At 41.5% G+C, this 105821-nt stretch overlaps 4 protein-coding genes across 4 annotated transcripts; 3 read left to right on the top strand and 1 right to left on the bottom strand.

Moving 5' to 3' along the window:
• Window positions 1-36540: 36540 nt before the first annotated feature.
• On the top strand, window positions 36541-41489 carry LOC120048014 (chloride intracellular channel protein 2-like). Its single transcript, XM_038993681.1, has 6 exons — window positions 36541-36838; window positions 37970-38079; window positions 38631-38756; window positions 38843-38946; window positions 39214-39395; window positions 39901-41489. The coding sequence occupies exons 1-6, from the start codon at window positions 36785-36787 to the stop codon at window positions 40060-40062; spliced, it is 738 nt and encodes a 245-aa protein (XP_038849609.1). The 5' UTR covers window positions 36541-36784; the 3' UTR covers window positions 40063-41489.
• A 10364-nt stretch (window positions 41490-51853) lies between these two features.
• Window positions 51854-53916, top strand: LOC120047407 (C1GALT1-specific chaperone 1-like). Its single transcript, XM_038992926.1, has 2 exons — window positions 51854-51985; window positions 52399-53916. The coding sequence occupies exon 2, from the start codon at window positions 52417-52419 to the stop codon at window positions 53374-53376; it is 960 nt and encodes a 319-aa protein (XP_038848854.1). The 5' UTR covers window positions 51854-51985; window positions 52399-52416; the 3' UTR covers window positions 53377-53916.
• Window positions 53917-58084: 4168 nt separating this feature from the next.
• Window positions 58085-67105, bottom strand: LOC120048013 (malignant T-cell-amplified sequence 1-A). The gene is made up of 6 exons (XM_038993680.1): window positions 66908-67105; window positions 66553-66705; window positions 65518-65615; window positions 65291-65424; window positions 64717-64784; window positions 58085-58318 (listed from the first exon to the last, which is right to left on the bottom strand). The coding sequence occupies exons 1-6, from the start codon at window positions 66916-66918 to the stop codon at window positions 58237-58239; spliced, it is 546 nt and encodes a 181-aa protein (XP_038849608.1). The 5' UTR covers window positions 66919-67105; the 3' UTR covers window positions 58085-58236.
• Window positions 67106-68059: 954 nt separating this feature from the next.
• LOC120048012 (cullin-4B-like) lies at window positions 68060-100892 on the top strand. Its single transcript, XM_038993679.1, has 22 exons — window positions 68060-68717; window positions 69336-69451; window positions 70142-70245; window positions 70538-70607; window positions 70699-70772; window positions 70889-71051; window positions 76090-76179; window positions 76663-76745; window positions 76960-77027; window positions 77252-77370; window positions 77519-77711; window positions 77937-78041; window positions 78219-78329; window positions 83606-83691; window positions 83914-84012; window positions 84220-84333; window positions 84414-84519; window positions 84723-84895; window positions 88159-88311; window positions 89935-91826; window positions 94985-95058; window positions 100876-100892. Exons 1-20 carry the CDS (start codon window positions 68234-68236, stop codon window positions 90028-90030), a joined length of 2607 nt encoding a protein of 868 aa, XP_038849607.1. The 5' UTR covers window positions 68060-68233; the 3' UTR covers window positions 90031-91826; window positions 94985-95058; window positions 100876-100892.
• The last annotated feature ends 4929 nt before the right edge of the window (window positions 100893-105821 follow it).

The raw sequence follows: 105821 nt of genomic DNA, 5'->3' as shown, positions 1-105821 counted from the left end.
GAGTCTTTTCCATCATACCGTCCAACGCATTGTATGCAGCCGAAAATACAATCATATCCCCGTGGACCGGTTTGTACCAAAAACATTCTCCATTCAGGCTGCAAATGCATCGATTTCCTCCATAACTAGATTTAATGGCAAGAAGGGGGAAAATATGCGTACTTTCTTTATGAAACACCATTTTAAATGTTGCATATTGCATCCAGGTGGTGGAAAATTGAGTTTCAGGAAGAACGTATTCATATTTTCAGACATTAAATCTAGTTAAGGAGGAAATCGACGCTTTTACAGCCCGCATGGAGAATGTTTTAGGTTGAATCGGTCCACGGGGATACGAGTGTTTGCCAGCTGCATTCAATGCGTTTGGACGGTAAAATGAAAGCATTAATACCAGCTCAATATAGCCATCTGCCGGCCTTTGGGCTATATGTGCGTGTGTGGGTACGATGAAAGGTATAGAATATAATTGGTTTCAAATTGATCATACCATAAGGAATGAGTCCATAAGAACCCTTTAGCTCCTGTTCACTTTATTAGGCTAATACAGTACCTAATTAGGGACTAGGTTGACAAAGCTCTCTGATCCATTTATAAAAAAATCTGTCTTCTAATCTCTTACCTGGACTAACATTATCAATAATGTGTTTGAGACACAGTTGAACCTATGCGGCAGGAATCCTAGCGGTTAGAGTGTTGGGCCAGTTATCAAAAGGTTGCTAATTTGAATCCCAGAGCCGACAAGGTGAAAAAATCTGTTGATGTGCCCTTGAGCAAGGCACTGAATGCTAATTGCTTCAGGGTCGCTGGCCGTGACCCCATTATCCAAGGGTGTTACAGGGGGAGTTGGGATATGCAAAAAAACACATTTCTAATTGTGAAATAGGACAAATACACTGCTCAAAAAAATAAAGGGAACACTTAAACACAATGTAACTCCAAGTCAATCACACTTCTGTGAAATCAAACTGTCCACTTAGGAAGCAACACTGATTGACAATAAATTTCACATGCTGTTGTGCAAATGGAATAGACAAAAGGTGGAAATTATAGGCAATTAGCAAGACACCCCCAATAAAGGAGTGATTCTGCAGGTGGTGACCACAGACCACTTCTCAGTTCCTATGCTTCCTGGCTGATGTTTTGGTCACTTTTGAATGCTGGCGGTGCTTTCACTCTAGTGGTAGCATGAGACGGAGTCTACAACCCACACAGGTGGCTCAGGTAGTGCAGCTCATCCAGGATGGCACATCAATGCGAGCTGTGGCAAGAAGGTTTGCTGTGTCTGTCAGCGTAGTGTCCAGAGCATGGAGGCGCTACCAGGAGACAGGCCAGTACATCAGGAGATGTGGAGGAGGCCATAGGAGGGCAACAACCCAGAAGCAGGACCGCTACCTCCGCCTTTGTGCAAGGGGGAGCACTGCCAGAGCCCTACAAAATGACCTCCAGCAGGCCACAAATGTGCATGTGTCTGCTCAAACGGTCAGAAACAGACTCCATGAGGGTGGTATGAGGGCCCGACGTCCACAGGTGGGGGTTGTGCTTACAGCCCAACACCGTGCAGGACGTTTGGCATTTGCCAGAGAACACCAAGGTTGGCAAATTCGCCACTGGCGCCCTGTGCTCTTCACAGATGAAAGCAGGTTCACACTGAGCACATGAGCACATGTGACAGACGTGACAGAGTCTGGAGACGCCGTGGAGAACGTTCTGCTGCCTGCAACATCCTCCAGCATGACCGGTTTGGCGGTGGGTCAGTCATGGTGTGGGGTGGCATTTCTTTGTGGAGCCGCACAGCCCTCCATGTGCTCGCCAGAGGTAGCCTGACTGCCATTAGGTACCGAGATGAGATCCTCAGAGCCCTTGTGAGACCATATGCTGACACATGCACATTTGTGGCCTGCTGGAGGTCATTTTGCAGGGCTCTGGCAGTGCTCCCCCTTGCACAAAGGCGGAGGTAGCGGTCCTGCTGCTGGGTTGTTGCCCTCCTACGGCCTCCTCCACGTCTCCTGATGTACTGGCCTGTCTCCTGGTAGCGCCTCCATGCTCTGGACACTACGCTGACAGACACAGCAAACCTTCTTGCCACAGCTCGCATTGATGTGCCATCCTGGATGAGCTGCACTACCTGAGCCACCTGTGTGGGTTGTAGACTCCGTCTCATGCTACCACTAGAGTGAAAGCACCGCCAGCATTCAAAAGTGACCAAAACATCAGCCAGGAAGCATAGGAACTGAGAAGTGGTCTGTGGTCACCACCTGCAGAATCACTCCTTTATTGGGGGTGTCTTGCTAATTGCCTATAATTTCCACCTTTTGTCTATTCCATTTGCACAACAGCATGTGAAATTTATTGTCAATCAGTGTTGCTTCCTAAGTGGACAGTTTGATTTCACAGAAGTGTAATTGACTTGGAGTTACATTGTGTTGTTTAAGTGTTCCCTTTATTTTTTTGAGCAGTGTATAAGCACCCACCAAATTATTATTAAATGCTTGATGGACAGTTTAGTGTAGGCTACATTAAGATCAAATCAAATGTATTTATAAAGCCCTTTTTACGTTAGCAGTTGTCACAAAGTGGTTATACAGAATCCCATCCTAAAACCCCAAACAACAAGCAATGCAGATGTAGAAGCACAGTGGTTAGGAAAAACTCCTTAGAAAGGCAGAAACCTAGGAAGACACCTAGAGAGGAACCAGGCTCTGAGGGGTGGCCAGTCCTCTTCTGGCTGTGCCGGGTGGAGATAGAACATGGCCATTAAGGCCAGATTGTTCTTCAAAACATTCATAGATTACCAGCAGGGTCATTTAAAGTTCGAGACAGCAGACGTGGTAGAGGGAGAGAGAGTCCTCTTTACAGTTGAAGTAATTTAATAGTCAAAATCAAACAAACATTTGATTTGACTCAGTGCAACTGAAATTGTTCTGTAATTTCCCAAAACTACAAAGCAATAAGTTGAAAGAACTCACCAACTAAAACCATGATGTCATGTTATTGTGTGTATGGTTCACTCCACTCATCTCAATATAATGAGGTTAGGTCACCATATCATATACTACCAGGGTTGGGTAGGTTACTTTCTGAATGTTATCTGTTACAGTTACTAGTTACCTATCAAATTGTAATCAATAACGTAACTTTTGGATTCCACAAACTCAGTAATGTAATGTGATTACTTTCAGTTACTTTTGAATTACTTTCCCCTTCAGAAGCATTAGAAGAAGACAAAAATTATTCATCAACAAACTTAAACGTGCTCCTTTTTTCCATGCTGAATTGAATGTCATTGAGAAAACAGAAAGGTTTCATCATGAAAAAATAAATATCGGAAAAATCCTTTCTGAATTTAAAAGTAATCCTCTAGTTTTTCAAAAGTATCTGTAATCTGATTACAATATTGTCACTGGTAATGTAACTGATTCGTTTTTTGTAAACAGATTATATGTAACTGATTACATGTAATCAGTTACTCCCCAACCCTGTATACTACGTATATTAAGGAAAGGTAGATCACATGAAATGACAAGAAAATAATTGGTACTAAATGTTCATTTTCAGTCCATGATTAATGTGTTGTTGCTGTCTATTCCCACCAGCTTCCCCGTGGATTCTCAGGTATTGCAGGCCTTTTAGAATATAATACCATACAATAAATCCCTGTAGATATTCAGACACTGCAGGCCTTTATCTCCCAGCTCTGTCACCAAGTCCTTGACGTCCCTCACCACGGTGGAGCGCAGGCCGAACAGACAGAGCAGGAAGACTAGACCGGGGCAGATCCCTGAGACAAAGTAGAGGAACACTCTCTCTGGAAGACCTGTGGATGGAGGGATGATACTAGTCTTGGGTGAAACTAGCATGATATTGTTCAATGAGGAATAAATAGAAGAACTAGCATGATATTGTTCAATGAGGAATAAATAGAACTATCATGATATTGTTCAATGAGGAATAAATAGAAGAACTATCATGATATTGTTCAATGAGGAATAGATAGAAGAACTAGAAGGATATTGTTCAATGAGAAATAGATAGAAGTAGTAACATGATATTATTCCATGAGGAATAAATGGAAGAACTATCAGGATATTGTTCAATGAGGAATACATAGAAGACAAAGCATATGTTGACAGCTATACAATCAAGAGAGTTACATTTGGTTAGCCTGGTCCCAGATCTGTTTATGCTGTCTTTCCATCTCCTACAGCTATACAGCACAAACAGATCTGGGACCAGGCTAACGATTGGTGCCTGCTGATCATTAAAGTAAAACAAGGCATACTATATACAGTACAAAAAGCCCTGCTTATGAGAAACCAGCCTACATGCACACAGCAAAAAATAGACATACCCAGTAAAGATTTCAAGAGAGTTGGTATGAAACGTTTTGAGGCCTGATGATGCTGGGGCAGGTGTACCAGTAACAAAACACTGATACACTGATAGACAAGGACAGTCACACACATTTAAAATACAATGATATACAAACAATACAACTAAAATAATACAATTAAAAAATAATGTGTTTTTGTCTTAAAGTGTGTGTGTTTGTGTTTTAAAGTGTGTATGTGTTTGTGTGTTAAAGTGTGTGTGTTTGTGTGTTAAAGTGTGTCTGTGTGTCCCCTCACAGTCCCAGCTGTTCCATGATATGTTGTTGAATCTTTTTTTAAAGGTAATTTTGCTGTTTGCTTGAGTAATTGGAAATGGGAGTGGTGGCAACACGTCATTCAGGGCAGGTGGTGCTGAGCCCCACCTGTTTTTGAGCCCCACCTGTTTTTTGGGGGTTGTTGCCGGTTTTGCATGTTATTTTGGCATTAATATGTGTCAGATATCAGTTTGCAAACAATGTAAAAAAAAATATATATTAAAAATAGCCTCTTATCCGCTAGTCGTCCCCTTATGCCATAGTTTGTACATCTCAATTGTCAGTAAAAAACACATTTGTTTAAGCAAGTCACCATTTCAGCTTTGTTTTTTTTAAAGGCAGTAAACGAGGCTGAATGAACTGTTTCGCTGCCAGACGAAGCTCCGCTGATAGCCAGGTGTAGCAGTGGTAAGGATTCACTCCATGGTGCTCAAAAGAAAGCTTTGCTTTTGGGACAGCTTTATGTAGGCCCTATCAGTTTGTGGGCATCGTTTGTCACCATTATAGTGCAATTAATGTATTGTTTAGTGTTGTGGTGTTGTGGTGGCATATTTCTGCTTTACCAAATGAGGAGAGTTACAAACTACACACCAGTCAGAGTTATACTTAAACTACATCTTTTTTAATAAGAGCTTTGCAATAGCATTTGACTTTCAACAATTCACTATTTCTAATGAACCTTTGAGAAGTGACTACAGAAAAGTACAAAGATATTTTATAGCCAAGATACACCCCTCTCAACTTACACTGACGAACCACAGATCTTAGGAACAGTTCATAAAGGTTAAGATTTGTATGAAATATATCTATAAAAACATAGCAGACAGTTACTGCTGTGTCAACAGTTTCCATTGTAAAGACCAGTGTCTGGCCCCCTTACTCCAAAAAGGAACCGTCTCTTCCTGGTACGACATAGAACAGAACCATTAGCTTATGTTCTCTGGAATGCTCTTTAGGTTTTATCACCCAAAGACATCGTAAATCTCCTCTGTCAGTGCTATCTCATAGAGGCCCATCCTCAGTGGAAACACACACACAATACTCTATTCTGTCTAATAAAACAACCATTACAATGCAATACAAGCATTATAACATAATCTTGCAATTTTCCACGACAGTGTAAACTACTTAAATAAAAATATTTTAAAGTACTACTTAAGTAGTTTTTTGGGGTATCTGTACTTTACTATTTCTATTTTTGACAACTTTTACATTTACTTCACTACATTCCTGAAGAAAATACTGTACTTTTTGCTCCATACATTTTCCCTGACACCCAAAAGTACTTGTTAAATGTTTTATGCTTCGCAGCAGAGGAAACTGGTTCAATTCACGCACTTATCAACAGAACATCCCTAGTCATCCCTACTGTCTCTGATCTGGCGGACTCATTAAACACACATGCTTCATTTGTAAATTATGTCTAAGTGTCGGAGTGTTCCCCTGGCTATCCGTAACTGTAAAAAACAAGACAATGGTGCGGTCTGGTTTGCTAAATATAAGAAATTTGAAATCATTTATACTTTTACTTTTGATAATTAAGTACATTTTAGCGATAAAATTTACTTTGATACTAAAGTATACTTAAAACCAAATACTTTTAGATTTTAACTTAAGTAGTATTTTACTGGGTGTCTTTCACTTTTTCTATTGAGGTATCTTTACTTTTACTCAAGTATGACAATTGGGTACTTTTTCCACCGCTGGTGTTGTGTTATGTAGTGGCTTTGCTGGCATGCATCCAATATTTGCCCCACCAAGATTTACATGCTGAAATTGCCACTGTAAGGCAGTTCTATGCAATCATGGCTCTGTATACTGTGCTTTGCCGTGAATTCGTTTTGGACTTGAGAACTGTGAAGAGACTCCTGGTGGCATGTCTTGTGGGGTATGTATTGGTGTCTGAGAGGATTGTTATTTGATTATGCAGACAATCTGGAATTTTCATTACAGTACTACTTCTCATAAAAACTAGGAGAAGCAATTAATCTCTGGTCAACCCTCAACCCAGAAAGACTGGCATGCATGTTGTTGATGTTAGTTCTGTATGTGCAATTAAGGGCAAAGCGTACTGCTCCGTTTTAAGCCAACTGCAGCTTTGCTAGCATATTACCGGACAGTAATCAAGATGGGATGATACCAGAGACTGAATATCTAGATCTTTGTGTTAAAACGCAGATCATCTTTTTATAACAGCCATACCCCTCCCCATCTTCACAACTTTGTCAATATGACTTGACCATGATAATTGACCATCCAGTGTTGTACCTAGTAATTTAGCTTCCTCAGCTTGCTCAATGGTTACACCCTTTATATGCAACATTATCAATAACATCAAAGGCTGCACTGAAATCTAACAATACAGCTCCAACTATCCTCTTTTAATCCATATCTTTTAACCAATCATCAGTCATCTGAGTCAGTGCAGTACAAGTTGAGTGCCTTTCTCTATATGCATGCTGAAAGTCAGTAATTAACTTGTTCTCTGAAAAATAGCATTGTATTTGGTCAAACACAATTCCCGTCATCAGTTTACTAAGAGCAGGCAGCAAACTGATTGGGGGGCTGTTAAGGCCAACAAAGGGTGCTTTACAGTTTCACAATTGTTAACACACGTTTGCTGAAACTACATCTCAGGTACTCAAAACAGTTGGCCAATTTCCCCAAACCCCACAGACAACTTGCAAAATGAAAAACAACAATCAAAACCATGTACTCCCTGCTCAAAATAAAACATACATCAAATTAATCTAACTTTGTGATAACGAAGATCACACTAATGGGACATTCAAAACACTACTATCAGAACCTATTTCAGTGTAAAGACTAAGACTTTGTTGTTATACTGTATGTTGTTTGTGTGTACTCAAACAAGAAAGTAACACAATTACAAAAATGTACGTTTTATATTTCAACATTTATCAATACATGTCAAACAGCATGCTGTAAGCACACATACAGTAAAAATGCAAACATACAGCAAATATATTTTGCATGTGCAAAGGAATAAAAATAGGCCTATTTGTACTACTGTATGTTAGATCAATTGTACAGAATAGATAAAGAAACTGTCAAAATACAGTAAAATCATAAGTCGGGAAACAAATACTCCATTGCAAAAACAAAATCAGTCATATCTGTTGTTTTGGCCCAGCAACAGATTTTCATCAACATCACAGGCGATATTCTCCTTGGCCAGACAGCGGGGGAAATATCTTCTGACATGATGCATCCACCCCTGAAAGGACCAGAATGTCACCACAGGCCTCCCCATTGCCTGGAGAACGGCCATACGTTCATGGGGTGTGCGATCATACACCTTCCACCCCCATGCGGAAAACAGTCAATGGGAATGAGAAATGGTGAATATGGTGTGAGATAGAGAATTGTAAACCTGGGATGGTCATGGAAGCAGTAGCGAAACTCACGTTGTCCAAAATTAGAACATACATTTGCTGCTCAGGATCGCCTGGCCCTCTCTGCACTGGCTGAAAAAGATTGTCATGTAAAGTGTTCAGGAAATTAAGGAGATGGGCAGTGTGTATGGTCCAAGGGTGGCATGGCAGTGGAGGACCCCATTGTGGCTCATAGCTGCGCATATGGTGACTTTTCCCCCGCGCTGGCCAGATACCAGTCACGAGCATCGTCTTGAAAATGACCGGACCAAGGTGCAGCGTGGTGAGTACCCCCCCCCCCCCCCCCAAAGGTGCGGACTCCGGCCGCAAACCTGACACTATAGGGGAGGGTCCGGGCTGGGCATCTATCTTGGTGGCGGCTCCGGTGCGGGGACCCTCGTCGCAGACCCCGGACTGGGGACCCTCTTTGTAGGCCCGGACTGGGGACCCTCGCTGGAGGCTCCGGACTGGGGACCGTCGCTGGAGGCTCCGGACTGTAGACCGTCATTGGAGGTTCCGGACTGTAGACCGTCATTAGAGGTTCCGGAGTGTGGCCCGTCGTTGGAGGTTCCGGACTGTGGCCCGTCGTTGGAGGTTCCGGACTGTGGCCCGTCGTTGGAGGTTCCGGACTGTGGCCCGCCGTTGGAGGTTCCGGACTGTGAAACGTCGCCGGAAGCTCTGGACTGGACTGGGAACTGTCGCCGGAAGCTCTGGACTGGACTGGGAACTGTCGCCGGAAGCTCTGGACTGGACTGGGAACTGTCGCCGGAAGCTCTGGACTGGACTGGGAACTGTCGCCGGAAGCTCTGGACTGGACTGGGAACTGTCGCCGGAAGCTCTGGACTGGACTGGGAACTGTCGCCGGAAGCTCTGGACTGGACTGGGAACTGTCGCCGGAAGCTCTGGACTGGGAACTGTCGCCGGAAGCTCTGGACTGGGAACTGTCGCCGGAAGCTCTGGACTGGGAACTGTCGCCGGAAGCTCTGGACTGGGAACTGTCGCCGGAAGCTCTGGACTGGGAACTGTCGCCGGAAGCTTTGGACTGGGAACTGTCGCCGGAAGCTCTGGACTGGGAACTGTCGCTGCAGGCCCCGGACTGGCCGGTGGAGCAGGCCAAGGACTCACCAGGCTGGGGAGACCTACTGGAGGCCTGGTTCTTGGAGCAGGCCCAGGACTCACCAGGCTGGGGAGACATACTGGAGGCCTGGTCCGTGAAGCAAGCACAGGTCAAACCGGGCTGTGGGGGAGCACTGGAGATATGGTGCTTAAAGCTGGCACCACTCGTCCTGGCTGAATGCCCACTTTGGCCCGGCACGTGCGGAGCGCAGGCACAGGACGCACTGGGCTGTGACGGCGCACCGGAGACACAGTGCGCAGAGCCGGCGCAGGATACCCTGGGCCGAAGAGGCGCACCGGAGACCAGGAGCGCTGTGCTGGCACAATCCATCCTGACTGGATGCCCCCTCTAGCACGACACATGCGGAGAGCTGGCTCAGAGTGCACCGGGCTGTGAACGCGCACTGGAGAAACGGTGCGCTTCACCGCATAACACGGTGCCTGACCAGTACCACGCTCCCTACCGTGAGCACGGGGAGTTAGCTCCGCCAACCTACCCGTGTGCCTCCCCCCCAAAAAATGTGGGAGTGGCTTCCAGGTCTTCCTTGCCAGCCGTGACCCTGTGTAACGCTGGTCCCCTTTTCTCTCTGCTTCCGCCTTCCTCGCTGCCTCTGCCTGCTTCCACGGCAGGCTCTCGTGTCCTGACATCACCTCCTCACAGGTCCATGATGTCCTCCACTCTGTCTGCCCCTCCTGGCCACGCTGCTTGGTCCGATTGTGGTGGGATGTTCTGTCACGAGCGTCGTCTTGAAAATGACCGGACCAAGGTGCAGCGTGGTGAGCGTACATTTTTCTTTATTTTTTAAATGTCGCCAACAAAACAATAAACAACAAAAACGAACATGAAGCTCCGTAAGGCTATACATGCATTAAACGAAGACAACATCCCACAACTAAGGTGGCAAAACAGGCTGCCTAAGTATGATTCCCAATCAGAGACAACGATAGACAGCTGCCTCTGATTGGGAACCACACTCGGCCAAAAACAAAGAAATATAGAACATAGAATGCCCACCCAAATCACACCCTGACCTAACAAAATCGAGAAATTAAAAGGCTCTCTGCGGTCAGGGCGTGACAACACCTCAATGATGGCGCGTTGACCAATGATGCTAAATTAAATCCAACCTCACTTATGAATATGAGTTCCTGGGGGTCAGGACTTGCATCCAACTCCATGATTCTCTGAAATGACAGTAAATACTGTAATTGCTGTATAGTAAAGTTCACTGGCAACATCAATGAGTCTCTAATGTTTCAGGAGTGTAATACCACTACATTGCTTACTTGCACATATTCGTACAGTTTATCCTTCATTCTTTGGGAATTCCTTTCAAATGGGATTTGCTTAATCCGAAGATGGTGTTTCTTAAGGATGCAAGCTATTGTTGATAAGCTCACTCTGATGTTTTCAGTGTTTTCTATAATCTGGTGTTGGATTTCCGCAGTGTTATGGCATTATTTTCAACTACCATTTGCACAATGGCAGCCTCCTGTTCGTCTGTAAATATACATTTCTACCACCACGTGATGGTCGTCTTTCAGTTCTACAAAAACAAAATAGCATACAATACAGTAAACACTACAGTAATACAGTATACAAAATAAACAAAGTAGTATATCTCCCAATTTCATACATACAGTAATACATGATACATTGACTTTGTTTCCCCTTACAGTATGTATTGGAATCTACAGTCTTTACTGAGCTTGATGTTGTACTACTGTCAGGTAGTAAAAGTAGTAGAGAGGTCCAATGTCTGTGTTACGGATACAGGTATTCTGTGTGTATCCTGTGTGTATTTCTTTGCTCTCCTTCTCCCCTACTCACAGGTGACAATCATCATTCCCCAATCAGTCATCAATTAGTCGCTAATCAGAAGACACCTGCTCCTTTTCCCTTACCCAATCACAGTCCCTTTCCCTTGGTTTAAAAACCCTGTCAGTTGTGTTCTCTACAGCGCAAGCTCTCTGTAAATGCCATATGTTTGTAGAGCGCTTGTGTGGTTTAGGATACATGTCACTTTGTCCCCACATGTGAGTATTGTTTTTGGTTATGGCGTTTGAGTGCTTGTTTGATGGTGGGAAAAGGGGGTAACCAGACAGGTCGCCCATGGGCATACACTACCCGTAGGTCAACTTTGTTAAATACACTAGTTAGAACTGGGCGGACCACCCACTGTATTTTTGGTTAGCTGGCTGTTGGTGAAGTAGGCTAGTCTAACTTAGGGGTGTTTTGTGGATACTAATTATTTCTTTCCTTGGGTCCAGCTCAGCCCCTTTTCCTGCTCCCCATTACTGTGTGTTTGTAAATAAACCCTGAGTGTTTGATGGTAGATATTAGTTGTTGTGGTTATTTTGTTCTCACTCTTACTTTGTCACTACTATAATTTGCATGAGTTATGTTACGGGTCCCATGACCCTCCCCCCCCTAGATTGTCAGGCCAAAGGGATTCGTAACAGTCTGCAGTACATACCAATTCTCATTCTGGAACGTCCGGATGATGGACGCTACGGTGAAGCGGCTCAGATTGGGCTGCACTCTTTGCCCAGCCTCTTGCATGGTCAAACCATGGTTGACAACATGGTCCACCATAGTCACCCAAATTTCATCAGATTACTCTCCTTGTTCATTGTCCACCTCCACCTCTCTCTGCCAAGTTTGCTTCCATTGTTCTCCAAACACAGGAGTACTCCCCGGTGGCCTTTTTATCCATACCAGAGGTCTGATTGCAAAGTGAACATTTAAGCAATTAGTGTTTGCACATGTGAAGAGAGAAAGTGATCAATTGGTATTTGAGCTTAGCTTGTTGAACAGTGTTGCTTTTCATTTACACACAATATATTTTAGTTAAGGTTATGCCAAAGGTAGCGAGTTGTGTGTTGTGTTTGTTATAGAATTGCAATCTGAGTGTAAAGCAAAACATGTGCCAGTAGTACTGCAGACCTGGTGTCTGGTTCTACTAAATGAGTTACAGGTTTGTGTCAGTGTGCCTCATGGGCCAGTTTTAGTGTGTAAACATTTGGGGAAAACTGTAATAATAATACTAATTTATTCAACTTATATAGTGCTATTCATTACATTAAAAAGTTGATCAACAGTCAAGAGACTGAAGATTGAGAAAGTTCACAAGTTGAGAGGTCAGCGGAGGGAGGAGGTGGTCAAGGGGAGCAGCAGGCAGCACATTGTCATCACGGTGTCTCGCCATCCACGCCGTCTGTGGTTTCATAGTAGGACTCAGTCAGAGGAGGTTAGAGTTCCATACTAGCTATCTAGCTACTCTTTACTACTATCAAAAAGCAGCACCAACATGGATGATGATACGGCATCATCTTTACTATTTTTAGGCAGTGGAATTACTTTAGCTTCCTTCCACGCCTGTGGACACACACTCCTTTAGGCTTTGGTTAAAGATATAGCAAATAGGGATGGCATTCTCAATAGTTTCCCATCAAGGTTGTCTGTACCTGGTGGCTTATCATTATTGATGGATAACAATAGTTTTTCCACCTCTACCACACTAACTTGACCAAATTCAAAACAGCAATCTTTCTCCTTAATTATTAGATATTTTATACAAAAATATGATGGTTCACTATTCAATGTTGTCATTTCTCTTAGTGTTTCCACTTTACTAGTGAAATAGTCATTGATTGCCAATATCAAAAGGTTTTGTTATAAATGACCCATCAACTTCAATGAACGATGGAGATGAATTGGGTTTTCTGCCTATGATATCATTTAAGGTATTCCAAGTATTTTTCCATTGTGCTATATGTAATTTGGTTTGGTAATATAGTTTCTTCTTTTTGTAAAGTTTAGTAACAATCTCAATTTACAGTATGTCAACCAATCAGCTGAGTAGCCTGACTTGTTTGCCACCTCTTTTGCATAATTTCATTGAACCATAGACTTGAATAATCATCAACCCAGAGGGCTCTAATAGTTCTCACAGTTCATTTCTTAACAGGTGCATGCTTGTCAACAATTGGCATGAATCCTTTTACACACACATTTGTGGCCTGCTGGAGGTCATTTTGCAGGGCTCTGGCAGTGTTCCTCCTTGCACAAAGGCGGAGGTAGCGGTCCTGCTGCTGGGTTGTTGCCCTCCTACGGCCTCCTCCACGTCTCCTGATGTACTGGCCTGTCTCCTGGTAGCGCCTCCATGCTCTGGACACTACGCTGACAGACACAGCAAACCTTCTTGCCACAGCTCGCATTGATGTGCCATCCTGGATGAGCTGCACTACCTGAGCCACTTGTGTGGGTTGTAGACTCCGTCTCATGCTACCACTAGAGTGAAAGCACCGCCAGCATTCAAAAGTGACCAAAACATCAGCCAGGAAGCATAGGAACTGAGAAGTGGTCTGTGGTCACCACCTGCAGAACCACTCCTTTATTGGGGGTGTCTTGCTAATTGCCTATAATTTCCACCTTTTGTCTATTCCATTTGTACAACAGCATGTGAAATTTATTGTCAATCAGTGTTGCTTCCTAAGTGGACAGTGTGATTGACTTGGAGTTACATTGTGTTGTTTAAGTGTTCCCTTTATTTTTTTGAGCAGTGTACATCTCTGGTAACATCACACACTAACAAGCATTGCACACATATTATCCAAATACTGACTGTTAGCACTTGGTTGCCTATAGCAGCACCCCAAAAGACCTCCGGTCACTTACTACATGTGAAGGACACTCTTAGGTGCTTCCTGGTGCCAGGGAAACATGGGTCCCCAAAGCTCTGAGTGTCCCCCTGAACTGAGCAGTTGGCTCGGCCATGACACCTGCATGACACCGTCTTCAGGGCAGATGGTGACAGACACTCTGAAGGATAGATATACAGTATACTCTGATCAGACGTGGGTCAAATGTCAAATACGTTCAAATGCTTGAGCTGTGCATGATTTAGTCAGATACAAAAGAGCCAATGGTGTAGTCCCACAAGCAGTGATGTAGAGTACTGAAGTAAATAGTTTTTTGGGGGTATCTGTACTTTTACTTTTACTTCACAATAATGGCCATTTTCCCTGACATCCAAAAGTACTCGTTACATTTTTTAGGAAAATGGTCCAATTCACAAATGTAAATCAAGAGAACATCCCTGGTCATCCTCTGCCTCTGATCTGGCAGACTCATGAAACACAAATGCTTTGTTTGTAAGTTATTTCTAAGTGTTTGAGTGTGACCCTGGTTATCCGTAAAAAAAAAAAAATTTTAAAGGATTTATACTTTTACTGTTGATACTTAAGTATACTTTTGAAATTGCATTTACTTTTGATACTTAAGTATATTTAAAACCAAATACTTTTAGACTTTTACTCAAGTAGTATTTTACTGAGTGACTTTCACTTTTACTTGACTCATTTTTTTATCAAGGTACCTTTACTCAAGTATGACAGTTGGGTACTCTTTCCACCACTGACCAAAAGTACAAACTCCAAGCTTAATCAAGCAAAAATATATGAGATAGGTATTTGACCCTGATTTGACTCTGATATACAGTAGGCTATAAAGGTTGAAAACATGCATAGGTTGAGGGTATATCCATATACTTCATGCCTACTTGTGTGTTAGCCATGTGTAGTAAGTGACAGTATTAACACACTAACACACTATTGATATGCACATTATTTTCATCCTAGTATTTGACCACTAGATGACACTTTAGTTCCCTTTATCAGACCAATGACTGTCTGGTTTCAGACTCATGTCAGGCTGTGGTGCAGATTCCTGAGGACAGTTGAGACTCCCATGCAGCAGGTGGCCAAACGTAGCCGAATTGATAGCCAGGACAGTGTCGTTCTTACACACCAGCTTCAGTGTCTTGCTTTCACACACCAACTTAGTACGGTGGTGCTATGAAAGATTAAAACAGCAGTATCATCACTGACAAAGTGACTGTATAATATATTTCAATAGAATTTGATAATATTGTATTTTATTCAGTTAAATAGAAACAGACAAATGTCATTCTAAGTCCGATGATACATTTCCTGATATAGCTGATGTGTCCAGGAATACTTTCTTAGATATTTTGTCTCCTAAATTCACAACCACAGTTTATGACCGTTTATATTACCCTGTGGACTAGTCTCACCGAGGCTTGTAGGGCACAATGAGGTACTTGCTGGTGAGGTTCCCGACCAAACACTGGACTGATGACAGGTATATGACAAGAACGCTGGTCCTGACACTCTGACACCAGAGTGGAGGGACAAGGCAGGGACAAGATAACATAACATTCAAGTCATTACGTCTCAGGAGTAACCTTGCCTGAGACCTAAGGACTTTCATTAGCTCCCAGAGCAGACTAACACAGTCTTGAGGCATACCAGAGACCCAAGTTCAAACCCACAACTTATTAAATCACTGTTGGAGTTATTCTTGACAGTATGTGATTAATATTATTTAGGTGAAGAGCAACATTTTCATAGACTTGTCAACTTTTGGAGCCAACTGCTGATAACTGCTTCTGTTTTGCTTTCATTAATAGAGGACAACTCTGAGTGGTACATGTACGGTACTGTACTTTACCTGGATAGAGGACAACTCTGAGTGGTACAGTATTGTACTTTACCTGGATAGAGGACAACTCTGAGTGGTACATTACTGTACATTACCTTACCTGGATAGAAAAAGAGGAAGTGCATTCAGTGTTGTCCTTTGTTATGTTTGTGTTTGCGGGGGGACACAAGTTCTTGCTTGGGACACAGCGTCTGTAGAATGCTGACAGGACGGATACAGAGGACCTGGAGGGACACTTGATAGACAGGGTGTCCCTATCACAGACATGAGCAGTGTGGTTTCTCCGGACTGAAAATGAACAGATGGTTTGCATAGAGAAGAGACTTAGACCTCACGCATCAACCTGGTGTCCTGCTGTTGATCAAAATGTCCTATCACCACCTCTAAAGAAATTTTGCATCAATTTCACAGAAAAATTGTTCTAACAAATAGGCCCTATAAAGCGTGGATGGGGATTATTATGCAGAAATACTGTACTGTAATTTATTCTACATTTAACAGGCAGGCAATCTCAGCCAAATGCCAACAGTACAATATGACGCTGGTCAAACACCATGTCAAATGTAATCTCCCAGGAGTGGTTTTAATCATCTTTTTATTACTTGACAAGCTGTTCAGAGTTTATGAAACATATGTCAGAAATAAAGGATGACGTCACAGCCAAGAAGCTGTATAGGGCTTGATACACTTGAACCCAGACTAAATAGAGTTAGTAGAAAATAATTTGCCATACAAATCGAAGAACCGACCTAACACAGAATGAGTTTTCTGTTCCTAAGTCATCATCTTTTAACAATGAAATTACATGACCTCTCCTAAACCCTCTTGGCTGGTTTTCCAGAAACAGATTAAGCCTATCCTGGACTAAAAAGCACTTTAAATTGAGAATCTCCTTTTAATTGAACATGCTTCTTAACCATAGCTTAATCTGCAAGAGCAAACAAACAGTTTGACACATTACACAATGTGTGTCCTGTGTCATTGTCCTCATGGTCACCCAGCCATGGTTACAAGAGGGTTATGTCCCAAACACTGGGAGTATCTCTCCTGAGCAGTGTTGTAGTATGCTACATAGACCTAGAAAAACACATAGGAGAACAGAGTTCATAATAGAGTTGGATCCATAGAAATAGAATCCCCTAGAAAGGACAAAACGTTGACTTAAATGGGTATTATTCGTTCTAGTCATTCTTATTCTATGGTTCGATCTGCCCTCATCCCATTGTCACGATATCCTGGGCCATAGAAATAGAATGACTAGACGGAATATAATTTCTAGTCATTCTATTTCTTCTTCCTGACCCCTCTATGACTCTTCATGGCTGGATCTGTTTTGTGTTCCCCAGTGGCAGGCAGCTCCACAGAGCCCCAGTAGGGCAGTACCAGGCTCTCCCTCACAATAAGCTATTCTTAGGGCAGCTCATAGCTCACACCCGTACACAGATGTTGATCCCTGTAAGGATCAAATATAATGTAGCGGTAGAGTGACAACGGCAAGCCCCAGACAGAGGCAACACTGGTCAGTGGCGGTCCCCCCTCGTGTGGACTGGCTGTCTATCTTGTCCAAACAAATCATCATATAACATCTGTTTGTTGTCATGATGATGTGTCTTTCATTCGTCGATAAAGATGTAACCAGGACAACACAAATAAATCACTGCTATTATCTCAAATGGATGTCAATGTCATTCTTATTTAACAACAAAAAATTACTATTACTATCATTCTAGATTCCCTTTGACATGTGTGTTGAAACAGATCGTCGTGATGGCCATTCTCAGTGATATGTGTGTTGAAACAGATCATCGTGATGGCCATTCTCAGTGATATGTGTGTTGAAACAGATCGTCGTGATGGCCATTCTCAGTGATATGTGTGTTGAAACAGATCGTCGTGATGGCCATTCTCAGTGATATGTGTGTTGAAACAGATCGTCGTGATGGCCATTCTCAGTGATATGTGTGCTGAAACAGATCGTCGTGATGGCCATTCTCAGTGGTATGTGTGTTGAAACAGATCGTCGTGATATGTGTGTTGAAACAGATCGTCGTGATGGCCATTCTCAGTGATATGTGTGTTGAAACAGATCGTCGTGATGGCCATTCTCAGTGATATGTGTGTTGAAACAGATCGTCGTGATGGCCATTCTCAGTGATATGTGTGCTGAAACAGATCGTCGTGATGGCCATTCTCAGTGATATGTGTGTTGAAACAGATCGTCGTGATGGCCATTCTCAGTGATATGTGTGCTGAAACAGATCGTCGTGATGGCCATTCTCAGTGATATGTGTGCTAAAACAGATCGTCGTGATGGCCATTCTCAGTGATATGTGTGCTGAAACAGATCGTCGTGATTGCCATTCTCAGGGATATGTGTGCTGAAACAAATCATCGTGATGGCCATTCTCAGCGATATGTGGAGAATTTAACAAGAATTGTAATATTTTTTGAATTCTAATGACTATTCTAATTTATTTATGTTGTTTTTATTTAACCTTTATTTAACCAGGAAGGGCTCATTGAGATTTGAATTCTCTTTTTCAGGAGTGTCCTGGCCTAAATACATTTTTGTCAATTAGGAGGACAGGGTGCTCTAACCCTGACTCTTGTCTAACAGCTATTTTTTGGCCAGGGATGTCCAGGAAATAAATCAAGGAATGCTGCGTCAGGTTGCGTCCCAAATGGCACCCGATTCCCTATAAAGTGCATCACTTTGGCTAAAGCCCTATTGGCCCTAGTCAAAAGTAAAGCATTACATTGCGAACAGGGTGCCATTTGGGATGCGGCCAGTGTCTTGTGGACGCTTCCTCTCTACAGAGCATGTAGTGCTGAGGGAGCCATACCAGCGCCCCCCCCCCCCCCCCCCCCCACCCTCACACTCTTTCTCTACAACAGCAATAACAAAGGTCAAGAACACTGCACTCACCGGAGCAATGTGGAGCGGACCATGCTCTGTGTGTGTTCAGAGCCAGGATAAGGAAGAGGGACAGAGACCAGCAGGACCTCCAGAAGCTCCATGGGCTGGTCATGGTGCCCATCCTACATTACAGACCACCAGGGGGGTTAACCACTATGAGATGCTGCTTGGCTGTTACTGACCGTGTGTGAGTGGTTAGGACGTTTACTGACCATGAGCGAGTGGTTAGGATGTTGTGGTGATGATACGTTGTCTTAACCCTGTTCACCGTCAAAAATAACATCTGACAGCTTCTGTGTGTGTTCAGATTCAGTGTGTTTAATAGTCACATCTACAGGATTGATTCAGACTGTTTAATAGTCACATCTACAGGATTGATTCAGACTGTTTAATAGTCACATCTACAGGGATGATTCAGACTGTTTAATAGTCACATCTACAGGGTTGATTCAGACTGTTTAATAGTCACATCTACAGGGTTGATTCAGACTGTTTAATAGTCACATCTACAGGATTGATTCAGCGTGTTTAATAGTCACATCTACAGGGATGATTCAGACTGTTTAATAGTCACATCTACAGGGTTGATTCAGACTGTTTAATAGTCACATCTACAGGGTTGATTCAGACTGTTTAATAGTCACATCTACAGGGTTGATTCAGACTGTTTAATAGTCACATCTACAGGGTTGATTCAGACTGTTTAATAGTCACATCTACAGGATTGCAGGTGTGATTGCAGGATACAATGAAAATCTTAGGCTCCTAGCTCCAACATGCAGGACTAAGTGACCATTGGGGGGTATAAAAAACGTATAATATACATATTAACAACTACAACAGTGATTCATGTTGTTGGGGTGGGGGGGGAGCAGCAGGTAAGGTATGTTATTGTTGAGGGGGAGTGTCCATAGGGGGTGCAGTAGGTGAGTTATGTTGGGGGGTGTGGTGGGGATGTCCATAGGGGGAGCAGCAGGTAAGGTACGTTATCGTTGAGGGGGAGTGTCCATAGGGGGTGCAGTAGGTGAGTTATGTTGGGGGGTGTGGTGGGGATGTCCATAGGGGGAGCAGCAGGTTAGGTAAGTGATCGATGAGGGGGGGTGTCCATAGGTGTGTGTTCGCGCGTGCGTTTTATACGACTGTTTGTGTGTGTGTGTGTGCATGCTTGTGTGTGTTTGTGTGTGTGCATGAATTTTTGTCCATGCTCTCCTTTGTGTGTTTACCACCTACCATCCAAGGTGTTAGAACCATACTGTTTATAAGAACCCCCCACAGAGACAAAGTTATCGAGGTGAAGATAATTGAACTCAAGACACAGATATTGGGTTCACAGGAATACCTTGTTTGTTTAGTGTGAACGTGTCTTGACCCTGTGTGGGTAGTGACCGAATCAAGACCCCTAGCAGAGGGGGGGACCCCCCACTGGTCAACATGGAGGGTCTTGTTCAAAGAGATAAAGAGGTTAACTACATCCCAAATGGCACCCTAATCCCTTCATAGTGCACTACTTTTAATGGGTCCTGGTCAAAAGTAGTGCATTATATAGGTAATAGGGTGCTATTTGGAATGAACACAAAGCGGTCGTTTTTATTTCCAGCTGCTGTGTGTTCACAGTTTTTCCCAATTGTTAATCCCAATTGTTAACACGTTTGCTGAAACTACATCTCAGGTACTCAAAACTCTAAGCACAAAACACAAAACAGTTAGCCAATTTCCCCAACTCCAAAGACATCTTGTAAAAAGAAACACAGCAATCAAAATCATGTTCTCCTTGCTCTAAACGTAACTCTGCGTACAAATGAGACACACATACACACGTCAAATGAATCTAACTTAGTGGCAACCGAGATCACACTAATGAGACATATTCAAAACACTACTATCAGAACCTATTTCAGTGTAAAGACTAAGATTTTGTTGTAATACTGTATATTGTTTGTCTGTACTCAAACAAGAAAGGAACACAAATGCAATAAATGTGGTTTTATATTTCAACATTTATCAATACATGTCAAACAGCATACTGTAAGCACACATACAGTAAAAATGCAAACATACAGTAAATATATTTTGCATATGCTACTGTATTTGTAGTACTGTACTTTATGTTAGATCAATTTTACGGAATGGGGTTTCTTAAGGAATCGGGCTATGGTTGATAAGATCACTGATGTTATGGAAGATTGCAGTGTTTTCAATAATCTGTTGTTGGATTTCACAATGGCAGCCTCCTGTTCATCTGTAAATAGACGTGTTCTACCACCACGTGATGGTCGTCTTTCAGTTCTACAAAAACAAAATAGCATACAGTACAATAAACACTACAGTAATACAGTACACAAGGTAAACATGTTACAAAATAGTATAGCTCCCAATTTCATACATGAAACATTGACTTTGATTCCCCTTACAGTATGTAGTGGAATCTACAGTCTTTACTGTGCTTTGTTCTCCAAACACCGGAGTACTCCCCGGTGGACTTTTTATCCATACCAAACGTCTGATTGCAAAGTGAACATTTAAGCAATTAGTGTTTGCACATGTGAAGAGAGAAAGTGATCAATTGGTATTTGAGCTTAGCTTGTTGAACAGTGTTGCTTTTCATTTACACACAATATATTTTAGTTAAGGTTATGCCAAAGGTAGCGAGTTGTGTGTTGTGTTTGTTATAGAATTGCAATCTGAGTGTAAAGCAAAACATGTGCCAGTAGTACTGCAGACCTGGTGTCTGGTTCTACTAAATGAGTTACAGGTTTGTGTCAGTGTGCCTCATGGGCCAGTTTTAGTGTGTAAACATTTGGGGAAAACTGTAATAATAATACTAATTTATTCAACTTATATAGTGCTATTCATTACATTAAAAAGTTGATCAACAGTCAAGAGACTGAAGATTGAGAAAGTTCACAAGTTGAGAGGTCAGCGGAGGGAGGAGGTGGTCAAGGGGAGCAGCAGGCAGCACATTGTCATCACGGTGTCTCGCCATCCACGCCGTCTGTGGTTTCATAGTAGGACTCAGTCAGAGGAGGTTAGAGTTCCATACTAGCTATCTAGCTACTCTTTACTACTATCAAAAAGCAGCACCAACATGGATGATGATACGGCATCATCTTTACTATTTTTAGGCAGTGGAATTACTTTAGCTTCCTTCCACGCCTGTGGACACACACTCCTTTAGGCTTTGGTTAAAGATATAGCAAATAGGGATGGCATTCTCAATAGTTTCCCATCAAGGTTGTCTGTACCTGGTGGCTTATCATTATTGATGGATAACAATAGTTTTTCCACCTCTACCACACTAACTTGACCAAATTCAAAACAGCAATCTTTCTCCTTAATTATTAGATATTTTATACAAAAATATGATGGTTCACTATTCAATGTTGTCATTTCTCTTAGTGTTTCCACTTTACTAGTGAAATAGTCATTGATTGCCAATATCAAAAGGTTTTGTTATAAATGACCCATCAACTTCAATGAACGATGGAGATGAATTGGGTTTTCTGCCTATGATATCATTTAAGGTATTCCAAGTATTTTTCCATTGTGCTATATGTAATTTGGTTTGGTAATATAGTTTCTTCTTTTTGTAAAGTTTAGTAACAATCTCAATTTACAGTATGTCAACCAATCAGCTGAGTAGCCTGACTTGTTTGCCACCTCTTTTGCATAATTTCATTGAACCATAGACTTGAATAATCATCAACCCAGAGGGCTCTAATAGTTCTCACAGTTCATTTCTTAACAGGTGCATGCTTGTCAACAATTGGCATGAATCCTTTTACACACACATTTGTGGCCTGCTGGAGGTCATTTTGCAGGGCTCTGGCAGTGTTCCTCCTTGCACAAAGGCGGAGGTAGCGGTCCTGCTGCTGGGTTGTTGCCCTCCTACGGCCTCCTCCACGTCTCCTGATGTACTGGCCTGTCTCCTGGTAGCGCCTCCATGCTCTGGACACTACGCTGACAGACACAGCAAACCTTCTTGCCACAGCTCGCATTGATGTGCCATCCTGGATGAGCTGCACTACCTGAGCCACTTGTGTGGGTTGTAGACTCCGTCTCATGCTACCACTAGAGTGAAAGCACCGCCAGCATTCAAAAGTGACCAAAACATCAGCCAGGAAGCATAGGAACTGAGAAGTGGTCTGTGGTCACCACCTGCAGAACCACTCCTTTATTGGGGGTGTCTTGCTAATTGCCTATAATTTCCACCTTTTGTCTATTCCATTTGTACAACAGCATGTGAAATTTATTGTCAATCAGTGTTGCTTCCTAAGTGGACAGTGTGATTGACTTGGAGTTACATTGTGTTGTTTAAGTGTTCCCTTTATTTTTTTGAGCAGTGTACATCTCTGGTAACATCACACACTAACAAGCATTGCACACATATTATCCAAATACTGACTGTTAGCACTTGGTTGCCTATAGCAGCACCCCAAAAGACCTCCGGTCACTTACTACATGTGAAGGACACTCTTAGGTGCTTCCTGGTGCCAGGGAAACATGGGTCCCCAAAGCTCTGAGTGTCCCCCTGAACTGAGCAGTTGGCTCGGCCATGACACCTGCATGACACCGTCTTCAGGGCAGATGGTGACAGACACTCTGAAGGATAGATATACAGTATACTCTGATCAGACGTGGGTCAAATGTCAAATACGTTCAAATGCTTGAGCTGTGCATGATTTAGTCAGATACAAAAGAGCCAATGGTGTAGTCCCACAAGCAGTGATGTAGAGTACTGAAGTAAATAGTTTTTTGGGGGTATCTGTACTTTTACTTTTACTTCACAATAATGGCCATTTTCCCTGACATCCAAAAGTACTCGTTACATTTTTTAGGAAAATGGTCCAATTCACAAATGTAAATCAAGAGAACATCCCTGGTCATCCTCTGCCTCTGATCTGGCAGACTCATGAAACACAAATGCTTTGTTTGTAAGTTATTTCTAAGTGTTTGAGTGTGACCCTGGTTATCCGTAAAAAAAAAAATTTTTTAAAGGATTTATACTTTTACTGTTGATACTTAAGTATACTTTTGAAATTGCATTTACTTTTGATACTTAAGTATATTTAAAACCAAATACTTTTAGACTTTTACTCAAGTAGTATTTTACTGAGTGACTTTCACTTTTACTTGACTCATTTTTTTATCAAGGTACCTTTACTCAAGTATGACAGTTGGGTACTCTTTCCACCACTGACCAAAAGTACAAACTTCAAGCTTAATCAAGCAAAAATATATGAGATAGGTATTTGACCCTGATTTGACTCTGATATACAGTAGGCTATAAAGGTTGAAAACATGCATAGGTTGAGGGTATATCCATATACTTCATGCCTACTTGTGTGTTAGCCATGTGTAGTAAGTGACAGTATTAACACACTAACACACTATTGATATGCACATTATTTTCATCCTAGTATTTGACCACTAGATGACACTTTAGTTCCCTTTATCAGACCAATGACTGTCTGGTTTCAGACTCATGTCAGGCTGTGGTGCAGATTCCTGAGGACAGTTGAGACTCCCATGCAGCAGGTGGCCAAACGTAGCCGAATTGATAGCCAGGACAGTGTCGTTCTTACACACCAGCTTCAGTGTCTTGCTTTCACACACCAACTTAGTACGGTGGTGCTATGAAAGATTAAAACAGCAGTATCATCACTGACAAAGTGACTGTATAATATATTTCAATAGAATTTGATAATATTGTATTTTATTCAGTTAAATAGAAACAGACAAATGTCATTCTAAGTCCGATGATACATTTCCTGATATAGCTGATGTGTCCAGGAATACTTTCTTAGATATTTTGTCTCCTAAATTCACAACCACAGTTTATGACCGTTTATATTACCCTGTGGACTAGTCTCACCGAGGCTTGTAGGGCACAATGAGGTACTTGCTGGTGAGGTTCCCGACCAAACACTGGACTGATGACAGGTATATGACAAGAACGCTGGTCCTGACACTCTGACACCAGAGTGGAGGGACAAGGCAGGGACAAGATAACATAACATTCAAGTCATTACGTCTCAGGAGTAACCTTGCCTGAGACCTAAGGACTTTCATTAGCTCCCAGAGCAGACTAACACAGTCTTGAGGCATACCAGAGACCCAAGTTCAAACCCACAACTTATTAAATCACTGTTGGAGTTATTCTTGACAGTATGTGATTAATATTATTTAGGTGAAGAGCAACATTTTCATAGACTTGTCAACTTTTGGAGCCAACTGCTGATAACTGCTTCTGTTTTGCTTTCATTAATAGAGGACAACTCTGAGTGGTACATGTACGGTACTGTACTTTACCTGGATAGAGGACAACTCTGAGTGGTACAGTATTGTACTTTACCTGGATAGAGGACAACTCTGAGTGGTACATTACTGTACATTACCTTACCTGGATAGAAAAAGAGGAAGTGCATTCAGTGTTGTCCTTTGTTATGTTTGTGTTTGCGGGGGGACACAAGTTCTTGCTTGGGACACAGCGTCTGTAGAATGCTGACAGGACGGATACAGAGGACCTGGAGGGACACTTGATAGACAGGGTGTCCCTATCACAGACATGAGCAGTGTGGTTTCTCCGGACTGAAAATGAACAGATGGTTTGCATAGAGAAGAGACTTAGACCTCACGCATCAACCTGGTGTCCTGCTGTTGATCAAAATGTCCTATCACCACCTCTAAAGAAATTTTGCATCAATTTCACAGAAAAATTGTTCTAACAAATAGGCCCTATAAAGCGTGGATGGGGATTATTATGCAGAAATACTGTACTGTAATTTATTCTACATTTAACAGGCAGGCAATCTCAGCCAAATGCCAACAGTACAATATGACGCTGGTCAAACACCATGTCAAATGTAATCTCCCAGGAGTGGTTTTAATCATCTTTTTATTACTTGACAAGCTGTTCAGAGTTTATGAAACATATGTCAGAAATAAAGGATGACGTCACAGCCAAGAAGCTGTATAGGGCTTGATACACTTGAACCCAGACTAAATAGAGTTAGTAGAAAATAATTTGCCATACAAATCGAAGAACCGACCTAACACAGAATGAGTTTTCTGTTCCTAAGTCATCATCTTTTAACAATGAAATTACATGACCTCTCCTAAACCCTCTTGGCTGGTTTTCCAGAAACAGATTAAGCCTATCCTGGACTAAAAAGCACTTTAAATTGAGAATCTCCTTTTAATTGAACATGCTTCTTAACCATAGCTTAATCTGCAAGAGCAAACAAACAGTTTGACACATTACACAATGTGTGTCCTGTGTCATTGTCCTCATGGTCACCCAGCCATGGTTACAAGAGGGTTATGTCCCAAACACTGGGAGTATCTCTCCTGAGCAGTGTTGTAGTATGCTACATAGACCTAGAAAAACACATAGGAGAACAGAGTTCATAATAGAGTTGGATCCATAGAAATAGAATCCCCTAGAAAGGACAAAACGTTGACTTAAATGGGTATTATTCGTTCTAGTCATTCTTATTCTATGGTTCGATCTGCCCTCATCCCATTGTCACGATATCCTGGGCCATAGAAATAGAATGACTAGACGGAATATAATTTCTAGTCATTCTATTTCTTCTTCCTGACCCCTCTATGACTCTTCATGGCTGGATCTGTTTTGTGTTCCCCAGTGGCAGGCAGCTCCACAGAGCCCCAGTAGGGCAGTACCAGGCTCTCCCTCACAATAAGCTATTCTTAGGGCAGCTCATAGCTCACACCCGTACACAGATGTTGATCCCTGTAAGGATCAAATATAATGTAGCGGTAGAGTGACAACGGCAAGCCCCAGACAGAGGCAACACTGGTCAGTGGCGGTCCCCCCTCGTGTGGACTGGCTGTCTATCTTGTCCAAACAAATCATCATATAACATCTGTTTGTTGTCATGATGATGTGTCTTTCATTCGTCGATAAAGATGTAACCAGGACAACACAAATAAATCACTGCTATTATCTCAAATGGATGTCAATGTCATTCTTATTTAACAACAAAAAATTACTATTACTATCATTCTAGATTCCCTTTGACATGTGTGTTGAAACAGATCGTCGTGATGGCCATTCTCAGTGATATGTGTGTTGAAACAGATCATCGTGATGGCCATTCTCAGTGATATGTGTGTTGAAACAGATCGTCGTGATGGCCATTCTCAGTGATATGTGTGTTGAAACAGATCGTCGTGATGGCCATTCTCAGTGATATGTGTGTTGAAACAGATCGTCGTGATGGCCATTCTCAGTGATATGTGTGCTGAAACAGATCGTCGTGATGGCCATTCTCAGTGGTATGTGTGTTGAAACAGATCGTCGTGATATGTGTGTTGAAACAGATCGTCGTGATGGCCATTCTCAGTGATATGTGTGTTGAAACAGATCGTCGTGATGGCCATTCTCAGTGATATGTGTGTTGAAACAGATCGTCGTGATGGCCATTCTCAGTGATATGTGTGCTGAAACAGATCGTCGTGATGGCCATTCTCAGTGATATGTGTGTTGAAACAGATCGTCGTGATGGCCATTCTCAGTGATATGTGTGCTGAAACAGATCGTCGTGATGGCCATTCTCAGTGATATGTGTGCTAAAACAGATCGTCGTGATGGCCATTCTCAGTGATATGTGTGCTGAAACAGATCGTCGTGATTGCCATTCTCAGGGATATGTGTGCTGAAACAAATCATCGTGATGGCCATTCTCAGCGATATGTGGAGAATTTAACAAGAATTGTAATATTTTTTGAATTCTAATGACTATTCTAATTTATTTATGTTGTTTTTATTTAACCTTTATTTAACCAGGAAGGGCTCATTGAGATTTGAATTCTCTTTTTCAGGAGTGTCCTGGCCTAAATACATTTTTGTCAATTAGGAGGACAGGGTGCTCTAACCCTGACTCTTGTCTAACAGCTATTTTTTGGCCAGGGATGTCCAGGAAATAAATCAAGGAATGCTGCGTCAGGTTGCGTCCCAAATGGCACCCGATTCCCTATAAAGTGCATCACTTTGGCTAAAGCCCTATTGGCCCTAGTCAAAAGTAAAGCATTACATTGCGAACAGGGTGCCATTTGGGATGCGGCCAGTGTCTTGTGGACGCTTCCTCTCTACAGAGCATGTAGTGCTGAGGGAGCCATACCAGCGCCCCCCCCCCCCCCCCCCCCACCCTCACACTCTTTCTCTACAACAGCAATAACAAAGGTCAAGAACACTGCACTCACCGGAGCAATGTGGAGCGGACCATGCTCTGTGTGTGTTCAGAGCCAGGATAAGGAAGAGGGACAGAGACCAGCAGGACCTCCAGAAGCTCCATGGGCTGGTCATGGTGCCCATCCTACATTACAGACCACCAGGGGGGTTAACCACTATGAGATGCTGCTTGGCTGTTACTGACCGTGTGTGAGTGGTTAGGACGTTTACTGACCATGAGCGAGTGGTTAGGATGTTGTGGTGATGATACGTTGTCTTAACCCTGTTCACCGTCAAAAATAACATCTGACAGCTTCTGTGTGTGTTCAGATTCAGTGTGTTTAATAGTCACATCTACAGGATTGATTCAGACTGTTTAATAGTCACATCTACAGGATTGATTCAGACTGTTTAATAGTCACATCTACAGGGATGATTCAGACTGTTTAATAGTCACATCTACAGGGTTGATTCAGACTGTTTAATAGTCACATCTACAGGGTTGATTCAGACTGTTTAATAGTCACATCTACAGGATTGATTCAGCGTGTTTAATAGTCACATCTACAGGGATGATTCAGACTGTTTAATAGTCACATCTACAGGGTTGATTCAGACTGTTTAATAGTCACATCTACAGGGTTGATTCAGACTGTTTAATAGTCACATCTACAGGGTTGATTCAGACTGTTTAATAGTCACATCTACAGGGTTGATTCAGACTGTTTAATAGTCACATCTACAGGATTGCAGGTGTGATTGCAGGATACAATGAAAATCTTAGGCTCCTAGCTCCAACATGCAGGACTAAGTGACCATTGGGGGGTATAAAAAACGTATAATATACATATTAACAACTACAACAGTGATTCATGTTGTTGGGGTGGGGGGGGAGCAGCAGGTAAGGTATGTTATTGTTGAGGGGGAGTGTCCATAGGGGGTGCAGTAGGTGAGTTATGTTGGGGGGTGTGGTGGGGATGTCCATAGGGGGAGCAGCAGGTAAGGTACGTTATCGTTGAGGGGGAGTGTCCATAGGGGGTGCAGTAGGTGAGTTATGTTGGGGGGTGTGGTGGGGATGTCCATAGGGGGAGCAGCAGGTTAGGTAAGTGATCGATGAGGGGGGGGTGTCCATAGGTGTGTGTTCGTGCGTGCGTTTTATACGACTGTTTGTGTGTGTGTGTGTGCATGCTTGTGTGTGTTTGTGTGTGTGCATGAATTTTTGTCCATGCTCTCCTTTGTGTGTTTACCACCTACCATCCAAGGTGTTAGAACCATACTGTTTATAAGAACCCCCCACAGAGACAAAGTTATCGAGGTGAAGATAATTGAACTCAAGACACAGATATTGGGTTCACAGGAATACCTTGTTTGTTTAGTGTGAACGTGTCTTGACCCTGTGTGGGTAGTGACCGAATCAAGACCCCTAGCAGAGGGGGGGACCCCCCACTGGTCAACATGGAGGGTCTTGTTCAAAGAGATAAAGAGGTTAACTACATCCCAAATGGCACCCTAATCCCTTCATAGTGCACTACTTTTAATGGGTCCTGGTCAAAAGTAGTGCATTATATAGGTAATAGGGTGCTATTTGGAATGAACACAAAGCGGTCGTTTTTATTTCCAGCTGCTGTGTGTTCACAGTTTTTCCCAATTGTTAATCCCAATTGTTAACACGTTTGCTGAAACTACATCTCAGGTACTCAAAACTCTAAGCACAAAACACAAAACAGTTAGCCAATTTCCCCAACTCCAAAGACATCTTGTAAAAAGAAACACAGCAATCAAAATCATGTTCTCCTTGCTCTAAACGTAACTCTGCGTACAAATGAGACACACATACACACGTCAAATGAATCTAACTTAGTGGCAACCGAGATCACACTAATGAGACATATTCAAAACACTACTATCAGAACCTATTTCAGTGTAAAGACTAAGATTTTGTTGTAATACTGTATATTGTTTGTCTGTACTCAAACAAGAAAGGAACACAAATGCAATAAATGTGGTTTTATATTTCAACATTTATCAATACATGTCAAACAGCATACTGTAAGCACACATACAGTAAAAATGCAAACATACAGTAAATATATTTTGCATATGCTACTGTATTTGTAGTACTGTACTTTATGTTAGATCAATTTTACGGAATGGGGTTTCTTAAGGAATCGGGCTATGGTTGATAAGATCACTGATGTTATGGAAGATTGCAGTGTTTTCAATAATCTGTTGTTGGATTTCACAATGGCAGCCTCCTGTTCATCTGTAAATAGACGTGTTCTACCACCACGTGATGGTCGTCTTTCAGTTCTACAAAAACAAAATAGCATACAGTACAATAAACACTACAGTAATACAGTACACAAGGTAAACATGTTACAAAATAGTATAGCTCCCAATTTCATACATGAAACATTGACTTTGATTCCCCTTACAGTATGTAGTGGAATCTACAGTCTTTACTGTGCTTTGTTCTCCAAACACCGGAGTACTCCCCGGTGGACTTTTTATCCATACCAAACGTCTGATTGCAAAGTGAACATTTAAGCAATTAGTGTTTGCACATGTGAAGAGAGAAAGTGATCAATTGGTATTTGAGCTTAGCTTGTTGAACAGTGTTGCTTTTCATTTGCACACATGAGATTTGAGTTTGTGTTGTGTTTTGCCAAGTGTTTGTTATAGAATTGCAATCTGAGAGTAAGGCAAAACGTGCCAGTAGTACTGCAGATTTGGTGTCTGGTTCTGCTAAATGAGTTACAGGTTTGTGTCAGTGTGCCTCATGGGCCAGTTTTAGTGTGTAAACATTTGGGGAAAACTGTAATAGAGATATGACTCATCTATCTTCCTGAGATAGGCCTTTCCTTTTCCTTTGCTCTGAGGAAAGGGAAGAGGGAGGTCAATGGCAAGTAACACATTTCCAGCTAGCTCTGCATTTTCAGTAACACTTCAGATCTCACAGGTCATTCTCACAATGTTTTTGTTAATACTGATTTCATTGCTCCATATGTTTGTGACTTACCTGCTGTTTCCCCTTTTCTTTTGCTGGTGAAATAAAAAGATGAACTCGGAAAAGTACATTACCTGAAGAAAAGTTGCGTGTCAGCTGTCTAAAAGTAAAAAGGGATGAAAGTAAATAATAAGTAATATATTGAATAACAGTTGTGTTCCTGCAAAACTCATTAATAAATATTGTCTTTTAGTAGACAGGTCTATTCAAAGCGACTTAAATGCATACCTGTATGTTCAATAGATGTGACCCGCATGGTAACCAAACCTACCCTGTTTCAACTGAGCTATCAGCACCACTCAGCGCAGTTGTCATAGCAACCAAACATTGATAAATATAACTAGGAAACTCAGTATGTAGGTTTACCATTTCACCAAGTGGAGTGAGGAATGGCACAGTGTTATCAGTGAGAGTTGACTGTCTTGGATAAGAGCAGATAGCTAGTTGTTTATGGTGTAGGTCATCACATTTCTGAATGGCACTCAAGTGTTTAATTATCAACCCTCCCAAACACAAACTCCCTCCATGTCTCTAGAGGTCAAACAAGACCAAGAGGAGTCACACTCTTGGACATTCCTACTGTAATGGACTGATCCAGTAATTCAAATGGAATTCATAAGGGCTTGGGTAGATACACATCACTGCTGATCCTATTGAGAAACCCTACTCATCCCACATTTCCACCCTTTCCCTTACCACTTTATGATTGAGTTCTTTTAACATGACAAGTGATCCTGCATACATACCACTGAAATCCAGAACACCTCCCAAGGAGTGTCAATTCGATGATTAAGTCCTCTAGGGAACTCCCACTATGTCTACTACACACTTAGAAAAAAAGATGCTATCTAGAACCTAAAAGGGTTCTTCGGAAACCCTTTTTTCTTTGATTGTATTGTGGAGCTGGGTAGACTGTAGAATACCGGACATCACTACTTAATGGGAGTACTGGGAGGGGTGAGAAGAGCGTGTGTAAGAGATGAGGGCCGTGATAACCAACTCCAACTACTTCAAACGTGAAAATGTGGGTAATTTCTGATTGAGACGTTGATGAGATTTCAATCTTTATTCACCCATTTAAAAAGACAGTCAAAAGTCAGTTGACATCCCAATGTGATATCACTATGCTTTCCACCATCCAAAAGAACACCCAAATTCCAATGGAAAAACCATGTAAGATTTTTGGTTTAGTTGTCACCTACTGTAAATGTATTATCACAACACTTTCAACCATTTAAAAGCACAACAAAGTTCAAATGGGAATACAATGTCAGATATTTTGTATTTATACAACAAGTTAATGTGTTATTACTGTGCTGAATCTAATAACACAACCAAATGACCTGGATTGCATTTGATATTACATTAACAGTACATTGCGCGATTGATCATTGCTGTTCAAGAGTCTGCACAGATATTTATATTGTGAAGATCCCCACAGACCTGCGACCTTTACATGCCATCTTGAACATACACGCTTTCTATGATTACATAAGAAAGCATTTCTAGTTACATTAACCTCAAAATGTGGTCATGGATGAGTTACTCATTTTCAGGTTGAATAAAGACTGTTACATTAGTTTGTAAGATAGTCTTAACTTTAGGCTATTTACTGTATTAAAAAAAGTCATATTGAATTGTGTTAGGTTTACAACACAAGCAAATATTATTCATTTAAAGTAGATCTACTGCTTGGATAGATCCATCTGAGCCACTAGCTTAATCCTATGCATGAATGTTTATTTTTGGTTTAGTTGGAGATCCTTTGTTACTTTGTCGACAAGTTAATAGGCTATTTACTGTATTGCAAAAGTGATGTTGAATTGTGTTTGGTTGTCAACGCAACCAAATATCAACGTTGGAAGGAGATGTATATTTTGTGCCACTGACTTAGTCTGACTTTAATTTCAGTTTGTCTACAAATTAATAATTGATATGTTTGATTCACGTCTCCATCTCAACCAAAAATCGAAGTAAAAAAATAGGACTAAATCAAATCAAACTTTAAATGCACTTTAAAGAAACGATGAATGAGAACGTTACAGAGGCATAAATATCATACCCTTCAAAAGGCTAACCTCCCCTGTTATTGTAATGGCGAGAGGTTAGAACGTCTTGTGGGGTATGCTATTTGTGCGTCTGTAACTTTCTCACTCATAAATATTCACAATTCATTCCAATGCATCCAACAAATTTGTAGATTGTATGCTATGAATATGGGACCAAATACTTTGGACTATGTTAATAGCAGCCTGGTGTCATAGACTAGATGTAACATAGTAAATATAAACTCGGGACACTCAAATTAAATCAAATCAAAACCAATTTTATTGGTCACATACACATGGTTAGCAGTTCCTACATTGCAGTAATATCTCACAAGTAATCTTACAACTCCCCAACAACTACCTAATACACACAAATCTAAAGGGATGGAATAAGAATATGTAGATATAAATATATGGATGAGCGATGGCCGAGCAGCATAGGCAAGGTGCAACAGATGGTATAAGGTACACTACCGTTCAAAAGTTTGGGGTCACTTCAAAATGTCCTTGTTTTTGAAAGAAAAGGACGTTTTTTGTCCATTAAAATAACATCAAATTGATCAGAAATACAGTGTAGACATTGTTAATGTTGTAAATGACTATTGTAGCTGGAAACGGCAGATTTTTCATGGAATATCTACATAGGCGTACAGGGGCCCATTATCAGCAACCATCACTCCTGTGTTCCAATTGCACATTGTGTTAGCTAATCCAAGTTTATCATTTTGAAAGGCTAATTGATCAATAGAAAACCCTTTTGCAATTATGTTAGCACAGCTGGAAACTGTTGTTCTGATTAAAGAAGCAATAAAACTGGCCTTCTTTAGACTAGTTGAGTATCTGGAGAATCAGCATTTGTGGGTTCAATTACAGGCTCAAAATGGCCAGAAACAAAGACCTTTCTTCTGAAACTCGTCAGTCTATTCTTGTTCAGAGAAATGAAGGCTATTCCATGCGAGAAATTGCCAAGAAACTGAAGCTCGCCTTCCGGGTGGCGCAGTGATCTAAGGCACTGCATCGCAGTGCTAGCTGTGCCACCAGAGATTCTGGGTTCGAGCCCAGGCTCTGTCGCAGCCAGCCGCGACTGGGAGGTCCATGGGGCGACGCACAATTGGCTCAGCGTCGTCCGGGTTAGGGAGGGTTTGCCCGGCAGGGATATCCTTGTCTCGTCGCGCACTAGCGACTCCAGTGGCGGGCCGAGCGCAGTGCACGCTGACCAGGTCACCAGGTGTACGGTGTTTCCTCGGACACATTGGTGCGGCTGGCTTCCGGATTGGATGTGCGTTGTGTCAAGAAGCAGTGCGGCAAGGTTGGGTTGTGTTTCGGAGGACGCATGGCTCCCGACCTTCGCCTCTCCCGAGTCCGTATGTAAGTTGCAGCGATGAGACAAGACTGTAACTACTACCAATTGGATACCATGAAAAAGGGGGTAAAAAAAAACATTCTCGTACAAGGCTGTGTACTACTCCTGTCACAGAACAGAGCAAACTGGCTCTAACCAGAATAGAAAGAGGAGTGTGAGGCCCCGGTGTACAACTGAGCAAGAGGACAAGTACATTAGAGTGTTTAGTTTGAGAAACAGACGCCTCACAAGTCCTCAACTGGCAGCTTCATTAAGTAGTACCCGCAAAACACCAGTCTCAACGTCAACAGTGAAGAGGCTGCTTCGGGATGCTGGCCTTCTAGGCAGAGTTGCAAAGAAAAAGCCATATCTCAGACTGACCAATAAAAATAAAAGATTAAGATGGGCAAAAGAACACAGACACTGGACAGAGGAACTGCCTAGAAGGTAGCATCCCGGAGTCTCCTCTTCACTGTTGATGTTGAACTGTTTCTCAGTCTCTCGGTTCAAGCTTTGATGCACCTGTACTGAATTCACCTCTACAATATAATGTCGATATAAAGTCTGCAGTTTTAATGCTTTATTTGTTATAAACTTGTATGGGCCATTTTAAAGTATTTTCAATTGACTCGAAATGGCTGTCATTTCGTCATTATGATTGACTGTCACGCTCGTCGTCCTCCTCATCTGAGGAGGAGAAGTTTGAAGGATCGGAGGACCAATATGCAGCGTGGTAAGTGTTCCTCTTGATATTTATTAACACAGAGAACACTTAACGAAACTATACAAAAATAACAAACAACTAACGTGAAGCTAATGAATAATAGTGCTGACACAAAAACACTACACAGACAATCACCCACAACCCACAATGACAAAACAGGCTACCTAAATATGGTTCCCAATCAGAGACAATGACTAACACCTGCCTCTGATTGAGAACCATATCAGGCCAAACACAGAAACAGACAAACTAGACATACAACATAGAATGCCCACTCAGATCACACCCTGACCAAACAAAACATATAAACATACAAAGCAAACTATGGTCAGGGCGTGACACTGACAATCAGACATAAAGAAGTTTGTACATGTTTATGATAACTGCATTATAATGGATGATCGTTGATAAAGTGCTGACTGGCTCATTCAAATGTACCTATGTCCTCACAGATAATCACTAGATCATTGCTTTATTCGATGGGCTAAGGCACAGGTGTCAAACTCATTCCACGGGGGGCCGAGTGTCTGCGGGTTTTCGCTCCTCCCTTGTACTTGATTGATGAATTAACATCACTAATTAGTTAGGAACTCCCCACACCTGGTTGTCTAGGGCTTTATTGAAAGGAAAAACCAAAAACCTGCAGACACTCGGCCCTCCGTGGAATGAGTTTGACACCCCTGGGCTAAGGACTCGACCAAATCATCTTCCTTAGATCATAAGCTTGTGGCTATTTACGGATTTTTGTTAAACCCTTTCCGTTTCCTTACAGTTCCTGCCACTCATCTGCTCCATGCCCTCACCCAGGGGATGTAGGCTGGGGGTTCTCCCATCATGACCCTGACCTGTGACTCACCAAGCACCAACATTTCCCACAAACACCCATGTGGTTTCACTAAAATCATGCTGGCCAGTATCTACTGCCTGGCCAGGTATCATGCATTCCTGACATATTCTAAATGTAATTGAATAAACGCTTTATCCCACATTTTTCCAGGGAGGGAATACAGCTGTGTTGATGTTGGTAGATGTTAGTTTTATATTTAGGCAACTAACCGTGTAAAGGTTATGGGACATTTTGGGCAAATTTTTTTTTTTTTTCAGAAATCCTATCCCTAACACAGCATAAAAAATATGTCATGTTAATTTGTGTCTCATGCGTCTCGTCACAAAATATCCTCCTCAGAAAATCTATGTGAAAACAAAGAATCTAGTGAGAGTTAACTCATGAGCACAACACGTTGTCTTTGTTGACATACAGTACCAGTTATCAAAACATTTCCAAATAAGGTGTTACTGGTTCCCAGTGTATTCCAACACAGTACATGCTTTGTATAGGGAGAGACAAAAACTTCAAAGTGTACACTGTTATTAGTGTGACAGATCATGAAAACACTGTATTCAATATGGTGCTACGGTTGGCATTATAGGGGGATATGATGGTTTTATGTCACATGGTGAAACTATATTTCTACATTGTTTGATTAACCATTATTAACTGACAAGTACTAGGACCTATTTTAGGCTCTCCTCATAGAGAGAGCTTGGCACTGTGTTTATATGAGAGAGGACCACGCCCATCCTCAGGGCCCTCCCCCTCCTCCTACGTTTAAAGTGTGTTCAGAGTGATAGCCTCAAGGAGCCCACAAACAAAACGTCCCAGCTACAAGGGTCTTACACTGCCTCCTAAGATCCATATATAAACCAGCACACTAGAGCACGGAGATATATAGAAGACTCAAGGGAAGAGTGACGTTTTACTTCCGTGGACTTGGAGTCTTCAGAGTTAACAGGTTTGTTTTGCTGAGACCTGAGGACACTTGTTGGAGAAGCATTTCTGAACTTTGCACAACACAGAACAGCTTTTGAAAAGAATGGCTCAGCGACAGAACTCCGACCAAGACCCGACTATTGAACTCTTCATAAAGGTCAGTATTGTGTTCGTCCTTTAGTTTAGAATAAGAAAATAATAATTTGTATTAATTCTAACATACAGTCTATGAATTTAATTTCAACAATATGTGAAAAGATGTAAATGGTGTGATGATTGTAATACAGAAAAACATACCGCAAAATTGTTTCATGTGAAAGCTAATGAAATGTACAAGATGTAATGTAAAGCTTCAGCCACTTCAGCCATAGCCTCTATTTCACAGAATGGCTCAACGCTTGTAGTGTTGTGTTCGGGATGGGTAAACACAAAGATTTCATGTTCACTTAACAGCACTCTGAGAGGGTTGTGTGTGTGTGTGTGTGTGTGTGGGTCAGTGAGAGTGAGGGTGGCCTTTATCACTGTGTAATGACACCAGACACTGGAGGCCACCTTATCACCACATGCCCTGGAGGAGCAGGCAGCACACTAGGAACGCCTGGCCCGCCGCTGAGGCAGGCACACACACACACACTGACACACACACATCCTCTAACACACATATGCACATTCTCAAAACTTAAATAAGACTGCAAATAAGTAGATATGGACTGTATCTACGTACAGTACATAATGGTACATATTTGAAACACACACACACACACACACACAGACACACACACTACCCTATCAGACTCTGTGCAATAGGTGGGCACTGAGGAGAGCCCATGTCAATTTCTGTAAGCTTCATCTCCAACTCAATGCCTGCTTTTCCTCTCAAGTAGCAGTTCCTAAAATAACCCAGCCAGTCCCAACACTACAAGTGTGTGTATTTGTGTCTTTGGTCATGAGATTAATATGAATTGCATGATAAGGCAGGAGATCAGGACTTACTGTAATGGATAACATGGACAATGTCAACATCAACCATTGGAATTTGAATAGGGCTCCCTATCTTATGTGTGACCATGAGTCTTCTGTGTTTGAGGAGTTATCGTATATTACTGTCTGTGAAATAAACTACCACTAAACTAGTCTCGTCCCAGATGTGTTAATATTGTTTTGCCAACTACTATGGTCATTGTTTGGTGTGACAATGACCCTAGGAGTTGGCAAGACAGCACAAACAGATTTGGCAACAGGCTATAACTAAACCTAAACTCAAAAAATAATGCTGCTTGTCTTTCAGGCTGGACACGATGGAGAGAACATGGGCAACTGCCCCTTCTGCCAGAGGCTCTTCATGGTCCTGTGGCTAAAAGGAGTCAAGTTCACCGTGACAACCGTCGACATGAGAAAGTAAGCCCCCGCCTCCCTGGCCTCCCGCCCTTCCAATTCCTGTTCATCTGTTTAAAGGTCCCCTCACACAGGGCTCTATAAAGAGTTCAGCAAGAACAAGGATGTTTTTCAGAAACCAAACTGTTTAATGGGGTGTGATACAGAGAGGTGATAGAGGGCGGGGCTTGAAAGGCTAAAACATTTGCAGAAAGGAGAAAGAGCTCTGTGTAGAATTGAACAAACACCTTTTCTTAATCTATCCCCTTTCTTGTGTGAATTTCTCAGGCCCATTACCAGTGAGCAAATAGGATCAGGAAACGTTGAAAGGATGCTGATAATTGAGTGATTGAGTAGCCACTCCCATGCCAGTGTGTTTTACTTACTGAATCATAGATTGCTAGAATCATGGCTTGATAACCTTTGTGTTCGTTGTGACTGTGTCAATGAATGATTAAGCATGGTATCTATTGATATAAAGCTGGAATGATCCCATATATGACCATGTCTACTCCCTTTCTTTTTTCCTGCCCTTTGCCCACCTCTCCACCCAACCCTGCCCTGGTACACTCTAGAAAACCAGCAGAGCTGAAGGATTTGGCACCTGGGACCAACCCTCCGTTCCTCCTGTACAACGGCACCCTCAAGACGGACTTTATCAAGATCGAGGAGTTTCTGGAACAGACATTGGCCCCTCCCAGGTAAAGTATTATTATATTAAAGAAAAAGTGAATGGCACTAACCTTCTTCAAACAAACTCATACTCCTCTCGTCCCACTCCATTCAGGTATCCACACCTTAGCCCACTCAGCAAAGAGTCCTTTGACGTGGGCGCTGACATTTTCGCCAAGTTTTCAGCTTTCATCAAGAACAGCCCAGCCAACAGTACTTGTAAGTAAAGTTTCAGTCAGTCCACATTCATGTTTTAGATTAGACCATGTCTTATGAGGCAATGGAAAATATGACAATTAAATATACTAATGGAATTCCAACAATGCCCATGATTCAGTTATTAAAGCACACTGGCAATGGCGTATGCCTTAATGAAATGCTGGTTTGATGTGAATTTTAGGGCCATAAGGAATTTTATCCATAAGGAATATCTCCAAAGCTCCAGACCTGTCTGACATACATGCCTGTGTCTCTCGAAATTCATAGTCCATGAGAAGGCGCTGCTGCGGGAGTTCAAGCGTCTGGATCTCTACCTGACCTCCCCCGTCCCTGAAGAGATTAACCAAAACTCCAGAGAAAACATCCTTGTCTCCAAGAGGAAGTTCCTGGATGGCAACCATCTCACCCTGGCAGACTGCAACCTGCTGCCCAAGCTGCATGTCATCAAGGTGAGACAAATAGGCATATGACATAAACGGTTTGAAATATTAATTTGATTATTTTCTGGTATTAGGCATGTCTTATGACTATAGTACACAACATATGCAATGACAGGGCCCATCCTTACTTTCTAATCCTTACTTTCTAATAATTTTGGGGTGGCAGGTAGCCTAGTGGTTAGAGCGTTGGGCCAGTAACTGAAAGGTTGCTAGATCGAATCTCCGAGCTGACAGTGTAAAAATCTGAACAAGGTAGTTAACTCACTGTTCCCTGGTAGGCAGTCATTGTAAATAAGAATTTGTTCTTAACTGATTTGCTTAGTTAAATAAAGTTTCAATTTAAATAAACTTTTAAAAATCCTAGGAGAAGTATAACTCCATTTTGAACCATTGGGAACATTCTCCGCACATATTCTCCATTACTTTAATAGTGTAATATGACTATTATTGTTTATAGTGTCTCACAATTCAACTGTTTTGGTTTGGTTTTATTTGGTTTGGTTTTATTTGATAGATTGCTGCCAAGAAGTACTGTGACTTTGACATCCCGGTCCAGTTCACTGGTGTATGGAGGTACCTGAACAATGCCTACGAGAGGGAGGAGTTCAGTCAGACCTGCCCTGCCAACATTGAGATCGAGAAGGCTTACCTGGACGTAGCCAATAAGAGGCTGTAAACCTATAACCAATCTTTAGCCAACAATTACACAACCATTACACAACTATTACACAACATTTCCTCTTTTACTGTTACCATGGAAATGGTAACCCATTCACAAAACATGAAGGAATTTTGGGAGGGGCCAGCAATCATTATTGAAATATCTCATGTCAACTGTTTAAAAATCAACATTTATAAATTCCTGCATGAGGATGCAGATAGGCATTCTAGAAATCAAAGTTCACAAAGAGACCCCTCCTGCTTAATGTGCATTATGTTAATTTAGCACTATAGGGCATGCACAAGATGAACGACAATGCCATATGTTTTACAGAGTGTGTAATAGTAGGCTGCTACAGTAACTAAGGTCTATGTATGAAGACAAGTACAGACTATTTATTTCATGTAATTACACTGGCAAATTTCATTATATGCCACACTAAATAGGCCAAGTGTACAATTTGACTGTTTATCTAATTTAGTGAGTTTCTTTGTCCATAGTGTAAATATATATTTCTTACATGTTGTTTATGACCTGTACACCCATACTATAAGAATATATGAGTGTATTCTAATTATGTTTATGTGTGATTGAAACTAGTGATACAAAACCTATTGTTGATGGTTACCATTACCACTCAGAATATTAAGCTCTCACCAACAAGACTACAGTCAATTAGCATGTAAATAAGTGTGTGTGTGTGTGTGTGTATGTGTGTGTGTGTGTGTGTGTGTGTTTGCTGATCATTTCAAAGCATCCCATATACAGTATATGCAGTCAGTGATTTATGTGGTATGATTACACAAACTGTGTATTTACTGTGCATTTCTAAATTAGTCAACTGAAATATAGTTGACGTCTAATTTTAGTGTTTAATGTTGTTGACTTCATTCTGCTTCCAAGCATTAGTTCGAGGCATGTACGTTGTGTATTTGTATAGAAATTGATATGCAATCTTACACAGTGTTGGTCTCTCAAAAACAAAGTTGTTCCGTTCAATCCACACGATATATTTCATTTCATTGTCAGCCAGTCTCAACGCAAGGCCCTTTTCAACCAGATTTAAAAATATAAATAATTTAGTCTAGGGTTATAAGTATAAACATTGTGTTGGGGATGTACGTTTAATATGTAATAAGGGACACAGCTTGGGGCGAGGGTGGCAAGATAAGGTGTTATTGTCCAGGCATCGTCGAAACGTCTCTTATCCTCCTTCACCGCACAGCTTCTAGTTTGTCACACAGTATTTCCAGAAGCATGCTATCCAGGGAAGAAAGCGACAAAGATAGACACATGTCAAGATTCTGTGCATCAATTCTGCCTTCATGAGTCCTATCATGTTACATCATCTACTGTTTGTATCCTGCCAGGCTATACCCACCGGGCACAGACGTTATTTCAACGTCTATTCCACGTTAGTTCAATAAACAACATTGCTTCAACCAGTGTGTGCCCAATGGGTAGTTACTCCATCTCACCTTCGACGAGACAGTCCTTAGTTAAACATCCTTACCAAACACTTTATTGCATTGTAAATATGCCAGCATATATATGGTATTTTCTTAAGTTGTTGACGTGATACTGTGCTTTCAATTGTCCTCAGCAAACACCTGCTCTTACTATGAGCATAAGGAACACATAAGGAAAGGTGTTGCGACAGAGTTGGTCCAGGATAACGTTGTTTTTACTCACCTCTCTTGTTAGTTTTCGACAAGGTCTGCTCAGATCGAAGGAAGCCCTGAGAGCGAAGCTTGTCGGCTGCAGCGAGCTTCAACACCACCACCTTCAGATCATCAACCTAAAAAAACAGACAGAATATATTTTATTACACATTGATCCATTTAGAATCTAATAGAATAGAACAGGTTCACCAGAGGGTTCTTTTGTATCACACAGTCAATAGAAATGTCTAGCACACTTACCATGTTGACAAATTTATCCTGCTGCACAGAATCTTTAGCTCCTGAAGGACAATTGAGAAAATAAACCCAGTAAAGATAGACCTCATCACGTTATATGGGTGACTAGCTGCTTAGAATAAAACCAACTGTCCTTTTGACTAACTCCTCTGCATATGACAAAGAGTCATGGGATTTCAGAACATTCACATGTTCTCCTCACCTGCTTTATTCCATGTATCCCTGACTCCATCGAGCTGCAGCAGAAGAGGGTAGAGATTCTTCACCTCTCTTTGGTCAGTCAGTTCAGTGTTCTCTCCATCCTCCACCTCTGCAACCAACTGCTGGATCAACACTGCTCAGAACAAACAGCTCTCAATAATCAAACAGTATTATCTCAGTACTGAGATTCACACCATTGCTGAAAGTTCCAGTAAACCCAATGTCATGTAACTCAAAACTGGTGTTAAAAATCCAGGCTCCGACTGAAGTTAACTGTCAAAATAGCTATTGCCTTCAATGTTCTCAGAGGAAAATCTATCCCCATTTGTCATCTATGGTAGACCCACAGTATCAGACAAAAGTTTGGACACATATTCATTCAAGGGTTTTTCTTTATTTTTACTATTTTCTACGTTGTAGAATAATAGTGAAGACATCAAAAATATGAAATAACATACATGGAATCATGTAGTAACCAAAAAATGTGTCTATGTACGCTGACGACTCAACAGTATGCATGTCGGCTGCAACCGTAAAATAAATAAATGAGACACTTAACATAGAGCTCCAGTCAGTTTTAGAATGGGTAACTTGCAATAGGCTGGTGCTAAATATCTCAAAAACTTAAAGCATAATTTTGGGACAAATCACTCGCTCAATGCTAAACCTCGTTTAGATCTATTATTGAATAATGTGGCTATTGAGCAAGTTGAGGAGACTAAACTGCTGGGTGTAACCCTAGATGGCAAGCTTTCATTGTCAAAACATACTCAATGGTTGCTAAAATGGGAAAAGGTTTGTCCATGATTGGGCATTGCTCTGCCTTCTTGACATCCGTGTCGACCAGACTGGACTACTGCCCAGCTGTGTGGTCATGTGCTGCAAAGAAAGACATAGGACAATTGCAGTTGGTCCAGAACGTATCGCACTTAGATATACACAGAGGGACAGTGTCAGTAACATGCATGTCAGTCCCTCCTGGCTCAAAGTTGAGGAGAGATTGTCTGCATCACTATTGGTCTTTGTGAGAGGTATTGATGTGATGAAGGTACCGAACTGTCTGTTCAAGCAGTTGGCACACAGTTCGGACAGGCATCGGTACAACACAAGACATGTAACCAGAGGTCTCTTCACAGTCCCAAGATCCAGAACAGAGGCTGGGAAATGCACAGTTTTAAATAGAGCCATGATTACATGGAACTCTGACACCCCAGGTAACTCAAGCTAGCAAAATAACCAGTTAAAAAAAACAGATAAAAGGACACCTTACTACACAAAGAGACTGTGAAGAGACACGGCGATTTTATATATCTTGTATTGCAATTCCGACTGATGTGTTAGACCTACGCTACTGGTCAAAAGTTTTAGAACACCTACTCATTCAAGGGTTTTTCTTTATTGTAGAATAATAGTGAAGACATCAAAACTATGAAATAACACACATGAAATTATGTAGTAAACAAAAAAGTGTTAAACAAATCAAAATATATTTTATATTTGAGAGTCTTCTTATAGCCACCCTTTGCCTTTATAACGAAAGTCGTCGGGAGAAGGAGAGGAGGACCAAAGTGCAGCGTGGTACGTATCCATAATACTTTTAATCAAAAATGAATACACAAACAAAAAAACGACCAACGAACAGTTCTGACAGGTGCAACAAACACTAACCAGAAAATAACCACCCACAAACACAAGTGGGAAAACAGGATATCTAAGTATGGCTCTCAATCAGAGACAACGATAGACAGCTGCCTCTGATTGAGAACCATACCAGGCCAAATACATAGAAACAGAAAACCTAGACCTACAACATAGAATACCCACCCACATCACACCCTGACCAAACTAAAAATAGAAACATACAAAGCAATCTACGGTCAGGGCGTGACAGCCTTGATGACAGCTTTGCACACTCTTGGCATTCTCTCAACCAGCTTCATGAGGTAGTCACCTGGAATGCATTTCAATTAACAGGTGTGCCTTGTTAAAAGTTAATTTGTGGAATGTCTTTCCTTCTTAATGTGTTTGAGCCAATCAGTTGTGTTGTTACAAGGTAGGGGAGGTATACAGAAGATAGCCCTATTTGGTAAAAGACCAAGTCCATATTATGGCAAGAACAGCTCAAATAAGCAAAGAGAAACAACAGTCCATCATTACTTTAAGACATGAAGGTCAGTCAATCCAGAAGATTTCAAGAACTTTGAAAGTTTCTTCAAGTGCAGTCGCAAAAACCATCAAGTGCTATGATGAAACTTGCTCTCATGAGGACCACCACAGGAAAGGAAGACCCGGAGTTACCTCTGCTGCAGAGGATAAGTTCATTAGAGTTACCAGCCTCAGAAACTGCAGCCCAAATAAATGCTTCACAGAGTTCAAGTAACAGACACATCTCAACATCAACTGTTCAGAGGAGACTGCATGAATCAGGCCTTCATGGTCGAATTGCTGCAAAGAAACCACTACTAAAGGACACCAATAAAAAGAAGAGACTTGCTTGGGCCAAGACACACAAGCAATGGACATTAGACCGGTGGAAATCTGTCCTTTGGACTGATAAGTCCAAATTTGAGATTTTTGGTTCCAACCGCCGTGTCTTTGTGAGACGCAGAGTAGATGAACAGATGATCTCCGCATGTGTGGTTCCCACCGTGAAGCATGGAGGAGGAATTGTGATGGTGCTTTGCTGGTGACACTGTCTGTGATTTATTTAGAATTCAAGGCACACTTAACCAGCATGGCTACCACAGCATTCTGCAGCGATACGCCATCCCATCTGGTTTGCACTTAGTGGGTCTATCATTTGTTTTTCAACAGGACCATGCCCAACACACCTCCAGGCTGTGTAAGGGCTATTTGACCAAGAAGGAGAGTGATGGAGTGCTGCATCAGATGACCTGGCCTCCACAATCACCTGACCTCAACCAAATTGAGGTCAGGTGATTGTGGTATGCCACTTTAAACAATGCCACTTAATATAATGTTTACATACCCTACATTACTCATCTCATATGTATATGTATATACTGTACTCTATATCATCTACTGCATCTTGCCATCTTTATGTAATACATGTATCACTAGCCACTTTAAACTATGCCACTTTATGTTTATATACCCTACATTACTCATCTCATATGTATATACTGTACTCTATACCATCTACTGCATCTTGCCTATGCCGTATTCATATATCTTTATGTACATATTCTTTATCCCTTTACACTTGTGTGTATAAGGTAGTAGTTGTGGAATTGTTAGGTTAGATTACTTGTTGGTTATTACTGCATTGTCGGAACTAGAAGCACAAGCATTTCGCTACACTTGCATTAACATCTGCTAACCATGTGTATGTGACAAATAAAATTTGATTTGATGATTTGATTTGAATTGAGAAAAGCAGCTAACAAGTGTTCAGCATATGTGGGAACTCCTTCAAGACTGTTGGAAAAGCATTCTTGAAGAAGCTGGTTGAGAGAATGCCAAGAGTGTGCAAAGCTGTCATCAAGGCAAAATGTGGCTACTTTGAAGAATCTCAAATATAAAATATATTTTGATTTGTTTAACACTTTTTTGGTTACTACATGATTCTATATGTGTTATTTCATAGTTTTGATCTAAAAATAAAGAAAAACCCTTGAATGAGTAACTGTCCAAACTTTTGACATGGTTGTCAATAATGAACTGAGACTTTCAGAGTTCAACATTGCCCTCACAACATTATGCATAGGGATCTAAGAATGAATACCAGAAATATAAACACTATAAATGACACCAAGAAAAGATGAGACATCTTACAGTATGTCTCATGAGGAAGGTTCAGCTAGACATGCCCTAAAATAGAACATCATAGACATGGTCAGATCAAAAGAATTCAAAGACACCACAGATTCTCTTGCCTACCTTCTTGGGGTTCCAAGCTTGTGTCTGGATACAGTGGTAGAGCAGTGCAAATAACAGCTCAAATGTAGAACAGTGCTAAGGACAGCATGATGACAATAGCTTAGGTGGCTCTGGACTGCACTACTTTACCTTGACTGGGAACTTCACTTTTATATCTTACTCGACCATCCATCACTATGGGATCGATACATCGTCATGTCACCCAGTCTCAGTCTTAATGGTTTTGACGTGATGGGCCCATCGTCATAGACACAATTCAGGGGACTCTGTCAAAGCAACTGGGGCCTATCTCTGCTTGTTCAGAGGGCACTACAAATGTTTTTTCTCCAATAGCAATCAGTGGCCAGTCAGCATCCTCAAATGCTTTATATGTGACTGAAACCATTTTCTTGTTCTAATGGGTTGTTCATCCTATCCCAGACAACATGGTGGAACAACATGTATCACTGTTCTGATCAAGGCCCCTTTTAAGCACAGAGACTCTTTAGAAATATGTTGTTTATTGTATTTGTCTTACCCTTTGTCTTACACTCTCAGAAAAAAGGGTATGGTTAGGGTACAGTATTGTTACCTGGGGTGCAAAACCACACCCTTCATTAGCATATTTCCCAGCATGCTGTATTGCTAGTTGTTTTTTTTGATTTTCAACATGTTTGTTTTTAGATGCACATTGTGTGTTTTTGCATGTACATTGATTGATTGATAGATTGATCTTATGTTACACAAAGACAAAAAACATTATTTTTTAAATTACTAACCTAATCTATTAGTAATTATTGCACCCGTTAGTGAGATAGTTGTTCCTGTTTAAATGGTTTACATAGTCTCATTTAAAATTATTCCTACTGTGGCAGTCATGCTAAATGCAGGTTGTGGGTGATTAAAAGTTCACATTTTGGGATTTCCTCACTTCAAACAGAAATGAATATCACTTTGCAAGCCAGCATAATGTAATTTACTGATTTCAGACCACTGTGTTGGGATAAAATTAGACTGTCAAAGTATGGATTTATGATATATGTAATGTATTGTCATAAAAAGTTTAATTTCTATGATAAAATATTAACTTAGGCACTTGGTGAAGGCTACAGGACTGAAAGCCATTGAATGCAACAACCATGTTTCATCCCCTGAGGCAGTGGTTCCCAAACTTTTTTGGTTACTGTACCACCAAATGAATTTTACTCTGGCTGGAGTACTCCTGAAGTACCCTCTCATCTGCATTTTAGTACCCCAAGTTGAGAACCACTGCCCTAAAGTATACTATTGGCTCTTAATGGTATGAACTGCGAGGGTACAATTATGTACCTATAACTAAAGGTACAATGGGCATACCTTACAGGGTTCCACTAAAGAGACAAGCATTTGTACCCCTTTAAGTAACAGTTGTCTACATCCTTTTGTGTTTAGAGACCATCATTAGGCAAGCATCAGGGAAATCGCTCACTCGGTAGTCTTCAGCCATTTCTCATTATCCTAACATGAAGCAACACCCAATTACTGGCAAAGATAATTGTGTGCCCTGCTTTTCTAATGTCAGTTTATATGGGAAGTCATTTGAATGTTGTACATAAATAAATAAATAAATATTGTTATATATGTATTTGCAAAACTATCCAATCATTTACATTTCACACATAACCTTGATCATACATAACCTTGTGATCCGTAGAAAATAGAACATTAAAGTTCAAAAGGGCACAAAGAATGACATAGGGTGGTGTGTCATTGCTCTGGGTTTTAGCGGTCTCTTTGTCAAAATGAAAGGTTTCTAATAAACAGGAAATAGGAGTATGATCAAAAGGCCCAGACTGTTGTAAGTGATTGATAAGGTTATCATAAGCGTGTCTGCACAGGTTTCTGAAATTGCTGTCAAAAACAATCTGGTGTCTCGCAAAACATCACAGGTGTCAATCTCCACGGGGGCCGAGTGGCTGTGGGTTTTAGCTCCCCCCTTGTACTTCATTGATGAATTAAGGTCACCGATTAGTAAGGAACTCCCCACACCTGGTTGTCTAGGGCTTAATTGAAAGGAAAAAACAAAAACCTGCAGACACTAGGCCCTCCATGGAATGAGTTTGACACACCTGGTGTACATCATCTCATCTGCTCATTCTTAGGTGAAACATTTTGCTGAAAAAATTGTGATGAAAGCAAGAAGAACTTCCTACATACAATATTGTGGTGCTCAATTTCAAAATAAAAACCATGTATGATGTGTCAAAGTCTAATTTCAATGTAAGGCTATATAAAATAAAATGTTATATGACGAGTTATGTCATCCATGTAAGTTTGTACCATGGCTTTGAATCTGGTTTGCATCAACATAACTGGAATTTTATATATTCAACACAGTTTAAGTTGACATAAGACATAATCTTTAGCTTTTTTTGGTGTGCTTTTTATCACACCGCCACAGAGATGAACTGTCAATTATAAGTGAGTCACATGACTTCCGAACCCGGAAGTGGGTGAAGAACCCTGAGATGATCCCAGTCAGTGTTTCCTTGTTCGCGGTTAACCTGCGTTTGGGCTACTTTGAAAACGATGTAGCGGGTGAAAATGTTTTTGTCGCGGGTTTTTGGGCTACTTCTAAATTGCACCCCGGCCGCCATGCCATTTATCTTAAATATCTATCTATATATATATATAGCGACCCGCACAGACAGCTGTGTGTTATGTGTTAGGCTAGTAGATGGTTGTGTTGTACCTACCAGTACCCAGTGTTCGCGGGGTCCGACATGTCAATCAACCTGCTATCTGCCAATCACGGGAATGCCTGGAATGTTCTGATGCCGGGCATCCTGGCGGTTGGCGGAGTGGCGTGGAGGGGGGTTGTCCAGGGGGATGGAGCATTGGAAGTTAAGACCAGGTTTAGCCTTTGTTCTCTCTCTTTTACGTCTGGGCTTCACAAGAGAAGGTCACGATTGGCTTGTGGGTTATCTTTCATTTATTTGGCGTGGGCTACGGCCAAACAGTAGCCGGTGTAAAGTTGGTTTAATAAACCGTCCATTCGTAAACTCAATCCTCTGTCTGGACAGTTGTTCTTTTATGATCTAGTCAGGTCATTACATTATGTATATATATATAACTTTTTACCAGTTGTAGGTAGGGTATATTGTCATTATGGAGACACCTATTTCCAACCCATCTTCTATAAAACATTAATACACTAGAACTGATGCACATCAAGAAATAATGGAGACAAAGCACTGGAAAAAGACGTTGGGCGCACTAGAGCTCATTACATAAATTCGCTCGGAGGTGGTTTAAACTGCATTCTAATGTCGACTGCTTAATTTGAAAGAAAACGGTATCAAGCGAAGTGCTTTATGCATGTTCAGTTATTCGGTCTCGGGGGCTGCCCGAATGGAAATTTGAAGTTATGGTACTCCCTCGCGTGGTTCTTTTTATGGGGAAAAGGCCTCAATGAGACTGACATTAGGCTAAATGTGAAGAATTATACATTTGCCTCTGTTGGCCATCAAGTAGCCTTAATGTGTATGCCCTTGTAGGCTACCATTTGATACAATAGATATGTTGAAATTACGATATCACTGTAGTCATTGCAAATCAATTTGTGGCACTTGTGTAGCCTACCTGGAGCTGGCAAACTAATTTAATAAATATAGCCTATAACTTCAGTTTATTGTTGTTGTAGCATTGTGTTACTATGCAATTACTAATGGACATGTTTAGTTAATTAAATTTGACATTTTCAAAGCTATCGCAATTGCCGATCAGTTAATAGAGCGCATCAGATTGACGGTAACAGTTGTCAGATTAGGCTACAGGTAAAACAAATTCTAAAAAGTAACACTGGCTGTTGTTGACAAGTATATTCAGTTCATATACATATTATTAATATTTAATTCAGTGATTGAAATTATTACCCCATTCTCAGTACCCTATCCAAGCAGGCTATTGATAAACACAAGCACTTCTTACCTCTTCATCAACTCGCTATTCATGTTGAATAAATTAGTATTTTAATTTGAACTAAGCAAGCTGCTAAATCGTTCAGTTTACATCTTGCCTACATCATGTCTAGGCTACTGTAGACTATCTGAAATGAGATGTAGGCCTATCAGGGGCTATAGTATACCTACTTTTATCAAAGCAAACCATGGCAAAACTTAATTACAATCATAAACCAAGATTTTAGTCTGTAGCCTATACCTATTGGAATGATACATCAATCTCGCAAATGGGCCATTTGTAGTCTTAACATTTGGCACATAATAACAGCAAAATTGCCAGAAAATAGCCTAACATAAAAAAAATTCAGTTCATCCATGTTTTTCTTGCTCATAGATTGAGATCTGTCGGGTGTATCTACAGTTATGCACATGTGCAAAGAGGATTTATTTACAATTATAAACCTGGTTCGAGCCCTGAATGCTGATTGCCGTGGTATATTTAAGCAATAATGCCCGAGGGGGTGAGGTATATGGCCAATATACCACGGCTAAGGGCTGTTATTAGTCACGATGCAACGCAAAGTGCCTATGTACAGCCCTTAGCCTTAGTATATTGGCCATATCTCACAAACCCCTGAGGGACATTATTACTATGATAAACTGGTTACCAACGTAATTAGAGCAGTAAAAATAAATGTTTTGTCATATCTGTGGTATACGGTCTGATATACTACGGCTGTCAGCCAATCAGCATTCAGGGTTCGAACCACCCAGTTTATAACAGACCATATACCAGGGGTATGACAAAATATTACTTTTTACTGTTGTAATTACGTTGCTAACCAGTTTATATTAGCAATAAGGCACCCCCGGGGTTTGCGGTATATGGCCAACATACCACGGCTAACAGCTGTATCCAGGCACTCCGAGTTGCGTCATGCTTAAGAACAGCCCTTGGTATATTGGCCATATACCATACCCCCTTGTGCAAATGATCTGGTGAGTTTAATGAGAGCAATTATCTTTTCTCTTGCCACATATTCAAATTCCTTTATTACGTCACGTCATATCTTGCAATAATTATTATTTTGAGGAAACCTACATTTTGCTTCTAACGTCGTTACAAGTTACTATGATATTTCTTCTTAGTTGGCTCGATAATGTTATAGGAAAAAGTTTTATTGTACAAATATGGCCTCCTCTCTTGCTGTGAAAAAATTAATTGGGCTAGTTTTCAAGCCTTTTGGGCAGGTCTTGAGTGGTCATTGGGCTAGAAATATTTGCTTGACCTGGCAACTGTGATCCCAGTGAGTAGTAGATTTGTGTCAGTACAGCGGGAGAGGCCATTGAGTGTTTTGAGCTTCAGTAAGGTTGGCTTCTTAGCTTTCATACCAATGGTTATCAACTGTATTGCAGAAATGGAACATAAATCACAGAAAATAGATGTTGGCGGTGGCAGCTGCAGAGAAGTATTTGGGTGATTTGACTTCTGAAGAGTTACAGGGTGTGTTGAGTGGGGGTGCCCTATCCTTCCAGGCCATAGGCATGGTGCAGGAGAAAATAGAGTCAAAGTAGTGGAATGGGGTAGTGTTTTTTTTTATGAGTGTAGGTGGCAGCTGCAGTGGCAGCTGCAGTGAAGTACCTGGGTGCAGTGAAGTACCTGGGTGTATGAGATTTTAATGCAAGAAGAGTTATAAGATGTTTTGAGATTTTTTATGAAATAGCGGTATATAGGTGTATGGTTGGTTGGTGTGCAATTTCCCCCCCCCCTTTACATATCACAAATGTAAAGTGATTGAACACAGTAGGTGGCGGCATTCACAAACAAATGCGAACGCCATGATAGCAAAGAAGAAGAACCCGGAAGTTCGTTGTGTTTGTAAATCCAACAGCTAGCTTGCAACCCTGAGGTATATCAGCATACGGAAATCTCCTTCGACAGGAGTGGAAACTAAAAAGGAAAGGAGGGAATTCTCTGTCAGCTGCAGTCGTTTTTAGGTAAGTGTTTTCTTTCTTTCTTAATTTTTTTGGGGGGGGTTGAAACGTTTCTCTTAATGAGATGTGCATTTTTGTGACTAGCTAATCTATCTAGCTATCTGTAACGTTCGCTAGAAATCAAGCTAACTAGCTATTCGCCTTGCTTCATTACTTGTAACCTGCTTGTCAAGTTATAACTAGGGTAGCCAGCCATTAAATAGTTTTATAATTTTGCACTGACAGTTGAGTCATGTCCTTGCTAATGCTAACAGCACAAAGTTAGCTTATTAACAGTAACAGTTAGCTAGCAACACACTCGAATAACATGAAATGACAGTCACTTGTTAGGTATGTAGCTAGCGTGTTTTTTAACGGTCATGAGTATCCAGTTTGATTAGTAATATGGTGAATTAATGGTTTGTTCCTACTTTCAGCGTGTGCTGTTGACAAACATGTTGTCGGAAGGCAGCTCCTTTATGAAGGGGATAGCCCTGGGAGGCACATTCTGCCTGTTGTTGTCCCTGTTGGGGAGCTTTACACCAGGCATGCAGTCCAGCCCAGAGGACCACCACCACCACCACCACCACATCAAGGCTCCCACCAAGGACGAGCTACAGAGCCTGTCTGATTCCCAGATGGTGGAGCTGAGCCAGAGAGTGCGAGTCTATTGCGTCATCATGGTTCAGCCTTCTGTCCTGGTGTATTGGTCCACAGCCAAGGACACCTGGGGTAAACACTGCGACAACGCCGTATTCTACAGCTCTGAGTCGGCCAAAGCTCTCGAAGCGGTGGACCTTAACGAACAGGACGAGTGGGCCAAGCTGCGCAAGGCCCTGAAGCACGCATATGACAATGCCGGCGACCTGCGCTGGTTCTTCGTGGCGCGGTCCACCACCTTCGCCATCATCGAGAACCTCAAGTACCTCGTTCTGGCAAAGGACCCCAACGAGCCCTTCTACATTGGCCATGCCATGAAATCGGGTGAACTGGAGTACGTGGAGTACCAGAGCGGCATCGTGCTGAGCTATGAGGCACTCAAGAGGCTGGTGAATGTGTTCAAGGACGAGGACAAGTGTCCGGAGCGAGGCAGAGCCCTGTGGAAGCTGAGCGAGGAGAAACAATTAGCTATATGTCTGAAGTACACCGGGGTCTTTGCAGAGAATGGCGAGGACATCCAGGGCAAGAGGCTGTTCAACAGTAAGAGTGTGGGTTCACTCATCCAAGACAGCATGGACAAAAAAAACTTGGACGTGGTGGAGGGCTGCTGCTCTGACTTAGCCATCACCTTCAGCGGAATGTCACCAAACCAGATGCAGGTCATGATGTTTGGAGTTTACAGACTACGCCCGTATGGGCACAACTTTCATGATTCCTTGATATTCCTGCCCCCTGAGGGCTCCGACAATGACTAAAGTGCAAGGCGTCCCACTTTGGGGCAGACATGGCATTAACCTGCTGTCAAGTCCTGACTGGTGAATAAAGACAGTTTTCTTATTCAGTTTGTGAGCATGAGGGAGGGTGGCAAGTACTTGAAGGAGGCAAATCATTATTCTTAGTCTTTTATACCTTTTTGAATTTGCACTCTGCACATAATACCATTGTGGAAAAGGAATGAACAGATTAAGAAATTACATTTGTAGAGCAAATGTGTCACACATTCCACAGGGGGCCAAGTGTCTGCGGGTTTTTGCTGCAACCTTGTACTTGATTGATGAATCAAGGTCACTAATTAGTAAGGAACTCCCCTTGCATGGTTTAACACTAGGCCCTCCATGGAATGAGTTTGACATTCCTGTAATCTATAGTATAGATCATTTTTGTTTAAGACAATTGACATTTTTATTGGTATTTGTGGCTGATTTTATTTTAGGTTAATAAACTCAGCAAAAAAATAAACGTCCTCACTGTCAACTACGTTTATTTTCAGCAAACTTAACGTGTAAATATTTGTATGAACATAAGATTCAACAACTGAGACAAACTGAACAAGTTCCACAGACATGTGACTAACAGAAATGGAATAATGTGTCCCTGAACAAAGGGGGGTCAACAGTCAGTATCAGGTGTGGCCACCAGCTGCATTAAGTACTGCAGTGCATCTCCTCCTCATGGACTGGACCAGATTTGCCAGTTCTTACTGTGAGATGTCACCCCACTCTTCCACCAAGGCACCTGCAAGTTCCTGGACATTTCTGAGGGGAATGGCCCAAGCCCTCACCCTCCGATCCAACAGGTCCCAGGTGTGCTCAATGGGATTGAGTTCCGGGCTCTTCGCTAGCCATGGCAGAACACTGACATTCCTGTCTTGCAGGAAATCATGCACAGAACGAGCAGTATGGCTGGTGGCATTGTCATTCTGGAGGGTCATGCAGGATGAGCCTGCAGGAAGGGTACCACATGAGGGAGGAGGATGTCTTCCCTGTAACGCACAGCGTTGAGATTGCCTGCAATGATAACAAGCTCAGTCCGATGATGCTGTGCCACACCGCCCCAGACCACGACGGACCCTCCACCTCCAAATCGATCCCGTTCCAGAGTACAGGCCTCGGTGTAACGCTCATTCTTTCGACGATAAATGCGAATCCGACCATCGCCCCTGGTGAGACAAAACCGCGACTCGTCAGTGAAGAGCACTTTTTGCCAGTTCTGTCTGGTCCAGCGATGGTGGGTTTGTGCACATAGGCGATGTTGTTGCCGGTGATGTCTGGTGAGGACCTGCCTTACAACAGGCCTACAAGCCGTCAGTCCAGCCTCTCTCAGCATATTGCAGACAGTCTGAGCACTGATCGAGGGATTGTGCGTTCCTGGTGTAACTCGGGCAGTTGTTGTTGCCATCCTATACCTGTCCCGCAGGTGTGATGTTTGGATCTACCGATCCTGTGCAGGTGTTACACGTGGTCTGCCACTGCGAGGACCATCAGCTGTTTGTCCTGTCTCCCTGTAGCGCTGTCTTAGGCGTCTCACAGTACGGACATTGCAATTTATTGCCCTGGCCACATCTGCAGTCCTCATGCCTCCTTGCAGCATGCCTAAGGCACATTCACACGGATGAGCAGGGACCCTGGACATCTTTCTTTTGGTGTTTTTCAGAGTCAGTAGAAAGGCCTCTTTAGTGTCCTAAGTTTTCATAACTGTGACCTTATTTGCCTACCGTCTGTAAGGTGTTAGTGTCTTAACGACCGTTCCACAGGTGCATGTTCATTAATTGTAGAAAAAAAAGCATGAGAAAGTGTTTAAGCCCTTTACAACGAAGATCTGAAGTTATTTGGAATTTTATGAATTATCTTTGAAAGACAGCGTCTTGAAAAAGGGACATTAATTTTTTTGCTGGGTTTAAGGCCACATGGAGTGAACATTTTGAAATAATCTTGAAGTATTGAGATGTCTCTAAACAGTTTGCTACACATGATTGGTTGCCACTAATGTAATAGAAATTGTTGGTGGATTTGTTAGTTTTATTTTGAGGTAACTATTTTACCCACTTGAAACACCCGATGAAAGAAAACATTGGCAGCCATGTTTATCCTCCTAATACCAAAAACGAAATGAAATTAATTTTTCTGCTGAGACTGTTGCTGCATTTAGTCATAATGGGAAATCATAGTTCTTACTGACAAGTGCTTAACCAGATACTGAGCACTGTAAAGCCAAATAGGCCTATCTCATAGTGAAGCAGTTTCATCTTACCCCTTGTTATTGATAAGCTAATAGATATACACGCACAGTGCTTTCAGTTAAGTATTCAGACCCCTTGACTTTTTCCACATTGTTACGTTACAGCCTTTTTCTAATGTTTTTTCCCCTAAATACCCTATAATGTCGATACAAAAACAGGGTTTTACACATGTTTGCAAATTATACAAAATAAAAATATCACATTTACAACTATTCAGACCCTTACTCAGTACTTTCTTAAAGCGCCTTTGGCAGCGATTACAGCCTTGAGTTTTCTTGGGTATGACGCTACAAGCTTGGCACACCTGTATTTGGAGTTTCTCCCATTCTTCTCTGCAGATCCTCAAGCTCTGACAGGTTGAATGGGAGTGTCACTGCACAGCTAGTTTCAGGTGTCTCCAGAGTTGTTCATCCAGGTTCTGGCTGGGCCACTCAAGGATATTCTGAACCAGGTTTTCCTCTAGGATTTTGCTGTTTTAAAGTCATCATTGGCCTCATTGTGAAATCCCGGAGCAGTTTCCTTCCTCTCCGGCAACTGAGTTAGGAAGAACGCCTGTATCTTTGTAGTGCCGGTGTATTGATACACCATCCAAAATGTAATTAATAACTTCACCATGCTCAAAGGGATATTCAACATCTGCTTTAAAAAAAAATCCATCTAACAATAGGTGCCCTTTGCGATGCATTGGAAAATCTCCCTGGTCTTTGTGGTTGAATCTGTGTTTGTGATTCACTGCTTGATGAGGGACCTTACAATTATCTGTATGTGTGGGGAACAGAGATGAGGTAGTCATTCATGTTCAACACTTATTACACAGTGAGTCCATGCAACTTATGTGACTTGATAAGCACATTTTTACTCCTGAACTCATTTAGGATTGCCATAGAAAAGGGGTTGAATACTTAAGACATTTCAGCTTTTCAATTTTAAATTGGTAAAAAATGTGAAACATAATTGCACTTTGACATTATGGGGTATTCTGTGTAGGCCATTGACAAATCTCAATCCATTTTAAATTCAGGCTGTAACAAAATGTGGGAAAAGTTGAGGGGTGTGAATACTTTGAAGACACTGTATATAAAACATTAGGAAGACCTGCTCTTTCCATGAGACTGACCAGGTGAAAGTTATGATCCCTTATTGATGTTACTTGTTAAATCCACTTCTATCAGTGTAGATGAAGGGGAGGAGACAGGTTAAAGGATTTTTAAGTCTTGAGACATAGATTGTGTGTGCCATTCAGAGGGTGAATGGGCAAGACAAAAGATTTTAAATGACTTTGAACAGGGGTAGTAGGTGCCAGGCGCACCGGTTTGAGTGTGTCAAGAAATGCAACTATACTGGTTCACGCTCAACAGTTTCCCGTATGTATCAAGAATGGTTACCACCACCCAAATGACATCCAGCCAATTTGACACAACTGTGGGAAGCATCGGAGTCAACATGTTCCTTGTAGAGTCTATGCCCCGACGAATTGAAGCTGTTCTGAGAGCAAAAGTGGGTGCAAGTCAATATTAGGAAGGTGTTCCTAATGTTTTGTACACTTCTTTTTGGGACTAATGACAATGTAATATGGCTAAGTCTGGTCATTTTTGAAGGACATGCAAATGCTTGTCAGGCCCATTCCTTAACACCCCACTATCTGATAATTGGCTGAAACTGTAACCCTCATTTTGTAATCAGTTAATTTGCGCCAGTATATCTGTGTCCATTATTTTATGTGGAAGGTAAGTATTCTATGGATTTTGTTTTCACTGATGTCAAAGCCCTAATTTCATACCCATAACCTTTAAATGTCTACTGAGAGATTGGAAAGCAGGTGGGATAGGTTTTTCCAAGGCCAAGTCTGCTTTTCAGTCTAGAGACCATGCAAGGAGACAAATCTTATTTCCTGATCACATCTTCTCTACTGATTTCCCAATGCTGTCAGAACAGGACCACGGCTGTATCCAACAACCAATGCTAGGTGGTTCTCAATTGGGAAAAGGTCTGCTTTGTGACCCGAAAATGGGCCGCCATATGTAGGAGTGTGAATTTGTTAATAAGCAGGTGTCTGCTTCTCCTCGATAGCACAACTGTATCCTCTCGGCTCCCTTCTCTGAAGCCTTTTGAATCATTTCACGGAGAAATGCACACGTTTAAAAACACACCTGTATTCATGCCCCATCAAGCGTTATTGTACACCCTGGAGTAGATTTAATATGGGCAAGTGTCAGCTAGATTACTTGTTTTCTCATACATACACCTGAAATGTTGAATGTGACCATTTTTATTTATTTTGGGAGTTTATCTTCAGTTAGCCTCCAATTCGCTAAAGAGTTATTTGATTTAATGTCAAATCCATGTAACTATGATCTACAATCCATTTCAAATGTTTTGCTCCTGGTAGCAAGTGAATCCCAACGACACCATGAAATGTAAAGGCTGTGAAAAAGAAGGGAAAATATCTTGAATGCAGGTTTTTATTTGTGCATTAATTGGGGATTGGTTCAAAGCCTCCAGCTAGTTACACAGCTAAGTCCATTGGTGTAAACAATCGACTGGCAGCCTCACTGTCAAGAGCTTCACGTTGTCCAGGGGGGTTGGTGAAGACATCTCACTTATACGTCTTCATGTGCCACAGTCCATCATTAAGATAGTGAACAGTTTCAACTCCTACTCCCTTGTTGACTTTCTCTCTGCTCACAAAAAAAGTGAAGTGAAATGAGCATTAGGCAAGTTTACAAAAGTACAGTAGTATACACACACACAGGTTGGTGGCACCTTAATTGGGGAGGATGGGCTCGTTAATGGCTGGAGCGGAATAGTTTGATGCCATTCCATTTGCTCTGTTCCAGCCATTATTATGAGCTGTCCTCCCCTCAGCCTGCACTGGGTACACATACAAGTACATTTCTGCGGTGTAAATGGGTCTTTCTATAAATAAGGGGGCCAATGTGTGACTGATCAACATTTCAAAATGGTTTGAAAGAAAATGTTTTATGCAGTTCCACATGTGTACTTTAGAGGAATAAAAGTAAATATGCAAAGTGGCCCATAACTCCACCTATACAACAACATAGACCTTGGACTACACATCCTTTAAGCAGAGTAAACATACATTGGCAAGTCAAATTCAGGGACTTTTTCGAGCACCTAATTGTCATTTGTTTATAGGGCCTAAAATAGAACCCACCCTTCCCCCAAAAAGTGTAAAGTGTCAAAAGTAGGCCATTACCACTTAAGGAAAACTCCACCCAAAAACTATTAGTCCATTGTTGATGTACTGCCAAAATATTTTGATGTCAGCAATCAGGTTTAAGATATGGAACTTTCAAAATATAGAATTCTGTTCCATATGATGCAACATTTTGGGACTATTGTATATCAACCATAGACTAATGAAACATACCAAAATAGTTTTTGGGTGAAGTTTTCCATGAAGAAGAATGTATTTTTAGGCCTCTGCAATGCATTGATGTGAGAATATTGTGGACATTGCCTGACTAAATAGACTGGCTGCATGGCAATCTTTCAGTGGCCAACGCAGGCACACATAATGGAAGGATTTGTATCGAAAGCCAACAGATGTTGTCGTCCTCAATAACCTCACGTGGTTTTACCGGAACAGAGTAGGGCAACGCCCTTCAATTGAAGCAGCGGGAAACAAAACTGGCCACATCGCTCACAAAAACAGATCAAAAATGAAACTGATAATTATATGGGAGCAGAACTTACAAATTGGCTACAATAGATACAAGGACTTTTCAAACACGAAATTGAGGTGAATGTCTGATTTTCAAGGTAGGCCTATACCAGCAGTCTACTTGAATTTCTGAGCTCCAAATTCAAGTTGGCTACTTTCAAGCCCCTTCTATTGTTTAAAATTGCAGGTGTAACAAGGAAAACAAAATGTATTTGTCATCAGTGGTGTAAAGTATTTTTACCTAAGTTTTTTGGGGGGGGTATCTGTACTTTACTATTTATATTTGACTACTTTTACTTTTCTACATTCCTTAAAATATTGTACATTTTACTCCATACATTTGCCAAAAGTACTTGTTACATTTTGAATGCTTAGCAGGACAGGAAAATAGTCAAATTCACGCACTTATCAACCGAACATCCCTGGTCATCCCTACTGCCTCTGATCTGGCGGACTCACTAAACACACATGCTTAGTTTGTAAATTACGTCCTAATATTGGAGTGTGTCTGTGGCCTTCCGTAAATAAATTTTAAAAAACTAAATGGTGCCATCTGGTTTTTAAATGATTTACACTTAAGTATATTTTAAACCAAATACTTTAACTCAAGTAGAATTTTACTGGGTAACTTTTACTTGAGCCATTTATTACGGTCAAGTTTTCCACCACTGTTTCATGTTATTTCATTACCAGATCATATTGTGAATAAGCCCACTAGGCTATGAAATGTTATTTACAGTGCATTCGGAAAGTATTCAGACCTTGACTTATTCCACATTGTTACGTTACAGCCTTATTCTAAAATGTATTAAATAACCCCCCCTCAATCTACACACACTAGCCCATAATGACAGGTTTAGACATATTTGCAAATGTATTATAAATAAAAAATACCTTATTTACATAAGTATTCAGACCCTTTTATAAGATTTGATTGAGCTCAGGTGGATCCTGTTTGCATTGATCATCCTTGATGTTTCTAAAACTTGATTGGAGGGAACAACTGTCTATATAAAAAGGTCCCACAGTTGACAGTGCATGTCAGAGCAAAAAACAAGCCATGACGTCGAAAGAATTGTCTGTAGAGCTCAGACAGGATTGTGTCGAGGCAAGAACACAGTGGCCTCCATCATTCTTAAATGGAATAAGTTTGGAACCACAAACTCTTCCTAGAGCTGGCCGCCCAGCCAAATTGAGCAATCGGGAGAGAAGGGCCTTGGTCTGGGAGGTGACCAAGAACCCGATGGTCACTCTGACAGAGCTCCAGAGTTCCTTTGTGGAGATGGTTGTCCTTCTGGAAGGTTCAGCGGCGGGACTGAGACTAGTCAGGATCGAGGGGAAAGATGAATGGAGCAAAGTACAGAGAGATCCTTGATGAAAGCCTGCTCCAGAGCGCTCAGGACCTCAGACTGGGGCGAAGGTTCACCTTCCAACAGGACAACGACCCTAAGCACACAGCCAAGACAACGCAGGAGTGGCATCGGGACAAGTATCAATGTCCTCGAGTGGCCCAGCCAGAACCTGGACTTGAACCCAATCTAACAACTCCGGAGAGACCTGAAAATAGCTGTGCAGTGACGCTCCCCATCCAACCTGATAGAGCTTGAGTAAATCTGCAGAGACGAATGTGAGAAACTCCCCAAATATAGGTGTGCCAAGCTTGTAGCATAATACCCAAGAAGACTCAAGGCTGTAATCGCTGCCAAAGGTGCTTCACCAAAGCATTGAGTAAAGGGTCTGAATACTTATGTATAAAATATTTTTATAATTTGGCTAAAATTTCTAAACTGTTTTTGCTTTGTCATTATGGGGTATTGTGTGTAGATTGAGGGAAGAAAATCTATTTAATAAATTTTAGAACAAGGCTGTAACGTAACAAAATGTGAAAAGTCAAGGGGTCTGAATACTTTGCAAATGCACTATATATCCAGAATAATTCATAGGAAAAGCGCTGGGCGTTGTGCAATAGTCTATCCTGTAGACTCAGTGTCCAATCCGAGGCGCAAAAACATATGTAAAGGAACTCATTACCTTGAGGCTTTCTCAGTTCAATCTTGGGATATTAGAGCCAATGTGGATCCAGGCACAACTGTCTTCACTGGTGTAATGAATGAGTCACAAATATTCTGGACATTCCTCAAACATCACATGCGCTATCACAACAGCTGAAAATTTCTTCCTGGATCAGATGTGAGAAAATATCACACTTAAATAAATCAGCTGGACACCAAATGCACATCCAAGTATCAATGCATAATTATTTTAGAACCATGTTAATGACAGTATCAGTTTAGGTTTTAAGGTGACTCTTTTGGTTAGAAGCATTGGGTTTTGCAATCTCATAGATAATTTTGGATATGCATACCCATAAACTGTTTTCGCCCCATAACATGAGACACGAACTGCTACCTGGAAATGGATCCTATTGCAGAAACTTATTTACTGCACTCCTGAAAAACACCACTCACTCCTGTCCAGTTCCATCTGATTTCTGCTTGGATGCTATCATTCCTGTTAATGGATGACCAGTATGCCCTTCTCCCTAGGACTCTGATAGGTGCAGAGCTAGTCAACCCAGTGGTGCCTGAACTTTTTAATAATACTAGCTTGTTGATGCTTAGAAAAAAATAACCGCTATAGTTTCCACTGCTTTATACTAGCATGGGGAAAATCTTAAGGCCTTGTCCATGAGTCTGTCAGTAATCAGGTTCTAGCGGCTGACAGACTGATGGTAGAACAATCTAAGGCAGGAGAATCGGTTATACCAGCCATTGTGACTGAACAATTCTGAGAGCCTTTTCTCCTGGGAAGATGGTGAGCTTATCAATGCTGTAAACATCTGTTCCTTTTATGTTCTCTACGTTTTCATTGGCTGGTAACTTGTATGTGCCTTTGTGTCAAACGGATTCTCACGCAAAGTGTGAGCAATAATGTTAACCTGTTTGTCCCCTCTGCTCCCTATCTGGAAGAAGAGGGACAGAACATTCTTATGACTGAAATGCAATTTCCCCCCAGACAGGGAAGTCTGAAACCCCTGGTTTACAGAGCTCCAGTACAAGGACTAGTTATGCTGAGATACCATAAAAAGGGGAGATTGTGGAAGAGTACATTTTGATTTGTTATTTTATATGACCTGTAGAAGGGACAGGTTATTCTGTTCCTCATCTTGTCTGTAAGGTTGCTCTGTTCCCTGATATGCTCAAATCGCACTGTTTCAAGTTGCCCTTTTGTAATATAACTAGGGATGCACAATATATTGGAAAGCAGATCGGAATCGGACGATGTTAGCTACAAATGTCGGCATCGGATCGGTCTAGTTTAACGCTGTTGTGCAAAACCGATGTCAAAGCTGACATGAATGCCTATATAACATAGGTAGATGACGTAATCACGGCATGAAAAATACAGCGCTACATGTGCAACACAGCATTCCTAACCTAGCCCACAATGTCTGCTGTGTGGATCTATTTTGAAGTTTCAAAGGAAGATAATAAAAAGGCCATATGTAACGTTTGTGCTGCTATTCTTTCCAGAGGGGAGAAAGTGAAATATTTCAATACCACAAACCTAATCACTCATTTGAAAGTGCATCACCCCCAGACGTTCAGCGACTACTTAGAACAAAAGCAGAAAAAAAACTAAGCACACTTCCAACAACTAAACAAGTTCAAGTCCAGCAGTCATTTGAAAGAGTAAGAACATTTCAGAGAGACAACTCAAAGGCGAAATCCATTAACGCCAAGATAATGGCATTCATTGCCCTTGACAATCATCCGTGCTCTGTCGTGGATGTTGGCTTTTGCCGACTGGTCGAGCACCTCGAGCCCCGGTACACACTACCAAGTAGGTGCTATTTTTCAGATGCTGCCCTACCAGAGTAACATAGCATCCATGAGCGTCACTGCTATTAGCTTCACGACTGACATTTGGACCAGCAATGTCAGCCGCATGAGCATGTGAGTCTGACAGCACAGTGGGTCGACGAGGATTTCGTACTGAGGAAAGCCGTATTGCATGCTCAAGAATGTGCTGGTTCTCATACCGCTGCTGCCATTGCAATGGCATTTGAGAACATGTTTGAAACATGAACACTCCTTGCTCCATTTGAACAACTGACTGGAGAAACTGTCTGCAGCAGACGTGATACCCTCTCATGGCAGTGAAACACCTGCTCAACAAAACTGCCGACACAGACCGGGGGGTTAACTTGCAAAAGTACTCTACTAGAGGCTGTGAACAAGCGATTCGGTGGCATTCTCTGACCCGCTTTACTGTGTCGCCACCTTTTTCGATGCTAGGGACAAGGGCCGCTACTTCGATGCAGACAAACAGGGTTCATGTGAAATGTTAGACACAGCTGCACAAGATGGAAACGGACACAGTGCGCACCGAGGAAGAAGACCCATGACAGAAGAGGCCACGGACAGACAGAGCTGAAACTTCACTGCTTGACATGTATGATGAAATCCTGGTTGAGAATGAAAAGACTGAACAAATGAACAACGAAACCCAACAAATAAGTAAAATAAATAGGTTTTGATTGTTTGACAGGTAATGGGGACAAATGTAAATGCCAACAAAATAACTTTTTGGTCAGTGTGTGTGTTAACTATTTAACTGTACTAGAATGTTTTAAAAGGCCGCTAAAATTTTAAATATTGATTATCGGTATCGGGTTTTTTGTCAAGGAAAATAATCGGGTATCAGCCAAAAATGTCATATCGGTGCATCCCTAAATATAACCCGACTGTTTCTAAACCGTGTTCTAACTTCCTGTGAAACAATCCATCTATTGATAAGCAGAAGTACCGGACTCATTCAAAGGGCATGTGCAACACCCCCTCCCATCCTGGGTCTGTATAAATGTCTGTGAAATCTAAGAGCGAGTCGAATTGGTTTTACCTTGCACGCATGCTCGTAATAAAGCTTTTTATATTGAGATCGGACTGCCTTCTGAGTGGTTTTTCCACCACAATAGCTGCACTGCATTTCTGAGAGCTTTATACAAAAAAAACTGACAGCTAGATCCAGGATTCTTAAAGGGTCCAAGTTCAATGTCTAATTTAACTGATTTAATGCTTAATACATGATAACGCCATCTTACGCCATCTTAAATGCAAGGTCAGAAAAGTAATGTTTCATGTTGCTCGATTTTGGGAAAAATCCATCAAGACACCAACCATGATAAAGGGTTAAACATCAACTCGTGAATTTTATTGAATATAGCTATGCCCCCTTATATTAATGTAATGACATGAAGAATATTTTTTACAGATTATTATCAATGACTTATCAACAGCTGTAACAAGTTGTTCAGTGTAGGAAATCCTCCCTGGTACCCTAGATTATAGAAAGACCCAAATAGGAAAAAGCACACGATGTGATACTTACATGTCTTCTGCAGACATCTTCATGACTCCGACACAAAGCGCATGTTGCTTGCCCTCCGCCATTATGGCCTGAAACCAATTGTCAAGGAAACACCATCTCACATGCACTTGATACTAACAGGAAGTGTCTAAAACACCAATGTTGGTGTATGACATCATTACAAGCTGACATAACGGTGCGTTCAGAAGGTTAAAATGTGTAAAACCAGATGTATGGGTCAAACTGCAACATTATACACATTATTAAGGTTGTAAATGGCTTTGTTTTACCATCTTTTAGTCAGAGAATTGAAAGGTCAGTGACTCATACACTCTGGTATCAAAATGCTGGTCTGAGTTTCCCACTTGGAACTCCGACTTGAGGGCCGATCTAGTGGTAAGCCATTTCCAACGGGAACTTGGACCTCTTAGTTTCTGAAAGCATCATCATGATCACAATGAATATGATTACATGGATGGGGGCCAGGGGGCCTGATCCTAAATAAACACTTTCACTATTAGACACTGAGAATACAGCCCAATAAGATGTTGTACTGAACATAAATGATCAGCATAATCGGTCATAGGAAGGATACAACTACTGTTTCTGAGGCAGAGGGGTAGAGTTTGGCGCCTGGGGACGTCAATCCAGGACACATGATATTGGCTCCACTTAAGACAAACTTGATGGCCCCTTTGTCTACTTGTTGGTGTGGAAGAATAAAGGGGTCTGTAAAATATGAACAGAGAAACTTACTGAACAGTACACTGCAACACAGCAATTCATCAGACACCTGCACATCAAAAAGAGCAGAGGTCTTACACTTATGCAGCAGTCGGAGGGTTGGGTAGAACGGTCCTTCTCTTTGTCTGAAGAAGAGCAATTCTCCATTCACCGTCAAGATTTCAATGTGTTCATGGCTGCAGGTTGGATGACGGAACACAAAACAACATGTCAAACTCTTCTCTTGTTCACCCAAGGGGGGCTATAACCAGCCCTCTTGGGTTCTCAGCCGAAGCATGCAACGCGGCCAATGTGTACAACAATCCCGACACCGTTTCGAAATAGATATCCAGCATCTCCGAACACCTGTGTGTTACGGAAGGAGGAAGCTAGAAAAGTGTTGAAAGTTAAAAAAATACTGTTGGCTGCAACAGTTAAAATGTAGAATAAGTCTTTTTTGCATTTGTTAAATTATTTTGATGTGATATGAAAGTAGAGGGCCTTGTATTTCTTGAACCAAATTGCAATTGAGAATCCATTCACATTTATATGGAGTATCAGACTGTTTTGGATGCCAGAGTCAATTTGCCTCTAGACATAACTTAAGGGCCTTGGATGGTAAGGAGTAGGCTAGCCTACACTCCTTCACAGTCCATCTTGGGCTAGTAAAACTGATGTCAACAAATATTCAAAATACAATGGACTTGTTCGACATTGCAGCAGACAGTGCTGTTGACTTGCGACTGACTGATCAACAAAAAAAAAAATCACCTTGCATGATCATAAATAACTACTAATTATTATTTGTTGATCAGTCAACATTTACCCACACTGGGAAAGGGGCATACCTAGTCAGTTGTCCAATGGAATGTATTCAACTGAAATGTGTCTTCCATGCTTCTACACCTGCATTGCTTGCTGTTTGGAGTTTTAGGCTGGGTTTCTGTACAGCACTTTGAGATATCAGCTGATGTACGAAGGGCTATATAAATAAATTTGATTTGATTCCGCATTTAACCCAACCCCTCAATCAGAGAGGTGCATCATGGACTTGCTGATCTGAAACCATTGACTGTACATACGGTCTCGAACACGGCCACTGATAAGGGGGAAAATATTATCCTCTTGACTTACCATCGCACTATTTTGACAGGGTCCTTTTTTGGCATGATATGGTTGAGCCATGACTCAATGTCTGGAAACTGGTCCAACAGCTGGTTTTTGATGCCTTTGATTACAGAGGTCTTCAGCTGAATACAGTTGGAAACATTTTCCTTCTCATCAAATCTGAAACGAGACAATAGAAACACATTCATGTTAGTTTGACCCTTCATTCAAATGAAAGCTAATCAAGAGTTATCAGTTGATAAGTCTATTTGGAAGACTAAGAACATGTTATAGTTAGCTAGCTAAGTGGCTATAATTAGCTAACTAGCTGCCTGGTCATGTAGATAGCAAGTTAGCTAGGGAAATCATGCGTAATACCTACTTTTTAAACATCCTCGTTGGTCGCGTTTACTGTGGTCTTCTCTACCTAGACAAGTCTATTATTTTTGCTTGATGTTTGACTTTGATGAACAAAAATCCAATAACATGTATTTCATATATCAATTCAATAGTCTCCCCACGCCTGTTTCGCAGTTTATAGGCAGCAAGTGACGTCAACTTGCGACATGCATGCGACAGTTTCGAACGAAATACGGCAGGCTCCGAACCCGAAGGCCCCATTCGAATATTTTAAAGATGAGTCCTTCCTTCCTCCCTTATTTCTATACTTTATTCCTTTCTACGTCCTTTCTATACGTTGAAAATACGTTCTAAACCATAACTTTAGACAGTAAACCAAAAAACTTTAGATAGTAAAACATAGTTGGGTTACTTGGGTACATTAAAGCACACTATTAGACCATGCCAGAAGATTTTACTACATGTAGCAGGCAGGTAGCCTAGTGGTTAGAGCGTTAGACTAGTAACCGACAGGTTGCAAGATCGAATTCCCGAGCTGACAAAGTCAAAATCCGTCGTTCTGCTCCTGAACAAGGCAGTTAACCCACTGTTCCTAAGCCGTCATTGAAAATAAGAATTTGTTCATAGCTGACTTGCCTAGTAAAATGGAATTACATTTACACCCTCTCTGGCGCCATCTTGCGGTACATGACAGTTGAACAGCTAAATAAAGCTTGCTAAGTAGCATAGCCACTTTTGCAGGTCGTCATTAGTTACTACAAACACAAAGTCCTAAACCCCGCCCATTTTTACAATTTATCTTCTGAAATGTATTATTTTAACCTAACCCTAACCACACTGCTAACCGTATGCCTAACTCTAACCTTAAATTAAGATTAAAAGCATGCATTTTTATTTTATGGCTGTGCTAACTAGTGGAAACCACTTTTGCAGCAGTAACATGTGGGTAAAGCACTTCCGGTAGGTCATGGAATCGCTTGTAGAAGGTACGTTTTGATATTGAACTTCCCAGGTGTTATGGCAATTTAACACTTGATACATTACATATTTCGGATAGAAATAAGTCTCTATTGGATGCCGACAAAACTAACTACCGCTCCACAACGTGGATATTAAAGAGAGGCCAAGCAATAGGAAGCAGTAATCAACCATCTTTCTTCTGCCAGCAGAAATAACAAGAACAGAGAGAGGGTCCAAGTCATTGAGCTGGTCCAAATGGGGCTGTAGTTTGCAATTTATTGTCTGCTTCTTAGCTAGATACTTGTAAAAGACCGGACGACTCGGTTGGAATATAGCAAGATAAACCTTGGAAGCGCGACTTGTTGACCCACGGCACATCTGGAGGTTTATGATTAGTAGACTGGCTATAGCTATTACAATTTGTATTCATTTTTTCATGTTTCCAATAGGTTTACCTTCCCCTAATCCCCCACCGCCAACCCAAGAGGCTAGACCAGCAGCTTCAGATGTAAATAACGACAGCAGTATCACGTCTTCGAAGAAGAGGAAAATAAACAGTTCTGAGAGGGAAGACATTGATTCAATCTCTTCATCTCCTAAAACCACAAATTATTCATCTTCCTCCTGCACCTCCACTTCGCAACACATTCAGAAGAAGTTGAGGTTCGAAGATTCAGTAGATTTCATTGGACTGGATGTGAAAATGGCCGAGGAGTCGTCTGCATCGTGTTCTTCTAACAAGATGAAAACAGTTTTTTTGGCTGGGGGTGTTGGGCACCATGCAAACGGGCTGACGAAAACGGCAGGCTCCACTACCTTCTCCAACAGCAAACCTGGCGCTGCAAAGAAACTAGTCATCAAGAACTTCAAAGGTAGTGTGATATTCAAAACATTCAAGTGATGGATGGATGCAAGGAATTGCATGCTGTAATCCAATGTGTCCGTTATAATGAACGTTTCTTTTAAAATTGTTAATTACTTGGCCTTGCCTAAAATATTTTACAGTTGAATATGTGTCATTATAAAATGGGTGGTTCGAGCCCTGAATGCTGACAGCCATGGTATATCAGACCGTATACCACGGGTATGACAAAACATGTATTTTTACTTCTCTAATTACACTGGTAACTACTTTATAATAGCAATAAGGCACCTCGGGGGGTTGTGGTATATAGCCAATATACCACGGCTAAGGGCTGTATCCAGGCACGCCGCGTTGCGCGTAAGAACAGCACTTAGCCGTGGTATATTGGCCATATGCCACACCCCCTTGGGCCTTATTGCTTAGTTATAAAATGCACAATGATACACTACTATTTAAATGCCTGACATGATGCAGCTCATTTGTCTGAATATTGTTATTTTTTATAGATGTTAGACTGATTATGTGTATAAAAAAATAAAAATAACAGTGGTACAGATAAAAGAATGACACATCAGAGAATTACTGTTCTCAAACTGCTTCCCTGTCTCTTTCATTTTCTTCACAGAAAAGCCCAAATTGCCAGAGAACTACACACACGAGACCTGGCAAAAGTTAAAGGAGGCGGTCGAGGCCATTCAGAACAGCATTTCAATCAAGTACAATCTTGAGGAGCTCTACCAGGTACCTCAAAATGCTGCACCTGCCTCATTTCCCTTCATAACAGTCCTGGGTCATGGTCACATAATATTTTATTTGTCACATGCTTTGTAGACTAACAGTGAAATGCTTACTTATGGGTTGTTTTTCAACAATGCAGAGTTAAAGATAATAAATAGAAATAGTGACACAGAATAAATACACAGTGACTAACAAATAACAATGACGAGTAAAAATAACATGGCATTTGGCACTAAACGGAAGAAAATGGACTGAAACATGGTGATGAAACCTGGACTTGTCTAATAAGGATTGTTTTCATTGACCAATGCAAAATGTTTTATGCTCCCTGCCCTAATGAACACTACTCTGTGGTTGTGGTTATTATTATGATTGGCCACAGATGGGAAGCCCTCCTCCCCTATGACCTTGACTTCTTATTCAAACCTATGATTTCACAGTCAGTAAGCTAAACACAGTCTTAACAAACAAGCTCTTTTTTTCTTCATGTCTCTAGGCCAGTATCTTGCGAAAGAGCTTGACAATAATTTGCGTGATATGTCTGCACTGTTTAATAGCTGTGTTGAGTTATGTGATGTTTAGATTACTTGGTGGCGGTGTCTTCTGTAGGATATTACATGCATAGATAATCGGTGTTTTAGCCCTGAAATGTAATAAACTCTTTAAGCACTCTCCTTTCTGTTTGTTGTTTAGGCTGTGGAGAACCTCTGCTCCCATAAGATATCAGCCAAGCTCTACAAACAACTACAGGTTGTGTGTGAAGACCACATCAAGGCACAAATCGATCAATTCAGAGAATATCCTTTTCTGTGTGTGTAAATAGATGGTACTAGAAAGATGGTTCAATATATGTTTAGACACGGCTCAATCCTTGATCACTCAATGTAGGCTTTCATGAGTCTAATTTTTTGGTTCAAGTATTTACTAGGGGATAGCTTTTGTCATTTGAACTACAGAAACTGAAATCATGTCCTTATAAAGGTTGATATTGAATGCATGTCCTTTTAATCACGTGTACTGAAAGGACACTGCTGCTGCTTTGTGTTGTTATGCATATGAAACCTGCTATATCCTTAACTCAGTGCTCACGGATGCACTGGACAGTACACTCTTCCTGAAGAAAATAGACAAGTGTTGGCAAGATCACTGCAGACAAATGGTATGTCTATGACTCTGTTCTTGATAGGATGTAATTTGATTCAATCTCATTCAAATAATTTCCTATAAAGGATTTCTTTCCTCTTTTACAGATCATGATTAGAAGTATATTTTTGTTCTTGGACCGCACCTATGTTTTACAAAATTCAATGCTCCCGTCAGTCTGGTGAGTTTCTCCTCCTCAAATAAAAATGTTGTAGAAAACATTGTTCTATTTCTAGCTGTGTTCTGTCAATAGTAATTGGCTTTGGTTCATATTAATATCACCCCTCTTCCCTTCAGGGACATGGGCCTGGAGTTGTTTAGGTTTTACATTATCAGCGACATGAAGGTCCAGAGCAAGACCATTGACGGAATCCTGCTGCTCATCGAGAGGGAGCGCAGCGGCGAGACCGTTGACCGTAGCCTGCTGCGGAGCCTATTGAGCATGCTTTCTGACCTGCAGGTATGGCTCCGCCCCTTCACACAGGGCATAGGAAAGCCTACTCAGTGGATATCTTGTCCTATTCGCCCGGTGAATCAACCCTTATCCCCTACCCCAGCGGTTTCCAAACTAGGGGTCGTGACCCCATGTGGGGTCATCTGATGAAAATAGGGTCGCAGGAGAATTTCCAAAATCCTGAAGGAAAAAAATATATACCAAAAATATACTGAATAAAAATAAACGCAACAATTTCAACAATTTTACTTACAGTTCATATAAGGAAATCATTCAATTGAAATAAATTAATTAGGCCCTAATCAATGGATTTTATATGACTGGGCAGGGACGCAGCCATGGCTGGGCCTGGTAGGGTATAGGCCCACCCACTTGGGAGCCAGGATTAGTTTCCACACACAAACACTTTATTACAGACAGAAATACTCCTCAGTTTCATCAGCTGTCTGCGTGGCTGGTCTCAGACGATCCGTACATGGAGGTCTAGGGCTGGTATGGCTACACGTGGTCTGGGGTCGTGAGGCCGGTTGGACATACTGCCGAATTCTCTAAAACGATGTTGGAGACAGCTTGTGGTAGAGAAATTAACAGTAAATTGTCTGGCAACAGCTCTGGTGGACATTCCTGTAGTCAGCATGCCAATTGCACACTCCCTCAAAACTTGAGACTTCTTTGGTGTTGTGTTGTGTGACCTGCACATTTGAGTGGCCTTTTATTGTCCCCAGCACAAGGTGCACCTGTGTAATGACCATGCTGTTTAATCAATGCTCACTAACAGGGATGTAAACAAATATTTTAGAGAAGTAAGCTTTTTGTATGTATGGAACATTTTGGGAATCTTTTATTTCAGCTCATGAAACACTTGAATCAATCCCATGGTGAATGGCTAGGACCGCTACGCACACTATTGCAGAGACTTTTATATTATCGGCGGCAATTGATATGGTGAAAAACAATGTGTGGGGAGGCACAGAAACTCAATATCATTACCTATATCGGATAACTGGTAAACAAAGAATTTATGCTATTGCTAGCAATCAAGAGGAAAGTCTGACTGACTCAAACTCCCCAGCTCATGCTTTCCAAATGGGCATGAGGGCCAAGATGCCCATGCGTTGACTTTTGTCGGGGGATGCTATTCATGAGGACGTATTGTTCTGTCCCACGATTCCTGAGCATGAAACAACATAGGGGATGTTGGGATCGAATGGTGGGCTTTTGCACAGATGGGGCTCCATCTACAGTATGGCGGGCAGGCCTCTGCACTCAAGTTATGAATGTGTTTCCCTCTGCCATATGGACATTGTATGATACACTGAAAAAAACTGGCGGTAAAAGAGCTGAGATACTGTATATGGGAGCAGGTAACTTGGATTGTAAACTACATCAAACCACATCCACTGCAGGCACACGTGTTCACAAAACTGTGGAAATATGGGATCAGAGCATGACAATGTTCTATTTCACACTGAGGTTTGGTGGTTATAGAGGGGGAGTGTTGGAAAGATTTTTCTCATTGGAAGAGAAGTTTGGTACCTACTTCCCAATCCATTTGACTGTGATCCTGTCTCAGTTGACATGCCGGTAAGTGAAATCGAACAGTTGATCGAGCTGTCATGTGCTCGAATGCAGCAGACAACGCATTCACGGGTCACTACAGAGGAGTTTTGGTTCCTGACTCAAAGGGAATGCCCTGCCGTCTCCCTCTGAGAATGTCGCGTTCAAAACAACTCGGAAATCTCCGACTTCAGTGCGTTCAAGACAACTGGGAACTCGGAAAGAAACGAGCTCAGACTGGGAAAAATAATTTTGAATGGTCATCCAACTCAGAATTCCTAGTTGGGAACTCAGGCCTCTTTTTATAGACTTTATGACCTAGAAGATCACTGACGTCATGATTTGACCTCGTATTTTTCAGAGTTCTCAGTTGTCTTGAAAGCACCATAAAACTCATGGTAGGCTACCTTTCACCAGCTCATATCTGTATGAAGCTGGATTCAGTGCTCTCAACTGCATTAAAACCAAATATCGACCCAGGTTGGATGTGACCGCTGTCGACCACGCCCCTGACTGAGAAACTCCGACGCGACATGCATCAAGCACATCTATCTCATTAGTGGTGGTGAGATAAGAGAGATTATGTCGGAATAATTTGCAATTGACTGTCATAGCCACACATTAAAAGTATGTGACAGTGAGTTGAAGACAATCAGAATTACTGTTAGAATGGTTTTAAATTGACTGCCATAGCCCCAAATAAAATAAAAAAGTAAACATAGGCTGTTAATTACATTATTGTTTTCACATGGTTTGGGTCATGAGAATTTTCAGATATCAAAATGGGGTCCTGGGCCAAAAACATTTGGGAACCCCTGCCCTACCCCCTAAGCACTTGTTTAGATCAGAAAGGATTGGACAGGTATATGAAAGCTGTTTCTTGTAGCTATCCATTTCTTCCAGATGTGCAGGGTGGCTAGGGGTTGATCCTGCACTATGATATCCCTTTGATATTGCCAATCACTTTAACTTTTTTGTTGACAAGATTAGCACACTTGCATGCACAACAAATTCTGAGCCTTCATATTCATGCATAATGGACCAAATAATGAAAGACAATCATTGTAGTTTTGAGTTCCACAAAGTGGGTGTGGAATAATGTTTTTATCTATCTATAAGGACAAACTACCAGGTACCAAAAACCTGGATGGTACATTTGCTGAAATTGGTTGCGGAATACATTGTGACTCATGTTTACCACATCTTCAATTTAAGCCTAGTGTGTGCCCTCAGGCTACTGGGGCGGCAGGTAGCCTAGTGGTTAGAGCGTTGGACTATTAACCGAAAGGTTGCAAGATCAAATCCCCGAGCTGACAAGGTAAAAATCTGTCGTTCCGCCCCTGAACAAGGCAGTTAACCCGCTGTTCATAGGCCGTCATTGAAAATAAGAATTTGTTCTTAACTGACTTGCCTAGTTAAATAAAGGTTTTTTAAAAAATGAATGGAGGCTATTCTTGCTACCCAAGAATAGCAGAGCACTCTTTATTGGTTCAAACAGCCAACCAACCAGCAAACTTTTGGAAAAAATTGTGTTCGATCAAATAAAGTTATTTTACAGAAAACAAACGAACAACTTTCAGCATGCTTATAGGGAAGGGTACTCAACATGCTCGGCACTGACACAAATTACTAATGATTGGCTGAAAGACATGTATAGTAAGAATGTGGGATCTGTTTGTAGACTTCAGTGCAGCTTTCGATGTTATTGATCATTATCTATTGATGAAAAAAGGTTGGTGTTATGGATTTGCATCCTCTGCCTTTTATTATGGATTGAGAGTTACCTATCTAATAGAACACAGGGTTTTTGTTAATGGAAGCCTCTCATGCAAATTCAATTGAGTGTGGTGTACCGCAGGGCAGCCGGCTAGGGCTATTATTGTTTTCTGTTTTTACAAATGACCTTCCACTGACCTTGAATAAAGGCTGTGTGTCTATGTATGCTGACGACTCAACAGTATGCACATCGGCTGCAACCGTAAAATAAATGAGACACTTAACATAGAGCTCCAGTCAGTTTTAGAATGGGTAATTTGCAATAGGCTGGAGCTAAATATCTCAAAAACTTAAAGCATATATTTTGGGACAAATCACTCGCTCAATGCTAAACCTCGTTTAGATCTATTATTGAATAATGTGGCTATTGAGCAAGTTGAGGAGACTAAACTGCTATGTGTAACCCTAGATGGCAAGCTTTCATTGTCAAAACATACTCAATGGTTGCTAAAATGGGAAAAGGTTTGTCCATGATTGGGCATTGCTCTGCCTTCTTGACATCCGTGTCGACCAGACTGGACTACTGCCCAGCTGTGTGGTCATGTGCTGCAAAGAAAGACATAGGACAATTGCAGTTGGTCCAGAACAAAGCAGCACGTTGGTCCAGAACAAAGCAGCACGTATCGCACTTAGATGAACACAGACGGAAAGTGTCAGTAACATGCATGTCAGTCCCTCCTGGCTCAAAGTTGAGGAGAGATTGACTGCATCACTATTGGTCTTTGTGAGAGGTATTGATGTGTTGAAGGTACCGAACTGTCTGTTCAAGCAGTTGGCACACAGTTCGGACAGGCATCGGTACAACACAAGACATGTAACCAGAGGTCTCTTCACAGTCCCAAGATCCAGAACAGAGGCTGGGAAATGCACAGTATTAAATAGAGCCATGATTACATGGAACTCTGACACCCCAGGTAACTCAAGCTAGCAAAATAACCAGTTTAAAAAAACAGATACAACTGCACACACCTTACTGCACAAAGAGACTGTGAAGAGACACGGCCATTTTATATATCTATATATCTTTATATTCCGACTGTGATGTATTAGACCTACACAACCGGTCAAAAGTTTTAGAACACCTACTCATTCAAGTGTTTTTTACTCTTTTCTACAATGGTGAAGACATCGAAACTATGAAATAACACATGGAATCATGTAGTAACCAAAAAAGTGTTAAACAAATCAAAATATATTTGAGATTCTTCAAATAGCCACCCTTTGCCTTGATGACAGCTCTTCCATTCCTATTTTGGTTACTACATGATTTCATATGTGTTATTTCATAGTCTTGATGTCTTCACTATTATTCTACAATGTAGAAAATATTAAAACATAAAGAAAACCCTTGAATGAGTAGGTGTTCTAAAACTTTTGACTGGTAGTGTAGATATTGTGTATGTACTGATTTGTAGGCTGTGTGTGATGTTATAAATGTATGCAGTTCAAACCTTGACTAATAATGTTCTGTATTATGTCATGTTTCATGTGGACCCCAGGAAGAGTAGCTGATGCTTTTGCAGCAGCTAATGTGGATCCTAATAAATACCAAATCTCCGACACTGCTGTGTCTAAGACATCATGGGGTGTTTGTCAGCTGTGTTATTTGCGATCAACAACACCCGCGTCGGGATTTGAGTTGATGTACTATCACCTCCCCCACTTAAGAAATGGCTTTAATGACACCCAATGTTCTCCCTTCTCCTGACAGATTTATCAGGACTCCTTTGAGCAGCGCTTTTTGGAGGAGACTAATCGTCTGTATGCCGCTGAGGGACAGAGGCTGATGCAGGAGAGAGAGGTGATTTATACCCCCGGGCAGTGCAACACCACTGACTGTACTCCAGACCTCAGAGCCCTATGTCATCATAAATTAGAATATTCTGAGTCTGACTGGAGGCCACATTTTGATAGCCTGGTTCCAGATCTGTTTGTGCTGTATAGCCAAACATGACATTGTACTGCCAAAACTTGACAATGATCATAGAAATTGGCACGGTCTGTTCTTGCTCTTTTGCCAACTCCAATGATCGTCATGTTTGACAGTAAAATTTATTGTTTGGCTATACAGCACAAACCGATCTGGGACATGGCTAGCATTTAGAGTCTTGAGTCATCTTACAGTTACTTCTGGTAAAGGAAATATGTGATATGTGGAGTGGTTTTACATGGCACTAGATGTTTGTCTGACCCTGTAAGGATAGGTTGCTTTTGACTTCGAATCACAAATGATTTAGCAGCTGCTTGATGGTTTAATTTGATCACTTCTTGAATATCTCGTCAGGTCCCAGATTATCTCCATCACGTCAACAAACGCTTAGAGGAGGAAGCAGACAGAGTCATCACGTATCTAGACCAGAGCACACAGTGAGTATTTTTTGTTAGAATAGAAGGGGTTAGTCTTCCAAGAGTCCATCAGTATTGGTGTCATCTGTTTTCAGTTCCACATTTGACGTAATTCATTTTTGATTTGCTGCTGCCTTGGCACCGGTCTCAACGGGATCTACCTGTCTAAATATAAAGGATGAAAAAAGAGAGATTTGACTCCTCATTTCCTCCCTCTCCCGTGTTCTTTTTTCAGAAAACCTCTCATTGCCACTGTGGAAAAGCAACTACTGGGTGAACATCTCACTGCAACACTGCAGAAAGGTATATTTCAGAGACTACAGACTTACCACACTGGGGTATTAGTTTGCTTACAATGGATGACATTTTAAGAGTAAAAAAAATAACGATGCTATTGTCATATCACTTATCACATGATGAGAACATCAAATATTAAAAACAAAAAGATATTGACTGTTTTTTGTTTAGTAACATGAACTAAACTGTCACTAAATACCTTAAACTAAACTACTATTTTCCATCTCCAGGCTTGAATCACCTGCTACATGAGAACAGAATCCAGGACTTGTGTCTTCTCTATCAGCTCTTCAGTCGGGTGAGAGGGGGCGTGCTAGTCCTCCTACAGCACTGGATCGAGTACATCAAGGTATGCTTGAAAACATCAATAGCCCGAATCTGTAATTTACTCTTACTAATTCACTTTTTGAAGGCGTGGGGATACTTCCTTCAAGTACATTCATTTGTATTGTATATAACCTAAAGCAACCCTTGACACCTCTACCAACATCACACAGGCCTTTGGAAGTACGATGGTCATTAACCCTGAGAAGGATAAGACTATGGTACAGGAGCTGCTGGACTTCAAGGACAAGGTGGACCACATCATCCACATCTGCTTCATGAAGAATGAGAAGTTTGTCAATGCCATGAAGGAAGCCTTCGAGACCTTCATCAACAAGAGGACAAACAAACCTGCTGAGCTCATTGGTTGGTATCTCATGATGATCGCTATGGGAAACATGATAACGATAGCACTACAACGAGTGAACTGACTGAAAGAGAACTCATCTTTTCAAATTGTCTTCGTTCATAGACGTTTGTGTGCAGTTTTAAAGCTTCAGAATAAAGCTATTAAGCAAAAATTATATTCCAGGTTTTTTACAAGTAAACTACAAAAATGTAAATAAAACGACACATGGTTGTATTTTGTAGCAAAACACGTGGATTGGAAGCTGAGGGCGGGAAACAAGGAGGCCACGGACGAGGAGCTGGAGAAGATGTTGGACAAGATCATGATCATCTTCCGATTTATTTATGGTAATGTGGTTCCAACATATTAATTTATGGTCATGTGGTCTCAACATATTTCGCCAAACCATCATCTACTTCCAGGTCCTTCTAACTTTCGTCTCCTCTTTGACAGGTCTCTTAGAAGCCTGTTGAAGTCTGTCTTTGTACTTTAACTTCATACTCACCTTTTGAATTCTTGAATAGGAAAAGATGTTTTTGAGGCCTTCTACAAGAAAGATCTGGCCAAGAGGTTGCTGGTGGGAAAGAGTGCCTCCGTGGATGCCGAGAAGTCCATGCTGTCGAAACTGAAACATGGTCAGTGGGTTCCCCATCAGACCTGGGTTCAAATAGTATACATTTTCCAACAAATGGCTGTGCTTGATTGACTGATGCAATGGAAAGGTGCTCAACCCACCTTCACCCATCCGACACTTCAGGCAAGCTCAATCAAACGCTCAAACGCACAATCCCACACCACTGTCTACGTCAGAATACACCACTAGGACTGGGAATGATATCACAATACTTAGGTGCCGATACGATATGTATTGCAATTCTCACGATTCTATATGTATTGTGAATTGATGTTCCAAACATATTGCTCACTATATGGGTTCTATCTTCGGTTGGCGGTACGGCGGTGGTAGTGCCAAACACAGGTTAGTTTGCAATTTCAGCGTGTAAAAACTGGTGCTCTGGCGTTTTCCACCCCATGCAACAGGTTCAATTTACTTGCTGCAGAGAGACATGAGAGAGTATGAGAAGATTAGTTTTGATCAGTCATGTAAATATAAGTCCTGGAAACATGTTGGCTCACTATTTAAAAACTATATTCAGTACCAGTCAAAAGTTTGGACACACCTACTCATTCAAGGGTTTTTCTTAATTTTTTACTATTTTCTACATTGTAGTAAAGACATCAAATCTATGAAATAACACATGGAATCATGTAGTAATCAAAAAAGTGTTAACCAAATCAAAATATATTTTATATTTGAGATTCTTCAAATAGCCACCCTTTGCCTTGATGACAGCTTTGCACACTCTTGGCATTCTCTCAACCAGCTTCACCTGGAATGCTTTTCCAACAGTCTTGAAGGAGTTCCCACATATGCTGAGGACCTGTTGGCTGCTTTTCCTTCACTCTGCGGTCCATCTCATCCCAAACCATCTCAATTGTTTTGATGTCGGGTGATTGTGGAGGCCAGGTCATCTGATGCAGCACTCCATCACTCTCCTTCTTGGTCAAATAGCCCTTACACAGCCTGGAGGTGTGTTGGGTCATTGTCCTGTTGAAAAACAATTGATAGTCCCACTAAGCGCAAACCAGATGGGATGGAGTATCGCTGCAGAATGCTGTGGTAGCCATGCTGGTTAAATAAATCAGACAGTGTCACCAACAGCCACCATCACACCTCCTCCATGCTTCACGGTGGGAACCACACATGCGGAGATCATCCGTTCACTTACTCTGCATCTCACAAAGACACGGCACTTGGAACCAAAAATCTCACATTTGGACTCATCAGACCAAAGGACGGATTTCCACTGTTCTAAGCAAGTCTCTTCTTCTTATTGGTGTCTTTTAGTAGTGGCTTCTTTGCAGCAATTCGACCATGAAGGCCTGATTTTACGCAGTCTCCTCTGAACAGTTTATGTTGAGATGTGTCTATTACTTGACCTCTGTGAAGCATTTATTTGGGCTGCAGTTTCTGAGGCTGGTAATTCTAATGAACTTATCCTCTGCAGCAGAGGTAACTCTGGGTCTTACTTTACTGTGGTGGTCCTCATGAGAGCCAGTTTCATCATAGTGCTTGATGGTTTTTGCGACTGCACTTGAAGAAACTTTCAATGTTCTTGAAATTTTCCGGATTGACTGACCTTCATGTCGTAAAGTAATGATGGACTGTCGTTCTTTGCTTATTTGAGTTGTTCTTGCCATAATATGGATTTTGTATTTTACCAAATAGGGTTATCTTTTGTATACCCCTCTACCTTGTCACAACACAACTGATTGGCTCAAACGTGTTAAGAAGGAAAGAAATTCCACAAATGAACTTTTTACAAGGCACACCTATTAATTGAAATGCATTCCAGGTGACTACCTCATGAAGCTGGTTGAGCGAATGCCAAGAGTGTGCAAAGCTGTCATCAAGGCAAAGGGTGGCTACTTTGATATATTTAGATTTAACACTTTTTTTTGCTTACTACATGATTCTATGTGTTATTTCACAGTTTTGATGTCTTCACTATTATTCTACAATGTAGAAAATAGTACAAATAAAGAAAAACCCTTGAACGAGTAGGTGTGTTCAAACTTTTGACGTGTGTATGTGTGTGCATTTGGAAAGTATTCAGACCCCTTCGCTTTTTCCACGTTTTGTTACGTACCCCTACCTACTTGTACAAATTACCTCGACTAACCTGTACCTTCACATTGACTCGGTACCGGTACACCCTGTATATAGCCTCGTTATTGTTATTTTATTGTAACTTTATTATTTTCAATTTTTTTACTTTAATTTGGTAAATATTTTGTAACTATATTTTCTTAACTGCTTTGTTGGTTAAGGGCTTGGAAGTAAGCCTTTTATGGTAAGGTCTACTACACCTGTTGTATTCAGCGCATGTGACAAATACAATTTGATTATTCTAAAATGTATTTAAATACATTTTTTGGACTAAGTGAAAACAGGTTTTTATTTTTTCCACTTTTATAAAAACAGAAATACCTTATTTACATAAGAATTCAGACCCTTTGCTATGAGGCTTGAAATTGAGCTCCGGAGCATCCTGTTTCCATTGATCATCCTTGAGATGTTTCTACAACTTGGAGTCCACATGTGGTAAATTCAATTGATTGGACATGATTTGGAAAGGCACACAGCTATCTATATGAGGTCCCACAGTTAACAGTGCATGTCAGAGCCAAAACCAAGCCGTGAGGTCGAAGGAATTGTCCGTAGAGCTCCGAGACAGTGTCTAGGCACAGATCTGAGGAAGGGTACCAAAACATTTCTGCAGCATTGAAAGTCGCCAAGAACACAGCCTTAAAAATGGAAGAAGTTTGGAACCACCAAGACTCTTCTTAGAGCTGACCGTCTGGCCAAACTGAGCAATCGGGGGAGAAGGGCCTTGGTCAGGGAGGTGACCAAGAACCCGATTGTCACTCTGACAGAGCTCCACAGATGAACTCTGGAAATAGAAGAACCTTCCAGAAGGTCAACCATCTCTGCAACACTCCACCAATCAGGCCTTTATGGTAGAGTGGCCAGATGGAAGCCACTCCTCAGTAAAAGGCACATGACAGCCCGCTTGGAGTTTGCCAAAATCACCTAAAGGCCTCTCAAACCATGAGAAACAAGATTCTCTGGTCTGATGAAACCAAGATTGAACTCTTTGGCCTGAATGCCAAGCATTGCGTCTAGAGGAAACCAGACACCACTCATCACCTGGCCAGTACCATCCCTACGGTGAAGCATGGTGGTGGCAGCATCATGCTGTGGGGATGTTTTTCAGCAGCAGAGACTGGGAGACTAGTCAGGATCGAGGCAAAGATGAATGGAGCAAAGTACAGAGAGATCCTTGATGAAAACCTGCTCCAGAGCTCTCAGGACCTCCGACTGGGGTGAAGGTTCACCTTCCAACAGGACAACGACCCTAAGCACACAGCCAAGACAACGCAGGAGTGGCTTCGGGACAAGTCTTTAAATGTTTTTGAGTGGCCCAGCCAGAGCCTTGACTTGAACCCAATCGAACATCTCTGTAGACCTGAAAATTGCTGTGCAATGACGCTCCCCATCCAACCTGACCAGAGCTTGAGAGGATCTGCAGAAAAGAATGGGAGAAACTCTCCAAATACAGATGTGCCAAGCTTGTAGCGTCATACCCAATAAGACTTGAGGCTGTAATCGCTGCCAAAGGTGCTTCAACAAAATACTTAGTAAAGGGTCTGAATACTTACAGTTGAAGTCAGAAGTTTACATACACCTTAGCCAAATACATTTAAACTCAGTTTTTCTAAACTCCTGACATTTAATCCCAGTAAGAATTCCCTGTTCTAGGTCAGTTAGGATCACCACTTTATTTTAAGATTGTGAAATGTCAGAATAATAGTAGATAATTATTTATTTCAGCTTTAATTTCTTTCATCACATTCCCAGTGGGTCAGAAGTTTACATACACTCAATTAGTGTTTGGTAGCATTGCCTTTAAATTGTTTAACTTGGGTCATACATTTCGGGTGGCCTTCCACAAGCTTCCCACAATAAATTGGGTGAATTTTGGCCCATTCCTCCGGACAGAGCTGGTGGAACTGAGTCAGGTTTGTAGACCTCCTTGCTCGCACACGCTTTTTTAGTTCTGGCCTCAAATGTTCTATAGGATTGAGGTCAGGGCTTTGTGATGGCCACTCTAATACCTTGACTTTGTTGTCCTTAAGCCATTTTGCCACAACTTTGGAAGTATGCTTGGGGTCATTGTCCATTTGGAAGAATTTTGTGAAGTGTACCAGTCCCTCCTGCAGCAAAGTACCCCCACAACATGATGCTGCCACCCCCGTGCTTCACGGTTGCGATGGTGCGGCCTTTCAGGTTATGTCGATATAGGACTCGTTTTACTGTGGATATAGATACTTTTGTACCTGTTTCCTCCAGCATCTTTACAAGGTCCTTTGCTGTTGTTCTGGGATTTGATTTGCACTTTTCGCACCAAATTACGTTCGTCTCTAGGAGACAGAACGCGTCTTCTTCCTGAGCGGTATGACGGCTGCGTGGTCCCATGGTGTTTATACTTGCGTACTATTGTTTGTACAGATGAACGTGGTACCTTCATGCGTTTGGAAATTGCTCTCAAGGATGAACCAGACTTGTGGAGGTCTACAATTTTTTTTTTCCTGAGGTTTTGGCTAATTTCTTTTGATTTTCCCATGATATCACGCAAAGAGGCACTGAGTTTGAAGGTAGGCCTTGAAATACATCCACAGGTACACCTCCAATTGACCCACTGGAATTGTGATACAGTGAATTATAAGTGAAATAATCTGTCTGTAAACAATTGTTGGAAAAATGACTTGTCATGCACAAAATAGATGTCCTAACCAACTTGCCAAAACTATAGTTTGTTAACAAGACATTTGTGGAGTGGTTGAAAAATGAGTTTTAATGACTTCAACGTTAGTGTATGCAAATGTAATATCAGTTTTTTTTTAATCTAAATTTGCCACGATTTCAAAAACCTGTTTTTGCTTTGTCATTATGGGCTATTGTGTGTAGATTGATGAGGGGGAAAAAACCATTTGAATACATTTTAGAATAAGGCTGTAATGTAACAAAATGTGGAAAAAGTCAAGGTAGGTGTGTGTGATTAATATATATCAGTATATGTTGTATATATGTGTTTATGTATTATTTTATACAAAAAAAAACTTTTGAGTCAAAGTATCAATATAATATTGCAGTATTTAACTATATCAACCGCGCCCCCATCACTAGCTACTACTATTAACTGTACACATAGAACTTTGACCAACAACTATGAAGCATGTGATACTGAATGAGGCTAGGGACTCGTAACCTTGGTCCTTTCTTTAGAATGTGGAGCGGCATTCACCAGCAAGCTGGAAGGCATGTTCAAGGACATGGAGCTTTCCAAGGACATCATGGTGCAGTTCAAACAGGTACACATGCTTTTGTCCATCTCTGTTTTAGGACAACAGTATCAAAGACGTTACGCAGTCAGCTATCCATATGTAAAAAAATATATAATAATAATAATTATATCTTTGCCAGTTGTTGTTGTGGCAATATTTTCACAAAGAACTTTAGAATTATTAGCCTAGATTTGTCTCATTAGACACCATTGATTGGTTGGTTTGTTTCTCCCTTTTCCTATTACATAGTGTCAAAACCTCCCTGGTAACATTGAGCTGACGGTGAACATCCTCACCATGGGATACTGGCCCACCTACGTCCCAATGGAGGTCCATCTGCTCCCAGAGGTTAGTGTAAATATCAAACCCTTTAGGCTCTCTGTTATTTTATGGCCTGCTATGTAATACATTTGGTTTATGTCACACATGGTACCCTGTTACCTTTTTTTTAAAGTGCAGTACTTTTGACAAGGGAACTATATAGGGAATAAGGTGCAATTTGGGACAAAGCCATAGTCATTGTCTATGATTATTTTAACACTCCTTCTTGGCCAGATGGTGCGGCTGCAGGAGATTTTCAAGACGTTTTACCTCGGCAAGCACAGTGGCAGAAAGCTACAGTGGCAGTCGACATTAGGCCATTGTGTTTTAAAAGCTGAATTTAAAGAGGTACAGTAGCTAGTAATATTTATTAATCTAGTATGTTAGGCAGAAATTCATTGTGATAACTTTTCCTTTTCCACAAACAGGGCAAAAAGGAGCTTCAGGTATCCCTGTTTCAGACACTAGTGCTGCTCATGTTCAATGAAGGAGAGGAATTCACCTTAGAGGAGATCAAGCTAGCTACAGGAATAGGTCTGTATGATCACAATGTACTCAGTCATGACACAAATCCTAATGGATCAAATATAGCAGTCCTCTTGAGACATTTTCAGACATGTTGCTTAAACTGTATCAATTATTATCACTATCATCTTTTCTATTTGATTGAACCACAAGCTTTTGCCCAGTCTTTTTGGTTTGAGTTTGCGTTGACCTAAAGTGAGATGTGTGTGCAGAGGATGGCGAGCTGCGGCGTACCCTGCAGTCGTTGGCGTGTGGCAAGGCGCGCGTCATCCACAAAGTCCCCAAAAGCAAAGACGTGGAGGACGGAGACAAGTTCTCGTGTAACGATGACTTCAAACACAAACTCTTCAGGATCAAGATCAACCAGATCCAGATGAAAGAAACGGTACATTCTCTTTCTCAGCAGGGCTGTAGTCATTAGGAGGAAATATTTGTCATGTTTTTATTGGACAGTTAGTCCCTGCCTGTTCGTTTTAGTGCATAATGAATATGTCCCAATGCTATTTAGATGGGAATATCAGTCTCAGTTCGGTCTAGTTCTAGCACTAACCTTTCTGAACTATGCATTGCCCCTTAAGAGGCGGGTGTTCCCAAGTCTGCTACTCTCCACTATGTCATAATAATAATATATGCCATTTAGCAGACTCTTTTTTTCCTAAGCCACTTAGTCATGTACAGTTGAAGTCAGAAGTTTACATACACCTGAGCCAAATACATTTAATCCCAGTAAAAATTCCCTGTCTTAGGTCAGTTAGGATCACCACTTTATTTTAAGAATGTGAAATGCCAGAATAATAGTAGAGAGAATTATTTATTTTAGATGTTATTTCTTTCATCACATTCCCAGTGGGTCAGAAGTTTACATACACTTAATTAGTATTTGGTAGCATTGCCTTTAAAATTGTTTAACTTGGGTCAAAAGTTCAAGGAGCCTTCCACAAGCTTCCCACAATAAGTTGGGTGAATTTTGGCCTATTCCTCCAGACAGAGCTGATGTAACTGAGTCAGGTTTGTAGGCCTCCTTGCTTGCACACGCTTTTTCAGTTCTGCCCAGACATTTTCTATAGGATTGAGGTCAGGGCTTTGTGATGGCCACTCCAATACCTTGACTTTGTTGTCCTTAAGCCATTTTGCCACAACTTTGGAAGTATGCTTGGGGTCATTGTCCATTTGGAAGACCCATTTGTGACCAAGCTTTAACTTCCTGACTGATGTCTTGAAATGTTGCTTCAATAGTATCCACATAATTTTCCTCCCTCATGATGCCATCTATTTTGTGAAGTGCACCAGTCCCTCCTGCAGTAAAGCACCCCCACAACATGATGCTGCCACCCCCATGCTTCACAGTTGGGATGGTGTTCTTCGGCTTGCAAGCCTCCCCCTTTTTCCTCCAAACATAACGATGGTCATTATGGCCAAACAGTTCTATTTTTGTTTCATCAGACCAGAGGACATTTCTCCAAAAAGTACCATCTTTGTCCCCATGTGCAGTTGCAATCCGTAGTCTGGCTTTTTTTATGGCTGTTTTGGAGCAGTGGCTTCTTCGTGTTGAGCGGCCTTTCAGGTTATGTCGATATTGGCAGTGGTGGGCCGTCAGGGCCAGCAAGGCCTTCTCTGCTGGCCTAAACATCATCAGAATATAATTTTTTTTTTAAATATATTTTCCCACAAATATGTATTAAATTATTCCCCAGAGTAAGAGTTATACTCTTCATTTCATAGCTTTCCTCTTGGTTGCACTGCTTCCAGCCCCAGGTTGAGATTTGGAGGGCTGGTCTTTATGTTAGATCTTTTATCCAATCATATTCAGCCATCATGTGTTGCCAGGGGTCTAAAATCTGCCCTCAGGCCTTCAGAATCAACAGTGCGGGCGCTTGTAGCTTATAGTGAATGGAAATGAAAATTTAGTGTCAACCAATCAGCTTTAGAGTTGGCTATTGTACGCCTGCTGGCTGGCTCCAGTGTTACACAGGAGCCAGCTAGCAGGCGTAGTGCGTGCACGTCTTTTGATTGGATTACCAATATTGAGAGGCAGGTCCTATGGGCACGTCTATGCAGATCTAGGAAACTGAATTTGATAAACGAATTAATTTGCGTACTACTAAGCTGTTTTTTCAACCCACAATGGCGGAAGGAGGAGAAGATATCGATTTGGTCGAGGATATAATTATAACGCCATTCTCAAGACGAACTTTTCAAGAAAAGTTAGACATTGTAAGGAGAGGTCGCCCGACGCCGACCAACAGCGCTATCAATGGCTCACAGGCTCCGAGAAGCACTGCAAACTGTACTGCTGGGAATGCCTATTATTTGCAAGTGATCGATTTGGTGTTTGGAGCCACACTGGCTTTGCAAACTTGAGTTGTCTAACCAAGGCAGCAACGAGACACCAAAGTACGGCTGGGCACTTACAAGCAATGGTGCTTTTGAAAACTTTTGGGGACACCGGAGTGGATCTACAGCTCAACGAACAAACGCGCAGGGCAACGGAGCTGCACAATGAAAAGGTGAAGGGAAATATTGAAAAGACTCATTGATTGTGTCATGTTTTTGGGTAAACACTGTTTACCCAAAAATGTCAATTTGTCAATTTCAAGGTGACGCAACGCCTGGTTATACTGCGTTTCTGTCTAAATGTATAGTGTCTAGAGCCATGGCATCATAATGATGGTAATAAGAGGTGGATTAATTCGGGTGGGACTGTGTAGTACCTCACTGAAGGCCCAGGCCCCAGGCCCACGGCACGCCACTGGATATTGGACTCATTTTACTGTGGATATAGATACTTTTGTACCCGTTTCCTCCAGCATCTTCACAAGGTCCTTTGCTGTTCTGGGATTGATTTGCACTTTTCGCACCAAAGTACATTGATCTCTAGGAGATAGAACTTATCTCCTTCCTGAGCAGAATGACGGCTGCGTGGTCCCATGGTGTTTATACTTGCGTACTATTGTTTGTACAGATGAACGTGGTACCTTCAGGTGTTTGGAAATTGCTCCCAAGGATGAACCAGACTTGTGGAGGTCGACAATTTTGTTTCTGGGGTCTTGGCTGATTTTCTTTTGATTTTCCCATGATGTCAAGCAAAGAGGCACTGAGTTTGAAGGTAGGCCTTGAAATACATCCACAGGTACACCTCCAATTGACTCAAATTATGTCAATTAGCCTATCAGAAGCTTCTAAAGCCATGACATTATTTTCTGGAAGTTTCCAAGCTGTTTAAAGGCACAGTCAACTTAGTGTATGTAAACTTCTGACCCACTGGAATTGTGATACAGTGAAATAATCTGTCTGTAAACAATTGTTGGAAAAATTACTTGTGTCATGCACAAAGCAGATATCCTAACTGACTTGCCAAAACTATAGTTTGTTAACAAGAAATTTGTGGAGTGGTTGAAAAATTTGTTTTAATGACTCCAACCGAAGTGTATGTAAACTTCCGACTTCACCTATATACATTTTACTTATAAGTGGTCCCGGGAATTGAACCCACTATCCTGGCGTTGGCAGTGCCATGCCCTACTAACTGAGCTACTTCATCAATCTCACCCATTTGATTATATCTGTACTGTCTATCTGTAAAGAAAAGGAAAATGGGTGGGCGGGGGGTATTAGCCACTCATTCATTTGGTGGATTGTCCTTGGTAGGTGGAGGAGCAAGCCAGCACCACGGAACGAGTCTACCAGGACCGGCAGTATCAGATCGACGCCGCCATCGTCAGGATCATGAAGATGAGGAAGACTCTGAGCCATAACCTCTTGGTGTCGGAAGTGTACAACCAACTCAAGTTCCCTGTCAAGGTGAGTGAACGAAGAACAAACATGTGTGAAACACATGACCTTGTGTGCAAGAAGACTACTCACTCAGAGGGGAAGTTTTCCGAAAGCATTGTAGCGAACGTGGTACTTTATTTACACAGACTGACCTTCCAACATACATTTTGCAATTGTTACTCCGGTCTCTGTGCATAACCTGGTCTCAGAGCATTTTGTATTATTCTGTATGCAAATTTAACACTCCATTAAGTATTATATGTTACGTTTTGTATGGTATTTATTATTTGTGGATGTCCATCACCCATGATATGTTACGAATTACAATTCAAATTAAATGTAAAGAATTTGCGAAATCTACAATATGTTACGAATTTGCGAAACGTACAATATGTTACGAATTTGCAAAATGTACAATATGTTAAGAATTTGTAAAATGTAACGAATTTACAAATCGTATGATATGTTAAGAAATATATCTAAGTGGCTAAGGTTAGCTAGCTCACTAAATATATCTAGGTGGCTAAGGTTAGCTAGCTCACTAATGTTAGCTGGGTTAGGGTTAAGTTTAGGAGTTAGGTTTTTTACCTTTATTTAACTAGGCAAGTCAGTTAAGAACAAATTCTTATTTTCAATGACTGCCTAGGAACAGTGGGTTAACTGCCTTGTTCAGGGGCAGAACGACAGATTTTTACCTTGTCAGCTCGGGAATTCGATCTTGCAACCTTTCGGTTACTAGTCCAAAGCTCTAACCACTAGGCTACCTGCCGCCCAAGGGGCGAGTTAGGGGAAGGGTTAGTAAAAACAGAAACCCTACGTTAAAACCACTAACAGCAAGCAATCCAGATGTAGAAGCACTGTGGCTAGGAAAGACTTCCTAGAAAGGCAGGAACCTAGGAAGAAACCTAGAGCGGAACCAGGCTCTGAGGGGTGGTCAGTCCTCTTCTGGCTGTGCCGGGTAGAGATAGTTCATGGCCATTAAGGCCAGATTGTTCTTCAAGATGTTCATAGATGACCAGCAGGGTCATTCAGAGGTCGAGACAGCAGGTGTGGTAGAGGGAGAGAGAATCAAAAACACCAGGACAAGGTAGCACGTCTGGTGAGCAGGTCAGGGTTCCATAGCCGCAGGCAGAACAGTTGAAACTGGAGTAGCAGCACGACCAGGTGGACTGGGGACAGCCAGGAGTCATCAGGACAGGTAGTCCTGAGGCATGGTCCTAGGGCTCAGATCCTCAGAGATTAGAGGGGGCATACTTAAATTCATACAGGACACCAGATAAGACAGGAGAATTACACCAGATATAACAGACTGACCCTAGCCACCTGGGGACACTGTGGCCCCGTCCGACGATATCCCCGGAGACCCATCCACCCCAACCAACCTCCTTTTGTTTTTGCCTTAAGTAACCATTTGTCTTATGTTACCAAACAGAACATATCATACTAAATGGAGTGTCTCGGATATATGTACAGAATAATATGAAATGCTCTGAGACCAGTTTACTGTGTGACTTGGTGGCTGAGAGAAAGTGCCTTGTTAGCTACGAGGCTTTAGGAAAACTCATGTATGATCCAAGTACATTTCCAAGCACTTCAGAGTGGACTGTAATTTTGAGATTTTCTGTTTGCTGACACTCACTTTCTCAACAGCCTGCTGACCTAAAGAAGAGAATAGAGTCCCTCATTGACAGAGATTACATGGAGCGCGACAAGGAAAACCCCAACCAATACAACTATGTGGCTTAAAGAGAGTTAGACAGAGCGAGGGATGAAGAGAGGGAGATGGAGAGCAGGTGGTCCAGTCAGGCTGAAGGCTTCCCTGAGCACTCTGTCCCATGGATGCTCTTGCTCTTCTGCACACATGGATGTCAGCGTTACCCTCTTTAACCCAGCAACCGACAACTGAATGGATACTGCTCGGCGGGATTTTATCAGGGGCCTGTTTTCCTGTGGACTACATGCCCATTAAACAAGAATATCGTCCATTCTTTTCTCAGTGTCGCTCAGTGAGAATTGGACTAGCTACCTTGGACAAAAAAAGACAAACCAATATTGTTCAGTTTGTTCTTTTTTTACGGAGAGGGAAAAAAAGTATTTATTTTCAAACTTAGATCTTTGTCCATTGTCGTTTGTTTATGGCATTCTGTCCCTTGTTTTTTAAGTCACTACTTTATTTGATTTTAATTCACTCTGTACTGTCCCATACAAATGTTCAAACACCTAACATGGCTCTTATTAACATACTACACTTGGAAGAAGAGAGAAAAACAAAAGTAAAGCTTGTCTCCTCAATCAATGTTGTATGTGAGACCCATGGATAAACATTCACAGTAGGATATTATTTTTCCGTGGTTGATGTCAGTGTCAAATGTGCGCACCTGCAGCCAAGTCATACAATTCTCAGTAGCTATTAGTCGCAACCTACTCCTGTTAATTAACATCAACAACAGCAATCAATGGGACGATTGTTAAGAAGTAGCAAGGCAATATGAGGAATTGACAATATGTGCCAAAAATAGAGCACTTTTGTTATATGATTTGTTAATGCTGCTAAACAAACACTTTAACTTGTACATGTTATATGCATTTAGTTTTCCATTTTACTTTAGCCCTGACTGTTTCAATGTTTTCTTTTTTTATAGACATGACTTTACAAATGTATTAAAATTTTAGTTGCGAACTTCGACAGAGATTATATACTATTAAAAGCACAGCCACATCAGTCCCTGTTTCCCTTCATGTTCCCAAGTATGATATCTCTTAAGTTCCAAGCATTATGTTCCTTGTAAGTCCTCTCTGTAGGCCTTATGGAAGGCCTTGTGTTTGTGGATCGATGGAGTTGTTTGATATCTCAACAGATGAAACTGTTTATTGAGAAATCATGCTTGACTGGACTTTATGCCCTGTCTGAATAAATGTTTGTTTTATTGATTCAGATTAAAATAATTGTCAGTGTTTCTATTTTGTTTTTCCCCCCTTCATATCTGTTAATTTTCATAGACATCTCAACCCCCCCCCCCCCCCCCCCCCCCAATAGTAAGATAGTATTGGCATGTAGTATATAATATTGGGTTACCAACATATCAGCTGCACCTTTTTATTACAAGAAGTTATCCATATCAGAGTTTCTAAACCATCTTTGTCCATATTGTCATACAATGTAAATAGTAAAATGTGTTCCCTCAAAAAGAGGGAGGAAATAGTATCTTTTGATTGGTTGTTTGGGTGATGTGTGTCACAAAATAAACAGGAACATGATTCTACAAAATTCATATTTTGTCACTTATTCAGGGGGAGAAGTAGCAACTAAGTTTATTCAAAGCACATTTATTGTGGAGTTCCGATACGTGCTTATTATAGGAAGCTCTGCCCGCAAGTCATATGACTTTAATTTCCTGGTGCTTTTGCGGTAGATGCGCTCGAGCTGCACATTTGGAAGGTAGCCGAAATCGAACGCTGTTGTTTCTGGGTGAAGTGTTTTGGCTACCAAGTTATCATGTTTTGGTGCGCGTTTGTGATTTTGTTCCTGGCTCTTGGAAATGGTATGTTTAGACAATTGAAAGTAATATTGCTTTGTGTCACCGTTGGCTAATATTGGGGGTCGCAAAAGAGGAAACTTTCGGTGCTCCGTCACTTCAGGCCTATCCTCTACCAGATTGTTAGCTTGATAGCTATTTATTTTCTACGCCAGTAGATAGCAAACAAACGTTAACTATAACTTAGTTTAACGTTGGTTCCAAAAATAAATTGATATCCATAATCTCAGACTTGAAGTTATTGGAACTGTTGACCTGTCATGCTTATTTAGCTAGGTAACGCGCCTGCTGTTAGAAAATAACGAGTTGTTCCTCTGTCTTTGGCTATAACCCCATGTCATGTTTAGACATTGTATTCGGCTTTATATCGTCATTATTGTGTCTATCAAACCTCAACCTGTCAACAATCCACCCGTTTCATTCATCCAATTTATTTGGAACAACGTGTGACAATGACTTGGCTCAGAACACCTATCTAGCTAGTTATAATCTGCTAACGTCGTTAGTCACACTTTGTTGCATGACATTTTCGTAGCTATCAATAGCAACAGCAACCAGTTACTGTTGTAAATCCAGTTCAATCCAAAATCTTAGTTTAAAGGACATTAAGGATTCACACCTCGAAGGTTTTATCTTATTTAGCTAGCTAACGTTACCTAGCAAGCTTGTTGATCAGGAAGTTGTCTCATGACCTAGCTACAGATTTTACCCCAGATAAAGTGATATACTAAAGATTGGTGTCCATTACAAGAGAGCCCCATACAAACTAACCTGCTTTCCTGTAACGCCAAGTAATGGACACCAACAGTCGTTGGTTTTTAACATTCGCTCGCGTACAATCTGTAGCAACTCATGACCAAGCATCTCTTGATTGCCCTTTGCCAACAGTGTTGTTTAATTGTGAAACGGCTGCTAACTGCTGTGAAATCTTAAACCAGGGATCAACTAGATCCAGCCGGAGAAACATAACAATAAATACGTTTAGACTACAAATTGACTGGAAGAAAGCTAAACAGATCATATTTGACAAAAATATAATCATTTCAAACCTTGATTAAATTTGGGGACATTGCCCTGCTTAGGGTGCTGTCTTTCAGATGGGATGTTAAAATGGGTGTCCTGACTGTGGTCAATCAAAATCTCATAAAACTTATTGTAAGAGTAGGGGTGTTCACCCCCTCATGGGTAAAGTCCCAACCTGGCCACATTCCATCATGGCCACCTAATCATCCCCCTCATTCCTAATTGGCATATCACTCTTCATGTCCCCACCTGATGCCGGAGTAGATGGCTGCTGTTTTACGGGTTCCTAACCAATTGTGCTATTGTGTTTTTCTTGTGCGTTATTTGTAACTTATATTGTACATAATGTTTCTGCCACCGTCTCTTATGACCGAAAAGAGCTTCTGGATATCAGGACAGCGATTACTCACCTCGTACTGGACGAATACTTTTTCTTAGAGTCAGCTGCGAAAGATTTACTTCAGACACTGGACAAGGCCCAAATCCCAATCATTTGCATGAAGAAGAGCCAAGATATCGGGAACATAGTCTGCCTCTACCATCAGTCCTATTAGCCAACGTGAAATCATTGGATAACAAACTGGATGAGCTCCGATCAAGACTATCCTACCAACGAGACATTAAAAACTGTCAAATATTGTGTTTCACCGAGTCGTAGCTGAACGAAGACATGGATAACTTACAGCTGGCTGGGTTTTTCATGTATCGGCAAGATGGAACAGCTGCCTCCGGTAAGACGAGGTTGTCAGTCTTGTGTCTATTTGTCAATAACATCTGGTGCACGATATCTAATATTAAGAAAGTATCAAGGTTTTTCTCGCCTGAGGTAGAGTATCTCATAAGCTGTAGACCACACAATTTACCAAGAGTTTTCATCTATATTTTTTGTAGCTGTCTTATTTACCACCACAAGACCGCACTCAACAAGCTGTATAAGGCCATAAGCAAACAGGAAAATGCTCATCCAGAGGTGGCGCTCTTAGTGGCTGGGGACTTTAATGCAGGGAAACTTACTTACCTAATTTCTACCAGCATGTTACATGTGCAACCAGACGGAAATACAACTCTAGACCACCTTTACTCCACACACGGAGACTCTTACGAAGCTCTCCGTTGCCCACCATATGTCAAATCTGACTATAACTTTATCCTCCTGATTCAAACTTACAAGCAAAAACTAAAGCAGGAAGCACCAGTGACTCGCTCAATACAGTAGTAGATTGGATGATACAGATGCTAAGATACAGGACTGTTTTTCTAGCACAGACAGGAATATGTTCCAGGATGCATCAGATGGCATCGAGGAGTACACCACATGAGTCACTGGCTTCATCAATAAGTGCATCAACGACGTCGTCCCCACAGTGACCGTACGTACATACCCCAACCAGAAGCTATGGATTACAGGCAACATCCGCACTGAGCTAATGGCTAGATTTGCCGCTTTCAAGGAGCGGGAAGCTTATAAGAAATCCCGCTATGCCCTCCAACGAACCATCAAACAGGTAAAGCTTCAATACAGGACTAAGATTGAATCCTACAACACCAGCTCTGATGCTCGTTGGATGTGGCAGGGCTTGCAAACTATTACGGACTACAAAGGAAAGCACAGCCGCGAGCTGCCCAATGACACGAGCCTACCAGATGAGCTAAATGACTTCTATGCGCGCATCGAGGCAAGCAACACTGAAAGCATGCATGAGAGCACCAGCTGTTCCGGACAACTGTGAGATCACGCTCTCCGTAGCTGATGTAAGACCTTTTTAAACAGGTCAACATTCACAAGGCCACAGGGACAGACGGATTACCAGGATGTGTACTGGCAAGTGTCTTCACTAACATTTTCAACCTGTCCCTGACTTCATGCCACATAAGCTAGGGAAAGTGCACATACACTGTACAGCGAAACAGGCTACAGTAACGTAACCATAATACATCCACGTAACCCAGTAGCCTGTGTGACACAGCACAGGCAATGACAAAGATCATTAGCGCCATTAGTACTAGCATTACAATTATTACAATAATATACAGCTCTGGAAAAAATTAAGAGACCACTCAATTTTTTCCAGAGCTGTATTAATGTAGCCTACTGATACACTAATGATAGTGAGTCTGATAATAGTATTTTCTTTGCGAAGGTGGAGAAGGAAGCAGCAGCAGCACTAGAGCTTCAGCGTCAGTTCGGAGTCAGACTCAGAGCAGGAACCTTCAGGTACAACTTTAGAGCACAAACCTAAACATGTAGGCTATGATTTTAGATGAATATGTTCTTTATTTATGAGATTATCAGTAAGACTGTAATCGGGGGGCATACAATCGATGACTGCACAAGTAATACAAGTTTAAGTTGAGGTTATTTACAATGTTAATCTCATTCTGCAGAGCAATCAGATGTGCAGAGAGAGAGGTTCAGAGCCCAGTACAGGGAAAATAGAAAGAGACAGCGAAAGCACTGAAAATCCCTTTGATTATTTTGCCCGTCCTCAGTCCAAGGATTTTGACTTATTTTTTTTCAGTACCACCCAAAACAAACCCCTCAGTCATTCTCAATGTATTCCACTCCAAAGATGACACAAACAGAAAATGGCTGACATACAATGAAGTAACTCACTCCTTGTACTGCTCAGTATGCCTTTCATTCGCAAAACCTTCAGCCAGGGATAGTGCATTTGTCAAAGGAGGCATGCAGGCCTGGAAACATGCCCATCAGAGAGTACAGGAACATGAGAAGCAAGACCCATAGAGAAAGTGCAGAAGCCTTTTTCCTCAGAGCCAGCAAAGCAGGCATCCGTACCCTTCTGAGTGATAAGCAAATGTCAGTTCAACTAGATCAGGTCAGAAAGAGGAGGCAGGTCATGGAACATGTGATTGAGGTAGTTAAAGTTATTGGTAAATGTGGGCTTAGAGATGGAGGACACAGACACGAAGCTGCATATAACTTGGAAAACATGGCCGTCAATCATGGCAAGTTTCTTGAGCTTATATTGTTGCTAAGGAAATATGATCTCTTCCTACAAGAGCATGTTAGTGATTGCATTGAGAAGAGCAAGAAGCAGATGGAAAGTAAAGGAAGAGGGTCCTTGGTAACTATGATGTCCAAAACAACAGCAAATAAAGTAATTGAAGTCAGAATGTTGAATCAGTAGACAATTGCTGTTGAAGTGAGAAAGGCAGGGATGATCTCAGTAAAAATGGACACAACACAGGATTTAACATCCAAAGACCAGTGTGCAGTAGTTCTGTGATATGTCCCTGATATTGTCCACGAGAGACTCATTGCGGTCATTGACCGTGAGTCATCGACTGGACAGTACTTTGTGGACCTTGTGAAAAAGACCCTTGAGAGATGGACAAAGATATCAAACAGTGTGTTGGTAATGCAACAAACGGAGCAGCTAATATGCTAGGACAATACAGGGTCTTCTCTGCATTGCTAACAGGAGAGTCTCCTAACCAAGTACACATATGGTGTCCTCAACCTTGTGCTAACTAACACCACTGGGGTTGTGGCAAGTGAATCCCTTTTCTCACTACTGAATGACATTGTTCGTTCAAGATTCCTACAAGCGCATGAAGCTATGGGAAGAAACCAGTGAGGACAGGAGACACAGACTGCTTGATGCAATTGGTGAAACACACTGGTGGGCCAAAGTTGAGGCCTTGAGGAAAGTATTTGGAAGCTTTGCAAAGCCTGACCATGCACTTCACACGGATGTGGTCATCACGATGGAAAGAATTGTAAATGATGCCACCATAAAACCTGCCATCCGATGCAAGGCCCAAGGGTACAAGGATGCTCTCCTAAAGTATGAAACCATACTTATAGTTTAGGTTTTTCTCAGGATTTTTGAGAAAAATACTTGCAAACAAGTGGCATCGATATCGTAACAGCACAGCACTTGGTGACGGGAATGGAGGATAACCTGAGAAAGTGTGCCTGAGACTTTGTGGGTGTGAAGAGGGCAGCAGACAACTTTGTTGGGTGGGCCAATGGCATTCTGGAGGAGCAGCAGGACTGTGATGCTGAAGCTCAGACTGCTCTCCCAGAGAAGAAAACAAAAAAATGAAGAGAACCAGGTGAGTTGGCAGAAGATGAGCCCATTGCTAATGCTGACATGGATTACAAAATCAAGATCCACAATGTGGTACTGGACACTTGTTGAAAGTATTCACCGCCATTATGCAGCAAACAGTGCTGTGTGCAGATGTCTCCTGCATGAATCCGAAGCATTTTTTTGAGATCAGAGAAAAGGGCCTTCCAAAGACAGCCATGAAGGAGCTCAGCAAATGCTTACTGGAATTTGATGAACATGCCGCTGTTGAGGCATTGCAGGCTGAACTGATCAGCCTTGCTCAACAGTGGGAAAGACTGAAACAGTCAGCATTGGAGGAGTACAACACCAGGGCTGCCGCCGCCAGTGATGAATCATGGGAAGGCTTTGAGGATCCTGATGAAAGTGTGGAGTTGGTGAGCAGAAGTTGTTCCACGTGTAAAAACTGCCCGATGTGCTGCAATCTTCTGTCTCAGTACAATCTGCTCAAGGATGTGTATCACATCATTGGTTTGAGCTACAAGTTCCTCCTCACCCTATCCATCACTCAGGTGGCTTGTGAGAGGACCTTCTCCACCCTAAAATTCATAAAGAACCGCCTAAGAACCTCCCTCACTCAAGAGAACCTAGACACGTTCCTTTTGATGGCAACAGAGAAGGAGATTCTTATGGGACTTGACAAAGATGACGACATTGACAAGATGGCAGTGAGTTACTGTGCCACCTACTGGTTTACTAGTGGTAATTACTCTGAAGTAGCTATGCTATAACTCTTAACAGGCTGACATGGGTAAAAGACAATTTGCTGTGAGTTAAAGCTTTTGTACAGAGGCATGTTTTTTGGACTTTCGTATTATACTTGCAGTTAAGTAGCCAATGTTCAATTTAATTGACTCAGTGTATAGATGTGTTTATTTTTGTGCTGTTTGCTTTATGGGCACCAATGAGTGAACATTGTAATCAAAAAATTTTTTGAAGACTGCTTTTTTGACTTTTGTATTATACTTACTTACATTGTTGTAGCTTATGTTCAGTGAAGTTTTTTGATATGCTTGAATATAGAGATCATTTGAGCTAACTCTGTATATCTCATTCTCTTTTTAAAAAGTGTAGGCTAATTGTTTTGTGTGTCTAGCCTTGTACATTTGTATGTGCTATGATTGGTGTATTCCTAGTGAGATTGATGGTGGACCCATAACCATAGCATACCTTAAACTCAGTGTTCAGATAGGCTACTTGTTGGTCAGTCCCAAATGTTTGTATTTTGTAATGTGGATAACTTTCTTCCCCAATGAACATAGTGGCCAAATGTATAACTAGTTTGGTACCCGTTACTTTAACAAATAGGGTTAGCCTACAAAATTAGCCGTCTGGTGGTTTGCGTGAACAGGGTGGCCTGGGATGGAGTCAAATTCCTGGCCTGAATTATTGTTTCAGTCCGCCCCTGCAGACCACCATAGTCTCTGTGTCCAAGAACACCAAGGTAACCTGCCTAAATGACTACCGACCCGTAGCACTCACGTTTGTAGCCATGAAGTGCTTTGAAAGGCCGGTCATGGCTCACATCAACACCATCATCCCAGAAACCCTAGACCCACTCCAATTTGCATAGCGCCCCAACAGATCCACAGATGACGCAATCTCTATTGCACGCCACACTGCCCTTTCCCACCCGAACCAAAGGAACACTTACGTGAGAATTCTATTCATTGACTACATCTCAGCGTTCAACACCATAGTGCCCTCAAAGCTCATCACTAAGCTAAGGACCCTGGGACTAAACACCTCCCTCTGCAACTGGATCCTGGATTTCCTGACTGGCTGCCCCCAGGTGGTAAGGGTAGGTAACAACACCTGCCACACTGATCCTCAACACGGGCCCCTCAGGGGTGCGTGCTCAGTCCCCTCCTGTACTCCCTGTTCACTGCACGGCCAGGCACGACTCAACACCATCATTAAGTTTGCTGATGACACAACCAGTGGTAGGCCTGATCACTAACAACGATGACACAGCCTATCAGGAGGAGGTCAGAGACCTGCAGTGTGGTGCCTAGGATAACAACCTCTCCCTCAATGTGATCAAGACAAAGGAGATATGATCGTGGACTACAGGACACCCACATTCTCATCAAAGGGGTTGTTTTGGAGCAGGTTGAGAGCTTCAAGTTCATTGGTGTCCACACCACCAACTAACTATCATGGTCCAAACACACCAAGACAGTTGTGTAGAGGGCACGACAACACCTATTCCCCTTCAGGAGACTGAAAAGATTTGGCATGGGTCCTCACATTCTCGAAGTTCTACAGCTGCACCATCGAGAGCATCCTGACTGGTTGCATCACTGCCTGGTATGGCAACTGCTCGGCCTCCGACTGCAAGGCACTACAGAGGGTAGTGCGTACGGCCCAGTACATTACTGTGGCCAAGCTTCCTGCCATCCAAGGACTCTATACCAGGCGGTGTCAGAGGAAAGCCCTAAAAATTGTCAGACTCCAACCACCCTAGTCATAGACTGTTCTCTCTGCTACCGCACGGCAAGCGGTACCAGAGCGCCATGTCTAGGTCCCAAAGGCTTCTTAACAGCTTCTACCCCCAAGACATAACTCCTGAACAGCTATTCAAATGGCTACCCAGACTATTTTCATTGACCCTCACCTCCATTTTTACGCTGCTGCTACTATCTGTTTATTATCTATGCATAGTCACTTTACCTACATGTACATAATACCTCAACTAACCTGTGCCCCCGCACATTGACTCTGTACCGGTACCCCCTGTATATAGCCTCATTACTTTATTGTTGCACTTTAATTATTTATTTTATGTATTTTTTACCTGCATTTTATTTGAGTAAATACTTCCTTAACACTTATTTTTCTTACAAGCCGTTAACCAACAATGCAGTAAAGTAAGCATTTCACTGTAAGGTCTACACCGGTTGTATTCGGCGCATGTGACAAATACAATTTGTTTTGAAAGCTGATGTGTGGTGAGCGTTCTGGCACAAAAATGGTCACTGTGCATCACTGAGGTGGGTGCTACACATTGATAGTGGATAAGGTGAGTTTCCCCCTACTATGTAAAGTGCTTTGAGTACCCCAGTTGGTGGAAAAGCACTATATAAATCCAATTAATTATTATTTGTATTATGATCACGACTCTCTTTTATACTTGGTAACAGATTTCAAAAATTAAAATCACTTGGAGTGGATTTCCGGGTGTTAATGTCCAACAATAAAAAAATAAAAAAAAATGTATATAAAAAATGATATTTATTTTTTGCTCATATTTTGGGGGAGGCCAAATAAAACCAGTTGGGGAACCGTGTCTTAAACCCTCCCAGTTAGATAAGTGATTGCTGTAGCAGCTGCTGTCTGTAAACCAATCCCCTTGTTATGATTGATAGAAGGAATGTGCACGTTGAGCCCATGGATATCTTGCCAGGATTCACTTTTAATATTCAATACAGTCAGAATCCTAGTTTTGTTTTCAGTAGTAAATCTCTGATCGCCCCCCCATATGCATAAACTTTATATTTCCATTAGAATGTTTTCATTTGGCCTGAGAAATGGCCCCAGAGTCCTCTGTTGCAAGCTAGGGCCTCTGATATCAGGTCACTCGGGGTGACGTGGTCCCTGTCACTCCAGGTCAAGCCTAACCGTGACCTACCAGTTAGTCCCATGTGAGAGTAATCCGCTGATGAACGGTTTAATCAACAGTTTAAAAAGGAAGGTTAGGAAATCGTTAGCCTATGGCGTGTTCCCAACTCTCTGACTTTTACAGTGATTTGAGGCCATTAGGCTACTTATTTAAGGGAAGTAGAAAATACCCAAAATGCATGTTAGACTAGCCTACCAATGCTGGTAAGATGTGTGTTTACCTTGAATTTATTGAAAAGGGGTTTATTTACAAGTCTGCCTCGTGTTTTTTTGTGTCTTCTCATTATGAAATGCAAGAGTGTTTATTTCTATTGCAGAACTCCACCTGTCACATTCGACTGAGGTGTCAGTCAACAACACAGAGAATAAATTATGCCTCTACGCCAATTTGATGGTCAACTTCTCCGTCACCTATGAAGTTGGTGTAAATAAGGTGCGTAATCTGTATATTTACTCCTATTTAAATGGTTTTAATTTGCAGGCTAGTACATCTAAGCCTTTAGAGAACTCATAAAACATTCCAGGTATCGCACTGCTATATTAAAGTGTTGAGTCAAGCTTCGTACTGTGAGAAATAATGTTCTTAATTCAGTCACGGAGAGGACAATACTCCCATCCGATATTAGCAGAGAGGAGCGGGTGAACTTGACTCAAAATGTCTCCCTCCAGCAGGTAGCGTTTTTTTCGTTGTTTCGCCCAGGAGTCGTTTTATGGAAGTCAATAAGTGTCAAATTTGGTCCCCAAAAAATGATGGCTTATTTGCTAAGTGAGGTTTATATGATTGAATATAAGTTGTTGTTGATGTCACCTGCCTGTATTCAAGGGAGAGGGATGCTATGCTACTAACCTCATACCATGAATATGCATAGCCATCGAAAGACGACTCTGATATGTTTTTTTTCTCAGTCATCACTTGTCCTACTTATATCAATACACTTGTAACAACTTAAGCATTACTTGCAGCCACGTGAGTGCTAGTTGGCTACCGAACAGAACATTAAGCGAGCCAAGAACAGCCACACAAATAAACGGACTACATGAATATCGACTCTGGGTATAGGGTTGTAGCCCAACTGCAGAGAAATGTCTTCTGTTCATCCATTTTCTGTTTAGTTTTTTCCCCCCTGTTGACTAAATAGTTGTGAGCCAAAATATTGATACCCTTGTACTTTTTTCAAGTAATGAACCATTTCTTCCTGAAAAGTCTTGAAATTAATAAATATTTTGGTATCCACATATACATGTATTTGGTTTGCAGTTGAACAAAACAAAAAAATCGGAATAATTTACTAAATGTTAGCTTATTCCACAAAGAAATCCTAAAATGGCCCGGGCAATATTATTGGCACTTTCTAGAAGTAGTTTAAAATAATTAATTTCAAGCAGGTGATTCTCCTTTACTTTGGAATTGAACTTGCCTGTGGTGAGTTGCAGGTGTCTGCTATATAAAAAAATACTCATTCAACCAGTTTGAATAGAGAAAAGGACTCATTCTCCTATTTCGTGTCACTGTGTGTACCGCAATGAGCATAGAGAAAAGAAAAAACCTGAAAATTATCTGAGGTCAGATACAAGATTGTAGCCAAGCATGTACAATCTCCAGAGACCTTGATGTTCATGTTTCCACCGTATGTAATGTTAACAAGAAGTTTAAGGCCCATGCCACTGTAGCCAACCTCCCTGGACTTGGCCACTAAGGGGGCCCTTAAGAGATTTATATGGTAGTAGACCCAAGAGGACACCACTGCTGAGAGAAAGACCTACAGTGCCAAATAAAGTATTCATCCCCCTTGGCGTTTTTCCTATTTTGTTGCATTACAACCTGTAATTTTAAATTGATTTTTATTTGGATTTCATGTAATGGACATAAACAAAATGGTCCCAATTGGTGAAGTGAAATGAAAAAAATTACGGACAACTGCTGCGTGCATATGTATTCACCCCCTTTGCTACGAAGCCCCTAAATAAGATCTGGTACAACCAATTACCATCAGAAGTCACATAATTAGTTAGATTGCACACAGGTGGACTTTATTTATGTGTCACATGATCTCAGTATATATACAGTTGAAGTCGGAAGTTTACATACACTTAGGTTGGAGTCAATTAAACTCTTTTCAGCCACTCCACAAATTTCTTGTTAACAAACTATAGTTTTGGCAAGTCGGTTAGGATATCTGCTTTGTGCATGACAAGTAATTCTTCCAACAGTTGATTACAGACAGATTTTTTCACTTATAATTCACTGTATCACGATTCCAGTGGGTCAGAAGTGTACATACACTAAGTTGACTGTGCCTTTAAACAGTTTGGAGACCAAAGATAACCCTGAAGGAGCTGCAAAGCGCCACAGCGGACATTGGAGTATCTGTCCATAGGACCACCATAAGCCGTAAACGCCACAGAGCTGGGATTTACAGAAGTGGCCAGAAAAAGCCATTGCTTAAAAAAATAAATAAGCAAACATATTTGGTGTTCACCAAATGGCATGAGGGAGACTCCCCAACCATATGGAAGAAAGTGCTCTGGTCAGATGAGACTAAAATGTAGCTTTTTGGCCATCGAGGAAAAAGCTTTGTCTGGCGCAAACCCAACACCGCTCATTACCCCGAACACCATCTGCATCATGCTGTGGGGATGTTTTTCATCGGCAGGGACTGGGAAACTGGTCGGAATTGAAGGAATGATGGATGGCGCTAAATACAGGGAAATTCTTGAGGGAAACCTGTTTCAGTCTTCCAGAGATTTGATACCGGGACGGAGGTTCACCTTCCAGCAGGACAATGACCCTAAGGATACTGCTAAAGCAACACTCGAGTGGTTTAAGGGAAAACATTTAAATGTCTTGGAATGGCCTAGTCAAAGCCCAGACCTCAATCCAATTGAGAATCTGTGGAATGACTTAAAGATTGCTGTACACCAGCGGAACCCATCCAACTTGAAGGAGCTGGAGCAGTTTTGTCTTGAAGAATGGGCAAAAATCCCAGTGGCTGGATGTGCCAAGTTTATAGAGACAAGAAAACAATAATTTGCATCTTCAAAGTGGTAGGTATGTTGTGTAAATCCAATGATAGAACCCCCAAAAATCTATTTTAATTCCAGGTTGTAAAACAACAAATTAGAAAAAATTCCAAGGGGGGTGAATACTTACGCAAGCCACTGCCTGACTGCAATTTGCTAAAACACACCTGAACATGCCAAAATCTGTCTGGGAGAATGAGATGAGACCAACTTAGAGCTTTTTGGTTAAACACACCATCTCTGTTTACAGAAAACAAAATTCAGCCTTCAAAGAAAAGAACACCTTCCCTACAGTCAAACATGGAGGAGGTTCAGTGATGTTTTGTGGTTGCTTTGCTGCCTCTGGCACTGGGTGTCTTGAACGTGTGCATGGCATCATGAAATCAGGACAATACCAAGGCCTTTTGGAGCGCAATGTCGGACCCGGTGTCAGAAAGCTGGGTCTCCATCAAATATCATGGTTCTTCCAGCAGGACAATGACCCCAAGCACCCAGGAATGGTTCAAGACAAAACGCTGGACTGTTCTGAAGTGGCCAGCAATGAGTCCAGATCTAAATCCCATTAAACTTGTGGAGAGATCTGAAAACAGCAGTTGGTAGAAGGCACCCTTCAAATCTGTGAGAACTGGAACCGTTTACACGAGGAGTGGGCCAAACTTCCAGTACAGAGATTCAGGAAGCTCATCGATGGCTATAGGAAGCGCTTGATTGCGGTTATTTTGACCAAAGGCTGTGCTACCAAATATTAAGTATAGGGTGTGGATCATTTTGTCAATGCCATTTCTGTTTATTTTAAATGGATATATTAAGTTCTGAATAAAAAATAAAGGTTCTGTAATAACAGTGAAATAATAAAGAATTGTGGAGTCCAAATACTTTGGTCAATTTCAACGTATTTTGGTGGAAAATTGTGAGTTACTTGAAAAAAGTGCAAGGGTGCCATTATTTTGGGCCACAACTATATCCTGTAATTGTCATGGCTTGTCTATTTCACCAGGGTTCATCAGTTATAGCCCTTATATTAAAAAAATGTTGTTTTTTTTCTTTTCTTTAATAACTCCCATCTCAGTCGGATGATTTATAGGCCTAGATATTTCCCAGGATATAAAATATATTATTTTGTTCCTTTTTTCCTCCTAATCCATCATAAGAACGGACACACTGTTAAGTTATGTCAACAGTACTATTTTCTCATGACCTAAGCATCTGAAATAGCCCTGTTCCTGAGAAAGTACTTGACAGGAATGGGATTCCCCTCTTGTCACTTTCTTAATGACTGTCCAATATTTTCGTCCCCTTTCAGAGCGAAACGGTTCTTTTTGTACTGCCTGAAAATGTGACAACAGAAGGGAGCACCTGCAATAACACAACATCAACATTGAAACTCGGTTTTGGAGACGGGCACAGCTGGGTGGTTGAATTCACTAAGGACAACAAAACGTACCAAGTAGATTCCATTGTTTTCACCTACAACCTCAATGACTCAAGCATCTTCACCAACTCTACATCAAACGGTAACTAGTGACTACACAGCCTTGTCATGATACTGTTCATTCATGATATACCAATTCGGTACTGTAGTTGATATGACGCATACAGATATTTGACTGAATCTCTCTTGGGTTTAGAAACCAAGTCTGTGACAGCAAAGCCAAGGATCACCAACGTGGGTGTGGATACCTACTACTCCTGCAAGAGCGAAAATGTCCAGAGAGTAGAGTCTGTCACTCAGACACTGTATGATGTTACTTTACAGGCGTTTGTGACAAACGGCAGCAAAAGTGACACCGGTAGGTTGTACGAGAACAAGCATCAGGCCATTGTAGGATCAACTGTGACAAAATTATCTGATTTATTGTGCATTATGTCAAACACTATTACTGTGTCTGTTCTCCAGGGTTGAAGTCAATTCCATTTCAATACAATCAAATCAAGAAGTGAACTGAACATCAGTTTACTTACTGAATTGAAATGGAATTGATCCCAACCCTGTTGGTTCTCTGAAAAGTCTCTCTATTCTTCCTACACAGACACTGTATGCGCTGCTGACCTAACTTCCACCACTGTGGCGCCCACCACGACCGTTACCACCACAGCTGCCCCCACTTCTACCCCTACACTGCCCACACCCACCACTGGAAATTACAGCATCGCACCCGACTTCAACAGTACAGCCTGCTTAATGGCCACCTTCGGCCTGCGGATCGGCTTCAAGCAAGGAGACGTATGTATACACATAGTA

The sequence above is a fragment of the Salvelinus namaycush genome, chromosome 5, assembly GCF_016432855.1.
Source record: "Salvelinus namaycush isolate Seneca chromosome 5, SaNama_1.0, whole genome shotgun sequence".
Classification (NCBI taxonomy): Eukaryota; Metazoa; Chordata; class Actinopteri; order Salmoniformes; family Salmonidae; genus Salvelinus; species Salvelinus namaycush.
This window is presented reverse-complemented; position numbering and strand designations above follow the sequence as displayed.

Excerpts from the sequence above, each read along its gene's own strand:
- LOC120048013 (XM_038993680.1), bottom strand. Across the intron at positions 65,425-65,517 it reads CCTCCGACTGCTGCATAAGT|ACCCCTTTATTCTTCCACAC; the intron begins GTAAGACCTCTG and ends CATATTTTACAG. Across the intron at positions 58,319-64,716 it reads AAGATGTCTGCAGAAGACAT|AGAGAAAGTCAACAAGGGAG; the intron begins GTAAGTATCACA and ends TTTTGTGAGCAG.
- LOC120047407 (XM_038992926.1), top strand. The coding sequence starts at position 52,417 with ATGTTGTCGGAAGGCAGCTCCTTTATGAAGGGGATAGCCCTGGGAGGC.
- LOC120048014 (XM_038993681.1), top strand. The coding sequence starts at position 36,785 with ATGGCTCAGCGACAGAACTCCGACCAAGACCCGACTATTGAACTCTTC. Across the intron at positions 38,757-38,842 it reads CAGACATTGGCCCCTCCCAG|GTATCCACACCTTAGCCCAC; the intron begins GTAAAGTATTAT and ends CACTCCATTCAG. Across the intron at positions 38,947-39,213 it reads CAGCCCAGCCAACAGTACTT|TCCATGAGAAGGCGCTGCTG; the intron begins GTAAGTAAAGTT and ends CGAAATTCATAG.
- LOC120048012 (XM_038993679.1), top strand. The coding sequence starts at position 68,234 with ATGATTAGTAGACTGGCTATAGCTATTACAATTTGTATTCATTTTTTC. Across the intron at positions 69,452-70,141 it reads ATCTTGAGGAGCTCTACCAG|GCTGTGGAGAACCTCTGCTC; the intron begins GTACCTCAAAAT and ends TTTGTTGTTTAG. Across the intron at positions 84,013-84,219 it reads AGGTCCATCTGCTCCCAGAG|ATGGTGCGGCTGCAGGAGAT; the intron begins GTTAGTGTAAAT and ends CTTCTTGGCCAG.